This window comes from Marmota flaviventris, chromosome X (genome assembly GCF_047511675.1).
Source record: "Marmota flaviventris isolate mMarFla1 chromosome X, mMarFla1.hap1, whole genome shotgun sequence".
Taxonomy (NCBI): Eukaryota; Metazoa; Chordata; class Mammalia; order Rodentia; family Sciuridae; genus Marmota; species Marmota flaviventris.
Window position 1 is genome coordinate 135,070,335 of NC_092518.1, and position 144,179 is coordinate 135,214,513.

The 144,179-nt window shown below is 37.2% G+C and overlaps 3 protein-coding genes and 1 long non-coding RNA gene across 9 annotated transcripts; 2 read left to right on the plus strand and 2 right to left on the minus strand.

Annotated features, from left to right (window-relative positions):
* Window positions 1–9,769: 9,769 nt before the first annotated feature.
* Window positions 9,770–26,282, plus strand: LOC114083193 (uncharacterized). 3 transcript variants are annotated; one of them, XR_011705737.1, is made up of 5 exons: window positions 9,770–9,882; window positions 15,205–15,363; window positions 16,962–17,037; window positions 25,281–25,427; window positions 26,007–26,282. It is a non-coding gene; the product is annotated as an uncharacterized lncRNA (long non-coding RNA). The 3 variants fall into 3 exon arrangements; XR_011705738.1 differs by lacking the exon at window positions 9,770–9,882 and adding an exon at window positions 13,203–13,277; XR_003581106.2 differs by lacking the exons at window positions 25,281–25,427; window positions 26,007–26,282 and adding an exon at window positions 24,125–24,399.
* Window positions 11,145–11,981, minus strand: LOC139703327 (histone H2A-Bbd type 2/3-like). The gene is made up of 2 exons (XM_071606644.1): window positions 11,815–11,981; window positions 11,145–11,490 (listed from the first exon to the last, which is right to left on the minus strand). The coding sequence occupies exons 1-2, from the start codon at window positions 11,979–11,981 to the stop codon at window positions 11,193–11,195; spliced, it is 465 nt and encodes a 154-aa protein (XP_071462745.1). The 3' UTR covers window positions 11,145–11,192.
* Window positions 26,283–26,354: 72 nt separating the features above from the next.
* Tmlhe (trimethyllysine hydroxylase, epsilon) lies at window positions 26,355–98,831 on the minus strand. Of its 4 annotated transcripts, none has more exons than XM_071606830.1 (9): window positions 98,696–98,829; window positions 63,353–63,415; window positions 59,964–60,145; window positions 47,696–47,872; window positions 43,456–43,735; window positions 41,314–41,433; window positions 38,049–38,285; window positions 28,168–28,306; window positions 26,355–27,140 (listed from the first exon to the last, which is right to left on the minus strand). In XM_071606830.1, exons 3-9 carry the CDS (start codon window positions 60,142–60,144, stop codon window positions 27,009–27,011), a joined length of 1,266 nt encoding a protein of 421 aa, XP_071462931.1. In that variant the 5' UTR covers window position 60,145; window positions 63,353–63,415; window positions 98,696–98,829; the 3' UTR covers window positions 26,355–27,008. The 4 variants fall into 4 exon arrangements, with proteins under 4 accessions (XP_071462931.1, XP_071462930.1, XP_034491324.1 ...); XM_071606829.1 differs by lacking the exon at window positions 63,353–63,415 and adding an exon at window positions 80,262–80,413; XM_034635433.2 differs by lacking the exon at window positions 63,353–63,415 and having other exon boundaries at window positions 98,696–98,828.
* LOC114081569 (cytochrome c, somatic) lies at window positions 89,683–90,204 on the plus strand. Its single transcript, XM_027923032.2, has one exon. It carries the CDS (start codon window positions 89,780–89,782, stop codon window positions 90,095–90,097), a length of 318 nt encoding a protein of 105 aa, XP_027778833.1. The 5' UTR covers window positions 89,683–89,779; the 3' UTR covers window positions 90,098–90,204.
* Window positions 98,832–144,179: the final 45,348 nt, after the last annotated feature.

The following is a 144,179-nucleotide window of genomic DNA, read 5'->3' on the forward strand; positions in this document are numbered from 1 at the left end:
AATCCATAGATACGGAGGGCAAACTCTTGCTTTGTGATGTCTTGCAGTTAGCAGGTTGATTGACATCTTGGCAGGTCACACCCATCTCAAGTGCTGTGTGGTCCATGGCAGAGAGGGATAGAAATTCACATTGTCCCTGGGCAATTGACCAGAGAAAATGTTCACTGGTAATTCCCAGACACCAGATGTCTCTATCTACTAGGCTTCCATGTGCAGTGACCCACATGCAACCCATGGACAGCTCCTGACACATCTGTGTGGTGATTTTCTCTCTATGGTTATGTGAGGGGCTTTTTAATAAGCTGCTTTCTCTTTACTATGTTCCCTTCACCAGAACCCACTAGTTTGGCCATGCTGGTTGCAGGAGTCATTTTCCATGACCTATCTGTCTTTTGTAAGTGACCAAAACGGTGGGGTTAAGTTGAGATATAATAGGAGTTTCACTACTTGGAATATAATAAAAACTTATTTTTTAATAATTATTTTTTAGTTGTAGTTGGACACAACACCTTTATTTATTTATTTATTTATTCATTCATTCACTCATTTCTTATTTTTATGTGGTGCTGAGGATCGAACCCAGGGCCTCACATGTGCTAGGTGAGCGCTCTACTGCTGAGCCACAACCTCAGTCCCAGGAACTTATTTTGATAACTTTATACCTTTGTGCTGATATGGGAGATGCCAGCTACCTATGGCTTTTTTTAACACTTGAAATGTGACTAGTGAAACTGAGGAATTCAATTTTTAATTTTATTTGTTTAGCATTTAAATATAACCACAAGTTCTCAGTGGATAGCATAATGGATAATGGATAATACAATTCTACACCCACAAGAAGCCCAATGGGTCCACAATCTTTCAAATAAGTACAAAGCCAATAAATGGCACAGTTTTGACATCACAAAGTCTTGATGTCCAGATGAGCACCATCCTGCTACTACTGCAATAATTCGTATGATCATGATGCTGTTCCATGCTGGGATTTATCCACGTGAACATATCCCCCCAATAAAAAACTGAGTGGAAATTTAAAGCCTCATACTTTTATGTACACTCTATTAGCAATTATGTAAAGTTTAAAAACAGGTAGACCAATACTCTGATTGGGGTGGGGTTACTGGGGATTGAAGCTAGGGGTACTTTACCACTGAGTTATATCCCAAGCCCTTTTTATTTTGAGACAGGGTTTCACTAAGATGTTGAGGCTGGTCTCAAACCTGAGATCCTCCTGCCTCAGCCTCCTGAGTTGCTGGGATTACAGGCATGTGCCACTGCACCAGTCTCAATATGCTGATATTTTAAGTAAAATGCATGAATATAAAATAGAATAAAAATATGTATTGGGATGGGAAATATCAAATTGGGGGTAATAAATATCTCTGAGAAATTAGGGAATGGAGGGAGGATGGGCAATGGGATAAAAAAGGGCTACAGGGGCTTCCAACCATAATGAGATGCTTTAAGGATAAAACACGGTGGCAAGTAGATTGTTGTTTTAAATGTATCATATTTAATTTGAAAAAGAAAGCATTTGGTGGGGCTGGGGAAGTGGCTCAAGCGGTAGCACGCTCGCCTAGCATGTGCAGGGTGCTGGGTTCCATCCTCAGCACCACATAAAAATAAAATAAAGATGTTGTGTTCACCAAAAACTAAATATATATATATATATATATATAAATTTCTCTCTCTCTCTCTCTCTCTCTCTCTCTCTCTCTCTCTCTGTCTTTAAAAAAAAGAAAGCATTTGTCAATAAACACACACCTCTGGCAAAGTTTGTGAGATGGTTTTAAAAGAAGGAAGTTGCATTTAATCCCTTCAGATAGGAGTAAAAGAGGTAATGAATAAAGATACGGAACTGGAGGTTTATAAAGGCAAATCAAGGAACATATTTGTGAATCTCAGACCTTGTGCAAGATAGGCAAATACTTTACCATTAAGCCACACCACTAGCTCCTCCTTTGGAATCTTAATATCCATTGTTAGGATGTGGATAAGTGAACACTGATACACTCTCTGGTATGTTTATCCTGTGGGAATAAATTTAGTTGGCCTTTTATGAATTTGAGTGCAAGTTTAAATTGGAACATCCCTAGATACAGACATAAAGAATATGTATTTGGGCTGGGGATGTGGCTCACGTGGTAGCGCGCCCGCCTGGCATGTACAGGGCGCTGTGTTCGATCCTCAGCACCACATAAAAATAAAATAAAGATGTTGTGTCCACCGAAAAAAATTCTCTCTCTCTCTCTCTCTCTCTCTCTCTCTCTCTCTCTCTCTCTCTAAAAAAAGAATATGTATTTAACTTTCAGCAAAACATTTCTGAAACTTTTGGTGTTTTCATGCTTTTTCCTCTTCTTTGAATGCCTATTCCTCACCTTAATCATTGTTAGTCAGGTTTACATCACTGTGACAAAATACCTGAGATAATCAACTTACAAAAAGGAAATTTTTATTTTGGTTCCCAGTTTCAGAGGTCTAAATCCATGGTTTATTGGCCCCATCACTTTGAGCCTGTGGCTAGTCAATGCATCGTGGTGGGGTGTGTGGTGAAGGAAATGTGTTTATATCATGACATCAGGGGAGACAGAGGGGGAGGGCTGAGTCTCAATATCCCTTTCAAGGGCACAACCCCAGTAACCTAGTTTCCTTCCACTAGGCCCCACCTCTTTTGTAAAATAAATTTATTGGTGCACTAAAATTATACAAAATAATGAGATTCATAGTGACATAATTGTATATGTGCTTAACACAATTTTATCAATTGCATTCCCCAGATATTTCCCCTCCCCTCACCTCCTCCCTCCACTTTACCTCCTTCCTCTACTCTATTGGTCTCCTGTTCTCATGAGCTTGCTTTTTTTCCTCCCTTTTCTCTCTATCTTCCTCATATAAGAGAAAAACACATAACCCTTACTTAAGTCTGGCTTATATTTAAGTAAACATGATGATCTCCAGTTCCATTGATTTTCCTGCAAATGATATAATTTTGTTATTCTTTATGACTGAAAAAAAATCTAGTGTATGTGGACATTTCCTTTTATCCATTTGATGGACACTGCTATGGTTTGGAAGTGAGGTGTCTCCCAAAAGCTCACATCTGAAACAACACAAGAAGGTTCAGAGGAGAAATTATTAGGTTGTGAAAGTCTTAACCCAACCAGTGAATTCATCCCCTGATAGGGATTAACTATGTGGTAACTGAAGTGGTAGGGTGTGGTTGGAGGAGGTGGGAATTGGGGCATGGCTATGGGGTATATATTTTGTATCTGCTTTTTGATCACTATAACATGAGCTGCTTCCCTCTGCAAGCCTCTCTTGCCATGATGTTCAGCCTCACCTTGAGCCCTGAAGAATGCAGCTGGCCTTCTATGGAATAAGACCTCTGAAACCATGAGCCCTCAAGTAAACTCTTCCTCCTCTATAGTTGTTCTGGTCAGACCTTTTAGTTCCAGCAGCAAAAAAGCCGACTAAAACAGAAATTGGTACCAAGGAGTGGGGTCATTGCTATGCCTAATCTGACCATGTGGTTCAGAAGCTTTTTGAGCTTTTTGGAATTGGTTGGAGGAATATTAAGATGTTTAACAGTGCAAGTTGGAAGTGCTTTAGGCTCTTTAAGTGGAGCTTAATGGCTGATTCTGGTGGGAGCTCAGAAGACCAGAATGCCAACAGGACTCTGGACAGTGAAGACAGGGCTCAAGAGGATTCAGAAAAGGAGGACTCTATTGGAATTTGGAGTAGTGGCCATTCCTGTTATGTGCTGGCTGAGAAGTTGTCTTCATTTTGTCCATGTCCAGAGACTTTCTGTCAGGTTGATTTTAGAAGCAATGGATTTCTTAATCTGGTAGAAGAAATGTCTAGGCAGCATAGCATTCAGGTGGTGGCATGGATATCACTGGTGGTTTTTAGCCAAATTTATTCTGATAATCAGGAGCAGAAAGCAGAGCATAAAGATTTGGAAAAAGTGAACTTGACAGGCAGAAGTAAAACTAGAGTTAAGAAAGTTGCAGTTATGAAAGACATTATCCCACTAAAGAAATGCTAAAGACTTTGCCCAGACACAATAAGAAAGATGGCTTGAGGTCGCCTCAGGAGCTGGCAAGACCACACCCATCTCAAGCTCAAGGGAGCAAAGGTGAAAATTCCATTGAGAAGTGAAGAGTGAGGCTTTCTTCTTGCACAAGGAGGCCTAGGAAGTTTTTCAATATGCTCAGCCACCCAGACACTCAGAGCTTGCTGCAGCCAGGGTCCCTGGAGGCTGGGCCACTGCTTAAGATGGCAGCCGACCTTGGTGTCAACCACATGGTGCTGGTTCTGCAGGAATGCAGGATGCTGGAGTTAGGGGTTCATGAAGGCTTTCACCAAGATTTCAAAGAATGCCAGGAAGGCCAGGCAAATTGCAGCAGGGTCAGAGTCTTTGTGAGCACTCCCTGAGAAGGCAAGGTGTGGAGATTTGAGGAGGAAGCCAAAGCTGCAGTGGAGACCCCTGAGATTAAGAAATGCCAGTAATCAGGAAAGCTGCAGGAATTGAGCAAGAGGGGGCTGCAACCAACAAGGCCACAGGGGTGGAGCTACACAAGCCCTTTGGAGAGAACATTAAGATGTCATGTGCCTAGGATTCTGGAGGTGGAACTACAGGACTCTTTTGCCCAGCTGGATTTTGGTCTTACTTTGGTCCTATCCCTTCTCTATCCCTTATTTCTATGCCCCTAATTTTGTGAATTGAAATGTTCACTGTGTACAATTATATATTGGATACTTGTAAATTGCTTTTATTTTTACAGGAGCTCACAATATGAGGTTGTCTTGAGCCTCAGAGAAGACTCTGGACTTGAACTTTGTAAAATCTTGCAACTGTTGAGACTACGGGAACTCTTGGAAGTGGACAAAATGTATTTTGCATTGTAAGATGGTTGTCAGCTTTTGGGGTCCAGGGGTATAATATTATGGTTTGGATGTGAGTTATCCCCCAAATCTCACATGTGAGTCAATACCAGAACGTTCAAAGAAGAAGTGATTCAGTTGTGAAAGTCTTAACCCAATTAGTGATTTAATCCTCTGATAGGGATTAATTTAGTGGTAATTTAAGTGGTAGGGTGTGGCTGCAGGAGGTGGGAATTGGGGCATGGGTTTGGGTATATATTTGTATCTGGTGAGTGGTGTCTCTCTGTTTTGTGATCACTGTGATGTGAGCTGCCTCCCTCTGCCACACTCTCCTGCCATGATGTTTAGCCTCACCTTGAGCCCTGAGGAATGGAGCCAGCTGTCAATGGACTGAGACCTCTGAAACTGTGAGCCCCCAAATAAACTTCCTCCTCTATAGTTGTCCTAGTCAGATACTTTAGTCCCAGCAGTGAAAAAGCTGACTAAACCAGACACCTAGCCTAAGTCCATAACTTGACTATTGTGAATCGTACTGCTGTAAACATGAGTATGCAAGTATTACTATAGTTTGCTGACTTTAATTCTTTTGGCTAAATACTGAGGATGTTATGCTCTAATTCAGGACCCCCAAAAGAGCACCAGAGACCAAGATCGATGTAAGCAGCAAAGAGGTGTTTATTGCGAGCTAGCTCGGTCCTCCACGTGCACACAGCAACTGGTGACGCTGAGAGGCCCTGAGCCCAGGGTTTGCAGCAGTTTTATACTCTTTGGGGAAGACAGGGACTTCACATACATCATAGCATCTCTTAGCAAATCATCACACACCACGGGAAAAAATCAAACAACTCTAAAACATGATTAGCACATTCACTGGCGGGAACAAGTTGGGTAGGGGTGATTGATTACTACAAGAGGGGGATTCGTTTGAACTGATTGGTGTTCGTGCTGAACTACACAGTTTCCCAACACATTATCGACCACCATAAACTACTGGGAGGGTCGTCTGGCATCCCAGGTATTTCCCTGTCTCATGCTGATTGGTGGCTGCTAGGGGGTTGCTATGGGTCCCCACCTAGCCTGACTGAGTCAGGGACACCTGGGGCAGCAGATCTCTCCTGTTATTTGTAGATAAACAACTTAGCAGGGTGGGTATGTGCCTAGGAGTGCTCTGTGGGTCTTTCCAAGGACAAAGATCACGTCCCTTCCTTGGACAGGATTTGCTCTGAGGTAGAGGCTGGTTTTTCAAGGAGTTGGTATATAGCTGGGTCATATGGTTGTTTCATTCCTACTCTTCTGAAGAAGTGCCACATTGATTTCCACACTGGTTGTACCAGTTTTCAATATCACCAATAATGTATGTTTCTTTATCCCCACATCCTTGTCTGAATTTATTATCATTTGTATTCTTGATGATTGACATTCTACCTGAAATGAAAAGAAATCTCAGTGTAATTTTGATTGCATTTGTCTGACTCCTAAAGATGTTGAATTTTTTGCATATATTTGCTGGCCATTTGTATATATTTGTTGGTCATTTGTATTTCTTCTTTTGAAAATTGACCGTTTAGTTCATTTGCCCATTTATTGATTTGGCCATTTATGTTTTTTGCAATGAGTTTTATGGATTCTATATATATTCTAGATATTAATCCTCTGTCAGAAAAGTAGCTGACAAATATTTTCTCCCATTATGTAGGCTCTCTCTTGTTTGTTTCCATTGTTGTACAGAGACTTTTTCATTTTTTAATGCCATCCCATTTATTAATTCTTGGTATTATTTCCTGAGCTTCAGGGGTACTACTGAAGAAGTTGTTGCATGTGCCTAATGTTGGAGTATTGACCCTACATATTTTCCCATGAGTTGCAAAATTTCTGGTCTAATTTCTAGGTTTTTGATCCACTTTAAGTTGACTTAGGTGCAGGGTAAGATATGGGCAACTAGTTTCATTCTTCTACATGTAGATATCCAGTTTTCATATCACCATTTATTTAAAATGCTGTCTTTTCTCCAATGTTATATTTTGGCAACTTTTTCAAGATTCAGATGATTATAGATGTGTGGGTTTATCTCTGTGTCTTCTATTCTGTACCACTGGTCTATGTGTCTAGTTTTATGCCAGTACCATGCAGTTTTTGTTATATAGCTCTATAGTATAACTTGAAGTCAGGTATTGTGATGCCTCCAGCATGGTTCATTTTGCTCAGGATATTTTTGCATGTTCTGGGTCTTTCGTAATTTTTGGATGTTTTTCTAGTTCTGTGAATAATGTCATAGATATAATGGGAATTGCATTGGATCGATCGATTGATTTTAGTAATATGACCATGTTGACAATATTAAGTCTATTTGATAACATGAAAGGTATTTCCATCTCCTGGTGTTTTCTCAATTTCTTCTTTCAGTGTTCTCGAATTTTTGTTGTGGAGGACTTTTACCTTTAGATTTATTCCTATGTTGTTGTTTTGAGGATATTGCAAATGGAATTGTTTCCTGATTTCTTTTTAAAAATATTCATTATTGATGTATAGAAACATTATTGATTTTGCATCCTGCTACTTTCTGGAATTTGCTTGTCACCTCTAAAAGTGCTCTTTTGGAGTTTTGGAGATCTTCTAAATATAGGATTTTATTATCTGAAAACAGTGATTATTTGACCTCTTGCCTTCTTATTTGTATGCCTTTTGTTCCTTCTCTTGCCAAAGTTTTCTGAATAAAATTTCAAGTATTATATTGAATAGGAGTAGAGAGTAGACATTCTTGTATTGTTCCTGATTTTAGAGGAAATGCTTTCAGTTTTTCTCAATTTGGTATTTGAAAGAAAAGTGACCACAACATTCGGAGCAACCAAGAGATCTTTATTGCAGCAGTGCAACAGAGGAGAAAAGAGAGAGAGAGAGAGAGAGAGAGAGAGAGAGAGAGAGAGAGAAGAGAAGAGAGAGAAGAGAGAAGAGAGAAGAGAGAGTGGGGCCCGGCAGGAGGGAGTTTTTTAGCCCAAATCTAATGAGGTCTCTGGGTCTGCAAGCTCCCTTGTTGGCACAAGGGGAGGTTACATGTTTGGCCTTGAGCAGGGGGTTGAGTGTTCAGCCTTGAGGGGGGGCTTGGGTGTTTGGGCTTGAAGCAAACAGGTGATAAAGAACCAGACAGAGGGTTTGAGTGGCCAGGTCATCCTGCAGCTAACTTTGTTTGGCATGCCCTGCAGACAGCTTACTCAGCCTGTCCTGCACCTAACAGTATTGATGTTGACTTTGGCCTTGTCATATGTAACCTTTATGATGTTGATGTAAGTTCCTTCTATCCTAGTTTCTTCAGTGTTTTTATCAGAATTGGTACTGGATTTTGAGTAAGGTTTTGCCGCAGTCCAGCTGGGCAAATAACCTGGAGGTGACAAGCAACTTGAAGGTTGAAGCGGGAACTGCTTTACTATGGAACAGCAGAGGTATATATACCTAACTGGTTACACACAGCTTGACTCAATTAGCATCATCCAGATACAGCAATCAGCCAATAAGGAATCTCCACCATCTTAATGGCTCAGTGGCATTGCCTTACAAACCACTCCTCCTGGTAAATTGCCAGGCACCATCTTGACTTGATTCGCAGCCCTCAACAAGTTTTTTTTTTTTAAATGCACCTGTTGAGATGATTATGTGAATTTTGTCCTTAGTTCTACTTATGTGATGAATAACACTTATTGATATGTGTATGTTAAACCATCCTTGCATCCCTACTATAAAGCCATCTTGGTCATGATATACAGTCTTCTTAATATGTTGCTGAATACTATTTTAGAATATTTTATTAAGGATTTTTGCGTAAGTTCATCAGGGATATTGATCAGTAGGTTTCTTTCCTTGAGTGTCCTTATTTGGTTTTGGTATAGGGTGATATTGGCTTGTGATACTGGCTTCATAGAATGTATTTGGGAGTGTTCCCTCCATTTCAACTTCAGGAATAATTTAAGGAGCATTGGCAATAATTCTTCTTTAAAGGTCTGGAAGAATTCAACAAATAATCCGTCTGGTTCTGGGCTTTTCTTTCTTGGGAGGCTTTTTATGACTGCTTCTATCTCATAGCTAACTATTGATCTGTTTAGGTTTTCTATGTCCTCTTGATTAAATTTTGGCCATTTCTTCTAGGTTTTCCAATTTATCAAAAATATACATTTGCAAAATAGTCCTAATGATCCTCTGGATTTCTGGAATGTATAATGATTTCTCCTTTTTCATCTCTAATTTTATTAATATGGGTCTTCTCTCTCTTTTAGTTACTATGGCTAAGGGTTTATCAATTGCCTTACTCAGCTTTTTTGTAGCTGTGATCAAAGGACTTGGCAAGAACAATTAGAGATGAAAAGTTTATTTGGAGACTCACAGTTTCAGAGGTCTCAGTTCGCTCCAGGTAAGGCAGAACATCATGGCAAAAGTGTGTGGTGGAGTAAAGCAGCTGGGTGCATGGCACCAAAGAAGCAGAGTCCTACTCAATAATACAAGATATAAACCCCAAAGGCACATCCCCTATGACCCACCTCCTCTAGCCACAAACCATTTGCCTATAGTTACCACTCTCAATCCCTATCAGGGGATAAATTCACTGATTGAGTTAAGGCTCTCATAACCCTAACATCTAAACTATAACATCAATATTCCTTATGTTTTCAAAGAACCAACTCTTTGTTAACTTGATCCTTCATATTGATTTCTTGTTGAAGAACAATGTGAAGTGCAACTTAGCTAGGAGCCAACTTCCTTTGCAAACCCTCCATCCTGAACCGGCCATAAATTGCTCAAACCAACCAAGGTGGAGGGGCGGGGCCGGGTTACGAGAACTTCCGGACACGCCTACGTGGGCAAAGGTCCCGGCCACGCCGCCGGCGGGCCGCGACGTGCCGTGCGTCACGCTGCAGCGGCCTGCAGCGGCCTACCGCGACCGCGCGCCTCGAAGCACACGTCTGGCTGCGGCGCCCCCGCAGTCCCCCGTCGCCCTGGTGATGTGCAAAGGTGAGAGGCAGGGCCTGGCTGGGAGGCGCGTATGCCAATCAGGGACGCGGGCGGGTCCGGGGCTGGTTTCAGTAACCGACGCGACCGGAGAGGCGTGAAGCGTGAAGCCAGCTGCCTTTGCGAAGCGCGGGTCAGGAGGCGGGGCTTGGCCTGGCACCGGGTTCCTACGCAAATCGAGGGTCCCGGGCAGGCGTGGCCTGGCCATCCGGGGAGCTGCTCCTGCAAATCGAGGGCGAGGGGGCGGGGCCTGGCCTCCCGTAGCCCCCCCCCCAGGCAAATGCAGAGTCCCCGGCCCGGGGCATATGCAAATGGTGGCTGCGGGGCGGGGCGGGGCCGGCCGGCTGCCCGCGAGGTACTTACACCAATGACGGATTACGGGGCGGTCCAGACGAGGGCCTCTGCACCGAGGCGGGGTCCTGGGCTTGCGGGGCCTCTGCAGGCGCCAGCTGTTGCTAGGTTGCAGCTAGTGGCCCTCGGTTGCTAAGGGCGCCTAGCAGCTTCTCCATCTGAACGTGACCAAAGCTCAATCCATGACCCTGCTTGACCCGAGTTCCCTGTTTGGTTTTTTTTTCCTCCCTGGACCCTTCCCCCCTCACGTCTCCATCTTGCCGTCGAAGCTCCTTGCCCCGTGGGCGCCCAGCCCCGCCACTCTGGCCACCTGTCCACTCCACCGCGGCCGGTCGCCTTCAGACATGGGTCGTGTCACGACCCACGGCCCTAGTGTCGTGGCCACCCCCTTTCTGGCGACTTGGGTGGGTGGGCGGGCAGGCAGGCAAGCAAGCAGGCAGGCCCTGAGTCATTCAGGGCCATGGGGAGGCGTCTTCTGTACCTCGACGCCCACCCCACAATGCCCACGCTGGCCTGCCCTTGCCACCCAGGGTCACCCTCTGCGCTGCCCCTCCCACCCCCAGGAAGAAGGCTTCCTCCTCCTCCTCCTCCTCCTCCTCCTCCTCCCCCTCCTCCTCCCCCTCCTCCTCCTCCTCCTCCTCCTCCTCCTCTCTCTCTCCTCTTCCTCCCTTTACTCCTCCTGCCGTCCCAGGTACCTAACGCCGCAGGCCTGAAGCCCACCCCGCAGCACTCCCAGCGCCTGGCCTGGCTGTCCCCCCAACTCCAGAGGCCTGGAGAGCCCCCACCCCCCCTCAACACAAAGTGACTGAGGCAGGCGGAGGGTTTCTTGAAACGCTTTAATGAAAGGGCTGGCTGAAGGCACAAGCCAGGCCGGGCGAGGCTGGCCGAGAGCCAGGGGGCCTGGGGCCTGGTGGACAGGTGGGCCGGTGCTTGGGCGAGGGCCCCCGAGCCAGCAGCAGCAGCTAGCGCCGGGGCTGGGCGACCTGGGAGATGGTGGTAGTCCCGAAGAGACCGCTGAGCAGCGCATTGTTGTGGACGGCCATGTCCAGGAGCTCTGGGGTGATGCGCCTCCTGGCGCTGTGGCGGGCCTCGTTGCCCGCCAGCTCCAGCACCTTGGCTGTCAGGCACTCGAGGGTGGCGGCCAGGAACACGGACGCAGACCAACTCAGGCGCTGGGCATAGCGGCCCTCCCGCAGACGGCGCTCCACCTGGCTCACGGAGAAGGTCAGCTCAGCTCGGGCGGTGCGGGAGCGGGCCTGCCTCTGGGGACGGGACAACCCCGACGATGACCCTCCTCCTCCTCCTGTTGCTGCTGCTGCTGCTCCTGCTCCTCCTCCTGCTGCTGTTGCTGCTGCTCCTCCTCCTCCTCCTCCTCCTCTTCCTCCTCCTCCTCCTCCTGTTGCTGTTGCTGCTGCTCCTCCTCCTCCTCCTCCTCTTCCTCCTCCTCCTCCTCCTCCTCCTCCTCCTCCTCCTCCTCCTCCTCCTCGACGGCTCCTCTGCCTTGGCATGCTGGGCTCAGCTCAGGTGGACTGGGCTCCCTCTGCTTAGCTCTGCTCTGCTCTGCTCTGCTCTGCTCAGCTTGACTCGGCTGGACTGGGCTCCCTCTGCTCAGCTCGGCTGGACTGGGCTTTGCCTGGCCCGATGTGATGCCGGTTTAGACGCCAACGGTGGGTGCTCGGTGGGTGCGGCAGGTAGTCTGGGTCCAGTGCTCCAGGGCCCCGTATCCTAGCGACCCCCGGCTGCCCCCTCATTGGTCGGCGATGACGCGCTCTGATGATGTCGGCACTCCCCGGCTGGTTCGCAGTGTGTGGGCCTGGGCCTGGGCCTGGGCCTGGGCCTGGGCCGAGACGGGGCGGCCAGATGGCCTCCAGGCCTCCCAGCCTCCTAGCCTCCTCACTGGCCAGGGCCCTCCCATCTTGGCACAGGAGCTCTCACTTTCTGCTGGAGGGGAGCAGTCTAGGGAAGAAGAGGAGGACTGGGGGGTGCGTGTCAGAGGCGTCAAGTATGTCCCATCACAGTGCTGTACCACCGCCAGGACCATCTACTTCCAAGAAACTTACACCGCCCCCCAGAAACACCCGGTACCCCTTAAGCTGTCCCCCCCCCCCTTGTGTGTGCGCATCTGCGCGCGCGCGTGCACGCACACACACATTGCTCCTGAGGGCCCCTGGCAGCCACTGACGTGCTTTCTTACCATAGAGAATTGCCTATGCTGGACGGAAACTATACGTGCAATCAGAGTTAAATGTGTGGCCTTTCGTGTCCGACTACATTCGCTTAGCATGAGGGTTCATCCACGTTGCAGCACGAATCAGCACTTCGTACCTTTTCACACCTGAATAATACGCCATTGTATGCATACACCACATTTTGTGTATCCACTCATCAGTTGGTGGACAGGTGATGACGTACTCCTTTTGGCGATTGTGAATAGTACTTCCGTGAGCATTCCTGTTCGGGTTTTTGTTTGAACACCTGTTTAGAATTCTTTGGTGTCTGTATCTAGGAGTGGGATTCCTGGGCCATATGGTAATTCAATGCTGAACTTATTGACTAACTGCCAAACTGATTTCCACAGCAGCATTCCCAACATCAGTGTGTCAGCATCCTAGTTTCTGAACATCCTCAAATAAACTTGCTGTTTTCTCTTTGCTTTGTTTTCTGTATAATAACCATCCAAGCGGGTGTGAAGTGCTTCTTCATGGTCCTTTTGGTTTGCATTTCCCAAATGGCTAATGATGTTGCGCATTTTTCCCTGAGCTTCTTGGCCCTTTGTGCATTTGCTTTGTAGGAATGTCCATTTAAGCTCTTTGCCCATTTTTAGAAATTGGATTGAATGCCATTTTTGCTATAGAGTTCTTTGTATATTGTGGAAACCCAACCCTTTTCAGATATGTTATGTGATTTGTAAATATTTTCCCCATTCTGCAGGTTGTCCTTTGGTGTCCGAAAGATTTCCATTTGGATGAAGTCCAATTTGCAAAAAGAAAATGCTTTTGTGGTTGTGCTTTTGGTGTCATGGTGAAGGAACTGTTGCCTAATCCAAGGTTCACAGAGATTTACATCTATGTTTTTTTTTTTTTTCCCCTAAGAGTTTAAAAAAGATGGGCCAGGGTTGTGGCTCAGTGGCAGAGTGCTTGCCTTGCACGTGTAGGGCACTGGGTTCGGTCCTCAGCACCACATAAAAATGAATAAACAAAGGTATTTTAAAAAGCACCATTCTTATCAAGGATGGGAACTGAGGCCAAGGGTATTCTGTACAAATAAATCCTGTTAAACTAACTCAAGAGAGAGAGAGTTTAAAAAAGTTTTAGTCCTTACATTTGGATCTGTGATCCATCCATTTTGAGTTAGTTTTTTATATGGTGTGACACAGGGATCCATGTTCGTTCTTTTTCACGTGTCTGTACAATCATCCCAGAATCATTTGTTGAAGGGATTATTCTTTTTCCCACTACATGTGCCTGTCACCCTTACTTAAAATCAACTATACATAAATATGTGGGTTTGTTTCTGACTTTTAAGTTCTATAACATGAACATATATGTCTATTATGATGCTGATACCACGATTTTTGTATTACTGTAACTCTCTGGTAAGTTTTGAAGTTGAGAAGTGTGAGTGCTCCGAATTTGTTCTTCTGTTTTGAGCATGTTTGAGGCATCCAGGTCTTCAGTATTTCCACATGAATTTTAGGATCAGCTTGTCAATTTTTTACAAAGAAGGCAGGTTGGATTCCACCAGGCTTCACCCTGAATCTGTATATTGCCTTGGAGATTATGGCCACCTTATCAACACTAAGTGTCCCAACCCATCACCATGGAATACTTTACATTTACCTAGGTCTTCTTAATAACTTTCAGCAATGTCTTGTAGTTTTCAGAGTACACATCTTACATGTGTTTGTTAAATTTATTCCTCAGTATTTTATTCTTTCTGATGCTATCATAAAAGGAATTATTTTCTTAACCTCCTTTTCAGTTTGTTAGCTGCCAGTGTATAGAAATGCAACTGATTTTTGCATGTTGATCTTGGATCCTGTAACTTTGCTGAGCCCATTTATTGGATATTCAAATAGGGTTCGTCCCTTCCCCAACACACATTTTGGTGGATGCTTTAGTGTTTCTATATATCTGGGTTTTTCATAGATGCACTGTACCAGGATGAGGAAGTTTCCTTGTACTTCTACTTTATTGAATTTGTTTTTGTGAAAGTGCACTGGATTTTTGTCAGATGATCCTTTTTCTGTGCGATTAAGATGATGGTTGAACCCCTCCCCGCCTCTGCCCCCCCCCCCCAGTTCTGTTAATATGCCATCCTACATAAATTTATTTTTTTATATGTTGAGCCAACCTTATATTTGTGGGTTAGATGGTACTTGGTCATGATATATAATAAATAGTCAATGAACATTTTGTTGAAAGTATAGGAGTGAATCAGGTAAGCTACGTGGAGACAAAGCATGTGTGTGAAGGAATTTGTAGCATGATGAGAAGCCAAGGCATTTGGCGGGATTGGGGGGAGCAGCAATTAGTTCCTTAAGGCTGGAGAGTAAGTGCTGGTGGGCCAGTGGTGGTTGATGTAGCTGGAGAAGAGGTTGATAGGAGCCAGGTCATGGAGGCTCTGTTTTGCCATGCTCAGGTCTTGGAATGTCCTATAGGTTATAGTGAACCGACTAATCTAATCTTGGTAGTGACATGAACTGGTTTGCTATTCTAGAAAGATCATTGTGGTAGCTGTGTGCAGAACAGAACAAAGAGGATTGAGATTGAGGCTGCTGTAGTATCCCAGTCAGGAAATAATATATATCTCAACTAGGATAATGGCATTGGTAGATAAGACCAGGGGACAGATTCAGTTTTTTAAAGAAAAGTTTAGGTAGTAAAATACACATAATAGGTACTTTACTACATATTTCTCATAATGGTGAACCTAGCTGGAGACATGATGATTCATTTCTCATTCCTTCAACAGATATGCACTGAGTACCTGCTGTATGCCTGGGACTGTGTTAGGAATTGAGGAAATTCCAATAAGCAAATATGGATCACATTCCTTCTTGCAGACTAGCAAAAGATATAGACATGGAACTTGACAATTACAACACTGTACTGCAATAAGTGCTATGTGAAGGTAAGTTCAAGATGCCGTGGGAACACATGGAAGGAGTACCTCATACAGACTTGTGGGGTTGGGAAATGTTCCTGGAGAAATTAAAGAATGAGTAGAAATTAGCCTAGTAGAAAAGTAGGGCATGGGTTGGCAGGGAAAGGGGTTGGAGGGGTGGTGGTGGAGGAGGAGGAGGAGGAGGAGGAGGAGGAGGAGGAGGAGGAGGAGGCGGCGGAGGCGGCGGCGGCGGCGGAGGAGGAGGAGGAGGCGGCGGCGGTGGCGGCTGCCATGGCTGAGGCTCTGGAATGACTCCCTGAGGGTAGAGTGTGGTGATTGTGGACTTTGGAGCCATTATTGGAGATATGGGGTGAAGGAGAACTTGCAGGTATTGGTTGGAAGGTGAGTACGGTTTGGAATATGTGAAATTGGAGACACCTGTGGTGTCTCAGGAGTCACTTTGACATCTTCCTCTCCTTCAACCCCTCTCTCACAGTTAAGCAGGCACCAAGTCCCTTCGACTCAACCTGCAAAATGCCTCTCAAGTCTACCCATTTCTTGATATTGCTGCTGAAGAGATCTCACCTCTTGGGCACCTTCCCCTGAGCTTGAGCATCTATCTTGTCTGGAGGAAATTCTCCTTCCCTTTGTATTTCATTTTTTCTTTTCTTTCTTTTTTTTTTTTTTCATTTTAAATTTTTAATATATTTTTTAGTTTTTAGTGGTCCTTTATTTTATTTATTCATATGTGGTGCTGAAAATCAAACCCAGTGCCTCACACATGCTAGGCAAGCGCTCTACCACTGACCTACAACTCCAGCCCCCTTCCCTTTGTATTTCTGTAGAGGGCCATGTAAAGCTTTGGATTCTGTTCAGACTCCAGGTTTTAAGAGTTCAACACAGAAAGAATTTCAGGTCATTTGTTTCCCTCCAGAATGAAATTCTAATCTTGAGGGAGGTGGGAAGGACAGGCGAATGCATTATTGCAAACCTTCTCCAGTGATTCTGAGGTACAGCTCTGGTTAAGAGCCCCTGCCCAACACCCTGAGATATTTGAGTGTAAGAACCATGCCCTTCAACTTTGTATTCATTAAATACAACCAATGCCTGATATACACTCAGTGCTCAGTAAAGGGTCAAGTGAACCAGTGGATACAAGAGCTGAAGAATGATAGGGTCCAAAGAAATGGATGGAGGATATCTTAGGAGTAAGTATGGTCCCTTCATTTTTTTCAGTTGCCTTAGTGTTGAAATGGAAGGAGGCTCCCAGATATTCATGGGATGTCACTTTTGGCAACAATGGACCATCAGTTATCTGGGTTTTCTAGCAAGGAGGGATTTCAGATTATGTAGTCCGCAATATTTCCAGAAATAGAAATCATTCCTTTTTTCTCTAATGACCCACACAACACCTGGGAATTCCCATAAAATTCCCAGAAGAGAAGGCCTGGAAGGAAAACCACTTTCCCTATGTATACTTTGTATGGAACTGCCAGTGAAGCAGTAGATATGGGCAGAAGACACCACTCTCCTGGTGTCTCCTGAGATCTCTGCTCTGACTGGTTTTCATCTGTCGTTTTCTGCCAGTTTTGTTGGGACTCACCTTCCATTTTCTCTCCACACAGGCTTGTTGAAAATGTAGGAGCCAATGTTTCCAACTGTCCCTGCTCCAAACTCTGATGCATACGCACCTGTGTACAGGTGAGCATGTGCACACACGCACACACACAAGAAGCACACACTCCTGGGTTCTTGAGGAACTTTCAACAGGAACTTATATTGTGAAAACTTTCATTACGTTTTTTTAAAAAAAATTTAGTTGTAGATGGACACAATACATTTACTTTGTTTATTTATTTATTTTTATGTGGAGCTGGGATGGAACCCAGTGCCTCACGTGTGCTAGGCAAGCATTCTACCACTGAGCCACAACCCCAGCCCATTACTTTTTAAAAAGATGTCTGAAATACAACATTTTGGACACATGGAGGTGCTCCAGCCCCCAGTTTCCTATCCATCTCTTGGAAAGGAGTGAGCAGTCTAGGACATGCAGGGACACACAAAAGAACATTATCTTCTCCCATTGCATTAGGCCTAAACATACTTACAAAGCAAAACAGGCAGCTGTGGTGAGGAAGAAAAAGCCCTGGACCAAGAGTTCAAAGGCCCAGGTTAAAGTACTGCCTCTGCCACTTGTTCTCTGGAGTCTGTTTCCTCACCTGTAAAGCCAGAGGAATGGTATTACTTCATATTTATATAAACTCAGCTGCAAAACACTGGTTTAGGTACCCTTGTTCTGAGTTATCACGGACCCTTTGTGCTTACCTGCTATTGACACTGACTGTTAATATGCCTGCCTCCCATGGCAGAAGGAGATCTGCTTGAAGGCAGAAATTGTATGTCTCTCCCCTACTGTGCCCTGCCTTCAGTACTCAGCAGAGTGGTCAGTGAATTTTGATTGTGCAAATGAAGAACAACTGGAAACTTGTCCATTTTTGTCTTTCCTGTTAAGCTGTTATGTTTCTAAAAGAATAGCTACTGCTTTATGGTCCTCATAGGTGGGCTACCAGATAGGGCAAATCTACTTTCATTCTGTGTAAATTTGATGTATGGATGTTCCAAATGATCAGGAGTTGAGTCACTCACCATGTTACCTTACAACTACATTTGTCTTTTTTTTTTTTTTTTTTTTGTGGTACTGGGGATTAGAACCCAGGGCTTTGTGGTGCATGCAAAGCAAGCACTCTACCAGCTGAGCTATATCCCCAGCCCTAACAACTACATTCAAAAGCCTGTTAAAATTCTCATAGGAGAATATTTCAGTAGGCTCGCCCCCGCGCCCTGGTTATTCAGTTGCCGATGTGTCCCCAGCACATTGCATTTCCTCAATAATAACCCTTTACACGTGTGTACCACTGCTTTAAAGATTTGTTAAAAGGTTCGTTTTCATGTTCACTGACTCATAGACTCTTAATAACACCATGAAATAGGCAGGGAAGGTATTCTTACTACCAGTTGACAGATGAAGAAACAAAGGTTCAGACATTACTTGTGTTGCCACGTACCATACCTAGGGCAATTTTGTGGCAGAGCTGGGCCTAGAATGTAAGCAGGTTTCTAATACCAGTCTGGTGTTCTTTATACCACTCATTAGTTCAACACTGTTGCATTTTGTGATGTTGCCTCAATGACATTTTTGCATCTCACCCTATTCCTGCTTCTCAACTGCACCACCCAGTATTTGCCATGCTATTCTCTGTGCTCAACCAGGGCCTCTCCCTCTTTTCCAAACACATCCTCTTGCGATTTCCTGTCTCTGGATCTTTGCATGTGTTTCCACATCTTGGAGGACACTCTAACCCCAATATCACTGCAAGTTGAGAGAAACCCAAGGCATCCTCTTAATTTCACCTCAAAGGCCACCTAGCCTATGATACCTTTGCAGATTAGCCCTGCTGGATGAGATCTCTCTACCCTTGAACTCACAGAGCAATCTGTCTTGTTTTGAAGGGATTTCCATACCTGTTTAATTCCCGGTAGTCTCTCACATCCCTTGTCTATGTCCCCACAGCCCCTATTACTCAGTTTTCAAAGCACTTATCTCCCAATGTTGTGAGTCTGCTTTTGCCCTATGACTGTAACCTCCATGAGGCCTGGAACTTTGATTCGTCTTGGTATCTCCAGCACTGTGCACAGTGCTGGGAGCACAGTAGTTGCTCCAAAAAAAAAAAAAAAAAAAAAATGTCGTGTGAATGAGTGGATGGATGAATGAATACTACCTAGCACGACGCCATGGATATTCGAGTTGCAAAATAATAATGGATTAAACTCAGTTTTCAACCAAATCTCACTATTTTCATCCTATCCTAGTGGGGGATAAAGGTTCTTTGTCCTGTCTCAGGCTGTCTCTTCTACTCCCGCTCTGGATTCTAGCACACCCTGCCTCCCTAGGTGCCTCATTCACTCCATCAATGACCTCCTCTCACCAAGGTCTCTACTCGCTTCCTCTTCTCTGTCTGACTCCCTTCCTTGCAGTAACTAACTGGTCTAAAAGTAAGTGCCCTCAACTGGATGGGTGTCTTCCTTCGCCTGTCCCTCACATTATAAACCATGCGTCTCATGATAGAGTAACCTGGCTGGGCCTTTTACTGGGGAACCTTCAGTGTCACTGTCCTTAGATATTTTCTATTGGGTTGGTCAGATGGCCCACAGAAGACTCTTTCAGATGCCAGATTTTAGGGGCAGAGTCAGTGAAGAAGACTGGAGGTTCACAGCTTTCAGGATGTATGCATCCTCTTAAGCCCCCTGTTTTCAATATGAGAACCCAGCCCTCAACCGGGTTTAGGAATTTCTAGTCCAGAGGCTCTTTCCTTTACACTCTCCAGGGAACGGCACTCCAGATTTCTCTCTGGGAAGGGAGAGGCCAGCCCCTCACTGGCTTTGGCTGCTGGAGGGGATTTGGGAATGAATTTACGTCTTAAACCAGTTTACAGACACACTCATTATTTTGGTGCCTAGCCACCTTCACCTCCACTTCCAAAGTTACCTGTTGCAATTTTTGAAGATCCTTGGGGGCAGGTGATGATACAGGTTGGCTTTTGGCTTTTCCCACTAAGGTCTCAGGATTCCTACTTTGTGGTCTTCTTGGATCTGCTACGTCAACTGCTAGTCATCCACGTGCTTTTCAGCATTCCAATTTTAGTTGCTGCTTCCTTTCCTGTTCTCCCCATCATATCCTCCAAATCCTGTTCCTCTAATCCTTTCAAAAATCATTTTATAGTAGTTTCAGTGGGGGTCCTGAGAGTCAATGAAGCCTCTCAAATGAAGAGGGTTCTGAGAGGCAATTAAGCTATATGTAGAACTATGGGTCCCACCTATACATCACCATGGACATGGGTGTCCACCTGCCTATTTCATTCATTCTCCACACGTGTTTCCCAAGCCACTCTTCCTAAAACTCTGCAGACCTAATTTGTCTCATCAGGCTCTCTGACCATTCTTCTGTTTCATCTCTGAATCCCCAGATCACCCAAGCCCCCAAACAACTTCCTATCCATAAACCCTCAGGCCTTTAAGGTCAGGGTCAGATACCTTGTCATAGACCTGCACTTCATGACCCCTAGCATTTTCCTGCACCTTTCCAGTTCTGAGTCTCCTAACTTTGCTGCTTCTAAGAAGGCTGTTGATTTCATAGGCTAGCCCCAATCCCTCCTCTTTTCCCAAGTAATGATATTGGCAACAGTGATAAACGGCTAGTGTGTACGGACTGTAAATTATGTGCTGCTCACTCTGGTGGATGCTTTCTACCCAAGATCTCAGTTCATTCTGCATCACGGCTTTTAATTTTTTTGTACCCATCCCCTTTTTAGGTAGTTGATATTGCATATGAAGAAACAGTGCCTCAAGGAAGGAAAGCTGATTTCCCAAAATTCGTCAGGCTAATAAGATGGAATTTAAGCCTAGGTCATTCTAAAGTCTGTGTTCTTCTTATAACACTATCCTGCCTGAGTCAAGGCATCAGAGAGGGAGCTAGAAAGCATAAGCCAAATGTATACTGAATACCTGAATTGGAGAGAGTGCCTACCACCCAATGGGTAAACTGTGGATAAAGATGGATCTAGCAGAGAAAACCTTTACTAACTTCACAAGTTTACACAGCATCCACACTTGTGATCCTCTGTTGTGCACAGGATAAATGACCGTGTTTATCTACCCACACAGAAAGTAAGTTAGAACACTACTACGAATCTGTATGCTACACACCAACATGGCTTAAGATGATTTATCACAATTGCAAAAGATGCCTGATTTTTTTTTTTCCAGAAAGGAAGGTTGTTTTCCATTAATCAAGCTAAGACTTTATACTGCATTATTGCCTGGCACAAAAACAGATAGTCATAATGATAAACCCAACTCATCAAGAAAGTGTGCACTCTGTAGTTTGCGAACTCGACTCAGGAAATCAGGGAAGAGTAAAATCCACATGGGAAAGATTTCCATTGACTTCGCATCCAAGATGGTACAGTTAGTTCATGCTATGGAACACTTGGCAGTGATATACTAAATTTAACAAAGTAAACTCAAAAAGCCATGGCCAAGACAAAAACACACGAATGTGATCAGATGCTTGTCTCCATATTGAAGTGTCAGGCTTGCTTGTCTGGAAGCAAAGCATGGTGGACAGAAGTTAAGCTCCTACAAGGAATAGGGGTCCGAAAGTACTCTGAGCAAGATGGAGGGCAAAAGCCACATTCACTGTGTAAAGCCAAGGACTAGAATGTGGCTACCCACAAACTTGCCAACCCCTGGCTATAAGTCTGAACAACAATGACAACAACAAAAAAGAACATCTACCAAACTCTGCCAGGGTCTTTGGCTCTGACGAGCTAAAGGTGTGTGGGGATGAGGACACAGACAATGTTTCTAGAAAATGTTTTTGAGTTTTTTTTTTTTTTTTTTTTTTCCCAAACTACTTGCAAAACTAATCTATATATGCTCATGGTTCTTTCAAGATCTTGCTGGAAGAACTGTGAAAGTGGGAATGATGATTATTGTCTGTGAATGGTTGGTTAGACTGTAAGCATGGAAAGGGTGAGGGAGTTAACAAAATTTATTGAGCAATATGGCAGATTAGTTAAAAGAACTGTCGCTGGAGCCACTGTCTTCAGGTTTCTAATTTAAAGTCTGACACTTATTTTAGCCTTGTGACCTTGGGTAAGCCACTTAATCTCTCTTTGCCTCTATTTTTTTGTTGCCATCTGTAAAATGGCGACAGGGTTGTTGTGGAGATTAAGTGCACTTAGAACAGTGTCCAGCACATAGACAGCACTATGTAAGAGTTGGCTATTATTGTTGGGCAACAATGCGTGCTGTGAACATCTTAGTTTAATAACCACAAAGTTGTTTGAAAAACTCCATGAGGTAGGTGTTTTCTTTTTTTTTTTTTTTAATTTTTTTATTGTTGGTTGTTCAAAACATTACATAGTTCTTGATATATCATATTTCACACTTTGATTCAAGTGGGTTATGAGCTCCCATTTTTACCCCGTATACAGATTGCAGAATCACATCAGTTACGCATCCATTGATTTACATATTGTCATACTAGTGTCTGTTGTATTCTGCTGCCTTTCCTATCCTCTACTATCCCCCCTCCCTCCCCTCCCGAGGTAGGTGTTTTCTGTTCTGTATCTGTATGAGAGGTAAATGAAAAGCCAGACAAAATGACCTAAGTCGCATAACTACAGAATGGCAGAACCTTTAGATGCTGCCTAGTCCAAGGCTTTCACTTCACCGAAGAACAAACTGAAGTTCAAAATAGAAGGGCATGCCTCAAGTCATTTAGTGCCAGAACTGGGCTTAGAAATTCAGCAACAGGCCTCTTCCCTTCACGTAATTCTCAAACTTTGGTGTGCATCAGAATCCCCTGGAGGGTTTGCTCAAACAAACTGGTGGTCTCCACTCCCAGAGTTCCTGATTTAGTAGGTCAGGGTGGGACGTGAACAGTTGCATTTCTAAAGAAATTGTCAAATGATGCTGATGCTGCTGGTCTGGGGACCAGACGTTGGGAACCTCCACAGCACACCATAGTTCGTACATTCTTTTTTCCTTCTCACCACGGACTCCACAGTCTGTGATCTATAAACACTTACAAAGAAAGGGAAACTGGTGATGAAAACTAAAGAAAAATAAATAGCTCCCAGCAAGAAGGCAAGATGACTGACCTAGCGTCCTGGGTTTGTGTGGGACTTTTCCAATTTTAAGATGGGGAAAGTTGTACAGTACAGGAAACCCCTCAGTCCCAGGCACTCTGAGAGGGTTGGCCATTGTAGACAAAGGCAAACAAAATTTGGTGCCAGTCAGCTGCCAAACAGAAAAGGACATATAGAGAATGAGGTAATTTCTGATGAGTTTGTCTGAAAAGGACTCATTCATTTCTTCCTCTCCCAACAAATCTGTATTATGAAACTACTCTTTGTAAGGCACCATGTTAGGTGCTGTGCTCCTGAGACTATTGATCCCATCCCACCAGAGAAGAAAGGTAAAAGTGAGTCTACAGTGAGCTTGGTAGACACAGACCCAGGCTTATATACTCAGAAACACCTGGAATAGGTGTGGGAAGGGAACACCCCACATCGAAATTTTTCAACCATGTTTCAATACATGATCAGCAGTCCAATAATTCCCTTCCTCCCTTTCTTCCTCTGAAGGGAGCACATCATTGAGAAGGATTGATTAAACATTTAGGAAAAGGAGGGTGTGGTAGTGAATTATTTCATTAATAATTCAGGAGAGTCAAGGTAAGGGGAGTCCTTTAGTAAGGGCGGTAAGTTGAATTTTTTGTCCTTGTCTTTACAGACCCATGAGTATGTCCTTCACTTGTCATAAATCAATGCTAACCTCAGTTATGGTGTAATCTTCAAGGCTAATTTATACAAAACTTCAAAAAAGGCAAATGTCCTGGGGAAGACTAATGGCAACGTATTTTAGAGGAGTGCATAATAGCAAAGAGAACTCTTTAAGACCCCAAATTAATTCTCAATCCTTTGACCTGACAGGAATAAAGATTTCAGGGAAGACTCCTAAAGATTCATGGTAAAAATAAAATGCAGAAATATTTTGAGAACACATGTTGGAGCACTGGGTGGATCAATAAAATAATGCATAGACTACCAAGTGTTTCCTGGGAACTCACTGAAAAATTCAGATTAGGCTCTATTCTCTGTAAGTTTTCTTTCCTTTATGACTCCTATATTTCTTAATAATATATATATTTTTTTTTCTGTAGGGTGCACCCTGGCCTACATGTTCTTTCATCATTCTGCAGTGCTCAATGTGGTTATTGTACAGCTTCATTTTCAGTGAAAGCCACGGGAACAGAAGCCTCATACATTCCCCACCCATCCCACTTTCACACATCAGTTATTCAAGAAATAAAGGAAAGAAAGCATTAAATATGACCCAGTCACATCTTGGCAATTAACATAATATTTTAAGAGAAGGAAAAATATCATAGATGGAGGAAAACACATTACCTCCTAAAATGCCACCAAATTGCCAAAATACAAGTTTGTTAGTGGTGGTGGTGGGGGGGGGGAGGTGGCGGGGGAGGGAGGGAATATTATCATGTGGAACCTCAGCAGTCTCTGAAAACCCTACAAATTTCCCTCATATAACTACCAAAGTGACGGGTTTGCTCCACAAGAACTGTTGTGACTTGGGGGTTTAAGTTCTTCAGAGGTGAGTTAGATAGAGATGACTCTTTGAAGAAATTAAAACACTATATTTGAATTCAGTTCCTGGGTTATCACTGAGCTTGTGTTACCAAACAATTCCTGCAATGTCTACAGTTCTAGGACACTACAAAGCAAAATCTAGGGTTTCAGCCAAACCCTTCAATCCATAGGCCTATGTAAAGGGCTGTCCCAAGGAACCAATCATCTAGCCCATTGGTTCTCAAAGTATGGTCTAAAGAGTCTTGGGGGGCTGGGTAATCCCAGTGACTTGGGGACTGAAGCAGGAGGATCGATAGTTCAAAGCAAGCCTCAGCAACTTAGTGAGGCCCTAAGCAACTTAGACCTTGTTTCAAAATAAAAAGGGCTGGGGATGTGGTTCCGTGGTTAAGCACCCCTGGGTTCAATCTCTAGTATGCTCCCTCCTGGCCAGCAAAGATTCTTGGGAGTTTCTGAAGCCCTTTTAGTGGGTCTGTGGGATAAAACTGTTTTTCCACATTTTTACTGGTACATTATATATAATGGTAGGATTCATTACATATTCATACATGGACACAATACAACAATATAATTTGGCCAGTATTGTTGCCCAGTATTGTCCTTTCCCTCCCCCCCTCCTCCCCTTCTGGTACCTTTCCTCTTCTCTACTGTCTCCCTTTAACTTTCATGAGATATCTCCGCCACCATTCCTTTTCCTTTTCTCCTTTCTAGGTTTGACATGAGACAAAACATATGAACCTTGACTTTCTGAGTTTGGAGGAATGGCACCCAGCTATACCGCGCTCCTCAGTATTTACCCTAAAGAATTGAATTTGTCATACTGTAGCAATACAGGGATGAAACTATTTTACAATAACGGTAAGGTGATACTTTCTTTTTTCACTCCCATCATCTCATCTTTTCCAGAGGTGACATGACATGTGATGTTGTCTCTGATAGCTGAGGGATGTGTGCCTCTGTGTTCTTGAATTTTAAATATTTCTGACTCTCAATATCTAAGATAATTATTATCAATAGATACAACCTAAACTCCAAAACTCTTTGGGATCCTCAATAGTTTTTCAGGGTGTTAAGGTGCTTCTTTCTGAAGAGCAGAGTAAACCCTCTTTGGAGTAAAGAGACAACCTACTGAGCAGGAGAAGTGATCATTTCCAAACAATACACGTGGCATGGGGTTGATATCCAGCATATATAAAGAACCCCAATAACTCAGTTGCCCCAAAACAAATAACCTGATTAAAAATGGGCAATAGGGCTGGGGATGTGGCTCAAGCGGTAGCGCGCTCGCCTGTCATGCGTGTGGCCCGGGTTCGATCCTCAGCACCACATACAAACAAAGATGTTGTGTCCGCCGAAAACTAAAAAAAAAAAAAAAATAAATAAATATTAAAAAAATTTTCTCTCTCTCTCTCTCTCTCTTAAAAAAAAAAAAAAAAGGGCAATAGACCTAGGTCAATGTGACTCAAAGGAAGACATTCAGATGGCCAACAGAGACGTGAAAATATGCTGAGCAACACCAATCATATCAGAAATGCCAGGCAGTGCTACGCCTGACCCCTCTAAGAGGTCAGTTGTCAAAGAAAAAGAAAAAAGAACAAATGTTGGTGAGGATGTGGAGGAAAAGGAACTCTCATACATTGCTGATGGAAATGTAAGTTGGTGCGGTGATTATGAAAGACGGTATGGAGGATCTTTACGCAATTAAAGGTAGATCTCCCATATGATGCAGCTACCTCACTTCTGGGCATGTATCCAAAGGAAATGATTATGAGCACACCAAAGAGATCCTAGCATGGTCTTGTTTATTGCTGCATTATTCACAATAGCCAAGATATGGAATCAACCTAGATGCCCATGAACAGATGAATGGATAAAGGAAATGTCATACATATGTGCAATGGAATACTATCCAGTCATAAAAGAATCCTATCATTTGTATAAAATAGATGGGATTAGAGGACATTATGTTAAGGGAAGTGCATCAGATAGAAAAACAAGTACCACATGTTCTCCCTTGTGGATATTAAGACCAAAATTTAGGTGAACTGTTGATTTATCAGTGTTATTTCTAGAATGGATTTCATTCTAACTGTCCTAGTCAGAAGGAAAATTTACCTACTCAGTATTGCTTTGATTTCAATATGGAGAATCAAAGGAATTCTCTATGTTTCTGAAGTATAGTTACCAAAATTATCTAAAAAAGTTTAGAAAATGTGAGCTCATGTTGTAGCTTGGGGGAAAGATCTACCCCACTAGATGGTTGACAGAAGCCCTCCCTCTCTGTAACATGTTCCCATGCTAGAGAAAGGGGCCACTTCTGTTTCATGAGATGGGATAGAGAGACAATATGAAGTAGATTTTCACACAATATTATTCTGCTGATACGAAATTCTGGTCGCCAAGGTGGCAGATATGTTCTTAATCCCAATGCTGTCAAATTTAAGCCTGGAGCCCCAAGAGACGAGCAGTATTTAAGACATCATCTCTTGTTAAGTAGCAGCCACACAGTTGGCGATAGCCAGTGAAGGATTCCCTGCCATGTAGGACTCTCCAGTTGTCTATAAATAGGACCTGTGAATGAATAAAAAGAGAAAACATCATCAGAACAAGGGCAAACCCAAAGAACCCTAAATCAGAAGAGATCATTTAAAAAGCAAAGCGTTAGGTGGTTCTATGGTTATATTCTGTGCTATATTTTTATTTTTAAATTAAGCAGACTTTTGGAAGCCCAGACGGGTGTAACCCTGTAGCAGGATAAATGGAAGTTGCAAAGGCAATAGTAGGTAATAAATGGGCCCTGCACTTGAGGGGTTTGTGTTTCTTGAATAATTGTCCTCTTTTCAAAGCAAATCATGTAATTCGATTCTTTCGTTTTCTTTTCTACTTCTCACTCTATAGTTTTTCAAAGGGTTAAGCTATTTTATTATTATTTTTTTTTTTTTTTGAAGATATTCTCCATCCAGAGGAAATAAAGATGAAAAAGAAATGGAATCATGAAGGTGGAGGGACTCTTAGGGATCATGCAGTTAAAACCCCTCGTCATTCACATAGAGTCACAGATGTCAGAGATGGGGTGGGTCCTGCTCCCAGGTCATTCAGTGGGTGAGTGGCAGGACCACAGCCAGCACCTAGGACTTTTTTTCCCCTCTGTTTCCTTTGCAACAACACGACACATACTAAACAAGTACCATTATTGATTGATTTGTTTATTTTTATTTCCATTTTTAAAATTTTTTTGGTACTAGGGATTGAACCCGGGCTGCTTTACCACTGAGCTCCATCCCCAGCCCTTTTCATTTTTTTAAAGGATTTTTTTTTAACCTTTGTTTTACTTATTTTTATGTGGTGCTGAGGATTGAATTCAGTGCCTCACACATGCTAGGCAAGCGCTCTACCACTGTGCTACAACCCTAGCCCACCAGTTTTTAAATTTTTGAGACAGGGTCTCACTAACTTCCTGAGGCTGGCCTTGAACTTACAGTCCTCCTGCCTCAGCCTCCAGAGTCACTGGGATTACAGGTTTGTGCCACCATGCCTGGCTTTCTTCACTGCTTCTGTGTAACAAGCTTATTTGATATCTTTAGAGTTTAGGACATACCCTCCCAGGCTTTAGTTTGACCCAAAGCTCATTCTCAGGTCTCCTCAACTCAATTGTTAGAGTCCGGTGTGCTGTATACCAACGATGAACGACATCATAAGGCACAGTATTGATGACAGCTCGGTCATAGTTGTTGTACCTAACGTGGAATTGTGAGAAAGAAAGATCTCAAACACACAAATAGAGACATCTGCTGTTTATTGAACTACTTTATATAATGGTTTTCTCTGCATTCACTACTTGTTCTGCAGATGAGCTGACAATATGTCAACATTCTCTTAGGTGCACAGGATTGGAGAGAGGGGCTCTTCTGCCTGCTGATCATATTTTGTTTCTCTCTGGAGAACCTGGGGATAGGGGATAGAAGTTAAGTTCCAGTTGTTTTTTCCCCATCTTAGGATATGATGTTTTATCTAAAGCATATTTCATAGAGCACGTCCTTATTGGTCAAAGCTCATGGAAGCATTGGGGAAAGATTTGAGCTTGCCCCTCGTCAAGCTGAGATAGGCATGGTAGGCTGTATTAACAAAGGTTTCTTTTCAATGACTTATAACTTCTCATATATCTCCCTTTGTGAGAGAGATGCCAGCTATAGTAGCTACTGGGCAGTTCACCCAAAGATCTTAATTAATTCATTAAATACTAACATTTATATGAGCATGTGCTACAAGCTAGTAAGTGTGTTTAGGCACTAAACACACAATGATGAACATGGCAGACATGATCCCCTTATGTTCTCTCGAGGAAGATAAACGATAAACTAGAAATAAATAAATATATAAATAATTTCAGCTAGTTGCAGATGGTAGGAAGAAAAATTGGTGTTATATGTTTAAGCATGCCTGGGAAATCTATTTCAGATGGAGTGCTGAGTGAAGGATTTTTTGAAGAAGTGACATTGGAGCTGGTACCTGTATGATGAGAGACCAGCAATTCAGCCAGCTGAGGGAAGAACATTCCAGGCAGAGGGAATAGCAAGTACAAAGCCTTGGGGTAGAAAGGCATTTTATTGTGTTTGCAGATCAGCAAGAAGGTCACATGGCTGGTGGTGAGTAAGCAAGGGGAATAACAGTGGAGGAAGTGATACAAAGGAAATCGCCAGGGGTCAGATGATGTGTAACCATGCAGGCCACAGTGAGGACTTTGGATTTTTTGTGAGCACCATGGGAAGCCAGTGGAAAACCCTAGCTGAGATAATGGATTTCTGTTTTGGCTAAGGCAAATTAACTTTTTTTTGAAGTATAACACATACACACACACACACACACACACACACAAAAGCAGACAAATAATGATGAATTTCATGATGGGATCATATCTCTATCGCTACCATCCATATAAATAAGTAATTAACTAGAAGCCCATAACCTTTCCTCATGGCCCTCTCCAGTCACACTCTTTCTCCTACCCAAGGGTAACTACTATCCCAACTTATGTTGCCAAAGATAAGTATTTGCTGTTTATGAAAAACAAAACTTTATATAAATGGAATCATCATATCTACTACACACACATTGACATCTATATGTTTCTACATGCATCTTCATACATTTCTACATATCTAGACTGTTGTGTCTTGTTTCTTTCATTTAATATTAAAGGGCAGCATTGTTCAGCAGTCATTTATTCATCCTTGGTGCTGTATAGCATTTGATTTTGTGAGCACAGCACAATTTATTTATCCATTGTCCTGTTGGTGAATATTTGAGTAATTTCCAGTTTGGAAGCACTACAAATACTACTGCTTTGAACATTCTATTCCATTGTCTTTTGGTGAACATCTATATTCACTTCTGTTTGATATAATCTTAAGAATGGAATTTCTGGGTCATAAGTATGGGTATGCTCAGCTTTAGCAGACACTGCCAAAGATGTTCTTTGCAAAGAGAAATAAACATCCAATGGTTCTCTTCTTGGGTATCAGACAGTGTTTATTGGTTTTAGTACATAGCACAATCAAAGCCAGTATTCTTAATTTTCTCGTATGTAAAATGAGCATAGTAACACCTGCTTAGTGGATCCCATAGGGATACTATGAAAATCAAATGAAAGAATGTAACAATGCTTCCTCCCAGGCTTGGAGGAGCTATGCCCAGAGGGAGAATAGGGTGTGGAAGCATAGTCTCCCCCAGAGTCTTGACCCCCCATTGTTACTTCCAGAAACTTCCAGTGCTGTGCTAGGTACTTCCACAAATATTTCATTCACTCCTTTTGACATTTCAGAAGGGAAGGTGTCATTAACTTCCTTTTACATGTAAGGAAACTTGAAAGTTAAATTAAATGTGCCACAGGGCTCATAAGTAGCAGAGAGGTTTTAAAATCAGGTTTCCCTAATAGTTTGACTCATTGTTTGTACCTGAGAACAGAAATCCAATGTAATTTCTGTGTACATTTTTTCCTAAAGATAACTTTTTTAATGGATCACAACTGCAATCTCTTGGCTTCAAATGGAGATATATAGTTTATGAACATTTTCATATGTAATATCTTATTGACCCTCTGTGTTATAATCCTGTGAGGCAAGTAGTACAGCTATTATTATCTTACTTTATAAATAAGAAAAAATAATGACAAAGCCCTGTGATTTGCCCAAGGCCACATGGAACCTAGCATTAAACTTTTTATATTAGATGATGTTGTTTTCTAAGGCCACTAGCAGGAAGCATCCAGTAAAGTCTATTACAAACTAGCAAATAGCTGTGTAATGTTCTTTTGATTAAAATAAGACTATTCCTGGGCTTTTGCACAAAGTGATGTCATCATATTATTGTGTAACTTTTTTTTTTTTTCTTTTTCCTGCTTTGATGTGAGGCAATAGAGGCCTGGGAGTGAGAGAAAGAAAACAAAGCAATAATTTATTTGATACAAAAAGCCATCCCTCTTATTAGTTGATATATTTTCCAAGTAAAGAAAGCTCAGTGATTGAGTAGAAGATGTATTTGATGGATTAGAACAAAAAGATGGCTATTTGAAGTGACCAACCAAATTGAAAAATTCTTAGTCTGAACAGGAAAAAGAAAAACATAGAGTGAGATTTACCCATATAAAGAATCTGGCATTACTAAAGAATCTATAGATGTGAAAATAATAAGAAAATATCATGAATGAATTTATGACTACAAATTTGAAAACTTAGATAAAATGTCCAAATTTCTGGAAAGAGCCACCAACTAAAGGTAAAACAAAAATCTTTGCCTGCCTCCCTCCCTCCGTTCCAGAGGGTGGTCTGTTGTTTGCTCAGAAACTCCAGGTCAGATTCAGCCCGGCCAAACAAGGAAACGGCTCTGCTACCAGGTGGCTGAAGCACACCACTCGTTCTTGAAGGTCTGAACCCCTTCCAAGTTTATCCAGGTTTATCCTTCCTTACCTATTTGGCCTCAGCCCTAGGGCACTATACAGATTTTCCTTTTGTGCTCACTATTTCTATTTTACACACTCACTATTTTGCCACAGTTCCCAATTCTTTTTTTTTAATATTTATTTTTTTAGTTTTAGGTGGACACAATATCTTTATTTTTTAATTTTTATGTGGTGCTAAGAATTGAACCCAGTGCCTCACACATGCTAGGCGAGCGCGCTACCACTTGAGCCACATCCCCAGGCCCCCCACCCCCCACCACCCCCGTTTTTTAAAGAGAGAGAGAGAGGAGAGTCGGGGCTGGGATTGTGGCTCAGCGGTAGAGCACTCACCTAGCACGGGCAGGACCCGGGTTCGATCCTCAGCACCACATAAAAATAAAGGCAATGTGTTGTGTCCATCTACACCTTAAAAAAATTTAAGAAAAAAAAGAGAGAGAGAGAATTTTTTTAATATTTATTTTTCAGTTTTCAGTGGACACAGCATCTTTATTTTATTTTTATGTGGTGTTGAGGATCGAACCCAGCGCGCCGCGTATGCCAGGCGAGCGCGTTACCGCTTGAGCCACATCCCCAGCCCCCTTTTTAAAAAATATTTATTTTTTAGTTGTAGTTTGACATAATGCATGTATTTATTTTATTTATTTTTATGTGGTGCTGAGGATCGAACCCAGGGCCTCGCAAGTGCTAGGCGAGCGCTCTACTGCTGAGCCACAACTCCAGCATCCCCAATTCTTTATATTAATATTCCCTGTTTAACTTACCGTGTAGTACGTATCTCCTAACTGGACTCACACCATCAATATATAATGTGTGTGTGCACTTGCACATGTTGTGTGCGTGTGCGCATGTTAATATATGCAAGTAGGGCTTATGCCAGGAGTGCAAGGTTGGTAGCTGAGTAAGATGTCCAGTGATCATCTGCCTAAAGGAGCCACAAATTTAAACAGCTGTTTATGCACCAAACTACCTTCACAAGAGCTAAGGAAGCCAGGTGAGACACCATATAAACCACAGTGCTAGGTTTAGTTATAATAAGATGTGTCAAAGAAGGCAGGAAGGAAAGAGTTGCCTGCATCACTCCTACCCCAACTTCAAACAGTGCAACATGGGGAGAGAAGCCTCCCACTTGGAGGAGGGAGAGGGACTTAAGTCCAGATCTTAGACTTGAAACCTACTACTAGTCCTGCCAAGGTGAAACCCAGTGCCTGGCAGAGCCCCATGATTCCTGTCCCAAGGCTAGCAGTCCCCATAAACTGAGCTGCTGGAATTGAGTTAGCCAAAGAGGCCAAGGTATTGTTTCCACTACCGCTCCTCCAGCCTTAGGCAGCAGAAAAAGTACCAAGACTCCACCTCCTGGGGAACAGGACAGAGCAACTAGCACAAGACTTTGAATTCAGTGGCTGGTCCACAGCCATGAGACCCAGCACCAGGTAGAAAACAGAGGCCTCCTATACCCAGGCCAGAGCTCTCAGATGGAGCTCTAGACCGGAACCCTGGCATCTGTGGGACAAAACTCGTTTCAGCCCGCATCACTGTCAGCTGTGGCATGATAGTTGTTGCAAGTTCAGACTATTCTTCTCAGACACTGCAAGTTCATGACAGACAACAAACCAACTGTGGATCTGGGACAAACCTGGACATGGGGCATCCTGTACTGCTGAAACATTGATATCATATCAAGCATCTTTTCTGATTACAGGGCAACAAAATTAGAAACCAATAACAAGGAAGACTTTGGAAACTATACAAACACAGAAATTAAACAACTCACTCCTGAACAACCAACGGGTCAAGGAAGGAATTAAGAAGAAAATTTTAAAATTTCTTGAAAGAAATAACAATGGAAACACAAATACCACATATAAACAAAGATGTTGTGTCCGCTGAAAACTAAAAAAAAATATAAAATATTAAAATTCTCTCTCTCTCTCAAAAAAAAAAAAAAAAAAAAGAAAAGCAGAAAAGACCTCATACAAATGACCTATCACACACCTCAAAGAAGTAGAAAAACAAGACAAACCCAAAATTAGTAAAAGGATAGAAATAATAAAGATCAGAGCAGGAATAAATGAAATTGAGATAAAATTACAAAAGATCAACAAAATGAAGAGCTGATTCTCTGACAAGGTAAACAAAATTGACAAACTCTCAGCTGGACTAACTAGGGAAAAAGAAGACTCAAATAAAGTTAGAGATGAAACAGGAGAAATTAGAACTGACACCACAGAAATACAAAGGATTTATATTAGCAAGTATTATGAACAATTATATGCCAGAAATTTGATAATCTGGAACCAGTTGGTAAATTCCTGGACACACACCTTACCAAGATTTGATCATGAATAAATAAAAAACCTGAAGAGATCAATAATGAGACTGAATCAATAATTTTTAAAAATCATATATCAAAGAAAAGCCCAGGCAGCAAGGGAAACAATCAACAGAGTAAAGAGACAACCTACAGAATGGAGAAAAAATATTTGCAAAGTATATACCTGACAAAGGGTTAATACCCATAATATATAAGGAACTTAAACAACTCATTAGCAAAACAGCAAGTAATGGATTAAAGAAGGGGTAATAGACCTGCATGGACATTCCTCAAAGGAAGATACACAAATGGCCAACAGGTATAGGAAAGGCTTAACACCACTAATCATCAGGGAAATGAAAATCAAAACCACAGTGAGATACCATCTTGCTCCAGTTAGAACGGCTATTAGCAAAAAGCAAAAGGGGACAAATGCTGGTGAGGACATGCAGAGAAAGGGACTCCTGGGCTGGAGTTGTGGCTCAATGGTAGAGCGCTTGTCTAGCACGTGCAAGGCCCTGGGTTCAATCCTCAGCACCGCAGGGAAAAAAAAAAGGAACCTCTATATTACTGTTGGCTGGTGTAAATTATTTATAGCAATTATGTAGAACAATATGGAGATTCCTCTAAAAGTTAAAAACAAATCTACCCTATGATCCAGCTATCCCACTTCTGGTTATATTTCCAAAGGAGATGATATCAGCATACCAAAGAGATACCTGTATGCTCTTGTCTATTGTTGAATTGTTCACAGTAGCTTAGATATGGAGTCAAGCTGGATACCAATGAATGGATGAATGGATAAAGAAAACATGGTACATATCCACAATGGAATGCTATTGAGACACACACATACAAACACACACACACACAAATGAAATTCTATCACTTGACACATCATGGATGGAACTGCTGGAGAACATTACGTGAAACAAGCCAGCACAGAAAGACAAATACCACATGATCTCACTTATACATGGAATCTAAAAATGTTTTAACTCATAAAAGTAGGTAGGAGATGGCAATAGAAGCTTAGGGGCAGGGTTTGGAGAGACGTTGATCAAAGAATGAAAAATCTGAGTTAGACTGGAAGACGCTGCAGAGTTCTATTGTGTAACATGGGAAGTGTAGCTAATACCAATGTATTATATATTTGAAAATTGCTATGAGTGTAGATTTTACATATTCTCACCACAGGAAAATGATAACTATGGGAGGTAATGCAGCTGTTAGTGAGCTCAGTTTAGCCATTGTACAATGTAAACACATTTCAAAACAACACGTTGTACATGACCAATATTTACAATTTCTATTTGTCAATTTAAAAATAAAGAATTGGAAAAAAAAGATGCTTGAGTGGCCAATAAGTACATGAAAAGATGCTCAACGTCATTAGTCACCAAGAGAAATTCAAATCAATACCCCAAGAAGATACCCCTCATAAGGGCTGAAATTGAAAGGCTGAGAACATCAAGTATTGGCAAGGACATGGAGCAGATACAATTCTCATACATTGTTGGGGACAGTGGTAAAACTGCTTTGGTAAAACTTGTTGTAATTGCTTATGAAATGAAACACTCATAGGTTCTGTAACCCACCAGTTCCACTCCCAGGTAATTATCTTGAGTGAACTGAAAATATATATTCACAAAATCAGTTTTACATGATGTTTGTTTATAGCAGTTTTTATTCATAATGTCACCAGACTGGAAACAGACTAGATGTTTATTCACAAATATTCGATTTAGTTTAGAATAGGCAATACTAATATATGATGGTGAAATGGTTAAACTGTGGTTTCCTTATGTATATGTGCAGGGTTTGACTGAGAAGGAGTGTGTAGGTACTTCCTGTAGTGATATATTATTTCAAGTTTTTTTGTAGGGGGGCATGGGCGATTGAAATCAGGGGCACTTGACTACTGAGCCACATCCCCAGCCCTATTTTGTATTTTATTTAGAGACAGGGTCTCACTGAGTTGATTAGCTGTGGCTGGCTTTGAAGTTAACATCCTTGTGCTTCAGCCTCCCTAGCCCCTGGGATTATAGGTGTGTACCTCTGTGCCCAGCTGATAAATTATTTCATGTATTGATAGTAGTTTGGGTCACATAGGTTTATGCATCTGTCAGTCTTAATTGAGTATATACTTAACATTTTAACCATCACTGCATAGAGATTTTAACTTAAAATTGTATACAAAATTTGAACTCTAATTGATATAAATGTTAAAGTATTTTGGGGATATATGTAGTCATATGTGCAACATACTTTAAGATGCATTAATGTGATTAACATTGATGAATAGAGGAATGGCTAAATGGAGAGACAGTTTTAAAATTAGCATAGTAATATCTTGATTGTGGGATCTAGGTGGTAGGTATATGATTTTTCACTGTTAAATGTTTTTAATCTTTCTGTAAGTTTGAAAATATTAATAATGTTGTAAAAACTATTGAGAAGCTACTCACTGTTTTACTCAATGTGTACATAAGAAATGATTGAGGGAGAATTTCCTAGAGGTATTTAAGATAAAAAATGTATTAATATCAATATAGCTCCTACTGTAATCCAGGGCAAAATGTAGGGGAAACAACTTTTTAAAAAAATTTTTCTGGTGTTATTATTGCAATTAGGAACTGATGAGTATAGGATAAGCATGCCATTGAAATGACATACTTTATATATAACCAGAGATATGAAAATATGTGCTGTATATGTGTAATAAGAAAAAAAGACATTTATTATTTAATTATTTGATTTGAATTAAGTTATTTGAATAAACAAAACATTTCACATAAGTTTTTCTGATCACTAAGTGTGTACTCTTTGTCATGTGTATCAAGTTTTGTAGTTATCTCCACACTGCCTCTGTAGTCTAAGAATTTTTTTCACCACTAGAGATTAAACCCAAGGCTTTGCACATAGTAGGAAAGCATTCTACCACTGAGTTTGTCCGCAGACCTTGCCTTTGCACTCTATACATTCTTTCTTATTGGATATACAATATATTTGCTTACTTATTAATTATCTGCTATAAGAATTAGAAGTTTATGAGGGCCACAGTTTTTGTGTGTTTTGATCATAGTTGCATGTCTGGGGTTAAGAATTGTGCCTGTGTCTTGGTAGATGCTCAAGAAATATTTGTTGAGTAAACTGAATTAATGCACAATAGAAGTTAGCTTGTAATACGTAAGATAAGGGCAATTTAAATGTATAACAGAATAAGAAAAACCTTTGTTATAAGATGGAAAATAATTGGTTACAGAAACCTATACACAGGGAAGAATACATGTGTAAAACCTGACTTGCATGGCGTGATGTTAAAAGAGTAAAAAAGCATCAGATGATGTAGAACGTTGTAAGTCATGAGGATGACCCTGGTAATTCTCTGAAAGACACTGAGGAGAAATAGCAGAACTTAACACAGGAACGACAAGATAAGTGTTATATTTTGGAAAAATTATTTTAGTTATAGATCAAATAATTAATAGAAGGCAGCTCATGTGGAAGCAAGGAGACCAGTCAAGACTTTAGCAGTGGTATAGAAGAGTGATAACAGTGGTCCCACAAGAAAAGATGGCATTGTAGATACAAAACAGTGGATGGTTTGAGAAAAAATTAGGAGGCAGAGTTGATGATGGTTGTATACTGTGAAGGAGAGGGAAAAGCTAAAGGTGACTTTTGTCTTCTGGTTTATGCAGCTTGGTGGATGGTGGTGCCATTTAATGAAATGTGTGAAATAAGTGGAGGGGAAGGATTAAAATGAATGGAGATGATGAGTTCGGTTTTGAATATGACATATTTATGATTCTACAAGATACCTAAGTGGTGATATCCAGAAGACAATTGGATACTTTGGTTAGGATCTTTCATAAATCTGGGCTAGAGACAAAAATGTTGTCATCATGGCTTTGGGTACCCTATCTGCATGGTTACTGAGGTCAATTAAATGAGTGGGATACTTTTTATTTCAATAGATATTTTCATTTTTAAAATTCAACCTTTAATACCTGCCCCTTCCCAAAATTCTGTTGGCCTTTTTATTATTACATGGGAATTATAACAAGAATATAAATTGTTGTATAATGAAAAGCTATAGAAGAATGATATTAAAATATGGCAGATAGAAAGAACTTAGGAATTATCATTACATTGTAACATTGATATTTGGTAAATATATTACACTGGAGAATAGTTATTTGATACTCACCTGATCAAATAAAGTTCTTTATTCCATGGGTAGATATTTAAGACAGGCCCAACTCCAATCATGTGGTTGTGACATTCTCCAACATTTTCAATATATTCATGCTTCAATGGCACTTTGCTGAGGAGTTCAAATTGCTCAGGTGCCTTTTGAAGTACCTGTTCTGCTGCATAGAATCCATCTACTAACAGTGTCCTGCCACCTGTTCCTTCATGCTTAAGACAGTGAAATACTTGAATGCTATGGAGGGAAAAGAAAATTCTTCTATTCAGTGGGATAGAAGAGAACACATCAAAATTCTAGAATATTATATAAGAAATGATAACTGAGCCCATTTGTGTCATTTTCTTTTCCTGAAGAAAGAAATCAGAATTCCTAGTTGTTTTTCCATCACATCCAGTTGTACTTTTTTGTAATATTAATCATTAATGAGTTGTGAAACAATGTTGCTACAGATTTCTTTTAAATATATCTAACATATATTGAAGCCTCTATATATCTTGATATATTGATAACAATACAAGCATGAGTAATGCAGTATAATAAAGTTGTATATGATAAAAAACAAGACCCATCAAAAAGAATTATTTACTTTAGTGGAGTATTGTATAATGAAATGTTTGAAAGGAGTAAATGGATGAGTTTGCTTAGGCTTAAAAATGAGGAAGAATTATATGGAATAAGATTGAAGTAAAGAGAGCATTCCAGATAGAAAGCATGAACAAAGATATTGATGTAAAGTAACAAAGTATATTCAACAAAGATAGTAAGAAGCTCCTATTGGCAAACATAGAGAAACAGAATGATTTTAAGCTATGAAATTCTATGGTCATATCAACATTTAAAAAAGACTATTATGGGGCTGGGGTTGTGGCTCAGTGGTACAGTACTTGCCTCCCATGTGTGAGGCACTGGGTTCAATCCTCAGCACCACATAGAAATAGATAAATAAAATAAAGTTATCATGTCAATTTACAACTAAAAATATTTTTTAAAAGACCATTATGATGATAGTATGAAAAATGGGCTGGCAGGAAGCAGATGACAAAAACTTGGAAAACATTTGGAGGATGAAGGACAACCAAGAATCCAGAATGACTCCTGGTTTATCACTTGTGCAGCTTTCAAGGTCATAATGGTATTTACTAAGACAGAGAGTGCAAGCAGATGTACAATTGCATGATAATGAGGAGGTATGAAGGGTTGAAGAAGTTCAGTTGAACATTTAACAGGGAAAGGGAAAGTGACTATTACATTAAGTAGAATTTTCAAATTAAGAGGGGAAATAAAATCAATGATAATTAAATAGGTAAAAATAAGAAAAAAGTAAACTGCAAAGCAAAATAAGAAAGATGGAGAGAATAAAACAAAGTGAAAATGAATAGAAGTACAATTAAAATAAGAAAGATCAGTTCTTGCCATGTTGAACGTTCTGTGAAACATATAGGTCAAGAATATTTAGTATCCATTTAAAGGCGAGAGTAGAGGTAAACAGAGGTAGACTGTGTAGTCTGTAGGTGACAAAGGCAAGAAGATGAAAGAAATCATTTGGAGAGATCATTTCAAGTATGAAAAAAGGGACAAAGAGAAATCCTTGAAGAACAATAATATTTAGGGCATGAATACTGGAAAATCAGCCAGCAAAGAAGGCTAAGGAAAAATGGTCAGAGATACATGAGGAAAACCAGAAAAGCAGGGATATTTAAGAAGAGAAGATATCAGGAAGAAGCCAGTAGGTATGGAAAGGCTAAGATTGAGGAAAGAGAAATTCCCAAGGATGCTGGAGAGAGTGATATCCAGAGCAAAGATAAGCTTTAGAAAGGACAAGGCATGTAACAATGCAAATGATAAAGATGATAACAATATGACCAAAATGATAATGATAATAGCAAATTTATTTATTGAAGAATTTTATTGGAATGAGATTGAAGTGAGGAGAGAGCATTCAAGACAGAGACAAACATGACCAAAGATACCAATTATTGATTGATTGATTGATTGATTGATAATAGCTAATTAATCTATTGAACACTTAACATGTTGACAAGTATACTAAATGCTTTAAATTAATTATAAAATATAATCTCTTAGCAATACTAATGGTTAAGTTTTTTTTTACTGAAACATAGAGATATTAACTTACTTGTGTACAATCACAAAGCTAATGATACATATTTAAGCTGGTATGCAAACCCAGGTCTGGTCAGTACCATAGCCTTACCTCTTATCCACCATTACATTGCTAATTTACTTCATCTTTGCTGATAATTAAAAAAGGTAAAATTAAAGGCACAAACAATTGCTTATTACTGGTGTTAGTCATAGAGGGAAGAGTTAATCGGTATTAGAATCTCAATCCCTACCTAACTGCTTCTCATTCCAACTCCTCTTTCTTCCTTATACATCTCCTAGAATGAGGATGCAGGGCTGTTGGTCTCTTGATATATTGCTAACAATGATCAGAATCTCTAAAAGATGATTTATTCTTCTTTGCCTGAACCAAACATTTTCAACTTTCAAACCCTTAAAGCAAATCAATGTAACCATAATCAGTTGAATAGTATCACCCTCTCATGCTATCATTATAAATTCACATGTATACTCACTTTACTAATACCTTTGTGTCTCAGGTTCATCTATATGCAGAAGCAAGATAAACAATATCAAAATAACAAACCACAGAGTTGTCTCTAGTAAGTAGCAAATGGTAGGAAAGTTAAGTATGCTATTTATCATCTTTGTCTCAATAGCTACTGATTTGATGTGAAAAAATTGTTAGCCATTCATCCTCTCCGACTTCTTGTAAATCAGGTTCAAATTCTTATTGCTTCCCAAACTCTTGATTAAGATCAAGTGCAGATTCAAATTCTTCTTAATACTATCCTCAAAACATCACTGTTTACAGGACTGATCCCTTGTAACATGATTTGAATTCAAGAGAATTGTACACATTACAAAACTAATGGTTAGCCAATACTTTTTGATAATTTATAATTATTTTGACTAAAAATATAAATTTAACAAAATTAGGACTCTATTTGTGTGGTAAGGTAGAATTTCAATCACTTAAAATTTTATTCCTATGAGTCTAAAGAAGACCAAGCTAGTGTATTTCAAAATGATTATTTCCATGGAAGGAGAAAGAAAGCTATGCAAATTCGTGGCAGTAGATGTGATGTTGGTTAAAACAGAATAGAAAATGATTAAGAAATTACTTAAGACCATCAGATATCAAAGATCCTACTGTGTAAGAATTAAATACACCTACCCACAGGGCTCTTGAAAATAGGTAGTGTCAGTGTGCCGATCTAGAGCTAGCTTGGTGTATGCAGTGTCACCTCTCGAGAAGTCTGAAGTGAAATACCACATCCTCCCATAGATGGTTTCTCTGTGAAATGAAATAAAAGAAGACTTATTAGCTATTTGAAATTTTTCTTTTTGTCTTTAAAACTGTTTCCAATACTTTACTCACAAATAATAATATAATTTTTGGTTCAAGATTGCCATACATGAGGTGAGATTGACAGTTAAATGCATCACCAGTCTTGACAATTCTGTCACTGATTTATATTCTAGGAAGTTGAAGGAGAAACTGTGGAAGTATAATGTACTCTGAAAGCTTAGAGAGTCATCCACTTTGTTTATCTGCCTACTTTTAATAGCCTTCATATTCAAGGTTATTCCCTGTGCTTACCTTCCTTTCATAGAAAAAGATGATGTAGCTGCTTCTAGAAGTGATTTATTTAAGTTAATTTTTATAAATGTTGTGTTTTATTAATATTCTTAGTTTTCAATAATAGTGTTAATTTTCTAATATCTTGGATAATTCAATTTTCAAGGTTGACTGAAGAGTTTCCATATTCTTCATATGATGTAGAAGTGATCTTTTGATCATGGAGGAATAAGGAAAAGAAAAAAAGGATAATTTGTTATCAGTATTTAGTGAGACTTGCTATATTGTTTGTGTTGTATTTCTCTCTGAGGGATGTATCACAGATTTTGATTTTTGTAATTATTTTCTTAGTAGGCTCAGATATGAATAAAGGTCACTTTAATTCTTCAGCACTCAGAGTTCATCATTATCTAAACTCTCCAAATCTAATCAGAAAATGTTTTTCCTTTTGATTATAAAAGTTCTAAAGCCTTCTCAATTTATTGCTTACCTGAATAGTTTCTTTTACTCGAAAGTTCTCAAACTGTTTCCAAATGAATAGCTCATAAATGCTATTGATTTATGTTCTACTAGCATAAGGCAAATGATCCAGCATTATTTACTATGCAATGAACTACATCTGGGTCTTATCAAATAAAAGAGGAGTATTAATTATAATGAAGTAGGTTTATATCACGTTTAATACTATGTAAGATCATTCTCTATGTCAGGTAGAAATGCAGAAGGGAAATGAAAAGAACACTGTATTTAGGATCAGGAAACCTGAGGTATTTAAACCCTAGCTTTATTGCTTACTATCAGAGCAATCCCAGGCGAGTCAATATATCTTAGCATCAGTTGCCTCAACAGTAGAAAAGAAGATAAAGCATGCAATTATAAAAATTACTATTGGGCTGGGGCTGTAGTTCAGTGGTAGAGCGCCCACCTCACACGTGTGAGGCACTGGGTTCGATCCTCAGCACCACATAAAAATAAAGATATTGTGTCCAACTACAACTAAAAATATATTAAAAAAAAAAAAAGAATTACTGGGCTGGGGATGAGGCTCAAGTGGTAACGCAATCGCTTGGCATGCGCGGGGCGCTGGGTTCAATCCTCAGCACCACATAAAAATAAAGATGTTGTGTCCACCGAAAACTGAAACATAAATATTAAAAAATTCTCTCTCTCTCTTTAAAAAAAAAAAAAGAATTACTAAAATAATAGATGTGAATGTGCTGGTTAAATGCTATATAGTGTTTTAACAATCAATCTCTAAATCAAGCCCTAGGAATCAGAGAAGGTCAAAACTGGATTATCTTGTGATGCCATGTTGCTCAAACTGATTTTGAACAGAAGTTAAAACAGAGTATGGTGGGGGGAAATGAGAGGGTATTTATGTGTTTTGGAATGAATTTGCCTATGGCCATATAAGTCCTTGATGGTAGAACTTAAACTACTAGCAAGTTCTTTTTATTCACATTGTTCTTTCTAGTGTACAATGATAACTATCACTTTGAGGACTAGAGGGCAAGAAACTATTCCAGTGATTTGAAAGTCTTCATTATATTTACCACATAAGTTTCTTTAGAGATTAGATATCTAGTCCTTAAGTAAATCACTGCAAGTGGGAGTCCCCTTATTCAGGACACAAAATATTCTGGACTCAAAACAAGGGTGACCAGACCATTTATATTTTTATTAGTGTTCATACTCTGGAAATTAATTATTGTGGATTTCAGGAAACTAATAAATTACCTGATTAAGCTGATCCTTTCTGCCAACTTCTCTGTGTGTTCTTGAGTGGCAGGAACATTTTCTACAAATGCAATTCCATAGAGCAGAAAGTTTTGTAGAAAGTTCTTCAGTCCCTCATTGGTTTCTAAGAAACTCTGGAAATCTATAGATGGAACTTGGGCTTGCTGGTAGATTTCAGCATTCCATAATATTCTAGGCTGGATAACCTTTTGTTTCTGTCCTTCATAGCTATTTTTCATTAGCCAATCCAATTCGTATCTAGTCACATGACCATCTGGCCCTTTTAGGGAAAAAAGACATTACAATAATAGTTTTAAATACTGCCAATAATTTACTGGTTAATGATATTAATTCTTTTTTATGGTGCTGGGGATTGAACCCAGAGCCTTGTGCATGGCAAGCACTCTATCAACGGTATTGAATCCAGGGCCTTGTGCATGGCAAGCAGTCTACCAACTGAGCTATATCTCCAGCGCAGGATGTTAATTTTTAGCAACCAATTACCTAGTATTGTACTGTTTATGAAACCAAAGTAAAATGAGCAGCTATAATGTATTTCAGATAGAAATATTTTGGGGTGGAGTGGTATGCATGAATACATTAATGAATAAACAAATAGACCTTCCCTGAAGGTAAATAAGTTTATGGAATTCTAGCTACATAGTAAAGGACCTTTGGAACATTTATTAAGTCATCAAAGAATGATAATCCCAGTAGGTTGTTAGTCTACTCTGCACTGTCTCCCCTTGTTCCCAATCTCCATTTCCCACCTTACAAACTCAGAATATTTGAGGTAGATGGGACTAATCTTTATTTTACAGATGGTGAAAAGGTCATTTAGTGTTGAGTATCCTTTATCTGAAATACCTGGGGACCAGAAGTGTTTCTGATTTGGAATTCTTGTTTTTTCTTTTTATTTTTTTTTAGTTTTATTGATTTTATTTTTTAAATACATGACAGCAGAATGCATTACAATTCTTATTACACATATAGAGCATAAATTTTCATATCTTTGTATATAAAGTATGTTCATGCCAATTCATACCTTTATACATGTACTCATGTACTTTGTTGTTTTTTTTTGCACTACAATTCTTTTTAAAAAATTTTTTTAGATGTTGATGGGCTTTTATTTTATTTATTTATTTATATGCAATGCTGAGAATTGAACCCAGTGCCTCACATATGCTAGGCAAGCGCTTTACCACTGAGCCACAACCCCAGCCCCGCATTACAATTCTTATTACACATATATACCACAATTTTTCATATCTCTGTTTGTATATAAAGTATGTGGACACCCAATTTGAGTCTTCATACATGTACTTTGATTTCTGTAGTTTTATTTAAGGAAGTGATTCTTCCTGCTTTATTCCATGTTCATGGATTGGAATAAATAATTTTGTTAAAATGTCTATATTATGTGAAACAATATACATATTAAATGCAATCCCTATTGAAATACCAATGACATTCTTTACAAAAATAGAAAAAAAGATCCAGAACTTTGCCTGAAACTTTGCATTCAATATTTAGGACACAAGACTGAGATGTGCTCTCCAAAGAGGTTGGGTAGCCCTAACTTTTTGGCCTTGCTGGTTGAAGTACCTCTGGTATCTCTTTTAGCCTGGCTGTCTCCACAGTTAGCAGCTTGTCTTGGTTGACAGTCCACACAGCTGGCATCTCTTAATTACTGGGGTCTCCATTCCAGCTTTGTCCTCACTTTCACAGCTCATGCATGGTCCTCTGAGGGGAAACCTACAGGGACTCTGATCCTGCTGCACTGTGTCTGGCCTCCCAGGCCTTCTTTTGAAATCTTGGTGGAAACCTCCATGATACCTTAACTCTATAGCATCTTACATTCCTGCAGAACCAGCACCACATGGATGACATGTTGTCTACTGCAAGTTTGCACAATACCAGGACCCCTGGAATCCTGGCTGCAATGACTTCTAAGTACCTTTGTGGATCAGAATGGTAAAAGAACTTCCTAAGTCCCACTGTGAAAGCCAGATGTGCCCTGATGTCTTCTCAAAGGGATTTTTTCTTTTGTACATGTCCAAAGTACTCTGTATCAATTTAAGATCTGTAATCTCTTTAACAAGGTCACTTCCCTGGGTCCATTTTATAAACATTTTATGGTCAAACTGCAAGTTTTTAAAATCCTTTAGCTCTGTTTTCTCTCCAAATTCTCACAGTAAACCTGGCTAAAAGCTATCAACAATATCCAAACCATCCATACCACTGATCAAATAATGCATTGCCTTGAAATTATTTCCACTGGATTAATTAGTCCATTACCTTTAAATTCAACCTCACATAAAGTCTGAGGATATGGAAAAATGTAGCCAAGTTCCTTCCCAGAAGATAACACAAATGGCCTATAGTCCAATTTCCAACAGAATCTTCACTTCCCTCTGAAACCTCATGAGCATAGTCCACATTCCTATTGCCATTCTGGTCTTCTGAGCTTCCACCAGAATCACTGATTAAGCTCTGCTTATATCATTCTAAAGATTTTCTAACTTGCACCTCTAAACTTCAAAATTCCTCCTACAAACCAGCTCCAAAGACTTTTGAACCACATGGTTAGGTTAGTCACAGCAGCAGCACCACTCCAAGTACTGGTACCAATTTCTGTGTAGTCAACTTTTGTTGCTGTGACCGTAAGCCTGACAAGAAAAGTTAGAGGAGCAAAAGTTTATTCAGAGCTAGGGTTGCAGAGGTCTCAGTCTATAAATGGCTAATTCCATTGCTCTGGGCCCAAAGTGAAGCAGTACAACATGGGATAAGTCCCCATCAAAGAAAAGATTTTCAGCTCATGGTGAGGTCAGGTAGTAGAAAGAGAGGTGGGAAGGGGACACAGGAAAGACGCACCCTTCCAGGGTATGTATGCACCCTTCCACCTCCTCTAGCTGTAGGCCATCTGCCTGAAGTTGTTACCACCTAGTCGGTTCATTCAAACTAGGACAGACTGATTGGGTTATAGCTCTCATAATCCAATCATTTTAGCTCCAAACACCTCACATCCAAACTAGAACAGGCATCACATTAAAAAGCTTCTGCACAGCAAAGGAAACAAGTTCATGAATAGAGAGCCTAATGAATGGGTGAAAATCTTTGACAGCTGCTCTTCTGACAGGGATTAATATCAAGAACATATAAAGAACTTAAAACTTGGGGCTGGGGATGTGGCTCAAGTGGTAGCGTGCTTGCCTGGCATGCGTGCGGCCCGGGTTCGATCCTCAGCACCACATACAAACAAAGATGTTGTGTCCACCAAAAACTAAAAAATAAATATTAAAATTCTCTCTTTCTCTCTCTTTAAAAAAAAAGAACTTAAAACTTAATTCCACAAGATAAATGAACGAATCAATAAATAGGAAAATAAACTAAAAAGACATTTCTCAAAAGAAGAAATACAAATGGCCAACAAATATATTTAAAAGTGTTCAACATCCTTAACAATCCGGGCTATGCAAATAAAAACCACACTACAGTGAAATTACAATTTCATCTCACCCAAGTTAGAATGGCAGTCATCAAGAATACAAATAACAAATGCTGGTGAGGATGTGGAGGAAAAGGTACACTTATAAACTGTTGGTGAGACTGCAAAATACACTCACTTTGAAAGTCAGTATGGGGATTCGCCAAAAGACGAGGAATGGAACCACCACATGACCCAGCTATCCCAGTCCAAAAAGACTAAAATCAGCATACTATAGTGATACATGCATACCGATGTTTATAGCAGCACAGTTCAGTTGCCAACTTATGGAATCAGCCCATATGTCCATATACAGACAAATGAATAAAGAAATTGTGGTGTGTATATACACAATGGAGTTTTACTCAGCTACAAAAAAGAATGAAATGATGTCATTTGCTGGTAAATAGATGGAAATGGAGAACATTGAGCAAAGTGAAATAAACCAGACTCAGAAAGTCAAGGGTCAAATGTTTTCTCTCATATTGGAGGCCAGAGGGAAAGAAGGGTGAAAGGAATATAAAGGGGGATCTCAAGAAAATAGAAGGAAGACCAACAGAGTAGAAGAAGATCAAGAAGGAGGGTGGAGTGGAGGGAAAGGGAAGATACTGGGAAATGAGACTGATCAAATTATGTTATATACATATAATATGTCATAATGAATCCCACTATTATGTATAATTATAATACAACAATAAAAAATAATTATTTTTAAAAAGAATACTCCAAGGAGGTTTCCTCACCACTTACAAGTGAAAAAGAGTGTGGTCTCTTCCTGACGAATGATCTTTGGCTTGATACATAAATCCACACTGGCAGTGTCCAGGCTGCGCTGGTGAGTCTTAGAGTTGTAACAAGATGCTGAGCGGCAGTGGTCTCGAAGCCAGACATAATCAAAACGCATCACAGTGTCAGCATACTGCAATTCTAAGAAAAAGATCACATTTATCAGAAGTATTTATTTAGGGAAGCTAAACAAAATCAGTAGCCAAAAACCTTCCTTCAAAAAGACTTCTCCAAAGAAACAAATAAGAGTAATAAGGAGGAGATTAACTCCTTGCCAAGTTATTAAAATATACTACAGAATTTCCATAATTAACATAGTGTTATGTTGGTATAGAAATAGGTAAAACAATGGAAGAATACAAAAAGCCCAGAAATATGGCCAAATATGTAGAGGGTATAAAAGAGGTACTTGAACAAGTTTAGCAAAGTTTCTGTTAGTTTGAAGTTATACCAAGGTTAAAATTTCAAAAAATCAAAGACTTTACTATGTACCAATTTGCTCAATTAAAAAGTAAATAAAAATGAAATCAAGTTTATAAAAGAAATAAAAATGATAAAGTGGGAATAAAAAATATGGAGGAATATTATAGAGAAATCTTAAAAAATTTCCCTGAAGGATTTGAAGTAAACCTAAATGAAGACATGCAGTGCTCACAGATGGGCAATTTCAATAATGAAAAGAAATAAATTCTCCCATAAATTACAAGTAATTCTAATCCATATTCTAGTAGAAATTTTCATGTACTGAATGAGATAATTTCAAAATTCATATTGAGAAGTAACAAAGCAATAATTTTGAAAAAGGAGATTGGATGAGATACCAGATTATAAAACCAAAACTTTAGAAGTCTGATATCATTACAAAATAAATGCATAGATCAAAGGAATAGAATAGAATCCCAAAGTAGACTCACATATACATTAAAATATGATACATGAAAGAAGTGGCATTTTACAACAGTGGAATAATACCTTTACTGCTCACACTGACTTTCATTATATTATTATTTTCATTTGAAAGACAAGGAGATTAAAGGTTAGAGATGTTCAGTAACTTTTAAAATAATATAATAATTAAGTAGTACAGTTAGGACATGAACATAAGTTATTCAGCCTCATATACAACTACACTACTGTTTTTCAAATTATAGTCTTGGCACAGAGACAAACCCACATAAATACAGTTATCTCATACTACACAAAGGCACCAAAAACATACATTGGAGAAAATTGCTGGGAAAACTGGAAATCCATATGTAGCAAAATGAAATTAAACCCCTATCTCTCACCCTGCACAAAACTCAACTCAAAGTGGATCAAGGACCTAGGCACTAGAACAGAGACCCTGTGCATAAATAGAAGAAAAAGTAGGACCAAATCTTCATCATGTCAAATTAGGACATGACTTCCTTAACAAGATTCCTAAAGTGCAAGAAGTAAGATTAAGAATCAATAAATGGGATGGATTCAAACTAAAAAGATTCTTCTCAGCAAAGAAAACAATCAGTAACATGAAGGGAGAGCCTACAGAATGGGAGACAATACATATTTACCACATGCACCTCAGATAGAGCACTAATCTCTAGGATATATAAAGATCTCAAAAAACTTAACACCAAAAACCCCCAAATAACCCAATCAATAAATGGGCCAAAGAACTGAACAGACACTTCTCAGAAGATATAAAACTGATCAACAAATATATGAAAAAATGTTCATTATCTCTAGCAATTAGAGAAATGCAAATCAAAACTACTCAAAGATTTCATCTCACTCCTGTCAGAATGGCAATTATCAAGAATATAAGCAACAATAAGTGTTGGCAAGGATGCGGGGAAAAGGCACACTCATACATTGCTAGCAGGACTGCAAATTGATGCTACCACTTAGGAAAGCCGTATAAAGATACTTCAGAAAACTTGGGAATGGAACCAGTATTTGACCCAGCTATCCCACTCCTCAGTATATACCCAAAGGACTTACCTAAAAATATCATACTAGTAACGCAGCCACATCAATGTTTGTAGAAGCTAAACTGTGGAACCAACCCAGATGCCCTTCAGTAGATGAATGGGTAAAGAAACTGTGATATCAGCTTTAAAAGAGAATAAAATCATGGCATTTTCAGGTAAATGGATGGAGTTGGAGAATATCATGCTAAGTGAAGTAAAGCTAATCTCCTCAAATCAAAGGCTGAATGTTTTCTCTGATAAGTGGATGCTGATCCATAATGGCGGGGGGGGGGGGGGCATGGGAAAATGGAGCAACTTTGATTGGGCAAAGGGGAAGAAGGGACGGGGTTAGGGAATGGGAGTAGGAAAGATGGTGGAATGAGATGGATATTTTTACACTTCCAGAGAAATGTAGAGTTGTGCTGCAATTGTGTACAATGAATCAAAATGCATTCTGCTGTCTTATATATCTAATTAAAAGAAAGAAAGAAAGAAAGAGAAAGAAAGAATAAATTATAATTTTGGGAATCTGGAGATGTGGCTCCTGGAAAGTCAGGGTGAGAAGTCTGGCAAATTTTCTCCCCACAAAAAGCAATAATAAAACTGGACAAATCTGTGAAAACAATCATTGTAGGATTCTGGAAATTGTCCAAAGGCATACAATAAATTAATAAGCATTTATTATAGTACTAATATTTTGAGGAACTGTTCTCTGAATGACTGTAGTAATTTACATTCCCACCAACAATTCTTTCTCCATATCCTCACCAGCATTTGTTATCTCTTGTGTTTTTCATAATAGCTATCCTAATGGGTGTTAGTACTTCAGTGTAGTTTTGATTTGCATTTCCCTGGTGATTACTGATTTTGATAATCTTTTTATATGCCTGTTGGTCATTTGAATGCCTTTTTTGGGGAAATGTCTATTCAGATTCTTTGCACATGCTTTAATTGGGCTATATATTCTGTTGCAATGGAGTTGTGGTAAGTTTTTTATACATTGTGGATACTACCCCCTTATCTGATATGTGCTTTACAAATATTTTCCCCAGTATGTATGTTGCCTTTTTATTTTGATTTTTCTTTTTGTGCAGAAGCTTTTTAGTTTAATTACTCAAATTTACTTATTCCTGCTTTAAGAAAATTTTTTTTGACACCAGGGATTGAACCCAGAGATACTTAACCACTGAGTCACATCCCCAGCCCTTTTTATATTTTTTATTTTATTTTGAGACAGGGTCCCAGTAAGTTGCTTAGGACCTTGCTAAGTTGCTGAAGCTGGTTTTGAACTTGTGATCCTCTTGCCTCAGCCTCCCAAGTCTCTGGGATTACAGGCATGTGCCACAACATCCAGCCTTATTCTTGCTTTTGTAGTGTGAACTTTTGGTATGGTATTCAAAATATCATTTCCAAGGACAACATCAAGGAGCTTTCCCCCTACGTTTTCTTCTAGGAGTTTATAGCTTCAAGGTGTATGTTTAGGTCTTTTACCCATTTTGAGTTGATTTTTGTGTATAATGCAAGTTAAAGAGTCTTATTTCATTCTTTTGCATTCTGGGTATATATTTAAAGGAGATGAAATCACCACCTTGTAAAGATATCTGTATTTCCATGTTCATTGTAGCACTATTTACAATAGCAATGATATGGGAATGACTTAAGTGCTTGTTGATGGGCAAATGGGTAAAAAAATTGTGGAATATTTTTCAGCCATAAAAAGGAGATCCTGCCATTTGCTACAATATGATGAATCCGGAGGACATAATGCCAAGTAAAACAAGCTAGCACAGAAGGAAATATGTAATGATCTCACTTCTATGTGGAATATAAAAAAATAAAATATAGAGAGAATAAAACAGTGGTTAAGATGGGTGGAAGAAGGAAATGGGAGATGGATGACAAAGGATATAAAGTAGCAGGTAAGTATGATGAACAAGTCTAGAAATCTGTACAACATGAGGATTTAGCTAATAATAATGTATTGTATTTTGGAGTTTGCTAAATGAGTAGATTTTAGCTGCTCTTTCCACAGATACACATCGGTAACTATTTGACATGACCAGATATGCTAATTTACTTCAAATTGGTGACCTTTTAACTATCTATATGGATCTCATAATACGGATGTTACATACTTTAAATATACACATTAAAATTTATTTTTAGAGAAAGCATTTATTTGAGAAGAACCACTGAACCTTGGGTAAGAAGAGCGGGAATGTGGTATGTTTTAGCCTGGGGTGTTCCCACTCTGTATCCTAGCACTAACTCCATCAACAGCAGTTCTACAAGGACAGGCAATTCAAGAAAAATCAGTGGCTTTACTGCCAAAGGGATTAACTTGATTTGGAACAGAATGGAAAACAAACAAACAAACCATGCCCTGGATGTTGTTGAAAACAATCTGGGAAGGCATACTAGTTGAGGCAAGCAAAAAACTAGAAGAGGGGAAAATCTAACACGTGGATCAAGAGAATGAGACAACCATAAAAGACCTTGAACCAGCTTCCACACACCCTTGCTATTTGAAAGCATGTGTCCCCATGCAGGGCTGTGTGCACACTAAAGAGAGACTGGAAATGCTTCTATTTATCTACATGTCCCTGGGAGAAAATGAAGCTTTATACATGCACAAAGGAGATAATGGAGTAGCAGAAAGTAAAAACCAGGGCAGACTTGTAGACAGGATGAATTTTGAATGTGTGTCTCAATCTACACCTACAGCCGTTGGCAAATGGAGAGACATGATTGACTTAAGGTTTCTAAGCATGATTGCTAAGCCATAGTTGTCTGGCCACTAAGCTATTGAAAGAATTCTCAATCTCAGCATTGCGAATATCAAGGCCAGATAATTTTTTTTTTATCACAGGGCACCACCCTGTGCATCATAGACTGCTTAGTAGAATCCCTGATTTCTATCCACTAGATGTCAGTAGCATCTTCCTCTCCATTTTTGACAACCAAAATGTCTATACATTGCCAACAGTTCCCTGTGGGAAGGATGGAGAAAATCATATCGAGCTAAGAAACACTGATTTATGAAGACCCCAGAAAAAGACCCAGGAAGTTACAGTTAAAACTAAAAAGTAAAAATTAAACCTGGATAAGAGATCAGTTACTACACACTGCCGGAGATGCAGACTCCACAGAATTATTCCAGGCAAGTCAGTAAACAAATAAAAACATAGCAATAATCTCCTTAAGGAGGTCAGAACTCAGTTGCTACAAGCACTTACAGTTGCTACACATTATGTGTGTATGTGTGTGTTGTAGCAACATACACACAGAAGTAAGACTGATGGGCAGAAAAAAAATGTAGGAAACACAAACTCTCTTGAGAATAATATTACACAAAATTGCTTAAGTAAGGCATACAGATAAAAGGCAAATTATTGCCTTTGGAAAATGCCTTTCTTTTCTAACAGCTTTGGGCTTTATAGGAGATATGTAGAGTAGTGGACCATTGGGGCATCATCTCTTGGTTATGGACTAACGGTTGGTCTTTGAGTCACTTTGTCTGTGATGATACTTATACCTTATAAAGGCATCTGTGCCTTCTAGATATATCTTAATTGCATGCTTAAAAATCTCAATATTGAAGTTAATTGAGGTTCTGTCCACTGCTGTTATGGAATAGGATTATTTATTTTATGGGGTCCTAAAGTTGGAATTCTTGACCTAGTGTCCAAGTGAGAATGATAGGCAAAATTGTGTGTGTGTAATGGTTAATATTTGAGTCAACATGCCTGGGCCAGGTTCTCAGGTATCTGGATAAACATTAATTCTGAGTATGTCTGTAAATGTGTTTCTAGAAGTGATTAGTATTTGATTCAATACTTTACTCTCACAAAGAGTGCCCTCCCTAATGTGGATAGTCATTATACAATGAAATGAGGGTCTGAACAGAATTTTAAAAGGCAGAGGAAGGGAGAATTCTCCCTTTTCTGTCTGTTTGATTTGAGACATTGTTCTCCTGATCTTAGCTTACACCACTGGTTCTGATTCTCAGGCCTTCGGACTGAACTAAAACCATATCACCAGCTTTCCTGGGTCTCTAGTTTGCAAATGGAAGACTGTGATACTTCTTAGCCTCCATAACTGAGTGAGCCAATTATATACAACTATCTCTGTTTATATATTCTCAATTGGTTCTGTTCTGTTTCTCTGTAGAACCTTGCCTAACATGAAAATTGGTATCGAGAAGTAGGGTGCTACTATAACAATTACCTAATGTGAAAGTGTCTGTAGAACTGGGTAATAGGTGAGGCTGAATGACTATAGAAGTACATACTAGAAAATGCCCAAATTACCAAAGTTATTCTAGAGATGGCTCAGAAAGGAAAAATAGAAGAGCTGGAGAGAAAATCTCCATTTTCTTAGAGAATATGTAAATAAACATAAACAATGTTGACAGCATGGAAGCTAAAGGTCATTCTAATGAGGTCTCAGAAAAGAGGAACATGCTATTTATTGGACAATACAGAAAAAAATGATCCCCCCCTTTTTTTTTTTGGTACTGGGGATTGAACTCAGGGGCACTCGACCACTGAGCCACATCCCCAGCCCTATTTTGTATTTTATTTAGAGACAGGGTCTCACTGAGTTGCTTAGGGCCTTGCGGAGGCTGGCTTTGAACTCATGATCCTCCTGCCTCAGCCTCCCAAGTCACTGAGATTACAAGCATGCTCCATCGTGCCTGGCTAAATGATCCTTTTAAAAAAAATTTTTTTTTTTAATTGTAGTTGGACACAATACCTTTATTTATTTATTTATTTATTTTTATGTGGTGCCGAGAATTGAACCTAGAGCCTCGCACATGCTAGGCGAGTGGTCTACCGTTGAGCCACAACCCCAGCCTCCTAAATGATCCTTTTTATGAAGAGAAAAAAACTTAGCTGAATTGTTGTGGAAGGCAGAGGTTTAAAGCAACAAAATTGGATATTTAGCTGAGGATATTTCTAAGCAAAGCATTAAAGAAGCAGTTGGTTCCTTCTGACTGCTTACAGTAAAACAGAAAATGAGACAAATGAGTAGAAGAAAAAATCGTTAAGAAAAAGGAAACAGAACTTAAATATTTGGAAAATTCTAAGCTCAGCCATATTGCAAAGAATGGGAAAGCATGTTTTGAAGAATATTAATGGTAATGGCCTATCCACCATTTTATAAAGAATTAAGTGCATTCTTTGCAATGTGGATAAGCTAGTTTTTTAAAAATGTTGAATCATCCTTGCATTCCTAGGACAGACTGTACCTGGTCTTGATGTATTATTGTTGGATTCAATTGGTTAATATTCTGACAAGGATTTTTGTGTGTATGTTGATAAATACCAGCCTGTAGTTTCATTTTCTTTCACTGTCTTTTTTTAAAAAAATTATTTATTCTTATTTGTTATACATGACAGGAGAATGCATTTCAATCCATATTATACATATAGAGCACAATTTTTCATGTCTCTGGTTGTACACAAAGTAGAGTCACACCATTTGTGGCTTCATACGTGTACTTGGGATAATGATGTCCATCTCATTCCACCATCTTTCCTACCACCATGCCCCCTCCTTCCCTTCCCTCCCCTTTGCCCTATCCAAAGTTCCTCCATTCCGCCTATGCTCCCCCCCATTATAGATTAGCATCCACTTATCAGAGAAAACATCTGGCCTTTGGTTTTTTTGGGATTAGCCTACTTCATTTACTATAATATTTTCCAAATCTATCCATTTACTTGCAAATGCCATGATTTTATTCTCTTTTAATGCTGAATATTATTTCATTGTGTATATATACCACAGTTTCTTTATCCATTTATCTACCAAAGGGCATATAGTTTGGTTGTACAATTTAGCTATTGTGAATTGTGCTGCTGTGAACATTGATGTGGCTGCGTCACTGTAACATGCTGTTTTTAAGTCCTTTGGATATAGACGGAGGAGTGGGATAGCTGGGTCAAATGGTGGTTCCATTCCATTTCCAAGGAATTTCTATACTGCTTTCCAGATTGGTTGCACCAATTTGCAGTCCCACCAGCAGTGTATGAGTGTCATTCACTGTCTTGTCTGGATTTTATTAGGGTAATGATGGTAAAATAAAACAAGTCATTTATTTTATTTTCTGGAAGAGAATGTATAGAATGAGTGATATTTCTTCCTTAAATGTTTGCCAATGAAACCATCTGAGTCTGATTTTCCATTTCTTGAATATTTTGAGTACTAATTCAATCTGAAATATATATAGCACTTTTCAAGTTATTTATTTCTCCTAAAATAAGTTTTGATAGTTTGTGTGTTTTATAGCACACTATTCTGAGCTCATTTAATCTTAATCATCTCCTTTAAAGATCCTATTTCAACCAATACAGTCTTATGGGAAGGTTAGGGCTTCAACATATAAATTTTCTGGTGACACAATTCAGTCCACTTTGTAGTGTCTTTGGAGGAAGTGATCCCTTTAAGCTGACAAATTTGTGAGCATAGAATTTTTTGTAGTATTCGCTTTACTATAGTTTTAATGTCCTTAGGATCAATGGTGAACATTCTTAATGTTGATAATTTGTTTTTTCTTCCTTCTTTCCTTGGTTAACCTGGCTAGAGGTTTATCAATTTTATTGATTTCTTTCAAATAAATTTGTGTTGCGTTCATTTATTTTCTTGTTTTATTTTTTCTGTTTTTAATGTCATTGATTCTTGGTCTAATTTTCATCATTCCATTCCTTCTCTTTGCTTTAAATTAATTTGCTCTTCCTTATCTTGTTTCCTAAGATAGTAGCTTAGGTCATTCATTTCAGCCATTTCTCTTTTCTTATAAGTGCATTTATTACCACACATCTCCTTCTAACTGCTGGTTCAGTTGCTTCCTACAAATTTCGGTAAGTTGTATATTCATTTTCATTTAGTTCAAAATATTTTATTATTCCTTGAGACTGTTTACTCATGTGTTATTTAGAAGCTTATAGCTTGATTTCCAAATATTTGGGACATTTCTATTTTTCTGTTATTGATTTCTAGGTTGACTACATTGTGGTTAGAGTACATACTCTATATGTTTTTAGATTCTTTAAATTTTTCTGGGCTTTGTTTTCTGACTTAGAATGTGGCAAACCTGGGCTGGGGTTGTGGCTCAGTGGTAGAGTGCTTGCCTAGCATGTGTGAAGCACTGGGTTCAATTCTCAGCATCACATATAAATAAATAATAAATAAAAAATAATAACTAAAAGTATTTAAAAAAAAGAATGTGGCAAACCTTAGTGGATATTTCATGTGCACTTCAGAACAATATGTATTCTGCTGTTGTTGGATGGATTGTTCTATAAATGTCAGTTAGGTCAAGTTGGCTGACAGTGCTGTTCAGGTTATCTTACTCCTACTGATTTTCTACCTGCTTAATTTATCAGTTACTGAGAAAGAAGGGAATTCTCTAACTACAATTGTGTTTTTTTTTTTATTTCTATGATTTTTTTGCTTCATTATTTTGATGGTCTGTTTTCAGGTTCTACATGTTCTCTTGGAGATGTGACCCCTTTATTGCTATGTAATGTGCCTCTTTATCCTAAATAATCTTCTTTGTTAAGATTGCTTTATCTCAAGTTAATATGACTATTACTATTTTTTTTGTCAGCCTTTGCATGGCATTTCTGTCTTCCATCCCTTAACTTTTTTTGTGTGTGTGATATGTGGGGATTGAACTTAGGGATGCTTTACCACTGAGCTACATACCTATCCCTTTTTATTTTTTACTTTGAGACAGAGTCTTGCTAAGTTGCTCAGGCTGGCCTTGAACTTGCAGTCCTCCTACCTCAGCCTCCTAAGTAGCTGGGATTACAGGTATATACCACTGCACCTGTCTTCTCCATCTCTAGTTTTCCCATTGTATGTTCTCAGCGCCTTTGTCAAAAATCAATTGACCATGAATGTGTAGGTATTCTTGTAGGCTCTCTGTTTCATTGGCCATTGTGTCTGTTTTTACAACAATATCATACTGTTTTGATTACTGTAGCTTTGCAATGTATTTTGAAATTAGGTAATATGATATCTCTAGATTTGTCTTGCTTGTCAAGATTGCTTTGGCTATTAGGTGAGTTAGGTTGAAAGCTTTTCCTCTAAGATCAGAAATAATAAAAGGATACTTCCTCCTATCATTTCTATTCAAGAGTAATCAAGCAAGAAAAAAAAATCATGACTTTATACAGAAACCCAGAAAGACTCCACCAAAATGATAGAACTAATAAGGGATTCAGTGAGGTTGCAGGATACTAAATCAACATACAAAAATCAGTAGCTTTTCTATATATCAATCATGAATTTGCTGAGAAAGAAATCATGAAAGCAATCTTATCCAAAATTGCCACAAAAATAAAATACTTATGAATAAATTTAAACAATGAAGTCAAAGATCTGTACACATAAACTATATAACATTTATGAAAGAAATTGAAGAAGACAGAAATAAATGCAAAGATACCCTGGTTCATAGACTTTAAAAATATTGTTAAAATGTCCATAGTACCCAAAGTGATCTTCAGATTCAATACAGTTCCTTTCAAAATCCATTGACATTCTTCCCAGAAATAGAAAACATCCTAAAATCCTGATTGATAATTTCAACAGCAGTGTCACATGTAAGACTTGTTCTGATGTTGCTTTGTCTGTTCCAAATGTGTTATTTCTGACCTTAGCATGGTTTGTAATTCTGTAATTACTAAAAGTCAGTTATGCTGTTTAAATAGTAGATACTGAGATAAATAGGACATTATCACGAGTTTATTAATCTGGTGAGGAGTCGGGCTGTGTTTGCCACTTGTTTTCTCTATTGTTACCAGAGGATGAAATTCATCTAGTGATCCTATTTTCTTCTGCCCTCTTGGTTTTGGCCCTTCCGTTTGTGCTACAGCTCAGACATAATTTGTCTATTGAAGATCTCCTTGCTGTATTTCACTGTTATTTTAACTAGAGGCTTATTAGTTTGTGGTAGTCTGTGGAGAAGGAAAATATTCTGTAATCTTTGGATTAAGTTTCAGTCTTTAGGGTGTACAGTGGGCCTGCACTTCGGGAGCAAAGCATTTGATAAATATTTTTTTCTATCTTCCAGGGTGGTTTGGATTGAACTATAACCCCAAGAAATGTATGTTGAAGTTCTAAATCCGATACTTGTGAACATGACTTTATTTGGAAATATTGATAGTCCATTACTTACATTGGTCTGACTTATGACTTTTTGATATGATGATGGTAGAAAAGGTATATGCATTCAACAGAAACTATTTTTTTTAATTTTAATTTTAAGTATTTTCCTGGCATAGCTATATGTGGTACAATACTCTCTCAATGCTGGTTATACCTTCCCATCAGTCACAGGATCATAACAGGAAACAGTAATACTCTTCAGTGTGCTGCAAGTAGATATTATTTATAGTAGGTTATATGTATTAAATTCATTTCAATTTATGATGTTTTCAACTTATGATAGGTTTATCAGAATGTGACCCTATTGTAAATCAAAGAGCATCTATAGTGTTGTTGTAGATCTAATCAACTTAAAATGCAGTCACAATGGATTAAGGTGGGCTCTAAATCCAATGACTGGTTTTCTAAATAAGGAGAGAGATTTGAAGACATGGAAGAGAAAATATGGAGATAAAGGCAGAGATGAAATGATGCTGCCACAAGCAAAGCAATGTGAAGAATTGCTGGCAACTAAGATAAACTAGAAAGGGATAAAGAAGGATTCTTTCCTAGAGCCTTTATACGTAGTACAGCACCACCAACACCTCACTTTAATATTTATCACCTCCAGAACTGTGAGAGAAAAAAACTTCTGTTGTTTTAAAGCACTCCCTTTGTGTAATTTGTTGCAACAGCCCTAGGAAACTGTTCACTGGTGAAGCCCCCACCCCATACCTAATACTATCTGTGGATGTAACATTTCTAGTCTGTCTTTAAGACCCTTTCCCCTGTATTATATTAAGGCTTTGTTTTTCCTTTGGCCATATAGGGAGATAGTGTTTGGCTGGAGCAGGGCAGAGTTCCCTACCCTTAGGTGGGTTGGGGTTTCACTGTTTCTCTGTGATATTTTTGTCCTACTTGCAACTTCCACGATAATCTTGGAAATCAATGTGTATAAGTCCCTTCAAATCTACAGAAAATATTTTCAGACCACACAAAAAATATCTGGCATTGTACAACAAAATGAATATACTAACTCTACTGAACTGTACGATTAAATGGTTAGTATGGTATATGTTATTTTTTATCACACTTTCAAAAAAGTGTCCCCAAACATATCTTACCAAAATGATCTTCAAGTTGCTGCCAAACACAATTCAGAGATTTGGAGGCTGTATGGTGCCAATGGATGGCTACTGGAAATAAACTTTTGAAATTAGGCTGTTGAAGGGCTTGACATGTCATTCCTCCCTTCAGCAAATTCTGGAGCCTGCTTTGTAGGTGGGACAACCTGTGGTACCACATCCTAGAAGATTGGATAATAACAAGAGAGTTTTAGTAACAACATAAAATAACTTTTACAAGGCCACAGGAATAACAGTATGGATATGACTATGGAAAAAAATCAATTTAATAATCTCAACTACAGATTAGACAAAAGAGAAATTCTGAAATGCACAGTATCTTAAAAATAATTAATTTGGCCTGTGGAAAAGAGGGAGGAAGCCATGTAACTGCAGAAAGTCTGTGTGGTTCCTGATGTGAAACTTCCTGATGGTCCCAGAAATATAGAGTAAAATAAACTCAAAATGATTATTTTGAGTGGATTTGTGTGTATATGTATGGATGCTTGTGTGTATATATTGCTGATGAATGCACTGAATTTCATTTTGATGTGGGGGTGAAACTAATCACATACAGGAATGTCACAGCTAAAGACAACAGAATTTACTAATGACTTAGAAGTGTTCTGAAACAACAGGCTATTAAGTTGGGGGCTAATGTTAAATTTATTGAGATTCTGTGTGTGAGAACAAGGTAGACAGTAGTGAAAGGCCCTTGCTGATATTTGCTTCCATTTATTTTCTCCAATGTCTCTTGTTTTTCAACCTCCTACCAATAGGTATCATCTAAAACAGACAATATGGTGGATATGAGGTAGACTGCAGATCTCAACTTCTTTGCAGATTGGAATCAAAGCAGTGAGAAAACACCTGGTCAGAGAGGTGGATGGAAATGCACTGATTCACAACATCTGAAGGTCAGAGATTTGAAGGGACTAAGAAATTAGTTACTGGAACAGAAAACAGGAAATAGTTTGCTAACCCTATAGCACCTGCATCATCAGGGCAGGAGGGGTAACAAAGGGAAAAAGGGAAAGGGCCTGGATAGTTGAATGGTTAGGAGCTAAAGGCCGCCAAGCCCCTGACTCCCAGCATCTGCACTGTGAGTACAGTGGAACAGAGCATGACATTTCCAGGAATGTGTCTCCTAGGGAGCAGTGCACACTCCTTTTGGGCCTTCTCTGAGCACCTCTCCCAAGGAGAACAGAGCCTAGGGAGTGGAGCACATCTCTGCCACTGGAAACCACCAACCCATAACCCAGCTTCCTGCTGCCACCCAGAAAAATGTTGTGGCCCATTTGCTTGCCCCAAACCTGTGCCCAGACTGCCACCCTGAGCATCAGCTTCTGACAGCCACCCCATACCCGTTTCCAGGCTGCCCTATACCTCTTCCATGAGTCACCTTAGCCAAAGTTCCAAATACTACAAGGGCAAACCCACACATATTTTTGTAACTATGAGAGTATGTAAAAGAAATGTCTCCATTTTAAATATTTCAGCATGGTGAAAACTGAATCTTTTTATGATTGTCATTGCATTAGCTGTCTTGTGTCAACTGTTTTATTGTGTCTTCCCTCATTATTTGTTTTGTTCCATGGTTCCAATTAATTTTATGTGTATTTTTAATTAATTGGAATTATTACTGATACATCTTTTCATTTTCATCTTTATTCCCTTCCCTTCCTTCTTTCTCCTCTCAGTTTTCCTTTGTCTCCCCACTTTCCCTTTCTTTCTTTTTACCACCTTTTCCAATAAAAGTTAGCATTAATAACACTATCATTGATACTTAACTTTTTAGCCTAGTCTGTATTATTTTCACTCACTTTTCTCACTTATTAGTAGAGTTGTAGAGATCATTAGCAATTTTTAAATATATTAAGTTTTAAATGTATGTTGACAAATGGTTTGCACTTAAATTACCATAGTTACTGGAGGTAACTCTGTCTCAAAGTGGCACTAGTGGTTGAACTTAACACTTTAAATATGCCAATTAGGATGTGCTGACTTTAAGATATATCCCCAGCCCAGGGCTTATTATAAAGAAATTGCTCACTAAGACTCTCACATAATAGAGGAAGAGAAAGCGACCTTAACAGATGCAAAGACATAGGACCTCAGAAAACATGAGGAAACAAGCCAACAAGATGTCTATAAAAGTTTATGTCCCGGGGCTGGGGTTGTGGCTCAGTGGTAGAGCGCTTGCCTCACATGTGTGAAGCACTGGGTTCAATTCTCAGCACCACATGTTAACAAATAAATAAAGGTCCATCAATACTAATAAAATATTTTTAAAAAGTTTATAACCCTCCAAAGACTAAATCCAGAGATAATGAAGTGAATGAAATGAGGGGCAAAGAATTTCAAAAGTTGATTGTTAACATGATCAATGAATTAAAACAAGATCTAAAGAATGGACTAAGGGAGAAATATGGGATATGAGAGAACATTTCAATAAAGAAATTGAGATTCAGAAAAAAAAGAACCAGTCAGATACTTTGGGAATGAAAGTCACAGTAAGTAAAATAAAACTAAGGTGAAAGTCTCTTTAATACATTAGATCAAATAGAAGACAGAAACTCAGTCTGAAGATAAGGTGGACATTCTGGAACATTCAGATAGTATCTAAGAAAAAAGCAAGAAAACACAATCAGAATATCCAAGAACTCTGGAACAGCATCAAGAGACCTAATTTAAGGTTCATAGGTATTTAAGAAGGTATGAGCTAATGGCACTGATAAACAATTCAGTGGAATAATAGAAAAAATCCAAATGTTGGGAATGAGATGGACATACAGATATTGGAGGCATTTAGAACTCCAAATACACAAGACCAGAAAACAACCTCTCCATGACACATTATAGTCAAAATGCCAGAAATCTAGTTCCAGGGAAATTTTTAAAAAGCTGCAAGAGAGAAATATCAGGTCACCTACAGAAGAAAACCAATCATAATAACAGCAGATTGCTCAGCAGAACCCTTAAATTCAGGAGGGATTGGAACAATGTATTTCAAGCCCTGAAAGATTGCCAAGCAAGAATGCTATGTCCAACAAACATATCTTCAAGATCAAAGAATAAATAAAAACTTTCCAAGATAATCATAAACTCAAAGAATTCATGACAACTAAGCCAGCATTGCAGAAAATACTTAAAGAAATCCTATATAGTGAAGAAGATTAAAACAACCAATAGAATTCATGAAAGTGTAACTCATGAGAAGAGTAGCTAAGCAAATGAGAATTAAGTTCAAATCAAACATTAGAAAAAAAAAATGGCAAGAAGCCATAACCTCTGCATACGTCCGAACATAAATGGTCTCAATTCTCCAATTAAAAAAAAAAAAAAAAAAAAACACTGACACATTGGATTAAAAAAGAAGACCCACTTACAGGCAAAGACAGCCACCAGCTGAAAGTGAAAGAATGGAAATCGATACACCATGTCAATGGAGCCTGAAAATAAGCAGAAGGAGATACTCTTATAACTGACAAAGCAGACTTTAAGTCGAAATTAATCAGAAGAGACAAAAGGTCACTTTATACTGATAACAAGAAGATATAATGATAGTAAATATTTATGGCCCAATCATAAATTACATAAACATTACCTAATTACATAAACACTATTCAACCTAAAGACTTGGATATACCACAATACAATAATTCTGAGGGATTTCAACACAACTTTCTCACCAATGGTCATGGCCATCCAGATATAAACTCAGTAAAGACTCTTCAGACCTAAAGCACATTATAAATCAAATGGACCTAACACACACACACACACACACACACACACACACACACACACACACATATATGAAAGAGAGTGAGAGAAAGAGAGAATATTTCTTCCAAAAACACGCATATTCACTTTCTTCTCAGCGGGTCATGGAAATTTCTCCAAAATTGACCATATTTTAGGCCACAAAACATGTCTCAGAAAATACAAAGAAGTTTATATAATTCTTTGCATCTTACCAGATCATAATGAAGTAAGATTAGAAATTAGAAATCAACACTAAGAAAAATTGCAGAAACTATATAACCACATGGAGATTAAACAATACAGTTTTGGGTAATGAGTGTATTATAGAAGAAATCAGGGGAGACATTTAAGAAGTAAAACAATTATAGAAACACAACATACCAGAATCTGTAGGACACAACAAAGGTGGTTCTGGTAGGAAAGTTTAAAGCTGTGAGTGCCTACATTAAAAAAAAGAAAGATCCCAAATAAATAACCTGATTATATGTTTTGAGGCCTTAGAAAAACAAGAACAAACCAATCTCAAAATCAGTAGAAAGAAATAAGTAATAAAGATCAGAGCCAAAATTAATGAAAATGAAAAAAGGTAAAAGGATAAATGAAACAAAAGTTGGTTCTCAGAAAAGGTAAACAAGACTGATAAGCCCTTAGTCAAAATAAGCAAAAGAAAATGAGAAAAGACCAAAATTTTAAAAAACAATAACAATAACACAGATGAAAAAGGTGTAACAAAACAGACATCACTGAAATACACAGGATCATAAAGGAGTAGTTTGAAAACTTATATTCTAGTAAATTGCAAAATCTAGAAGGAATTGACAAAATTCTGGACACATACAACCTACCAAAACTGAACAGTGAGGATACAGAAAACTTAAATAGATAATAACAGGCAATGAGATTGAAAAAGCAATAAAAAGCATTCCAACAGGGAAAAAAAAAAAGCCCAGGAAGAGATGGGTTCTCAGATGAATTCTACCAAACCTTTAAAGAAGAATTAATGCCAGTGTTTCTCAAATTATTCTCTGAAGTACAAATCAGTAGGAGATACTGCTCCAAACTCATTGTCAGTATCACACTGACACCAAAACCAGATAAGTACACATTCAGGAAAGACAACTATAGACCAATATCCTTGATGAACATGGATGGAAAAACCCTTCAATAAAATATTAGCAAATCATATTCAGCAACACATTAAGGAGATTGCATATCATGATCAAGTTGGTTTCATTCAAGTGATGCAAAAATGGTTCAACATACCTTAATCAGTAAATGATTCACCACACAAATAGAATCAAGGACAAAAATCACATGATCATCTCAATAGATGCAGAAAAAGCCTAAAACAAAATTCAGCACCAAGTCATGATAAAAAAAAATTGTAGAAACTAGGAATAGAATGAACTTACTTCAACACTCTAAAAGCTATATATGACAAACTCAAAGCCAACATCATACTGAAAGGGGGAAAAATCATTTTCTCTAAAATCAGGAAGAAGAAAAAGATGTCCACTTTTAGTATTCTTATTCAGTGTACTTGAAAATTTAGCCAGAGCAATTAGGAAAGAGAAAAAAAAATGAAAGGAATAGAAATAGGGATAGAAAGAAGTCTAATTGTCTCTATTTGCAAATGATATGATCCTACATTTATAAGATCCTAGAAGCTTCACAAGAAGACTTCTAGAGCTGATGAATCAATCAAGTTAGCAGGACACAAACTCAATATATAAAAATCAGTAGTTTTTCTATATACTAATAATTATTATAGTGAGAAAGAAATCAGGAAGACAATTTATGATGGCCTCAAAACAAAACAAAACCTACCTTGGAATAAATCTAACCAAAGAGGTGAAAAACCTCTATCAAAAAAAAATTTAGAATGCTAAAGAAATTGAAGATCTTAGACGATAGAAATATCTTTCACATTCATGGATAGGCAGAATTAATATTGTGAAAATGGCCATATTACTAAAAATGATCTACAGAATCAATGTAACCCAATAAAAATATCAATGACTGTCTTCACAGAATTGGAAAAAAATCTCAAAATTCATATGGAAGAATAAAAAGGCCCAGAATAGCCAAAACAATATTGAAACAATAAGAGTAATAGTGAAGACATCATAATACCTGATCTCAAATTATACTACAGAGCTATAATAACAAAACAGCATACTATTGGCATTAAAAGAGACATGAAGACCAATGGAATATAATAGAAAACACAGAGACAAATACACATAGATACAGCCATAAGATCTTTGACAAGTTACTAAAAATGTATCTTGGAGAAAAGACAACCTTTTTAACAAATGGTGCTGGCAAAACTGAAGATCCACATGCAGAAGAGTGAAACTAAGTCACTACCTCTTGCTCTGTAGAAAAATCAACTCAAGTACCATTCAGCGAGGCATATAACCCAGAAATCAGTATTTCAGACTTGATACCTTACTTTTAACATTTCTTCTTGATTGCCATTTATCAAGTCATAACACCTTTTATCTGATAAATGAATCTCAATCTCGACATGCTGCATTATAGCTCTAATTGTCACCATTCCTGTCTAGGCCCATCCTTATTTCTCATTCAAAGACTAAAATAGCTTCCTAACTGATTTATTCATATCCACTTTTGCCTTCCCTTCAAACCATTTTGCACACTGTAGGAAGAGTGAACCAAAATAGACATGTCAATATGTAGCTCCTTCGGGTATGATCCAATGTCTTTATGTTATATAAGTTATGTTACACTACCTATTCCTGAGCACCCTGTAACTCCACTTCCTGCTATTTACCATCTTATACTTTATTGTTTACTGTCAGATTCATCATGGTCTTTCTTGGTTTAAAGAAACTTATATTAACATTCTCTGTTGCCTCAGACTGGAGGCTCTTTTGTTCATATTTCAAGAATCATCTTAGATACCATTTCATCTAAGAAGTCTTCCATAAAAACTCAGACCTTTCTTTTGTTTTCTCAAAGTACTCTAGTTATGTCTTTTTTTCTTTTTTAAAATATATTTTTAGATGTTGATGGACCTTTATTTAATTTATTTATTTATATGTGGTGCTGAGAATCAAACCCAGAGCCTCACACATGCTTGGCAAGCACTCTACTATGAAGCCACAACCCCAGCCCCATTCTCTTTTTTCTTAATACATTATGTTGAAATTATACATTTATATGTCTTTTCCCCAATAATACTTGGCATTCCTCAATAGGAAGACCTACATATCTCATTCATTTTGTGCTCTAACATCTAGCATGGTTCCTAGCAGTTAGTAGAACTCCATAAATGTTTGTGAGAATTGGATTTAATTAGACTTCTTTTAGCTTCTTAGCCTCCTTAAAACTTAACTGATGTCTGCTCTAAATCTTCACTTAAGTAATAAAATATAAAAAGGTAGGCTTTCTAGCAGATCATCAAAAATTCTTCCTTGCCTATATTCTGTTAATCTTTGAATATAGTAATTTAATTAATTAATACAAAACTAGATTAATAATAAAATCCACATTCTGTTACACAGAAAAGACTTGTTAAAAGTTTCGCTGAAATTTCATTCATTCAACATATACACTGTGTCTGTCATATTTCCATCATTCTCTTACTTATCAAAAATAAAATTAGATTTGTGTTGAATGATTTTATTGATAACTTTTCAATTTTCTAAGTACTCACTTATTTGAGGATCTGTTCTATAAGTTAACCCAGGATAATTTTAGCTCATTCATTAATAGATTGACAATTCCCCTTCTTTTTTGTTAGAAGTGGTAATAATATTTACATTAAATCCAGTTATAAAATTCCTCTCTTATTTTTACTTAATCCCCTTGATCACTTGAGTATAGTTCAATAGTATCATCTGAGCTATAATTTACCCATGCCAGGAGATAAGTACTTTCTCTGACAACAGAGTATAGATATTGTATTCTTATCTTTACAAATATGCATTTCTACAAGCCCAAAGTAATTCTGGGCCTTCCAAATACTAATCCTTTAGGCACATGCCACCCACCTGTTAATATTTATCCTTGCTTTTGTGCCCTTCTTTTTTATCTTTAATGTATTATAATTTTTAAAGAGGAACTATGAGCTCATTGTAAAACTTCCCATGTAACCCTATGATTTTCCTTTAATAGAATGATTTGCTGTTTCATAGTCAAAATTATGTTTTTGAGAGCTTCCCAACCTTTAGAGTCTAAAGCCATCTTAATGTAAATTAAGGTCCAACAAGTATCAATCACAATAGCAGAAACTTTTGGAGAACAGCCATAGCTAGAAATTCTAGTCAGAGTAGGCAATTACATAATAGGTCAATCTGAATATTTTCATGGTTATTACTTAGGAAGAAGCATTACCTCCTGAGAGGCTTAAAGCCAAGAGTCCATTTAGCTCCTGTCAATTTTTCCTTCCAAATGTCTTTCAGATTTGTCCTTCTCTTTCCATTCCTATAGATCCTTCATCACCTCATACCTGGACTATTGCCATAAACTAGATGGTTTCTCATATCTAGTCCACCCATATTGGAATCCATTTTCCATATTATTGCCAGATTAATCTTCTTAAAACACTTTCATCATGTCACTCTCCTGCCTGAGACCTAGCTCAAATGTCACCTTCTTCATAACATATTCCCAGCGGTCTTAGGAATAGTTAGTATTTTCATAGGTCTCTCTGTACATATCCTTATTAGTACACTCACAACATTTACAGTAATAGTCTGTTTAATTATTTTTTCACTTGCCATTTGCTGTGAGCTCTTTGAGGGTAGGCAAAAAGTTTGTCATCTCTTTACAATGGCACTCAAGGCAAGGCTTTACATAATTTGGGCCCATCTATCTTTGCCACACCACCTCATGACCATCACATATATTATCTCCTCTACCTACTATGCTCTTACTCTCATTATTTCCGCTCACATTCTAGGTCTCAGATTAAATATCAATTCATTGAGAAACTTTCTCTGACAATTTTATTAGCTAACTGTTTGAGGACATGTATATTTCTCATCTGATTACACAATGTATTCATGCATCAAAATATCACCTGGATGCTAAGCACAGTGGCACATGGATGTAATCCCAGAAGTTTGGGATGGCAAGTTCAAAGACAACCTCAGCAACTTAGCAAGGCCCCAAGTAACTCAGTGAGACCCTGCCTCTAAATAAAAAAATAAAAAGGGTTGGGGTGTGGCTCAGTGGTAAAGTGCCACTGGGTTCAATCCCCAGTACCAAAACACACACACACACACACAGACACTGTTAATAGCTCATTGATTAATAGATTGACAATTTTTGTATTTTAATGTATTAGTTAAAATTAAATTGGATTTTAAAATAAACTATGAAGTATTGATTAATTGACCAATTTAATAAGCATTTATTGACTGTCTACTTTGTGACAGGCACTTTCTTAGCACTTAGAATATATCAATGGACAAGGCAGATACAAAGTTCTGCTTTCATAAAGCTTATCTTCTGGTGGGAGATGGTTAATAGTTAAAGATAAACAGAATATGTAAATTATACAGTATATTAGAGAGTGATAAAAGCTATGAAAAAAAAACAGTGGGATGAAAAAGTACACTGGAGGTTGGACTTTTACCCATGGCAGTCAAGATAAGCCTTATTGAGAAACATGAAAATTGATCAAGAGAGAAGTTAGTCATGACATCTGGGTAAAGTAGGCCTTAGATGTAAAGGCTGTAAGGTGCAATCAAGTCTGTTGTGACCAAAGAACAGCAAAGAATAAGTATGGCTGGGACACAGTAAGCCAAGTGTATAATAATAGGAGATAAAATCAGAAAGGTGGGGATGGGTGGATCATATTATGTAGGGTCTTGTAAGCTAATATATACAAATTTCATTTTTTACTCTGATAGAAGTGATGGATCATTGTAGGGTTTAAAAAGAAAAGAAGCATCCCTATGACACATTTTAAATGGATTGTTCTGGCTATTTTATTAAGAATAAACTGTAAAAGGGCCAAGAAAATAAGGAAGGAGACCTATTAGTAGGCTATGAGATATCACAGTTACTGCAGAAAAAAAATGGCAATGGCTTACCTAGGGTGGTGTCAGTGGAGATGGTGGAGTGGAGTAAGAGTCTTCATAGTTTTGAAGGTACAGACAAGATTTGCTGATTAACTGGATATAGGATGGGAGAATAAGAATGAATGATGGTCCAAGGTATTTGGACTGAGAAGTGAAAGGTTGTAATTGTCTAGGGGAATTGTGATGGGGAATACTGTAGCTTTGCAGGAAAAGGATGAATTATGATGTTAGATTTGTGATATCTATTAGACTTCTAAGTGGAAATATTAGAGAGGTAGCTGGATATTTGAGTCTTGAACTCAGGGAAGAGATATAAGCTGAAGATAGAAATTTGGGAGTTGTCCCATACTTGGTATTTAAAGTCATCAGACTGGATGAATCTACCTAGGTAATCAGTGTAGATACAGGAAAAAGAAAAGATCAATATCCTTGTTAATTTCTCCTGGATCTCTTTTCCTTTCCTTTAATATACTTATTATAATTTATAACTACATATTTACATTGTATTAATTTCTGTGATTATTTGGCTAATGTAGGCCTTATTGAACAAAAGCTCTAAGAGCAGGATTTATGCCATTTTTCCTGACCACTGCCAGCATAATAACTAGAAAAATAATATATTAGATTATATGAATTAAAAAATGTCCCTTTATATCAAGATCACAAAATTAAATGCCAAAAGGGGCTGGGCAAGTAGCATAAGTAAGTTGAGTATGAGAGAGAATGGGTTGTGGAGAGAGGGTGAACTGAAGATCTGGCAACACAAGACCTAACTGGCAATAATAAGCTGGAGAGGAGACAGATATACATATTATACATGAAGTCTTTCAAATTGTAATGTTTACAAATGTATCAGCTCAAGTCCTCTTAAAAAGACGATGTCATGGTAGGAGTAGATGTGCAAGTAATTTATTGGTGAAAAATACATGTAAATAAGAAATGCAGTGAGTCTGAAAAGACTGGGGGAGCTGTCACATGATGATACATGTCCCATCCCTGTGGAGAAGAGAGGGAAGGAAGAAAGATTTAGACTGCAATGTTGTTTAAGTGTCTTCAAGACAAAGGTTGCCATTAGAAGAATCTGGGTCACCAGGGAATGGACCTTCATTAGAATTCTTGCCATGATCATTCAGTAGTTGATTGAAAGCAGCCCACAGGCCTTGACAGGAAAACAATGATTATAGAACATTAGCAGCTGGGCCCTTGGTCAATAATATTGACTTCAGTTGGAGATTTTAGAGGCATTTTGTGGTGGGCACCACAAGAACTAAATTCAACACTTTTCCGGTAGTGGCCAAAACACTATGGACCCAAAACACATCATTTTAAGTTATATTCAGCTGAAATATGGACAGTTAACAACCTCTGCCCTAGTCACTAATATATACTTCACCATCAATGTGTTAGTGTGTATGTGTGTGTATTCATATTCTGAGGTAGTCCAAAATTGATCACCAATAGCATCTATGTAGTAGGGTTTAAGGTACCAGGTTAGAACATGAAAAGCTTTAGCCAAGGTGGATTTGAAATTCATGATCAGAATAGAAAGGTGGTTTCATAGTATGAAATATCAAAAAGAACAATCCAAAAAGAAAAGGTGTGAGTTAAAGCCAACTATCTACAAGCATTGTAGTAGAATAGATAATGAAGTTGAAAAACAGAAATAGATGATAATAACTAAGTGGAGCATTTCAGACATATTTTACTTGAAAGAAGAATCATCACTGTTACATATGCTTTAGAGTCAAGAGTCTGCTATGAAAGAAACAGGAGTTTAAAATTGGGGGTCTGAAAAGCAGTGACAACTGTAACCCTTGGTGACAGATAATAAATAATGTCATGTAGGACATGGATGATTATTTCATCAATGTATCTACATAGTGAATATGGCTTATGGGTACTGTAAATCAGGTCAGCATAGTTTGAGGAAAAATTTATGCCAAACAAGGGTTGTCTACAGTCAAGAGTAGGCATGGCTGTCCTTTTGGTTTCCTGATCTTTCCTTGGTTTCAAGTGCATGAACCTTATTTCTAAGTGCCATAGGACAACGTGTCAGATACAGTGCCACCAAAGGTCTTAAAGAGACTTCTTACAAAGACCAGAAGCACACTGGGGTGGCATCATGATACAGGCAGAAAAATTGGGCTTGCACTTAGTTTGTCAGAACTTGCACAAACGCATCTCAATCATATATTCCATCTTTGGGTACCAAGTCAGGTTTTTCTGAATGCTTACTAGGCTCTGTTAAGTACAGGTGTTGGTCTACCATTGCTTCGGCATGAAATATACTGACCATAGTTATCACTACACCCTTAAGAGGCTGGCTTTAGAGTGGGGATAACATACTTGCACTCTGGAGTGACATTTGACTGCTGAGTGTAATCAGAGTATGGGAACAGAACCTTATTACCCATCTGGGCATCTCCTACAATGCTTTGTTGGAGAGATCCCTTTCTAAAATGTGTAGGTGTTGTGGGATAAAATGGCGTATAAATGAAGAGTACCATGAATGCTTTAGCCTGCTGCCCAGGGACAATTTTGAATCTTGGAAGCTATGATAAGTAGCTAGAAAAAATGTTCTAATAGAAGTAATGGTATATGTTTAGTGTCTTTAAAATGAAACCTGAATCACGCCTGTGTGCATATAATGTGCTTCTAGAAAGCTTAAGTAGAACAAGCTGAATTCAAGGTTAGCAATTATATTCTTGCACTCTGTCAGTTGATAAATTAGTATACTTAAAACAAAAGCAGTATATTTTCTCAGGGTCACACATGACAGATGTGTTGTCAACTGCAACAGTATTGTCTCTTTGAAGGGCAGACCATGGTGACACCAGAATTGTTGTTTCAAGGATAGATTTTTTTTTTTTTTGAGAGGCAAGTATAAAAATCCAAGGAGGATTTCTACCAGTGTCTAAAAAGAAAGGTTAAGAGCACTGCTAAAACAAGGAAAGAAACCATCAGATGTAGTCCAAAGAGGATCTCCTAATATGGGAAGGTAGAATTGTGGTCACAAGAAATAAAAGGTTACAATGACTGTTCATTATGAAGGATAAGGCCGAAGTACAACAGGTGAAACTAATAGCAAAGCTGGTTTCTGAGAGAATCAAATGAGAGATAATGTTCATGATTTCTCCATACTTAGCTAGTTATGTGCCAGGACACTCTCTTTCATGAGTTGAGGTATCAAGCTGACAGATTAGGTTCTACTTATAAGATACCAATGATCCTGACCATGGTGTTGATTATACTTGACCTTGGAATGCTGTCTTCTCTCTTTATAAAATCTCTATTAATTTTTAAAATATTATTTTAAATTCTATTATTCAAAAATCCTCCCTCATGTCTTGTGAACTACACAGATTTTTGTTTTTCTTGATGGACAATGGTACATATTATTTGAACCAAACATTCTAGTATTGTCTTGATTTGAAATTTTGCCCCAATTGATTCAATTATATAAGTTTTGCCTCTTCAGCTAGTCTGTAAACTCCATGAATTCAAAGGATAAACTTCTTTGTCACTCCAAAAGTGTCATGTATTTTGTGGTAATTAAATTAAATCAAGATCCAATAATCATTGGTTACAGAATAATCAGAAATGCCTGAATGGGTACAGCTGGAAATGCCAGTCAGAGTAGGCAATCACATAAGGGCCAACTTCAATCTTTTCAAAGAGAGAAAACAGCCTCTCTTGAAAGGCATTTTACTTCCTGAATGACTGGCAGTTAAATTTGATCTGAAAGTTTGCATTAGGAATTGAAATAAAAACAAATTTGCCTTTACTTTTTGTGCAACACAAGAATCAAACTAAGAATGTGAAATACCAAATGTCCTAAGTTTTAGCTTAAAATACAATACAAAACAAACTATCCAATTGTAAAAAATAAATCATTCAAAATAATTGCTTAAAATAAATATACAAGGACTTTGGAAAGGCTTAGTGAAGAGTTCAGTAAAACTGCTTCCCAAAAAATGAAATAAAATGGATAAAGTTGTCAGAAACAATCCCTTGATGACTCTGGAAATTAACTAAAATCATAAAACAAATTAAGAAGCATTAATTCAATAAAAACTACTGAAACTTGGTTAAGAATAGTAGGAATCTGTGGGATGTAAACTTGGGGTTCTTCCTAATTCCTACCAGATCCATGGCATGGCAATTCTAAATGCACAATAGAAGCTCTAAGGATTGATATCTCCATTAATGGAGGGTGTTGCCATGATTTTCAGCAAAACACAATATAGCCCATATCTAGTGGCACTTTTTAAAACAACAGCAATCTCAGTGGTAAACAACTGAGACAGCCAATAGCATAGCTAGTCTATGGTTTTGATACTGGTCCCTGGAAGTTAAAAACTCCAAGAAATTTAACAGGGATATATTCAGGGAATAAGACAACCAAAGTAGGCCTTAAATGCTCTCACATATTCCTGGGGATCTGGCAGACTATATGTGTGTGAAAAACTGTGCTTAGTAGAAGTCAAAATGTACTTAACTCTGAGACAATGTAAGGCATTTTCCACCCAGAAAAGTAAGAGCTAGGACAGGGTTATAAATAGCCTGAATTTTCAATGTGTTTCCTGTTTCACATGCAGATGCATTGGTAAAGAGTAGCACACTACCTTTGCTGTTTTAAAATTTCAATCATGATCTCTGACCAACCATTAACTGAGCTCTTAGGTATGCCGAAATAGAGATAATATTATCTAAAGTGTCCAGTTTTCATTTTAAAATGAGACAAACAAAAAGAATGTGTGATCCATATGTGAGGAGAAGAATTAGTCAATAAAGACTTTTTGTGTAGGGCTCATATGTTAAAATATGTTCAAAGAGTTAAAGAACCCATGTTTAATGTATGACTGCAACAAGTTATCACATAGAGAATATCAATAAAAAGAGACAGAAATTATAAAAAAGAATCATATGGGAACTCTAAAGTTGAAAAACATAATAGCTGGAATGAACAATTCACTAGGGAGACCACATGAAAGATTTTATCTGGGAAGAATGAATCAAAAAGTTTGAAGATAAATGAAAGAGATGATTTGATCAGAAAAATAAAAAGGAAAAAGAATTGAGATAATTTAAAAGAGCCACAGAAGGAGAAATGCAAACTTTCACAGAAAAACAAAAGTTAATGGAGTTTATCACAACTAGGAATTACTAAAGAGTTCTATGTGTTGAAATAAAAGCCTGCTAACTAGGGGCTGAGGTTGTGGCTCAGCGCTTGCCTAGCACGTGTGAGGCACTGGGTTTGATCCTCAGCACCGCATATAAATAAATAAAAGATCCATCAACAACTAATAAAAATGTTTTTTTAAAAAGCCTGGTAATTAATAACAAAAGCACAAAACTCAATGGTAAATACAGTTATATTCAAAGTACTGTAGGACTGCAGTGGTAGTGTGTAAAGCAATTTTATTTCAACAAATGATGAGACATAACTATTAAAAATAACAATGACCAAAATAAAATTTCAAGGAATATAGATTATAAAATCTAATAAATATTTCTATCAAAACAAAAAAATGTAGGTGAGGAGAAAGTAAAACTATGGAATTACTGTTATATGATCAAACCTAATTAGTTATCAGCTTGAAAGAATCTTGTATAAAATGTTTTATGTAAGGGGCTGCAGTTTGGCTCAGCGGTAGAGCACTTGTGTAGCACGTGCAAGGTCCTGGGTTTGATCCTCAGCACCACATAAAAAATAAATAAATAAAATAAAGGTATTGTGTCCAACTACAACTAAAAATAATATTAAAAATGTTTTATGTAACCTTCGTGGAACTGACAAAGCAAAATATCTGTAATAGATGAACAAAACATAAAAAGAAAGGAGTCAGAGCATTCTGCTAGACAAATTACCAAATCATATAGGAAGATAGCGAGAGAAAGAAATTTTCAGTCAACAAGTTTGAAGACAGATGAATAGAGATTATTTGATTGAAGGAACACGAATTTAGAAATATAGCATATAAAAAACAACCAAAAATTGCAAAGCGGAAGTAGTCTTTACCTAATATTTTTTTTCGTTGTAACTGGATTAAATTCTCTAATCAGAAGACACAGAGTAACTGAATGGATTAATTAAAAGATCCAATTGTATTCTTCCTATTAGAGACTCAATTCACCTTTAAGGACATTCATAGATTAAAAGCAAAGGAATGAAAAAATAAATTCTATTAAAAACTGAAAAAGCAAGGATATCAAAAAGACTTCAACAAGAGATAGAAAAGATCATTATATAATGTTAAAGGGGTCAGTTATCCCAAGAGGATATAAAATTTGTAAATATATGCATCCAACATTGGAGAACATATAGAAAGGAAATGTTAAAGGATCACAAACATGGAAAGTAAACATGCTTCTCAATAACCAATGGATCAGAGAAGAAATCAAAATGGAAATTTGAAAACAGTTTGAGACAAATGAAAATGGAAACATGGTCTGAGATGTAACTCAGTGGTAGAGCACTCCTGGTTCCTTCCTCAGCATATGCAGAGGTGCGTGCACACACACACACACACACTGAAAAAGAAGGAAAAGAAAGGAAAGGAAACACAACATACCAAAACTTACAAAACTCACAAAAAGCAGTTGTAGGAAAGTTTAAAATAAATGCTTTTATCAAGAAAGAAGAAGATAGCATATAAATAACCTAATGTCATAAATCAAGGAACTAAACAAAGCCCAAACTTAGTATAAGGAAGGGAAAAAATAAAGAGCAGAAATAAGTGAAATAAAAAGATAAATGAAGAATTTGTTTCTTGAAAAGACAAACAAACAAAAATCAACAGTCTAAGAAAAAAGAAGATTCAGATTTATGAGAAATAAAAGAGAAGTCATTGTGAATGATACCACAGAAGTATAATGGAACATAAGAAACTACTAGGAACAATTGAATTCCAAAAATTTTGATAATCTAGAAGAAATGGACAAATTCATACAAACAGACAGCCTACCAAGAATAAACAATGAATAAACAGAAAATCTGAACAGACTGATAACAAATAAGGTGATTTAATCAGTAATAAAAGTCTTCTATCAAAGAAAAGTCCAGGATCCTGTGTTTTAACTGCTTAAGTATTCTACCAAATACTTAAAGTATAATTAACACCAGTCCTAAAAAAATTTTTCTTAAACTCTTCAAAAAATGGAAGGAAAGCTTCCAAACACTTTTTATGAGGCCAGCAATCCCTTGTTATCGAGGCCAGATAAGGACACTATAGGCCAAGAAAATTACAGGCAAATATTCTTGATGAATATAGATACAAAAGTTCTCAGCAAAATACTAGCAAACCAAATTAAATGATGCCTTAAAAGAAATACACACTTGATCAAGAGAGATTTATCCCTGGGATGCAAGAATGTTTCAATATACACAAATCAATGAATGTGATAGACTACATTAAGAATGAAGGATAAAAATTATGTGTCGGGCTGGGGTTGTGGCTCAGTGTTAGAGTGCTTGCCTCACACATGAGAGGCACTGGGTTCAATCCTCAGCACCACATAAAAATAAATAAAATAAAGGTGTTGTGTCCATCTATGTCTAAAAAATATTTTAAAAATCAGATGATCATTCCAATAGATGTAGAAAAGGCATTTAACAAGATTCAACATCTTTTCATAATTAAAAAAACTCAACAAATTAGAAATAAGATGGGGTTGGGGTTGTGGCTCAGCCGTAGAGCACTTTAATCTAGCATGTGCGAGGCCCTGGGTTCAATCCTCAGCACCACATTAAAAAAAAAAAAAATAAAGGTATTGTGTTCAATTACAACTAAAAAATAAATATTTAAAAAAGAGGAATGAACAGCAACATAACAAAGGCCATATGTGACAAACTCACATCTACCAACATACCTAATGGTGAAAAGCTGAAAGCTTTTCCTCTAAGATCAGGAACAAGACAAATATGCCCACTGTTAAAACTTCTACTCAATACAGTATCGGACATCCTAGACAGAACAATTAAGCAAGAGAAAGGAATAAAATGTATCCACATTGAAAAGGGTGAAGTAAAACTGTCTCTGCAGATAACATGATCTTTCATATAGAAAACCTAAAGGCTTCACCAAAAACCTATTAGTACTAATAAATATAGGAAGTTGTAGGGAAAAAAAATCAAAATGCAAAAGTAAGCATTTTTATATGCTAACAGCAAACTATCTGGAAAAGAAATCAAGAAAACAATCTTATTTACAATAATGTAAAAAGACTTAAAAGTTAATTTAACCAGGGAGGTGAAACATCTGTATGTATTATAGTAAGTAAAATATGCCAGCATGGGAAGAAAATTACTGTATGATCGCACTTATATGTGCAGTGTAAAAAAAGTGGAATTCATGGGCTGGGGTTGTGGCTCAGCAGTAGAGCGCTCACCTCGCAAATGCGGGATCCTGCGTTCGATCCTTAGCACCATATAAAAATAAATAAGTGAAATAAAGGTATTGTGTCCAACTACAACTAAAAAATAAATATTTTTTAAAAAGTGGGATTCATACAAAAAGAGTATAATGGGGCTATCAGACGCTGGGGGCAGGAGAATTTGGGAGATGCTAGTCAAAGGATACAAAATTTCAATTAGGTAAAATAAGGTCAAAAGATCTATTGTACATTATGGTGAAATTTCTAATGCATTATATCTTAAATGATCTCACCATATAAAATGCTGAGTATGTGAGGTGTATTTATGTTACTTAACAGGATTTAATAATTTCACTATATATTCATTTTAAAGTTAAATCTGAAATACCATGTAAATCAGCAATTTTGTTTTGCTACAATTACACAAGAGAAAACATGTTTACACATAGACAGAAAATTGGAAATAACCAAAAAATCAAAATGCAAAAATGGCCTGAGTTCTCAGATTATATATATATATATATATCCTCCTAGTCTGTGGCTTGCCTTTTCTTAACTGTATCTATCAAAAAGCAAATTTTAACATTATTATGAGGTCTATTTTATAACTTCATTTCTTTCTTTTTTGGTTCTTGTTCTTTGTGTCCTAAGAAATCCTCATCAAACCCAAACTTCCAGAAGCTTTACAGATTTAGAGGTTGTATTTCATCCTACGATGTGATACAAATGCTGAAGTTCATGGGTTTCTTTTTCCTTTCCACAATGATATCCAGTCATTCCAGTACTATTTATTAAAAATATATATTTTACCTCATTGAAATTACCATGACGCTTTTGATGAAAATCAGTTGACCCTATAGTTTCAGATAATGTTTGGACTATATTCTGACCCACTGATTTATATGTTTACCCTTACATTAAAACTACACTGTGTTGTTGATTACTATAATTTTACAGTGTATCTTGAAACCACACAGGACATCTCTTCAGCTTTTTTTCCCCTTTAAAAGATCATGCAATCCTTATCAAACTTTCAATGTTCACAGAAATACAAACAAACAAACAACAACAACAAAAAACCAATTCACATGGAACCATGAAAGATCCTGAATAGCTAAAGCAAACTTGAGCAAAAAGAACAATTCAAGAGGCATCACCCTCCCTGATTTCAAGATAATTATAAAGCTGTAATAATTTAACAGCATGGCACTATCATAAAAACAGACACATCAACCAGTGGAATAGGATACAGAACATAGAAATAAACCCACACATGCTATGTTAAGTGATTTTCAATGAACGTGCAAAGAATGCTCACCAGGAAGAGGACATTCTCTTTAATTAGTGGTGCTGGGAAAAATGTATATTGGCATACAGAAGAATAAAACTGGACCATTATCTTACCCCTTATATAAGAATCAACTCAAAATGGATTTGACACTTAAACCCCTTCAACTTTGTTCTCATTTTTCAAAATTGTTTTAGTCCCTTTTGTTTTCTATAGAAAATTTAATATTGATTTGTTAATTTCTACAAAAAGGCTGCTAAGACATTAATGAGTATTGCATTGGATCTACTGATCAATTTGGGAAAACACATCTCAACAATACTAAGACTTCTGATTCATGAATGCAGTGCATTTCTCCATTATTTAGACCATTTGGATTCTCTCAGGGAGGTCTTATAGTTTTCAGTGTAAGGGTACTGCAAATTCTTTGTTACATTCATCCCTAAGCATTTCATTTTCATGATGCTATTTTAAATGGTGCATAAATAACTTCTATTTCCAATTTTTATTGCTACTACATATAAATACAATTAATTTTTGTATATTTTCTTTGTAACTGTGATCTTACCAAATTTGGGAATTCTAGAAATCTTAAGGGAAAACTGACATTTTCTATATAAACTTAATTTTTATTTTAGATTTTTAAATAAAAATTTTTATTTTAGAACAATTTTAGATTTATAGAAAAATCGTGAGGATAGTAAAAAATTTTCATATACCATATACTGTTTCCCCTATTATTATCTTATATTAACATGATACATTTGTCACAATCAAAAAATCAATATTGATACATTACAAATTACACACTTTATTTAGATGTCTTTAGCTTTTACATAATGTCCATTTTCTGTTTCAGAATCACATTCAGGATACTACATTACATTTGGACATCATGTTCATTGGGCTCCTCTGGTTGGTGATGGATTCTCAGGCTTCCCTCAGGTTTTGTTTTTCCTTTACTGAAAAAAACTATATTTCAGACTTTATATTTTAGAACTTAGGTTCACGACAATATCAAGCATAAAGTATACAAAGTTCCCATATACCTATCAAGAGTATTACCTTTGTTAAAATTACTGAACCTTCACTGACAGATTATTATAACCCAAAGTCCATATTTTACATTAGGGTTCACTCTTGGTGTATATTCTATAAGTTTTGATAAATGTAAAATGACAGTACCCATCATTTGAGTATCATAGAACAGTACTATCAAGAATAGTTTCACTGCCCTAAAAATAACCTGTGCTCTGCATATTCATCCATCCCTACTCATCCTTTGCCCCTAGAGACCTCTTACTGTCTCCACAGTTTTGCCTTTTCCAAAATGTCATATAATTTGGAATCATAAGTATGTACCTTTTCAGATTAGCTCCCTTCCCTTAGTAATATGAATTTAAGGTTCCTCCATGTTTTTTCATGACTTGATAACTTATTTCTTTTTTAGCATTGAATAGTAATACTCTGTTGTCTGGATGTACTATTGTTGTGGAGACAGAGAAGGCAAGGCACCAAAGACAGCAGGAAACAGTTTTATTTGGCTGCAGCCAGGTTCAGAGGGTACAGCCTTTGCTGTAATCAATCCCCTGAACCCCGAGTTCAGGGAGTTTCAGAGTTTTATACCCAGCATGTAAGGGGAGGAGCTCAGAAGTTCACAGTCTGCAGAAGGTCACATAAAAGCAGCTTTTTCTTTCACTCTTCTGGGCAAGTTAACCCTTCAAGGACAACCCCTGAGAATGGGGGAGCTTCATGTCCCCTTTCTTTCCTCCCTCTGCCAGCTGTTACCATGGAGCCCAATTGGTAACTTATCTTATCTTGGAAATGTAGACCTCTCTGTGAAGCCCAGCTCAAGGCCAGAGGCTTTGTTTACGCATTTCTACAAAGTACTATACAGGATACATGTTTGTGAAAAACTAGTAAGGGGGTGTCTAGCACCTGGAGTGCTGGTATCTTCCCGGCCAGTGGCCAAGTAAAACAGGGTGACACGAAAATAGGAAGTTTATCTACACTGAACTCTTTTATAGAGACTCTTTTGTTGACAGTTCTAAAATCAGCCATGGTGAAGATTTCTGGAGAGGCCCAGTTAAGATTTTTTTGTGGAGGAGGGGGTGCCACTACACTCTACCTTATTTATTCATTCACTTATTGAAAGACATCTTGGTTGCTTCCATGTATTGGCAATTATAAATAAAGCTGATATAAATTTCTATATGCATGTTTTTGTGTTCATGTCTTAAACTCATTTGAGGAAATATCAAGCAGCATGATTGCTGAATTATATGATATATAGACTCACTTTTAAAAAATCTATTCACTGTTTACAAATGACATTAATAATAAAACAAAGAACTGTTAAGTAGTGAAAAAGGAAATTACAAACCCACCAAAAACTAACCAAAAGAAATGTGGGTAGCTATATTTTATAGGGAACAAATGGATTCTAAGGCAAAGAGCATTATCAGAAATAAAGATAATCATTGCATAATGATGAAACGATTTTTCATCAGAGAACAATATTTAAAAAATGAATTTTATGCACCTAACAACATAGCTTCAAAATATATTAAGCAAAACTGGCACAGCTACAAGGAAAAATTAATAAGCCCACTATCATAGGGATGAATTTAACATACATATCTCAGTAATTGGATATAAGAAGAAAATGTTAAATACAAAAACAGATATAAAAAATAGTTAATGTGCTTACCTAGTGCATATAACAAATAAAGAATAATTAAGATAAACTAAAATACTGTTGACAAGGTTAGGCTATAAACTTTTTTAAAAAAATATATATATTTATTTATGTGGTGCTGAGGATTGAACCCAGTGCCTCACGCATGTCAGACAAGCGCTTTACCTCTGAGCCACAACCTCAGCCCCAGCTATAAACTTTTTACACATTTCAAAATAGTGGCATCATACAGTTCTTGAATTGGGTTTTAGATACATATGTGTTCTTTATGTGAGTATGCTTCATAGCTGATATATACCTATCAGATAGTCTTTTTGTATCAAATATCTATTTAAAAGATAGCAAGTAGAAAAACGTGTAGTTTATATGTTTTAGTTGCTACCTACATCCTTAAATGCTTACAAACTCAGAAATCAGAAAATCTTTTGAAAAGCATGAAAAAAAAACATGGTGGAAGAAACATACGTTCATTCTTTGTGCCTTTATCTTTTTTTCTTGATTAGTCTTTTCACAGGTTTCTTCCTTTACTTAATCAGTGCACCTCTGGCAAGACTAACCAAGAGAAAAACGATAAAGGCACAAAAAATTAATGTTTTTCCTAAGCAATTAAAGAGGGAATATAATTGGATACTCTATAGATATTAAACATAAAATAAAAAGATATTAGGAATAATGTTATTTATTTATTTTGGAAGATAAATTGTCTTTATTATTTTTATTGGTTCTTTTTAGTTATACATGACAGTAGAATCCATTTTGATATAATTACACAAGCATGTAATATATCTTATTCTAATGAGGACCCTAATCTTGCGGATGTACATGATGTGGAGATTCACTGTGGTGTATTCATATGTGTACGTAGGAAAGTTATGTCAGATTCATTCCATTCGCTTTCCTTTTCCTATCCCCCCTTTCCTTCCCTTCATTCCCTTTGTGTACTCTACTGAATTTCTATTCTTCCCACCTACCTTATTGTGGGTTAGCTTCCACATCTCAGAGAAAACATTAGACCTTTGATTTTTTGGGGGTCTGGCTTATTTGACTTAGCATGATAATCTCCTGTTCTATCCATTTATTGGCAAATTCCATAATTTAATTTTTATGGGCTGATTAATAATCTATTGTGTATCACATTTTCTTTATTTATCTGTTGAAGGGCACCTAGGTTAGTTCTATAGCTTTCCCATTGTGAGCTGAACTGCTATAAACATTGATGTGGCTGCATCACTGTAGTTCGCTGATTTTAAGTCCTTTGGGTATAAACTGAGGAGTGGGATAGCTGGGTCAAATGGTGGTTCCATTCTCAGTTTTCCAAGGAATCTCCATACTCCTTTCCAGAGTGGTTGCACCAATTTGCAGTCCCACCAGCAATGTATGAATGTACCTCTTTCCCCATATCCTGACGAACACTTATTGTTGCTTGTATTCTTAATAATTGCCATTCTGACTGGAGTGAGATGAAATCTCAGTTTAGTTTTTAAAAAACTTTTATTCATTCTTTTTAGTTATACATGACAGTAGAATCTATTTTGATATGGTTATACAAACATAGAATATAGCTTATTCTAATTAGGACCCCATTCTTGTGGATTTATATGATGTTGAGATTCACTGGGGTATTATTCATATATGTGGAAAATTAATTCAGCACCAATTCATGATTTATAAACCCTGAAGAAACTAGGAATGGAAGGAACTTTCCTCAACACTATAAAGGCTATATATGACAAGCCCAAATGCAACATCATGATTCATGGAGAAAAACTGAAAGCATTTCCTCTAAAATCAGAAACAACACAAAGATGTCCACTCTCAGCACTCCTATTCAATATAGTATTTGAAATTTTAGACAGAAAAATTAAGCAAGAGAAGGAAATAAAAGGGATAGAAATTAGAAAGGAAGAAGCCAAATTATTGCTGTTTGCTGATAACATGATTCAATAGTTAGAAGATTTTTAAAAACTCCATTGGAAGACTTCTAGAGCTAGTAAAAAAAATTCAGCAAATTTCAAGGATACAAATCAAAATACAAAATCAATAGCTTTCTTATATAATAATGAATCTACTGAAAAAAATCAAGAAAACAATCTCATTCACAGTAGCCTTAAAAAAATAAAATACCTAGAAACAAATCTAACCAAGCAGGAGAAAGACCTCTTCAATAAAAAGTACAGTACACTGAAGAAAGAAATTGAAGAAGACACTGGAATATGGAAAGACCTCCCTTGTTCATGAATAGTCAGAATTAATATCAAAATGGTTATACTACCAAAAGTGATATACAGATGCAATGCAATGCCAATAAACAACTCAAAAAATCAGCATCAGACACCCAAATAACCTAATCAATAAATAGGCAAACGAACTACATAGCCATTTCTCAAAATAACAATACAAATGGTCAACAAATGAAAAAATGTTCAACATCCTTAGCAATAAGGGAAATGTAAATCATACAGTATATTATTTCATCTCATTCCAGTTAGAATGGCAGTTATCAAGAATACAAATGATAATGAATGCTGATGAGGATGTAGGGGAAAACAAATACTTATAGACCATTGGTGGGACTTTAAATTAGTACAACCACTCTGGAAAGCAGTATGGAGATTCTTCAAAAGTCTAGGAATGGAATTGCCATATGACCCAGCTGTCCCACTCCTTGGTATTTATTCAAAAGAACTAAAATCAGCATACTACAGTGATATAAACATACCTATGTTTACAGCAGCACAATTCACAATAGCCACTTTATGGAACCAGCCCAGGTGCCTGTCAGTAGATGAATGGATAAAGAAAATGTGGTAGGGGCTGGGGATGTGGCTCAAGCGGTAGTGCGCTCGCCTGGCATGCATGTGGCCTGGGTTCGATCCTCAGCACCACATACAAACAAAGATGTTGTGTCCACCAAAAACTAAAAGATAAATATTAAAAATTCTCTCTCTCTTTAAAAAAAAAAGAAAATGTGCTATATATACACAATGGAATTTTCCTCAGCCATAATGAAGTGTGAAATTATATGTCATTTGCAGGAAAATGGATGTTAAGCAAAAGAGGTCAAACTCAGAAAGTCAAGGGTTGTATGTTTTCTCTCATATGGGGAAACCAGAAAGAAGAAAGGGGAAAAAAAGATCTCATATAAATAGAACAGAGATGAATAGAGTAGAAGAAGGGGATGGGGGAGGGAAGAGAGGAGGGAAAGAGGAGGTACTAGGGAATAAAATTGACCAAATTATGTTGTGTGCATGTACGAATATGTAATGATGAAACCAACTATTATGTAATTATAATTCACTGATAAAAATGTTTGTAAAATGCTTTTAGGTAATCATGTATAGAATGAAATTATATTAGCCTGTTGAAGGGTACAGAAAAAATAGCAAACATATTTAACACTAAAATATTAAGAGTTACCATTATATATTGATTATAAGACAAAAGTTGGTACAGTTATTTTGAAAAACATTTTTCATCTACCAGAATTGAAGATATGCATGCACTTTTGTGTTGTAATACTACTTCTATGCTAGATTAGATTGGTGGTTCTTATTGGAGGTCTTGCCACCTTTACAATTATGTTGGTAATGTATAGGAATGGGTAAGTGGGTGATTACAATGACATTTAGTGGGTTCAGCGTTTTAGGCATCCTGAAATACTTGGGACAGTCCCAGACAATGGAGAATCTTGCCTATTTTTAAAAATAAAACCATGTTTATAATTATTAGAATCCAGAACATAACTTCCTTTTTACATGTAAGTATGATATTTTGCACACATTGAATGTGCATTTGAATGTATGTATCAAGTACACTGAGAGAAATATGTGTTTTCTTTTGTTCAAAAATGTATCTTGCTAGGAGCGGTGGCACACACCTGTAATTCCAGTGGCTCAGGAGGCTGAGACAGGAGGATTGTGAATTCAAAGTAAGTCTCAGTAAAAAAGTGAGGCCCTAAGCAACTCAGTGAGACCCTGTGTCTAAATAAAATACAAAATAGGTCTGGGAATGTGGCTCAGTGGTTAAGTGCTCTGAGTTCAATCCCCCCCCCCAAAATTAAAAATTTTATCTAAAATTATTCATTATTTTTAGAAAATTGTCACCAATGATAACTGTGAGACAAGCATGTATTTGCAGCAGTTTTATTCATTGTAATCCATGTATAGTTGTAAACATTTGGCTACTTCAAGTTGTCATGCTCCAGTATTAATATATGCAAGTATGTTATTTTATTGTGAATCATATTTACTTTTTCTTTTAAATTATAGTTAGGACATTGTGCTCATATTTTAAGATTATATGTACAGGTAGTTTGCATTAATTATCTATGTATTTCACTTCTGGTTTGTAAAGAAGTTGGTTTAAAATATTTATTATGAAGAGGAAGAATTGGGTCTTATAGGATTTAACTTGAAGACAGTTCTCATATGTAGAGACACTGCAGCAACAGCAAAAAATTAAGCATAATGTCAAATGGAGAGTAGATAAATTGCAGTTTGTTGCTACAATGGAATATTACATAGCAGTTAAAATGAACTCCACTCTGATCTCCCACCTTACCCCTAGCTCCATTCCATGGAAGCCATAAGGACCAAGAGTGAATGCAGCTGACCTGATTTTTGAGTTCTTAGGGGAAAAAATGCCCATTTGTCAAAACTATAGCATTCTTGTAGCAATCAATGGGGGAAGACAAATGTCATGGCTGCCAGAAGTTGGAGTATTGTTTGAAGCAAGTGAGAGACCAGCCAAAAATTTAACAGAGAAAGCTATATAACGAGAAAGCTATATTAGGCTTTGATAAGGCCCCACATATTCCTGGAGTTCTGCATGTTTTTACACAAGTTCAGGAGAAATTGGAAATTATTTCAGTTATTTTCTAGTCCCTGACCAAATATGAGGTGTTATACAGGCAGTTTAATAGCCAGGATAGAATTCTTAATTTTTCTGAATGTCGAATGTGTGTCCCAATCCACACGTAAATATGTTTAAGCACAATATCTGAACAATTACTGGAAGATCACCATGGTATGGTCTAGGGGTGTTCCCTAGGAAGTTGGCATTAAAAATAAAGGTAAGAAAAACAAAACAATTAAAAACCTAAGTAGAGGCATAAGCAACCACACATTATTGGGGAGGCTGGAAGGCAGTAGAATGAAAAAATGCTGAAAGTAAAAACTCAAACTGTCAATCAAGAATTACTTCATATATGAAGACATAAGTGGATAAAAAGAATAAAAGGAGGGCTGAGGTTGCATGTGGCTCACTGATAGAGCACTTCCTTGGCATGTGTGAGGAGCTGGGTTCGATCCTCAGCACTACAAAAAATAAATAAATAAAGGTATTGTGTCCACCTACAAGTAAAAAATATTTTTAAAAGAATAAAAGGATAAAAATGTACAAAGTACAACCATAATACAACTGGAGTGGCTAGACTGATATATAATATCAGACAAAATAGATTTTAAGAAAAAAAGTTACTAGAGTAAGATAAGGACATTTTATGAGGATGGAAGTGCCAATTCATCAAGAAGATATACTACTACTACTACTACTACTACTACTACAACTACTACTGCTAATAATAATGAATGCATCTGAAAACAAAACTATCTCCAACTCATTTTATAGGTTAGTGCCTATCATCAAATAAGACAAATACCTCATAAGAAAACTATAATCCTATATTTCTTATGAATAAGCAAAAATACTCAAATGATAGAAAATCAAATCCACCAGTATGAAACAGAAAAGAATTATACACCATGACCAAGTAGGATTGATTCCAGGAATGAAATATTGATTTGAAATGTCAAAATCAATATAGTACCTCATATTATATTACTACATGATCATTTCAATAGAGGCAGAAAAAATAAATATCTGACAAGATCCTACATCCATTCATGATTAAAAAAAATTCATTAACCTAATAAAGAATATCAACAAAAACCACACAGCCAATATCATATTTAATGATGAAAGTATGAACGCTTTACACTAAGATCAGGAGTAAAACAAAGATGCTCACTCTTGCTACTTATATTCAAGAGTGTACTGGATATTCTAGCTGGAGGAATTAGGCAAGAAAAAGAAAAGTTATTCAGATGGGGGTAAAAAGCAAAACTGTCTTTAATGTAATCCTGTATGAGAAAAATTCTAAGAAATACAGCATACATGCATAAACTGTGTGTGTGTGTGTATACAGATACACACTAATAATTCTACTCAACAACAGGAGACTGAGGCAAGAGATCCCAAGTTCAAGGCCAGCCTCAGCAACTTAGTGAGACCCTAAACAACTTAGTGAGACCCTGTCTCATAATTAAAAAATAAAATAAAAAGGGCTGGGGGTGTGACTCACTGGTAGAGCTCCTCCATGAGTTCAATCCCCAGTATTCACCCCCCCAAAAAAGTCATTTGTTCTTCTATATACTTGGAAAGAAAAATCAGAAAGTGATATTATGAAGATAATTCACAATAGCATCAAAAAGAATAAAATATGAATACATTTTATAAAAAAGTGAAATCCTTTTTACATTGAAAAATATGAAACACTGCTGAGGGCAATTAAAGATGTAAATAAAGAGAGACATTTCACATTCATGGATCAAAAAATTCAATGTTTTAAAAATGGCAGATTTCCCATGATTAATATATATATTCAAGGTGATCTCCATCAAAATCAAAGCAGGGGCTGGGGATGTGGCTCAAGTGGTAGTGCGCTCACCTGGCATGCACAGGGCACTGGGTTCGAACCTCAGCACCACAAAAAAATAAAATAAAGATGTTGTGTCCACTGAAAACTGAAAAATAAATATTAAAAAAATTCTCTCTCTCTCTCTCAAAAAAAAAAAATCAAAGCAGGATTATGTATTGAAATTGAGAAGTTGACCCTAATATTTATATGGAAATGTAAAGAACTCAGAATAGCTCAGATAATGTGAGTTTAGATATAAATCCTTATATTTATGGTACACTAGTTTTCAAAAAAGTTCCAGGTCAATTCAACACCAAAAAGAATATTTCAACAAATGGTGATGGAAAAATTGGATATCCAATATCCAAATGCAAAACAACAAATTAAGACACTTACCTTACCATATGTAAAAGTAACTAAAAATGGATCAGAAACAGTAAAAAATTTTAGGAGAAAACCCTCCTTATCTCAGATTAGGCAAAGATTTCTTAGATAAAATACCAAATAGAAAATAAAAGGAAAGGAAAGGAAAAAAGAAAAGAAAATGAAAAAAGAAATACAGTATGCAAAAGGAAAAAAATCATAAATTGGAAATTTGTATTGAATTTATAAAAAATTGAATTTATAAAAATTCAAAACCTTTGCTCTTCTAAAGATAAGAACGGGACAATGAAAAGACAAGCCATATGTGATCAATGACTTGTATACAAATTACATTTCAATAATGAGACAAATAGCCCAATTTAAAAATGGGCAAAATATTAAGTAGAAATTTCTCTGAAGAACATATATAAATGGAACATAGGCGCAGAACAGCGTGTCCTTGGGCTAGAGTGGGACCTCCGGCTTCTGATCGGGATCCTTCTTTGCTTCTTTGCGCTAGCCACGAAAGAACGTTGAGATCGAGGCGTAGAAACTGCAGCAGAATTAAAAATGGGTGATGTTGAGAAAGGCAAGAAGATTTTTGTTCAGAAGTGTGCCCAATGCCACACGGTGGAAAAGGGAGGCAAGCACAAGACTGGGCCAAATCTCCATGGACTGTTTGGGCGGAAGACAGGTCAGGCTGCTGGATTCTCTTATACAGATGCCAACAAGAACAAAGGCATCACTTGGGGAGAGGATACACTGATGGAGTATTTGGAGAATCCCAAAAAGTACATCCCCGGAACAAAAATGATCTTCGCTGGCATTAAGAAGAAGGGAGAAAGGGCAGACCTAATAGCTTACCTCAAAAAAGCCACTAATGAGTAATAGCTACTGCCTTATTTATTACCAAACAGAAATGTCTCTTGGCTTTTTTATGTGCACCATAATTTAATTGATGTGATACACCAGAAATCAGATCATGAATGACTGACAAAATTATATTTGTTGGACAATCCTGATTTAAGTAAAACTTACTTGTAGTTAAATTAATATTTTGGTTCTATTCCCACTTCAGTAAATTCTATCACTGTTTCCCCTTTTTAAAGTTGTGGTTGGACTTAATTAGTAATGTTCAGTATTTCACAAAAATGGTGAATGACATCTGAAAACTGGTTTTATATTTAGTTTTATAGAACTGATTATGTGAATATGTTTAAAATATGGGGGAAATCCCTTCACTCTCTCAGAACCAAGCATGATTCACATTTGTTTAAATTTGTGTTCATTAGCCTATTAAAGTTTGAAGATAAGGAAGCAGTGTCTACTTTATATTTTTTTAAAAAATATTTATTTATTTATTTATTTTTTAGTTTTCGGCAGGCACAACATCTTTGTTTGTATGTGGTGCTGAGGATCAAACCCGGGCCGCACGCATGCCAGGCAAGCGTGCTACCGCTTGAGCCACATCCCCAGCCCTCTACTTTATATTTTTGTTGACCATGCCAATTTGATTAGAATTCCCTGTATCTAAAATGCTGTTCTTTCCTTATGGAAAGGCATTTTTAGTGTGGTTTATGTATGATATTAAATAAAGAATATTTAACACTTCTCAAATTAAAAAAAAAAAAAGAAAGCACATGGAAATGTGTTCCACTAGTCATTAGGGAAATGGCTACAATGTTTTTAAAGGGAAAAATAACAAGGATTGATGAGGATATGGAAAATTTAGAACCACAGACATTGCTGATGGCTCATGTAAATGAATATAAAATAGTACTATCCTTTACAAAATGGTTTAGCAAAATATTAATTATAAAATGACCAAGCAATTGTATTACTAGTTATCTACCCAAGAGAATTGAAAACAAATGTCCATCCCCAAAACTCATACACAAATGTTTATAGTAGTCTTATTCACAACAATGAAAAGATAAAAAACAATCCATATGTCTGTCAACTGATGAGTGGATTTTAAAAAATGTAGTCTAACAATACCACAATATTGGGTGATTTCAACATACCCCCTCACCTCTAGATAGGTTATTCAGATACAAGCCGAGTAAAGATTCTACAGAGCTAAAAAATACTGTTAATCACATGGACTTGCCAGACTTCTATAGAATATTTCATTCATCAAAAACTGAATTCACTTTCATCTCAAAAGCACATGGAAAATTCTCTGAAATGAATCATATTTTGTGGAACAAAGCAAATTTTAGCAAATACAAAAAACATAAATGATTCCTTGCATCCTAGCAGGTCATAATGGAATGCATTTAGAAATCAAGGGCAATACAAAAACCAGAAGCCACTCTAATACCCGAAGATTAAATAATGCAGTTTTGAATAAAGAATGTTTCATAGAAGAAAACATCTCAGAAAATAGAGATACAACATATCAAAATCTCTGGGACAGTATAAAGGTAGTTCTAAGATTAAAGTTTATAGCATTAAGTTCCTACATTAAGAAAGTAGAAATTATTAAATAAATAATCTAACATTGCAACAAAAGAACAAACTACTACTCAAATCAGTATAAGATGGGATATAATTAAAATTGGAGATGAAATTGAGGATAAAAAAACAATACAAAGGATTAATACAACAAAGAGTTGGTTCTTTGAAAGGATAAATGATATTGATAAACCTTGGGCTGGGGTTGTGGCTCAGCAGTAGAGCACTTGTCTCCCATGTGTGAGGCCCTGGGTTCGATCCTCAGCACCACATTTAAAAAAATAAATAAATAAAGGTATTGTGTCCATCTACAACTAAAAATATTTTTTTAAAATATTGATAAATCTTTAGCCAAACTAACCAAAAGAAAGAGAAGAACCAAATTAACAAAATTAGATATCACTACAGACACTATAAAATCCAGAGGATCATTAGAAAAGCTATATACCAATAAGCTAAAATATCTTGAAGATATTGACAAATTCCTTCAGACATATGACCTATCCAAACTGAATCATGTAATAGAAAACATAAACAGATTAATATGAAGTAATAAAATTGAAGCAGCTATCAAAATCCTTCCAACAAGAAAAGTCCAGGACTTGATGGATTCTTAGTCAAGTTGTACCAGACCTTTAAGAAGAACTAACACACACCAGTCCTTCTCAAATTATTCCATGAAATAGAAAAGGAGTGAACGCTGCCAAATTCATTCTATAAATCCAGTATCACCATGATACCAAAACCAGACAAAAACACATCATAGAAAGAAAACATCAGAGGAATATCCAAAATTAGATGTAGAAATTCTTAATAAAATATTGGTAAACTACATTCAAAACAAAATTAAAGAAGATAGTACACCATGATCAAGTGGGGTTCATCCCAGGGATTCAGTTGGTTCAATCTATGGAAACCAATAAATGTAATTCACCACATAAATAGAGCTAAGGACAAGAATCACATGATAATTTCAATAGATACAGAGAAAATATTTGAGAAAGTCCAGTACCCATTCATTCTTAAAACTAGGAAGAGAAGAAACTTACCTCAACATTCTAAAGCCTATATATGATAAACTCAAATCTAACATCATACTGAATGGAGAAAAACTGAAAGCATTTCCTCTAAAATCAGGAATAAGAGAAGGATGTCCTCTCTCACCAATCCTATTCAACATAGTCAATTGAAACTCTAGCCAGAGCAATCAAAGAGAGGAAATTAAAGGGATACAAATAGGAAAAGAAGAAGTCAAACTATATTTGCTGATGACACTATCTTGTATTTATAAGACCCCCAAAACTCCACCAGAAGATTGCTGGAGCAGAAAAATAAATTCAGTCAAGTAGCGGGATATAAGATCAACATACATAAATCATTTGTGTTCCTATACTTAAATAATGAATCTCCTGAAAAAGAAATTAGGATAACCACCCCATTCATAATGACCCCCCCCAAAAAAAAAACCCACAAAAAGAACAACTTGGGAAAGACCTCTACAATGAAAACTATAGAACATCAAAGAAAGAAATTGAAGAACTCAGAAGATGGAAAAAACCTCCCATGTTCTTGCATAGGCATAATTAATATTGTTAAAATGGTCATGTTCCCAAAAGCATTATACAAATTCAATGCAATCCCCATTATACACCAATGCCGTTATTCACAGAACTAGAAAAAAAGCAGTTCTAAAATTTATTTGGAAGAATAAGAGATACAGAATAGACAAAGTAATACTGAGCAAGAAGAGCAATACTGGAGGTATCATAACACTAGTCCTCAAATTATACCACAGAGCTATAATAACAAAAACAGCATGGTATTGGCACCAAAACAGACATGAAGACCAATGGGACAGAATAGAAGGCACAGAGAAAAACGCACATAGTTGCAGTGGTCTGATCTTTGACAAAGGTGCCAAAAACATGTTGGTGATATGACAAGCTTTTTTAACAAATGGTGTTGGGAAAACTGGATATCCATATGTACAAGAATGCAACTAGATTTCTCCCCCTACCCCACTCACCTGGCACGAAAGTCAATTCAGTGAATCAAAGGCCAAGGATTAGACCAGAAACTCTGCAACTACTAGAAGAAAATGTAGATCAAACACTGCAACATAGTGGTGCAGGCATTGACTTCTTTAACAAGACTTCTAAAGTTCAAGAAATAAAACCAAGAGTCAATAAGTGGGACAACATAAAATTAAAAAGCTTCTGTATAGCAAAGGAAAGGATTAATAGCACGAAGAGAGAGCCTATAGGAGATCTTTGCCACCTGCTCCTCAGATAGGAGATTAATATTCAGACTATATAAAGAACTCATAAAACTTAATACCCAAAACCAAATAATCCAGTTAATAAATGGTCAAAAGAACTAAACAGACACTTCTCAAAATAAGAAATATGGGTGGCAAATAAAAACATGAAAAAATGTTCAGTATCTCTAGCAATTAGGGAAACACAAAGCAAAACTACATTGAGATTTCATCTTACTCCAGTCAGAATGGCAATTATCAAGAATACAAATAATAGGGCTGAGGTTGTGGCTCAGCGGTAGAGCGCTCATCTATCACTTGTGAGGCCCTGGGTTAGATCCTCAGCACCACATAAAAATAAATAGATAAAATAAAGGTATTGTGTCCAACTACAACTAAAAAATAAATATTAAAAAAGAATACAAATAATAATAAACATTTGCAAGGATGTGGGGAAAAGGTACATTCTTACATAGTGTGTGAAATGGCAAATTAGTACAAACACTCTGGAAAGCATTATGGAAATTCCTCAAAAGATTTTAAGAATGGCCAGGTGTGGTAGCACACTCCTGTAATCCCAGCAGCTTGGAAGGCTGAGGCAGGATGATCACAAGTTCAAAGCCAGCTTTAGCAACTTAGCGAGGCTCAAAGTAACTCAGTGAGACCCTGTCTCTAAATAAAATATATATATATATATATATATAGGGCTTGGGACGTGGCTCAGTGGTTAAGTGCCCCTAGGTTCAATTCCATTCCTAAATGACTAGAAATGGAATCATCATATGACCTAGCTACTCTGCCCCTTGGTATATATTCAAAAGATATAAAATCAGCACATATAATGATGCAACCATACCAATGTTTATAGCAGCACAATTCACAGTAGCCAAGCTATGGAAGCAGCCCAGTACCCATTAACAGATGAATGAATACGCAAAATGTGGTATGGATACACAATGGAGTTTTACTCAGCCATACAGAAGAATTATATTATTCTTCAACATAATTAAACATTAAAGAATCATACAATTAAAAAATTGTGTGGCTGCATCACTATAGTGTGCTGATTTTCAATCTTTTGGAATATACCAAGAAGCAGATGGCTGGGTCATATGCTGATACATGGATAGAACTGGAGAGCATCAAGCTAAGTGAAATAAGCCAAATCCAGAAAGTCATGGGTTGAATGTTTTCTCTGAGATACAGAAGCTTGACCAAAATAAGAGGGGAAAAAGGAAGAAAAAGTTGGGGGAAATTCCAAGAAAACAGAAAAGAGATCAGTGGAGTAGAGGGAATTGAGGGGGAGGAAGGAAGAATGGGAAAAGAGAAGAATGGTAGAATGAATCTGACCAAACTTTCCTATGTATATATATATGAATATACCACAGTGAACCTGACCTTTATGTATATCCATATGCACTGTTATGATTTAGATATGCACTGTCCCCCCAAAGCTGTAAAACGAACGAATGTTCAGAGGTAAAATGATCAGATTATGAGAGTTGTGATCTAATCAATGACATAATCCACTGAGAAGGATTAACTGGGTAGTAACTGTAGGCAGGTGGAGGTAGATCCCTGAGAGTGAGTCTTTGGGGTCTATATTGTTTGTCCCTGGTGAATGGAGGTCCCTCTGATTTCCTGATTTCTATGTCCTGAGGTGCTTTCCAACTCCACTTCCTTCTGCCATCATCTGCCTCTCCTCAGGTCCACAGAAATTGGACTCCACATTATGGATGAGACTTCTAAAACCATGGGTACCAAATAAACATTTCCTTCTCTGTAATTGTTCTTGTCAGGTCTTTAGATCACAGCAGTGAAAAAACTGACTAAAACATGCACTAATTTAAAAAAAAAACTATAAAAATGTGGCTTCTCCATACCATGGAATATCATTCAGTCATGAAAATGAATTAAGTACTGATTCATGTTACAATAAGGATGAGCCCTGGAAACATTTTGAGAAGAATAAGAACACAGACACAAAAGGCCACTTATTCTATGATTCCTGTCATGTGAAATGACTGTAGTAGGTAAATCCATAGAGACAAAGTAGCTTAGGGGTTGCCTGGTTCTGCTGGTAGTCACAGGATGGCTTACAAGTAGGAAAATGAGATATCATTCAGTTGATGGAAATGTCTAAAGTCAGATTTTCATGATGGCTACAACTGTTGATAAGTTTGCTAAGAATCCTTGAAGTGTACAGTCAAAACAGGCCAATTTTATGGTATGTAAAAGATATCTCAAAAGAAAAAATTGAGCCGGAGGCGGTGGCGTACGCCTCTAATCCCAGTGGCTTGGGAGGCTGACTAGGAGCATCTTGAGTTCAAAGCCAGCCTCAGCAAAGATGAGGCCCTAAGCAACTCAGTGAGACCCTGTCTCTAAATAAAATACAAAATAGAGCTGGGGATGTGGCTCAGTGGTCAAGTGCCCCTGAGTCCAATCCCTGGTACCAAGAGGGAAAAAAGAAAAAAAAAAAAAAAAAACCACAACTAAGAACATCCTAGGAAGCAAAGAAAAAAAAAAAAAGGTCATCTCTTTGATGATTTGTGAGTGACCATGCAGAGCTCCTTAGGCTACCGTCTGTTGTGGCACTGCTGACTGTGATTGGGTAAGTGGTTTTCTTCTGAGGTCTGAGAGTGAAGCAGTGATTTTGTATTTTAAAATTTAAAACTTTAAAAATAATATTGCTGGTTTGAAATTTGGAGTAGTGGGGTGGGGAAACATGGATTTGAAAAATATTCAGCATGTGGAAGTGACAAGATTTTATACTGATTACATATAGACAGTGGAGGTGAATGAAGATGCCTTATACTGAGACTGCTTGAAGTTGCATTCCTGGCACAGAGCAGACATTTGTTGATTGTCTTTGGAGTAAACAAATAGGGTATGATGAATAGGGTAAAAATAGATGAGCAGAATAAAAAACATGGCTAAACAAAGCAGTCACCCGTTCTTGCCAAATGGCCAGTCCTAAACACACCCTGAATGCTGGTCAACAGATGTCCTGCACGATTTCCATCAGACCATTTGAGAAATTATCAGGCCTCTCCCTCACCCAGAAAAACACTCACTATATATCAGGTCCTCCTTGCTAGAACCTGCAGGTGTGGCACAGGCTTCCCCAAGAGTCTTATCCTACGAATTTATGTGTGGTGCAATGGCAGGTTCATGCCCAGACCATATGAGCATGAGGGACATTTGGCCTTGTAGACAGAGGGTCACAGCGGTAGCCAGTCAGTTGATCTGTTTGGTTTGGCTCCAAGCCCCCACCAAAGAGTTTATTAACTCACCACCCCCCAGCTTTGGCAGATAGAAAATACAGCTGTCAGAAACATCTTAAACATGGAGTGATTGGTTTGGATGTTTTACTGCCTTCTCAGAGTTGACAAGCACAAATGCAGAAATACTCATCATTCTTGGTACATACACCAAAACAAGGAAGTGATTGGTCTCAGTTCACACTGCCAAGAAGTGAAAAAATGGGAGGGGCATACTAAAGAAGCCCCCAGACTCTACCACTCCAGTGTGCATTTCTTTCATCTTACTGGTTATGATGCAAAGTATATTTTTAAGCATGTGATAAATTAGTATAGTTTTGTAGTTGTTGTGAAAAATATTTTGCATAATTAATAGTTTCCACTATGATTATCAAACCTGCTCCTTATGAGGAGGAATTGAAAGTTGACATCAGGATGTTGATCTATAGTATTTATTTATTTTTACAGTTAACTAATGTAAAATCAACTGTGTATAATATCAAGTTAAGAAGCAATTGTACAGCTGGGTGTGTAGCTCAGTGGTAAAGTGCATGCCTCTCATGTGTGAGGCCGTGGGTGTGATCCTCAGCATCACATAAAAATATAAATAAAGATACTGTGTGTTTATTTACAACTAAAAATATTTTTAAAAAGAATCAATTGTAAGAGAGTTTTGTATGAGGGGATTATGGAAGTATTTCTAAATATGAGAGCTCAAGGTTTTCTTTCAGTGCTTACTTAGGGATTAACTCACTCAACTCTTTCAAGAAAGTTTTGCTAGCAATGTAATATACGACATATATAATAGTATGCAATCACGTAGCTAAAATCCTAAAAGGTCAAACATCCAGAAGAGCTTATTCAGAGTTGACATTCAAGTTATGCATAACATGAATTCCGTTTCCAGTATTATTAAAGGGCTCTTCAGAGTTGTTTTCCGAACAGTGAACTTCTTAGGTAATTTCCCCAATACCCTACTCGGCCACCCCTTGTTTTGGAGGGACAGACAAAGGGTAAAATCTGGGCAGAGAACATTAATTGATCTGAGCACTAAAGAAGGCAGCGCTGGAAGGTCTTGCAAGAGTTGAGTTTCTCTTTCCATTGCAAGGGAAGGGTAAGTGAGGTACGGAGAGGTAGGGACTTGCTAAAGTCTAGACATCAAGTGACTGACAGATCCAGGGCTGCAAGGTTTGACTGAGGTTGAAAACAATGTACGCAAAGCGTCAGTCCCAACGCCAGCTCGCTCCAGTTGTTGCAGCTCTTCCCGAGCGCTAGGCCCATTTAGCCCCACGCTGATACTCAGTCGCGCAACTGGCACAAACTGTGACGCCAGCCCTGAAGGCAAGGCGGGAGTGTCCTTCTCTTCCACCAGAGTTAAGGTGAGTACCACCACTCTGAGGTGGAGCAGCAGGGGAGAGCCGCCGCCGCCCACTGCACCAGGCCCCAAAGCCAGAGCCTAGGCAAATCCACAGCCAAAGATACCCCTTACCCGACCCACGCGGCTGGACCTACCTGTGCTGGAGGTCGCGACTCCCAACTCCGCAGAATGGGTAGAAATGCAAACAAGGAGGGCCTTGGAATGCACAGTTGCAAGGCCGTTTGCTCCCCCCCCCCAGATTGTCTGGCCCGCGCTCCCCTCCCCCAGTCCGCTCGGGCCTTCCTGAGAGCCTTGAGGCCCCGCCTCACTCCTTCCGGCCGGTGCTGTGTCTACGCGCCGCTTACCTAACCCGCTGCAGAGGCGCTTTAAAGACCTACCTCCAGAGGGATTGGGCCTGGGCCTGGACGCGTTACTCAATTGCCTTCATTGAACAGATTTGGGGGCATAGTTTCGGGAAGGAGAACACACAAACCGCAACGCTACTCTGGCTGTAAAACTCAGGTCGCCTGCCTGCCTGCCTACCTACCATTTCAGTGATCTAGTGCTGGGGACTGACTCCAGGGACTTGTGCGTGCAAGGCAAGCACTCTACCAACTGAGCTATATCCCAAGCCCCTCACTGTGCTTCTTATTGAAGTGAACTAGCACTAAAATTCTTCCATCACCCTTTGGCCACTTTCTTGAACTTGCCTACTTCACAACCAGTCATTGCTGGACTCCTGTGAGTTAACTTGAATAGCTTCAATCCAAGTTCAGATAGGATGCTAAATACAGTGAACACTAGAGGGGAACAAACCATTAAGAATAAACACTTTACACAAGTAAAAATTTAAGAACTGGGGCTGCGGTTGTAGCCAGGCAAGGACCACTTGCCTAACATGTGTGAGGCACTGGGTTCTATCCAAAGCACCACATACAAATAAGTAAATAAAATAAAGGTACACCAAAAAAATTTTTTAAAAATTTAAGAACAGTACATATTAGAAGGAAAGACTAAAAAGTGTAGTGAAATAATATCTTCAATAAAAATACAGGACAGAGGAAAAATACTGAAAGAATAAAGAAGAAAATTCAATGCATATACATTGAAAACTAAGCAATTCTGGAGTATTATACATTATCATACTATTAGAGATGAAAAATATTGATCTAAGGACAAAAAGTAAGAAAGGAAATGCCTTGTACAAGTTAAAATAAACACCAGTTTCTTAAAAAAAAAAAAGATATACAGAAGAAAAAGTCTCCACTCCAAAGACCCTTTTAATAATACTCCACACTTATACCCTAGAATTCATTCCTCCATAGAAGCTCTACCCACATTTATTTAGGAAGTTGATACTTATCACTTCTTACTCATTTTAGAGATTACCTTCTCTATGTTCTTTCACTGTCTTTTCAAAGTTAGTTTATATTCTCCTTTTCCATGTGTCCAATATGCCCAATGGATCTAGTATAGACCTCATGTATATGACTAATTCTGGATGGTAATTTCTCCTTTTACATCTCTGTCCTCCAGTGAAGCAGTAGCTTCTTCAGAGCAGAAAACTTGTACTGCTTATATTTCTTTTCCAAACAGATCATGTGTCTATGCTTAATGAGTCTTTGTTGAGAATTGCCTAGAACCAGTGAGTAGACAAACAAAACTATAGACACAATATACATTAATATTAACAGTACAAACTGAATAAGTTGACAGTGTACATTTAGTCTGCATTGTATTCATCCCAGAGCAAACATTAGTGAATGTAGGACATTGTACTAAACTCTGGGTATAAAATGATAAATAAATCCTAGATATATTCTATGCCCTTATGTTTAAAGAACAAACAGGACTTGGCCAGGCAAATAGGAAAAGGAAGAACATTCCAAACAGAGGGAACAGCATGATCCAAAGTCCAGTAACAGGAAAGAGCATGACAGTAGCAATTAGAGCAAATGAAATCAATAAAAGTAAGGTGAAAACAACAAAGTAGAGAGAAAGAGACAAGAAGTTGATAGTCAAAACATGCTTGTTTATGAGTTAAAAGAAGACAGTTGCCTTAAATAATAGGAACCAGTATTTATTAAACCTGTACTACATGGCAAGCATCAGGCTAAGTGTTTCATTACAAATATTTAAAGCAGATAATATTTTTATCCCTACCTTAACAATAAGGCAACTAAGGCACAAATAGGTTAAGCAATTTCACCAGCATTACACAACAGGTTAAGTTTCAGAGCTAAGATAGGTAATCTTCTGCCCTAGACATAGGTCAGAAACTATAAGGAAAGCACAAATAAAACCTACAAAGAGTTCTTTCACAAAATTTGTTTGTTGGTCCTATATAGTTGATGTGTATAATAAACTATACTAAGAGCTTAAAGAAACAATACCCTGTACTCTACCACTAATGCTCTAGACAGAAGACTTTGGCCTAGATATTAGTTGATAATAACAATGGTAGTGATACCTTTGGTGGATGATACCATACAGCAGCAAGGCAGAGCAGAGGAGGAAGAAAAAGATAGTTTTCCTGACTTCTACTTGATGGAGTATCTATGAAACTTCAGATAAAGAACCGCACTGATTCTCAGTTTCTTATTCCATAAACGGGCATAACAGTAGTATCTATCTCACATGATTGTAATGATAATATGTAAAGCACCTGGACATGTCTCAAATACAGTATATGAGTGAGTAGTAGCTGCTATGATGATAGTGTTCTTTTAGTGATTGAAGAAGAGGTATGAGCAACCATGAAAAATGTGGTTCAGTTACAATTTGAGGAAAGTGACATGCAATTTCAGATAAATACCAAATGGGTAGTGGAACAAAAGTTTGTTTCCCTTTTTGCATTAGTTGCCCTCCATTTATTACTCAATTTTAGTTAGCACTTATTGTTAGTAACTAAGCATTGTATGCATTTACTTCTTGGTATCCATTATGATGGTGATGATGAGTGTGCGTATGTGTGCACATGCACATGTGAGTGTGTGTGTGTGTATGTGTGTGTAGCAGCTCACACAATGTCTGGTACAGAGTGGAACTTCAATATTTGTGGAATGAATGAATTAATGGGTGAATAAAAAGGTATATACAAATGTGCTAGGAAATAAAATAGAAAAAGCAATAAATATGGTATATTTTATGTTCCTGCCACACTACTGTTTCTTCTAAGACACACCAAGATTATTCCTATTTTGTTTCCAAAATATAATATGCTCATTCGTTTATCACTTCCAGCACTGCTAATACTCCAGTAAGGGGTTGGTAATTTTTTTTCTGTAAAGTGTCAGATAATAAATATTTTGATCTTTATGAGACACATATAGTCTCTGTCTGCAGCTGAGTAATTCTACCTTCATATAGCAAAAGCAGTCATAGATCACAGACAATACATAAATGAATGTATATGGAAGTGTTCCAATAAGTTTATTTGCAAAAGCAAACATGAAGAAGGATTTGGCTAGGGACTATAATTTGCCAACTTTCACTTTAGGCTAAATAACAGCCATGTCTTGCATGGAATTCTGTATTGGATTATGTGAGAGCCATCATCTTTTGTTAACACCTACATGGTAGTTTTATCAGCATCTTATTGAAAATTTAATGCTCTCTAATCCTGTCTATAGATTTAAGAGGTCTTAAAGAGTGGTTAAAATTGTGAATTAATTATGATCTTGATTTTCATTCATCAAAAATTGTCCTTAAAATGATTAAAAGAAAAATATTAGGCAAGTTGAATTTAGAAGAGTTTATTTGAACAAAGAACGATTCATGAATCAGGCAACCCTCAGAATTAGAAGAGGCTGAGAAAGCTCTACATGGGCAGGCAGTATTTATAGACAGAACATGGAAGTGACATAAAAAAGAGCCTGTGTTATTCAAACATGTCTGAGCAGTTTTCAGCAGATGCCTGAAACCACAGATAGCATCGAACTTATATATGCTATGTATTTTTCTATACATATACACCTATGATAAAGTTTAATTTATAAATGTGGGCACATTCAACTATTAACAAGAATAATTAACAATAAATAGAACTATTATAATGACATACTGTAATAAAAGTTAATTGTTTGGTTTTGGAATTTCTCATTTTACATTTTTGGATCACAGTTGATTGCAATTAACTGAAACCATGGAAAGCAAAACTGTGGAGATGGGGGAATGACTTTATTCTCAAATTAGGTTATAGTTTGTTTACATATTAAGTTACATTACACTTCAGTAAACACAGAGATAGCTTTAGGCCAAATTTAATTTAATTTAGCAATTTATTTCTCTTTTGGTCAGCCTTTCAATTTTGAGAGATCGACCAAAATCTTGGGCACTGACACCACTTTCTATTGCCATTATGATGGGACTTGTTTAGTGTCAGTATGGAATTCACAGTTCACAATCTCAAATTATTTGGATTATTATGCTTTCTTCATCATTTTATTATTCTAATTATAATGAGACCAGTTAATGTATAAAGGGTGACTGCAATATGAGCATTTAGGACTCCTTGAGGAAGTATCACAAAGGAGACTTTTATGAAGAGTATCAGGAGAAACTGAAGTATACTCCTTAATAGGAGTCTCAAATGAAATGAACAAAATGACCAAAATCAAATAATTTAAAGTTCAAGCAATAAATATAGTTTGACAGTATTTTAGTTCAGTTGTCTATAGTCTTTGTTCAGTTCATTGTGAAGTAACCTGCCAGGTAACTGTCATCTGAGAACATATTATGTTTTCCCTTACCCTCAGAAATTTTCTTACTGTATTCAATGACTGTATCTAGGGAGACAGCCATATTAGCCACCCTTTTAATTTTTGTATCATTATTTTTTAAAGGGGTCCCATCTCATTGTTGCCCAGGCTCATATTTGACACCGGGACTCCAGTTATCCTCCCATCTTAGCCTTCAGGGTAATTGGGAATACAGGCACCATACCTGGTTCTGCCACGTTCTTTTATATTTGTGGTGCTGAGGATTGAATCAGAATCCAGGGCCTCACATATTGTAAGCAAGCACTCTTTCGCTGAACTACACTCTCAGCCTTCCAGTACCTTTTTGGTAAAATCAGGGGAAAGTTAAGTGCAACACGCAGTTCTATTTAGCAGCTTGCACATGCCTCCACCATAAGCAGGAGGAAATCTAAAGCTCCATGGTGTTCGTCTAAATGTTTTTGTTGAACATGAATGTTCTCATCCACCTTTTGGAGAGTAGCCTCCACCTGTGTAAATTCCTGGATTGGCTAGTTCACTACAGAATTCAATATTTTCCCCAAATTTAAGGGTTATCTTCAAATTCCATGCAGCTGGCATACTACTACCACCAATAGTGAGCCTTCAGGAACCCCACTGGAAGCTTTCTTCAGTGGAAACTAACTTGGTTTCATCTGTTTCAAGTTTGGCATGAATTTCAACTACCAAATGCTTTGGCTTCTGAATATGGGAGGTATGGAAACTTTCCGGGAGAGCTACTTGGAGTGAGCCAGACCAAGTAGATCTGAACCAAGGAGGAGGCAGAACAGAGAGAGCAGGCAAATTCTCCAAAGACCCAACGTGGGCCACTGGCGGCTGGAAAAGAGGGCCACCTAGTGGTGTTTGAGTAAAGATCAGTTAAAGTTGTACACCTGCTGTTTGCATAGCTCCTGAACACGGTACGGTGGGAAACTTCCCTTTTTTATGGTTCCTTTATAGCATGGTGAAAGGGTAGTAACCAGATTTACTTTTCTTCCATAAATCTTATGAATCTTGTTCATCTATTCAATTTTTGTTCTTTACTTTTCTTCCCATTTAAGAATAACCAGTCATCTGACTTCAGGGCAAAAAAAAAAAAAATACTCTTTTTCTTTTCACAAAACATTCTCATACCTTAAGCTTTTCCTTACCAAAATCACATCTTATCTTTCTTGTTTGCTTGCATAGAAAGCCATTTACCTTAATATTTCTACTAATTTTAGTAACATATATTAATTAAAATTCTTAACCCCAAGTGGCCTTAATTTCCAGTGAACACTAGGGGAAGGAAATTATTGTGAACTGTCCATAACACAACCAATCCATAGATTGGCAAATCTATGAATCAATTTCTAGAAGCATGTGCTTTCTCATAGTATAGTTTGTCGGAGTGGTACAGAATATGTTTGCCAATAGTCCCAAATGTGTTTAGTCTCCCTATGACAAGAAACTGTAGAGGAGATAAAACTTTTTCTCTATTCTTACAGATTTTTTTCTGTTTTGGCTACATCTAAGAATTAAATTATTGTTTGTACAGATTTCTCTCAACCTCAAATTTACATTCCTAATGATAAAAATGTTAAAACCTTCTGATATAGGAAGGAAATATTTTACATATATTTAACATACATATTTTTAATAATTATGCTTTGATTGTTTGTAAAGATGAGATATTAAACAGCTAGCCACCATATTTTTTTGTTGACAAATTTTTTAATATAGAGATAATATAAGCTTATTTTACTAGTAAACATAGGTAAGACAGGTGGCTCGTCATATTGTCATGATATTTAATGCTGAAAACTCTGAAGCTATCCCTGTTTTAATAAAATCAATAATATTCTTATTTACCAAAAATTATACACATCATATGAACTTGAAAAGTATTTGGGTTAATCCTGTTTTTTTCTGAGAGAATAATTATATAAGAGCATTTTCTTCAAACAAATTTAATAGAAGTCTTACAACTTAATTTGGCAAAATCATGAGGAGTTATGTAATATCACCCATATATCATAAATATAGCCATACATAAACATATAGACCAAAATAGATCGTACAGCTAGTATTCTAACATTTTAGCCATGTACCAAGTATACTCCTGGACTCATCATGGCCACTTTTAAACTTGTATTATAGCCAGAGACTGGTTCATCCATTTTTGTTTCTTTTCAAGATTGAATAACAAAACAATTAATTGGGGTTTTCTCAAGAAAGAGAGTTTTGGTGTATAAAAAAAATCATGACAACAAGAAAGAGGTGGACAGAGTACACAGAGTATATAATCAGCAGGAGTTTGAGAAGTAGACAGAGATTCTCATGGGAAAATCAGGATTGAATGGAGAAAACATAAGTGACTCATTATTGCAAATGTTTTTCTGAAAATGGTCCAGATGTCAATTGGACAGTTCAGCCATGAGAACCTTTCAGACTTGATGATTTTAAATCCTTACCACAAAAATCTTTTTTTTTTTCTCTGAAGAATTTGTTGATTATTGACCCTGGAGTGAAGCCTTCAGGGGCTTCCTCTATTATGGAACTAGTCTAGGCCAAAAGAAGTGGATCCATCAAATGGCTGGTGTGAAAATGGACAACTTCTTTTTCAAAGATCTGGCTATTTACAATAAAGAAAGTGATCTTATGTCCCATGATTATTCAGTTTGGGGCCTGTTGGCTTTGGTTTAAAATATGTACAAGGAAGCCGTCTCATTTCTTGTAGCTATTTATCTGTAAAGATATGCATCTGTTTGCCTTTTGTTAGGAGTCTTAGGCAATTTTGGATTCGTTTAGCCTTTTGGAAGCCTTGTGCACCAATAAAAACACATTTCTTTGCTTTTGAATCATTTTGGATTTTTTTCTTTTCTAATGTACCTTGCAAGTGAACAATTTTATCAAGGTTAAAAGTTTTCCACTTTAGCCACTGTGAATCTTAAGTTGTTGTTAGTAAGGTTAACCCATTTTTCCAAAAGTGCACAGATTCTGGGCACATAGTTTTTGAACATGAAATTATCCAGTATCCTAGAAAGTAGAGCACCAAATTTCTTAGATTTGGAGAAGTGTATTTCTTTTTCATTGTTAAATTGACATATGAAATCATACATATTTATGAGGTACTATATGATGGTTCCCTGCATGTATACATTGTGCAGTGATAAAATTCAGAATTTCTATTTCTTCAAATATTTATTATTTCTTTGTGGTGAAAACACTCAAATTCATTTCTTCTAGCTTTTTGAACTATACAATACACTACACTACCATTATCTACAGTTATCTGGTTATGCAAAAGCACTCTAGAATTTACTTATCCTATCGATAACTGTAAGTTAGTATTCATTGACCAACCTCTCCCCATTCCTCTCTTATTCTCCCCAGACTCTGGAAGCTAATATTCTACTTTTGATTTCTATGATATCAACTTCTTTAGATTCCACCTATGAGTGAGATCATGTTGCATTTGTCTTTTTGTGTTGGTTTTTATTTCACTTAACATAATGTCTTCCAGTTCCAGCCATGTTGTTAAAAATAACAGGATTCTATGCTTTTTTAAAAAGTATTTATTTCTTAGTTGTACTTGGACACAATAACTTTATTCCATTCATTTATTTTTATGTGGTGCTGAGGATCGAACTCAGGGCCCTGCGCATGCTAGGCGAGCGCTCTGCTGCTGAGCCACAACCCCAGCCCTATGTTTTCTTATGTTAAGTAGTATTCTACTGTGCATGTATACCATACCTTCTTTATCCATCTATTCGATGTGCATTATCAACTGATGGACGCCTCAGTTGATTTTATAACTTAGGTAGGTGTGGATAGTGCTACAATAAACATGAGAGTGCAATTAACTCTTTGTTGTACTGATTTCATTTCCTTTTTGGGGGGTGAAGTACCAGGGATTGAACTCAGGAGCACTCAACCACTGAGCCACATCCCAGCCCTATTTTGTATTTTATTTAGAGACAGGGTCTTACTCAGTTGCTTAGGGCCTCACCATTGTTGAGACTGCCTTTGAACTCGTGATCCTCCTGCCTCAGCCTCCCAAGCCACTGAGATTATAGGCATGTGCCACCATGCCTGGCTCATTTCCTTTTGATATATACCCAGTAGTGCGATTTTTTGAGCATATATTATGTACTTTTAGTTTAGAACCTATTTTGAATTCTCTGCAAATTTTCACAGATGGTTGCCATATGGTCCAATTTTGGTGCCTTATTTTGTCTGTTCAGAGAGATCATGGTTTCTTGAAAGTTTTTGATGCTTGTTGATGTATGACAACATCTGCACATCAAAGGATTAAGTATTTATTTCATTCTTCATAATCTGGCTTTGTATGTGTCTTCCTTCCAGAAATTCTAAGCACTCTAATTTTCTCTAACCTTGTGGTTTCTGCCACTACTTTAGCATTACTAGATGGTGCCCTAAAGTCCAAATTCTCAGTGAGGTCATTGTTGATGTATTGCCACTATTTCACCATTAGAGTGCGCCCCATGGGCCAAGTTCGTTATGAATTTGCAGTTAAATTCTGTTCAGGAAGGACTATGGAGGTGTATAAAAAGGGTAGTGTGCCCCTGTGAGCTTCCTTCTGGGCATGGGATGGACCCAGATCTCTCATCCACAGTTAACTGTCCTGTGGTCAGGCATCACAGAATCCTGCACAGCACTGGACCTCACTAGGTAGTGTCTAGCCCTCTGCTCCAAAGTAACATATGCCTACTTTTCTTTTCTTTCCCCAAGTGGACAATTTCCCTGTGTTGTGATGCCTAGGATTAAAGGATAAATGGGGTTGGCAGTCCCACAGCCACCACCACTGCCACTATACTAGATCATACCTGGTGCCCACTAAGCATAGCACAGGGGCAGGGCCAAGTTCCACACTGCTATGGCCTAGCCCCTGCTGTGATCTATTCATGGAGCAAGACCTCTGCAGCTAGCACAGGTGATATGGGCTGTAAATACAAGTCCACTGGGGCTGTGGGCCTCCATATAGTGCTGGACCAGGTTCAGAGGCTCCATCCACAAACAATGACCAGGAGACAGGGAATATTTGGTTCTATTCAGTGTTGAAATTCATGTGGTAACCCCAGCACTGAGTTCCAAGGCAGTATCTTTGCTTACTTCCCTGTCCTACCTCCCTGTCCCTGCCCCCACCCTCCCCTGACCCCCGCCCCCTACCCCGTAGGTGCAGTCTTTCTCAATGCTGTGCTGCCCATGGTTGGGGAAGGAAGTATTTTGGCCTCCAAGGCCAATTCAGGTGAAGAGGCTCTGTTCAGGGACACAGGTGTCGGGGTAGAGGCCATGGGGCTCTTCCTAATACTGGGTTTCATTGAGGCAGGCCTTGTACTGGATTCAAAGTCTAATTTTCTCTCTTCTGTTTTCAAATGTGAGACATCTTTCTCCATGCTGTACTGCTTGAAGTTGAGAGACCGATGACATGGGCAACTCTTTCCTTCCTGCCTTTTTCAATGCATCTTTTCATATAAGTTTGCTAAAACCAGGTACTAAGAGCTCTCACATGGTTTCCTTAGCTCTTGTGAAAGTACTTTTGTGTATAAATAGCTATTCTAATTGATGTTTCTGTGAGGAGATGATTGCTGGAGGGTCTTATTCCACCATCTTGCTTTGACTCTTGTCCCCTGAAAAGTGAAACACACTTTCAAAAGGTGCCTATCTGAGGCCTCTAATTGGATCCAGTCAACTTAATTATTGGATCCAATCCATTACTGGACCCAGTCCAGTAAAAATTGCTTAAATATAGTTGGAGAGCTCAAAACACAAGTCTGTAGAGCTTGAATTCAAGAGGGATCTCAACCATGACCCCAGTCACTGTGAGAGATCTATGGACTAAATGGGCCCTCACTTAGTTATGATAACTTCACTTAGTTACTTTTTTGCCCCTGGTGCTGTGTATCTGTGGCTGTTGCTAGAGGTCCACTTTGGATCCTACTTCTCATGTCAATCTGTTAAAAAAAAAACTTTAGACAAATTATATGTAGTAGGGTTTATTTGAATAAAGAAACAGTTTGTGAATTGGGCAACATCTTGAACCAGAAGAGGTTCAGAGAGTTCTATCCAGCAACCTGGGCAGGCAGTAATTATAGACACAATATGGAACTGACACATGAAAATAGTCTGATATGTGTTTGTGTAATTCGGACATATCTGAGCTTTTTGTATCCTGTGTTTGGCTGAAGCTTAGCTGCTGTGATTGGCTATGACTTGGGTACTTGCCACAAGAGTATACTCTCAGGTTGCCGTTTGTTTATGTATTAGTTATTTTACAGTATATTACATATGAAAACAGCTTTATATCAAACTTAATTTAACAGAACCAATTGCTAGTGATATTTTAAAGAGTTAAAAATAAAGGAAAGAAAGGGCTGGGTTGTGGCTCAGTGACAGAGTGTTTGCCTTGTACATGTGAGGCACTGGGTTCAATCCTCAGCACCACATAAAAAATAAATAAACAAAATAAAGATATTTAAAAAATGAAGGAAAGAAAAGTGATGATTCATAATAAAAATAAATTTTCTGGACAGAGTGTTATAATGAATTTGGCTATGTCTTTGCTCTGTGACAATTATGCTATCTAGTCTGTAAAGAAACAAATAAATGCTAAAACTTTCACAACATTATCTAAGTCATACAAAAGTTTCCACATCTACTGATGGACAAAGATTTATTAAAAGATGAAAAGTGTGAGTTGTCTCACAGAACTCAAGAAGGAGTGAAAACTTTTAAAGGACAAAGTATAGTCATTCTGTAAGAAGGGTCAAAATCAAGAATTCAAATCCCATCAAGACTCTATCATTCCTTCGCAATTATCAAGAATACAAGTGACAATAAATATTGGTGAGGATGTGGAGAAAAAGGTTCACTCATACATTGCTAGTGGGACTGCAAATTGGTAAAAACTACGCTGAAAAGCAATATATAGATTCCTCAGAAAACATGGAATGGAATCACCATTTGATCCACTTGTCTCTCTCCTTGGGGTGTATACTCAAAGGATTTAAAATCAGCATACTTCAGTGACTCAGCCACATTAATATTTATAGCAGCTCAACTCACAATAGCTAAAGTATGGAACCAACCTAGATACCCTTCAATAGATAAATGGATAAGGAAATGTAAGATATATATATATGACTTGGGTATAATATATGCAATGGAATATTACTCAGCCATAAAGAAGAATGACTTTATGACTTTTGCCAGTAAATGGTTGGATCTGGAGACTATCATGCTAAGTGAAATAAACCAGAAATAAAACCAAAGGCTGAATGCTCTCTCTGATATGTGGATGCTAACACACAATAACGGGGAGTGAAGAATAAAAGTTCATTGGATTAGACAAAGAGGAATGAGGGGAAGGGAGGGGGAGTGGGAGTAGGAAAGACAGTAGAATGCATTGGACATAACTTCCCTATGTTCATATATGAATGTACCAATAATGAAACTCCACATCATGTACAACCACAAGAATGGGATCCTAATTAGAATCAGTTATACTCCATGTATGCATGATATGTCAAAATACACTCTACTGTCATGTATATATAAAAAAATAAATAAAATGTACATATCTGGAAAAAAGAAACTTGCAAATATTGAACAATAGTTAGCACATGACTATCATCCCCAGGAGAAGAGAAACCAAAAAATTAACCCTCCAAGGATCATTCAGTTGAGCAGGCAAAGATCAGAGTTCAGGATACCTGAGGCAGCTTAAGTCTGTGGAGGAAGGAGAGACAAGAAAGCTGTGCATATGTTGAGGTTTCTAGCAAAAATTTTGGTTTTAGGTTTTTATTTTGAAATAATTATGAATTCATATCAAGTTGCAAAAATGCAGAAAAATCTCATGTATAATTCATGAAGTTCCTCCCAATGATAAAATTTTATAATTTTACTACAATATCAATCTAGGAAATTGACATTGGTACAATCCACAGAATATATTCAGATTGTAATATATATATATATATATATATATATATATATATATATATGGTTTTATTAAATATCGTCATAGGTGTAATTTCATATGATGATTACCACAATTAACCTACAGGACATTTCCATTATTGCAAGTTTTCTCATATAGCCCTCCTATGTCCCACCTTTTATCTTCCCCTAATACCTGGCAACAGTTAATCTGTTCTCCTTTTCTATAACTTTGTCATTTTTTTTAAAGAGAGAGTGAGAGACAGTGAGAGAGAGGGAGAGAGAGAGAGAATTTTTAATATTTATTTTTTTTAGTATTTGGCGGACACAACATCTTTGTTTGTATGTGGTGCTGAGGATCGAACCCGGGCCGCACGCATGCCAGACGAGTGCGCTACCGCTTGAGCCACATCCCCAGCCCATAACTTTGTCATTTTAAGAATGTTATGTTAATGGAATTGTGCCATATGTAGCCTTTTGAAATTGACCTTTTTCTCAATGTCCTTGAGGTCAATCTAAATTATGTGCATCAATAGTTCATTATATTTTTTATTGTTGAATGATACTCCATGGTATTTATCAAAGTTTATCTAATCATTCACCTATTGAATATTTGAGTAGTTTTTAGGATTGTGCTATTGTAAATAAAGCTTATGTAAACATTCATGTACAGTTTTTTTGAGGGATTACAAGTTTTGATTTTTTTGGCATAAATGCTTAAGTATACTTGCTGGGTTATATTATAGTTTAATGTTTAATATTGTGAGAAACTTCCAAGCTCTCTTTCAGAGTAACTGTATCATTTTATATTCTCACCATCAATTTTTATGCAATTTTTCTAGTGTTTTGTGTTGTATATTTTTAAATTTCAGCTTTTCTGAAGGGTCTATACTGACATTTTAATGTGTTTTTAATTTACATTTCCCTGATGACTAATGATATTGAACATATTTTCATGTTTTTATTTGTTATTTGTATATTTGTATATCATCTTTGGTGAAAGTACCCTTCATGTCTTTTGCTCACTTTCTATTTCGATTCTTATTCTTTTTTTTTTTTAGTGGTTAAGTTTTGAGAGCTCCTTATATGGAGATGATCCCCAACTTATTATAGTTTGACTTATGATATTTTTACTTTTTATAATGGAGTGAAAGTGATATTAATTCAATAGAAGCTACTTCAAATTTAGAATTTTTGAATTTCTCCAGGCTAGTGATACATGGTACGATAGTCTCTGATGATATAGAGCAGTGACAGAGAGCCACATCTCCCACTCAGCCAAGTAATCACAAGGAGAAACAATCTTATGGGGTAAATAACCACATAGTAAACTGAGAAATATTTGTATTTAAGATATTAGTCCTTTATGATGTTGAGATATGTTCCTATTATCCCTAGTTTTTCTAGTGTTTTGAACATGAAGGGGTGCTGTATTTTGTCAAATGCTTTTTCTACATCTATTGAGATGATCATAGGATTCTTTTTTTCTTTTTCTGTAATATTTTATTGGTACATTATAATTGTACATAATCATGAAAATCCCACCATTTTTAATATTTATTTTTTTAGTTGTAGTTGGACACAACATCTTTATTTTATTTATTTATTTTTATGTGGTGCTGAGGATCGAACGCAGGGCCTCACACATGCTAGGTGAGCGCTCTACCAATGAGCCACAACCTCAGCTCGATCATATGATTCTTATCTTTTAGTCTATTGATGTGATGAATTACATTCATTGATTTTCGTATGTTGAACCAACCTTGCATCCCTGGGATGAATCCCACTTGATCATGGTGCACAATCTTTTTGATATGTTTTTGTATTTGATTTGCCAGAATTTTAATGAGGATTTTTGCATCTATGTTCATTAGAGATATTGGTCTGAAGTTTTCTTTCTTTGAAGTATCTTGTCTAGTTTAGGAATCAGGGTGATATTGGCCTCAAAGAATGAGTTTGGAAGTGCTGCCTCCTTTTGTATTTTCTGAAATAAATTGGAGAGTATTGGTATTAGTTCTTCTTTAAAGGTCTTGTAGAACTCGGCTGTGTATCCATCTGGTCCTGGGCTTTTCTTGTTTGATAGTCTTTTGTTGGCTTCTTCTATTTCCTCACTTGATATTTGTCTGTTTAAATTGTGTATATCTTCCTGACTCAATCTGGGGAGATCGTATGGCTAAGGAATTTGTCAATGCCTTCACTGTCTTCTTCTATTTTATTAGAGTATAAGTTTTCAAAATAATTTCTAATTATCCTCTGTATTTCTGTAGTGTCTGTTGTGATATTGCCCTTTTCATCACGGATGCTGGTAATTTGAGTTCTCTCTCTCCTTCTCTTCATTAGTGTGGCTAAGGGTCTGTCAATTTTATTTATTTTTTTTTTGTTTTGTCAATTTTTCAATTGTTTCTTTTGTTTCGATTTCATTGATTTCAGCTCTAATTTTAATTATTTCTTGTCTTCTCCTGCTTTTGCTGTTGATTTGTTCTTCTTCTTCTAGGGCATTGAGATGTAATGTGAGGTCATTTATTTGTTGACTTTTTCTTCTTTTAAGGAATGATCTCCATGCAATGAACTTTCCTCTTAGAACTGCTTTCATAGTTTCCCAGAGATTTTGATATGTTGTGTCTGAATATTCATTTACCTTTAAGAATTTTTAGATCTCCTCCTTGATGTCTTCTGCAACCCATTGTTCATTCAGTAGCATATTGTTTAGTCTCCATGTGATGCAGAAATTTTTATTCTTTATTTTGTTGTTGATTTCCAATTTCATTCCATTATGATCTGATAAAATGCATGGTAGTATCTCTACTTTTTTGTATCTGCTAAGAGTTGCCTTGTGGCATATTATATGGTCTATTTTAGAGAAGGATCCATGTGCTTCTGAGAAGAAAGTGTATCCACTTGATGCAAGTTGAAATATTCTATATATTTCCATTAATTCTATGTTATTGATTGTATTATTGAGTTCTATAGATTCCTTATTCAACTTTTGTTTGGAAGACCTGTCCAGTGGTGAGAGAGGTGTTAAAGTCACCCAAGATTATTGTGTGGTGGTCAATTTGACTCTTGAACTTGAGAAGAGTTTGCTTGATGAACATAGCTGCACCATTGTTTGGGGCATATATATTTATGATTGTTATATTGTGTTGGTGTATGGTTCCCTTGAGCAGTATGTAATGTCCTTCTTTGGCCCTTTTGATTAACTTTGGTGTGAAGTCTACTTTATTTGATATGAGGATGGAAACCCCTGCTTGCTTCCGCAGTCCAGACCAACATCATTCTAAATGGAGAAAAATTGAAGGCATTCCCTCTAAAACCTGGAACAAGACAGGGATACTCTCTTTCACACTTCTGTTTAACGTAGTTCTTGAAACACTGGCCAGAGCAATTAGACAAAAGAAATTAAAGAGATATGTATAGGAAAAGAAGAACTTAAACTAGCACTATTTTCTGATGATATGATTCTATACCTAGAAGACCCCAGAAGCTCCACCAGGAAACCTCTACAATTAGTAAATGAATTCAGCAAAGTAGCAGGATATAAAATCAACACCCATAAATCAAAGTCATTTCTATACATCAGTGAGAAATCTTCAGAAAAGGAAATGAGGAAAACTACCCCATTTACAATGGCCTCAAAAAAAAAAAAATAAGATACTTGGGAATCAACTTAACAAAAGAGATGAAAGATCTATACAATGAAAACTACAGAACCCTGAAGAAAGAAATCAAAGAAGACCATAGATGATGGAAAGATCTACCTTGCTCTTGGATAGGCAGAATTAATATTATCAAATGACCATACTACCAAAAGTACTATACAGATTTAATGCAATTTCAAAATCAAAATCCCAGTGGCATTTCTCATAGAAATAGAAAAAGCAATCATGAAATTCATCTGGAAAAATAAGAGACCCAGAATAGCTAAAGCAATCCTTAGCAGGAAGGGTGAAGCAGGTAGCATCATTATACCAGGCCTTAAACTATACTACAGAGCAATAGTAACAAAAACAGCGTGGTATCGGCACCAAAACAGACTGGTAGACCAATGGTACAGAATAGAGGACACAGAGACTAACCTACAAAATTACAATTATTTTATATTAGACAAAGGTGCCAAAAAAATGCATTGGAGAAAAGACAGCCTCTTCAACAAACGGTGCTGGGAAAACTGGAAATCCATATGCAACAAAATGAAATTAAACCCCTATCTCTCACCATGCACAAAACTCAACTCAAAATGGATCAAGGACCTAGGAATTAAACCAGAGACTCTGCGTCTAATAGAATGAAAAGTAGGCCCTAGTCTTCATCATGTGGGATTAGGCCCCAACATCCTTAATAAGACTCGTACAGTGCAAGTATTAAAACCAAGAATCAATAAATGGGATGGATTAAAACTCAATAGTTTCTTCTCCTCAAAAGAAACAACCTATGAGGTGAATAGAGAGCCTACATCTTGGGAGCAAATTTTTACCCCTCACATCAGATAGAGCTCTAATCTCTCCGATATATAAAGAACTCAAAAAGCTAAGCACCAAAATAACAAACAACTCAATCAACAAATGGGCCAAGGACCTGAACAGACACTTCTCAGAAGAGGATATACAATCAATTAAAAAATATATGAAAAAAATGTTCATCATCTCTCACAATTATAGAAATGCAAATCAAAACTACTCTAAGACGTCATCTCATTCCTGTCAGAATGGCAGCTATTATGGAGACAAACAACAATAAGTGTTGGCAAGGATGTGGGGAAAAAGGCACATTCACACACTGCTGGTGGGACTGCAAATTGGTACAGCGAATATAGAAAGCAGTATGGAAATTCCTTGGAAAACTGGGAATGGAACCACCGTTTGACCCAGATGTCCCTCTCCTTAGTCTATACCCAAAGGACTTAAAAACAGCATACTACAGGGACACAGCCACATCAATGTTTATAGCAGCACAATTCACAATAGCTAAATTGTGGAACCAACCCAGGTGCCCTTCAGTAGATGAATGTATAAAGAAAATGTGGTATATATAGACAATGGAATATTACTCAGCAATAAAAGAGAATAAAATCATGGCATTTTCAGTTAAGTCGATGGCATTGGGAAAAATAATGCTAAGTGAAGTTAGCCAATCCCCAAAAAACAAATGCCAAATGTTTTCTCTGCTATAAGGTGACTGACTCATAGTGGGGTAGGGAGGGGGAGCATGGGAGGAATAGACAAACTCTAGATAGGGCAGAGGGGTGGGAGAGGAAGAGAAGGGGCAGGGGTTTAGCAATGATGGAGGAATGTGATGGACCTCATTATCCAAAGTACATGTATGAAGACAGGAACTGGTGTGAACATACTTTATATACAGAGATATGAAAAATTGTGCTCTATATGTGTAATAAGAATTGTTATGCATTCCACTGGCATGTATTTAAAAAATAAAAACAATAAAAAATAAAAGATACTAGTCCTTTATTAGATATGTGATTTCCAAATATTTTATCCCATTCTGTTGCTTGTCTTTTCTTCCTTATAAAAAGGTATCCCCCAAAGCAAGATTTTTGAATTTGATGAAGTCCAATTTACCAATACTTCTTTTATGGATTGTGTTTTATGTGTCAAATCTAAAAAAAATATTTGCCAAAACCTATATTGTAAAGATTTTTGTCATGCTTTTTCTAAGATTTTTAGTTTGTTTTTAAAATTTAAGTCCATGGTCCATATTGAATGAATTTTTTATATTTATTTTTTAGTTGTAGTTGGACACAATACCTTTATTTTATTTATTTTTATGTGGTGCTGAGGATCAAACCCAGGGCCTTACACATGCTAAGAGAGCACTCTACTGCTGAGCCACAACCCCAGCCATTGAATGATTTTTGTAAGTTGTGTGACTTGAGATTCATAGTTTTGCCTATAGATGTCCAGTTTGCTCCATGACTGTTATTCAAAAGACCATCTTTACTAGAGTACACCGTTTGAACATTAAAAAAATTGGAGATATATAGTATGTGTGTGTGTGTGTGTGTGTATATATATATATATATATATATATATATATATATATATATATATCATACCAGGGATTGAACCCACTTTCACTTAATCACTGAGCCACATCCCCAACCCTTTTTATTGTTTTATTTTGAGACAGGGTCTTGGTAGGTTTCTTAGGTCCTCTCTAAGTTTTTGAGGCTGGCTTTGAACCTGTGATCCTCCTACCTCAGCCTCCCAAGTCACTGGTATTACAGATATATTCCACCACACTTGGCCACAAAAGTAAATGTCATGAAGAACCTAGAAATAGAGCCAGGCATGGTAGCACATACCTATAATCTCCACAGGTCAGGAAGCTAAGGTAGGAGGACAGCAAGTCTGAGGCCAACCTGGGCAACTTAGTGAGACCCTGTCTCAAAATAAAAAAGTAAAAAGAGCTGGAATATGTAGTTCAGTGGTAAAACACCACTATGTTCATCCTCAGTACCCAAAATTTCCAAAATGCAAAAAAGTTCTGGTTCCAAGCATTTTTGACAAAGAATACTCAGCCTGTAGCCTCAAACTGCAAACAATACAAATGCCCACCAACAGACAAATGGATAAACAAACTGTATAACCATAAAATGGAATACTATTACCATATTAAAAAATTACTCAAAGCAATACAGACAGGAGAATCTCAAAAGTATTCTCATCTAAAGAAGCTAAGCACAAAAGAATATATCATGTAGGAGTCCACATATATGAAATTCTAGTGATGGCAAAACTAAACTATAGTGATAGCAGAATAATAGTTTTCTGGGGTAGAGGTCATGTGACTTTTGACAAAAGTATATAATGTGTAGACTAACCTCATGATCAAGATATTTAACTGTACATATATATGTGTGTGTGTATATATATATATATATATATACACACACACACATACATACATACACACACATACATACAGAACCACATAAAAATAAAATAAAGGTATTGTGTCTAACTACAACTAAAAAATATATAAAAATATTATTCAAAATGGAACATGGACTTAAAAAACCAACTAAAAATCTTAGAAAAAGCATGAGAAAAATCTTTGCAATATAAGTTTTGGCAAAGCTTTCTTAGATTTGACACCTAAAACACAACTCTCTCTCTCTCTCTCTCTCTCTCTCTCTCTCTCTCTCTCTCTCTATATATATATATATATATATATATATACACACACACACACACACACACACACACTCAATGAGTATGGTTAAGATTTATACATTTAACTGTATATAAAATATATTTCAACACGAATTAAATTGGCAGCCAATAGTGATGATGACTGTCACTTCTGTGCTGAAAACTTAATCTGGCAACTATTGTTGCTCACAGAGAAAGCATGAATTCAAGAACAGCTAAGTTTGGTAATCAGACTCTTCCACTATCATTTTCCTTAGTTTGGTTCATCTTATATGTTGTGGTTCTAAGTAGTTGTTAACTTTTCTTTTGGCTAGACTTGTTCCATGCATGTCTTGTATTATAAATGGCTTTAATCCATTTTGGATCAAGTGAAGAAATGTATAAGACAATGAATTATACTGTACTAACCAAATCATATTATTTTTTTCTCATATTACCTGTTAGTTATTTTTTTCCAGTCTTACAGCTGGTGAGACAAGGACCCTGGGTTCTGGAGTTGGCAAACCTAGTTTTTTTTTTTCCAGTACTAGGGATTGAACCCAGAGCATTGCACATATAGGAAATCACTCTACCATTGAGCTATATTTGTAGCCATTTGTATTTTTTTGAGGGGGGAGGGTCTCACTAAGTTGCCCTGTCTGGCCTTACACTTGTGATCCTCCAGTTTCAGCCTCCTGATTTGCTGTGATGATAGGCCAAACCTAGGTTTTCATCCTTGTCCATTTGCATGGCTCACTCTATCCTTCTTGGATTTTCCTTTATTCTACCATTCCCCTGCTTATAAGAGTTTTCTTCTTCCCAAATTAAACATTCCCTGTTGTTTCAATTGTTTCTTATATAACAAATTGGACTATCATCATATACCAACAGGAAAACATTGTGTCTTCATGAGTCCGGAAGCCAAATTCCCAAATGGTGTCCACTCCATTCTAGGAGTCAAGATTGCATCAGCCAAGGTCCTCTCATTCCAGTATGGGCAAAGATTTATTTTGGCTTTACAGGGTATTACCAGCAGTGCTTGGCCCATCTTCAGTAGTATGACTGACTTCCTGGGCAAGAGACTCTATGTCTTTGCAATTTTAGAACAGCTCAAGGCATTCAGGAGGCTCTTCATTTGTATCCCATCTTACCTCACAACATTTATTCATCTAAAAGGGACCTCTCCAACAGAGAAGTTCGGGATAACCCTAGATGGGTGATGAGGTGCCTCCCCTCCTTGGGGTTCCCCCCCTCCATATATATCTATTTGATATATATACTGGGGATTGAATCCAGTGATACACTACCAATGAGCTACACCCCCAACCATTTTTATGTTTATTTTGAGACAGGATCCCACTAAGTTCCCTGGGATGGCCTCCAATTTGTGATCCTCTTGCCTCAGTCTCCTGAGTAGCTGGGATTATGTGAACTACCATGACTGGATTATAGGTATGCACCACCACATCAGGCTGTGTTCACACTTTGATTACAAACTCTCTGTCAGATACCACTGCCAAAGGGCAGGTAAGTGGTTGTCAGTACAGAACTAGTCTCTCTGGTGTTTAGGGACAGAAAGGTGAATATTCATGGAAAAAAAATGCATGGCATTTTTTATACTCCCAAGTGAGATTATTTAGGATATAAAGTTTATGTGTGGTAAAGTCTAATAACCATCTGAGGGCTTACAAGAAATTATAACATTGATGCTTTTAGAAAACAGTTTCTAGTGGCTCTAGGATATATTTATTTCTTTTTAAAAAAATTTTGTTGTAGATGGGCACAATACCTTTATTTTATTTGTTTATATGGTGCTGAGGATCGAACCCAGTGCCCCATGAATGCAAGGCAAATGCTCTACCACTGAGACACAAACCCAGCACCTCTAGGATATATTTCATCTCTGAAATATTGGGGATACTGTAAGCAAAATCACTACCTGCAATTGGAGTCCAAACTCCATGATATAAAATGAGATGGCCAACCCCATCTTCATTCTGTAATGGAACTCAGATAGGATATGATCTATTTGGACCATGTATACTCACTTGAAAAAAATGGAGATGCCTAGGGCATGACTTTTCAAGGCAGGCAAAAAAAATGCTACAGTTCTTGCAAAAATAGTACATATACAAATGTATACCAGTCAGGAATTAGAATAGGCGGAAACAATAATGCAGATTATCATACTATCCAGGAAATTACCTTGATATGTTGGACTAAAAAGTCCATATACTTACAAGGTTCTCTCTTCAATTTACTTCCTATTCAAGAGATAGAAGTCTCAAAATTTTTAATTATCTGAAGATTGTAGTTTTAGCAGTGACTTCTTGAGTCAAACAAAGCAACAGATATGTCCCTAAGTCTGAAGTCAGAACCCCAAGCGGGATCATAGAGAATCATTTTCAACAGATATCCAGCAGTCATTAGAGGTTCTCAAATCACTACCTTTGCTACAGTTCCATACATTTGACACTGTGTTTTTCATGGTGTGTGAAGGATTGTCCTACCCAAGTAAATAATACTAAAAACTAAGAGAATATCTTGACCAATTTTTTTGGAGTCCCAGCATTTGTGAAATAAACTCAATGATACATACCTTGCAGGATTAATATGAGAATTCAAATAATGAATTAAAGCACCTGGTTCATATTTAGAGATCAAAAATCATTATTATTTTCCTTTTTATTAAACATGATATTAAGAAAAGCATTATTTAGCATTTAAAACATTACTTGATAAATAGGAGGCCACTTATTCCACTTATTCCCTTTTTGAGTCCTTAGTGAAAAAAGCAAGTGGGAGAATATGCAGCAAAATGATGCTTCTGTTTTATATGAAAAATTTTGGTAATTATGACTATTAATTCAGTCACAACATTTTTTCTCACTTAGGATTTTTCTGGCATTTGTTTACAATGGATTTCCTTTATAATCAACAATCATGTACCCTAAAACTTGAGCATGTTTGCAGATGTTTTAAGAGAACTATTACATAAATAGTGTATTTTTTGAGGGAAAATGGAAATCACAGATAATGAAGAAAATTTAAATGTATTTTAATTTTGAAATTCATTTTGAAATATTTTTCAAATTTGTGAAATATTTTCATCACTTTTGCTATACATACATGAATCTTTTATCTGTATTTATATCATCTGTCTGTCAATCTATTATCTATCTATCTATAAACTATCATCATTATATATTTGTGGCCAAAGAAGGACTACAAAATTCATTTTAAATGACCAGTTTGCTTCTGGCAAAACAAACAACCCTTTTTAATGTAGTATTTTTACAGATTAATTTCAGATACTATTTGGTAGATCTGATATGGTATATAATATTAGATGAATTTTAGTGAAATTGATCATTTAAATTGTGAGTTAACAGTAATCAAATACTCAAGTATAATAGGTTTAATTGACTACAACAAAATATTTCTTCTTTTTTTTCATTTAATAAACATTTCTTAAACATCTATTACATGCCTTTTCTCAACACTGCAGACAGAAACATCTGGAGTCATAGAAGTCACATCCTACTACCAAAACGTGTAAAATGTGATGTTTTGATCTAGGTATACATTATGCAAAGATTTTAACAAGTTAATTAAAATGAAACATTTGAAACCTATACCTAAGTAAGCAGAATAGTATAATGATCCCCATATATCTATCACATAGCTTTAATTCATGGCAATTTTTTCATCTACATTATTTTAAAGTAAAGCCCTTTATATTTTATCATTTTTTAAGTAAAATTTTCAGTATGTATCTATACAGGATACTCTTTTGTGGTACTCAGGAGTGCTATACCACTGAACTGCACGTTCAGTCCTTTTTTATTTTAACTTGAGACAGAGTTTGATAAATTACTGAGACTGATCTGGAACTTATGATCTTTATGTCCCAGGCTTTGGAATAGATGGGATTATAGGCATGCTGCATTGTACCCAGCTAAGATACTCTTTTACTTGACATAAGCATAATACCGTTATCTCACCAAAATATTTCCTTAATACCATCAAATATGTGTGTTTGTGTGTGAATTTTCATCTGTAGTTTCTGGCTCATAACTTCCATAACCACCAATGACTAGAACAATAGGTCAAAATATTTAGTCTTTTATCAATGGTTCATGAAACAGCTTCAGAACACTTCAGGACTATAAAAGTGAAAAGATGTTGTTTAGTTATAATATTGGGACATTTTTGTTATTGAATTCTTATTACTATACAAAATATCTGAAGCTGTGAAATTTATAAAGAAGAGAGGTTTATTTTGGCTCATAGTGCTGGTCCAGAGTTTAGGGCCTGTATTGGGCCACCAGTGTTCAATCATAAAGACTCCACTCTGATGACCATGACATAGTTCTCCTGGCCCCCAAGACCCATGTACTCACAATATAAAATATTCACTCCATCTCCAGTAGTCCCTAAATCATTCCAACCTTAATACAAAAGTCCAAAGTCTCATCTGACACTCAAAGCAAACTCCTTCTACCTGTAAGCTCATAAAGCCAAGTTACCTACTTCTATTTTATAATGGTGGAACATGCACAGGGTATACATTCTTGTTTTAGTCAAGTTTTTGTCACTGTGACCAGAAGACTTGACAAGAACAATTTTAGAGGATGAAAAGGTTATTTGAGGGCTTATGGTTTCAGAGGTCTCAGTCCATAGACAGCTGGCTCATTCCTCAGGGCTGGAGGTGAGGCAGAGAAGAAGGTGGAAGAGGTAAGCAGCTCACATGATGATCAGAAATCAGAGAGACACTCCACTCACCAGACACAAATATGTATATCCTGAAGGCATGCCCCCAATGCCACCTCCTCTAGCTACAATTTTCATGCCTTCAGTTACCACTCAGTCAATCCCACCAGGATTAACTCAATGATTGGGTTAAGACTCTTAGAACCCAATCATTTCTCCTCTGAACCTTCTTACATTGTCTCACATGTGAGCTTTTGGAGGATACCTCATATCTAAACTGCAACAATTCCCATTCTAAAAAGGAGAAATAATAGAAAGAAATAATCAGCCCAAGGCAAGACCAAAAAATCACAAATTTTACATCTTGTGTACATTGTGGTAGGTTGATTTTGCCTGTTGTATCCAGTTTTTCCTACTGTGTAGCTATGCATATCTGAGGCCCCTGCCCCATTCCACTAGGCATCTCCTCATTGGGAGCTCTCTGCAAGTAACACACTGAAACTATATCCAAACCATTGAAGCACTTTAGGCCTGAAAAAGCAAAGTCTTTCTCTTTCTCTCTCTGACCTTCTCCTATCTTCCCAACCTGTTTTCTTTTTTCCCCAAAGACATGCCACAGAAACTAGAATTCCTTTTTCCTAAGATGAGTGATAGAAATTCTATCTCTTCCCACCGTTCTGTCTTTGATAGCTATAGATAAATTATCTGATAGTGATAATAAAACCTTAATTTCAGAAGGGGTCCTGCTTAGGGAGGAAGGAGTGCTCCACAGAGAGGAAGAATTGTTGAGCCTTGTTTTTTTGTTCTATCATGAATAATATTTCATGTGTTCTTGAGTACACTTGGGTGAAGTATTCTATATATGTCTGTTAGGCCCGCTTGGTTTACAGTGCTATTAAAGACCTCTATTTCTAATAGATTTCCTGTCTATTTTATCCATCATTGAAAGTGGAATATTGAAGTCTTCAACTATTATCATACAACTATTCATTTGTCAGTTTTCTTTCTTTACTTTAGGTTGCTCTTGTTATATGCAAAAATGTTTACAATTGTTGTGGATAGTTAATGAATCAACCCTTTTATCAATATATCGTCTCATTCTTTGTATTTCATAACAATTTTTGACTTCAAGTCTATGCCTGAAATATTTTGATTTGGTACATATGGCTGTTATATTTCATTGGTGAATTGATCCCTTGTCATTATGTTTTGCATATTTTCCTTATCCCAAATAATTTTCCTTTCATTCAGTCTACTTTTTACAAAATTAACACAGCTAGTCCATCTTTTTTTGATTAGTATTTGCATATTTGCATGGTATATATGATGTTTCAATCTCTTATTTTTCTTTCTCTCCCTCTCTCTTTTTTTTTTTTTTTTTTTTGGTACTGGGGATTGAACCTAGGACTGTTTTGCCACTGGGCTACATTCCCATTCTTTACTTTTTTTAAAAATTTTGAGACAGGCCTTTGCTAAGTTTCTGAGAGTCTTGCTAAAATACTGAGGTTGTCCTCAAACTTTCAATCCTTCTGCTTCAGCCCCTGAGTTGGTGGGGCTACAGGTGTACACAACCACACCCAACTTCAATCCCTTAACTTTATCCCAAGTTTATATATACTTTAAGTTTCTATTAGTGTATTATAGATATACACAATATTTGGGTTCATTTTGACATAATAATACATGCATGGGATTTATTTACTCAATTTCAGTCCTTGGTGCCTCCCTTTCTCTTCTCTCCTTCCTGCCACTATTTAGTCAATCCCCATGAGGGGCTAATTCACTGATTGATTCATAGTTATACCCAATTTTCTCCCTTCATCTTGTTTATTTATTTCTAATTGATGATTTATAGATATAAATAAAGACAGAATTCACTGTGGTATATTTATACATACACATAATAATTTTGTCAAATTCATTCTGCACTTCCTTCCCTATCTTATCCCTCCTCCCTCCCTCTTAAGCTCCTTCTATTCCACACTATCTTCCCTTTATCTTTATGGCCTCCACCCCCCTTTCCTCTTATTTTTCTCTAGCTTGTGCATATGAAAGAAAACATTTGACCCTTGACTTTCTGATTCTAGATTATTTCACTCACCATGAGGTTCTCCAGATCCATCAATTTATCACCAAATTCCATAAATTCATTCTTCTTTATGGCATAGTAAAACTCCATTGTGTTTACATATTTATTCATTAATCTGTAGATGGACACCCAGACTGGTTCCATAACTGGACTATTATGAATTGTGCTCCCATAAATATTGGTATGCATGTATCATTATAATATACTAAATTTATTTCTTTTGGATAAATACTAAGTAGTGGTCCTTCCGCTCCTAGTCTTTTGAGGAAACTTCTACTTATTTACAGAGTGGTTGAACTAATTTGCAGTCCTACCAACAATATGTGAGTGTATATCTTTCCCCCAACATCCTTGCCAGCATTTATTATTATTTGTGTTTCTAATCATTGCCCTTCTAACTGGAGTGAGATGGAATCTCAATGTAGTTTTGATTTGCATTTCCCTGATTGCAGGGGATGTTGAACATTTTTTTATATTTATCTGCCATTTATATTTCTTCTTTTGAGAAGTATCTTTTTAGTACTTTTACCCACTTATTAACTGTTTATTTGGTTTTATTTTAGTGTTAAGTTTTTAAAATCCTTTATATATTCTATATATTAATTCTTTGTCAGAAGAGTAGTTGGCAAAGATTTTCTCCTATTCTGTAGGCTTTATTTTCACATTCTTAATTGTTTCCTTTTCTGTGCTGGGCTCTTTAATTTGATGCCATCCTACATATTAATTCCTTGTTTTATTCCCTGAGCTTTAGGGGTCTTGTTATGGAACTTGGCAGCTGCTGCAATATGTTGGAGTGTTGGACCTGTGTTGTGTTCTAGCAATTGCAATTTGTGGTCTAATTCCTAGGTCTTTGGTCCACTATGAGTTGACTTTTGTGCAAGGTGATAGGTAGATAATATGAAGCAGTTGTGTGAATTAACTGGATCAATGTGTAACAATATTAATAAATCTTTAAAATATAATACCGAGTAAAAAAGCAAGTTGCAAAAGTTATGGACAAATATGCAAACACTGATCCCCAAATTTTAATTATAAAAACAGTAATATGTTTTAGTTGGCACATATTTAGTGCAAGTAAAAAATAGGCACCTTAAATTTTTTTCTGTATGTTTGAAATATTTCATAATCAAACATAAAAATTAAAAAAAGAGTAGAGCATAATCTTCATGATATCACCAATACGATAGGACCAGTTTGTATCAGTAGAAAATGTCCACTGCTTCCCCTTCCAATGAAGACAAACTGGTTCTGCATGTCTGCAGTCATTCTTCAAATTCCATGTGGCCTTTTCATGGGCCACACAGGATTACTGAAGGCACAATGGGCAGGTTGTAAAATCCCAACCTGCTATAATTCTCTTGTGGTTTCCTCAATTTCAGTATGCCCACCTGGTAGTTTGCACTGCCCCGTATTTACTACCTTCCTAGTAGCTGGAATGTTAACAGGGTCCCATTTTCTTTGTTTTTAAATACAGCCTTTTCTACCTGGACTTTAAGTCAAAATTGTCCTATGACTTAAAGAATATTCATCCCTAGAATGTTTTCAGGGACTGAGGACATAAGAACCAACTATGGAGCAATGATCTTTTCCTTGTTTGGAGGACCAACTAAATAGTGAGTTCCAAATGAAGCCTCTGGTCACTCCTATGGCCCTCACTCTAAGGTGACCCCACCATTAAGCACAAGGAATGGAATGGGAGGACTCTATCTCATGTCAATGCCAGAATGCAGAAATGTCTTACCTTTGTGTATAGATAGCAACTGTTGTTGGGCTTAATGTTCCTTACATAAGTTACTAAGGGTGTGTTAGACTGTATATCTGTCTTTTCTCTGGGGTCCTGTCCAAAAGCATGCCACATTTGCTTTCATTTATCTTATGAATCCTCCTGCTTCTTTTATCTCCCTTTATTTGTTCTTTTTTTCCCTGTGAGACCTTCTTACAAGTCCCATCCTGTCCTAGCCACATTCAGTTTCTTCCATGCCAGCAATAACCTTACCTACATCATAAATATCCTGTCTGGCAATTAGGCTGAAGAGGGAGATAAAAGGACTGTGCCAGTCTCAAGGGGTATTTCACATCTGGTTTTCATTCCAGCTGTAAAAACTGCTTTATCAGGTATACATGGCTTCTCACATGCCCAATTCTAGCAGAACACCCTGGGCTTCCTCAATGCTTTCCTATGGGGGTGCCTGTTCTGTTAGATCTCCTTTATTTGGCCATGTCTCTCTCATGCCCCAAATGATCCAATTTTTACAACTTCCAGCAATTCTGCAACAGTATATTCCTGAAGAGTTAGATGGGCCAACTCAAATTTCCCTCCCTTGCCTATTTCCTTGGTCTTCTGGATGGCTTGCCAATTGTTTCAGAACAATTTGGTCCCATTGTATTGAAATCAGATCTAAGGTTCCATGAAACTAAGAAAAAGAGGTAGACAGATCTAGTATTGCACTTTACTTGGGGACTTACTGATAGAAGCATGGTCCTAGGTGTCAGCAAGAACAAATGGATCCCTGCAAGAAGGGGCATATATATTGGATATATATATTGGGACAAAAGTGGATATATCCAAACCAGAATGTACCTAGTTTATCCCAAGCTAATAACAAAGATGCACATTCCTGGCACAAGGGTCCAGTTGTAACAGATTCCACATACGACTCTGTTCATTTTCTGTAATTACAGTATGCTGGGAACCAATCCTCAATAAGTATCCTTGAGCCATTAGGTGTTTAACATGGATAATCCTACATCACAGAGCAGAGAGGAAATCAGAAATAGACTACCATAAGAGCTGATAATTATGGCTTTGAACAAAGTGACTAGAATATTCTATATGTTTGGCATAAGAAAGAGAAAAGAGGATCAACAATAAAACATGGAAGATAAGGAAAGGTATTTACTCTGAGAATCCCAGAATAATATTGAGTTTCAAGATTTGAAGTAGACACAAAACAAAAGAGTGACAAGAGATGGAATATAAGAGTTACTTCAGGAATATATCTAGCATCCCAGAAGGTGTCTCTCAAATAAAAAATGGCAATCATAGACAGTAAATCATTAGTAATCCTAATGCACTACTGGCTTCATTCCAATGATTTGCTTTTGGAAATGAACAACCTAGATCAGACAAGTAATAAAGGGATACATTCTGGGCTTTAAATATCCACTGAATAATTTCCAATGTGTCTCTAAATAGTCATCAATGGCTTTTAGAGGGTTACCTTCAAGTTACTTCTTCTTTCCTCTCTTTTTCTAATCCTTCCTTTATCCTTATGTTTCTGTTCCTTCACATCACACAATCCATTTTAAATACTTATACTATTTTATTCCTTAGTTATCTTTTACAAATTCTTTTAAAATTTATTCTTGAATCTGGGGATATTGCTCAGTAGTAGAGTGCTTGCCTAATTTGCATACAACCTGGGATTCAATTCCCAGCACCACAGAAACAAAACACTTTAAAACATAGTGACTTAAATAAAGTTATATTTTTTATTTTACTTATTTATTTTATGTGGTGCTGATGATTTAACCCAGTGCCCTACATGTACTAGGCAAGTGCTCCACCACTGAGCCACAGCCATAGCCCCAAAGTTATATTTTATTAAAAAAAATTATTCTTGGATCTCTCATCCTAGACAGAAAATGCCTAATTCTATAAGGGATGATGGCTAACCATTCCTCAATAACTTCTATTGTACTGTGAACAAATATATAGATTATCATTATAAATGAATTAGACAACCCATGCTTGTACACTCAGCTTTACACTTTGTGATAACTGTACCCAATTCACCACTGTGGATATAAAATCCTACAATAGTAATGAAATTCATCAATAAGAATTTTATTCACCTATTGCCAAATTAAAAATGCTAAATCATATGAAGTTACTAATCATGATTACAAGAATACACATTTATGTTTTTCAAATCTGTAATTACTTCGACTTGAAAGTTATTATCAATCAGATGTTATAGGTAAAATCCTCAATCATTTCTCTGTTTTAATATATTTTGGTGTATTTCAATTACATTTATTTCACATATGGACACCTTACCAATTCTTATTGGTTTTAATAGTTTTACTATAAACTTTGTTAAATATGTATTTTCTTATAAACAATATAATTTATTGAAAATATAAGTACTAGATTTCATTTTAAAATATCTAATATGGTTTATCTCATTTATTGCTGGCAACCACTTAGTAAAATAGTTTTTCTTACTATCCCCATTTGATGGATAAGGGAATAGAAATAAGTATGAGGTAACTAAACTGTTCAAAGCCATACAGCTAGTAAATGGTGTATCCAGTGCTTGAAACACGATCTAAATATGGTTCTAAAACTTGTGTTATTAACCTTAATGCCAATATATCCTCTATTATTTATGAAAAGTGCACAATAAAAATAGTGAGATCATGTAAATGTTATGGAATGTAGCTCTTAATCTTCTTTCAGAATGTATTGGTACTTCTTAGGATTGGCTATGTTGTTTGGCCTTTTCCAGTTTTTTCCTATGGGGAAGCTTCTTCAAGGTAACTGTGTTGGAGTGACAAGCCAATTGAGTTCTCATATATTCCGAATTAGTGAAGAAGACAAAATAGTGTAGTAGAGAAATCAGTTGATTAGGAGTCAGGAGAATGAATTCTTGCTTTGGCTTTGCTATAAAGTCAGTAATTGGTTTCAGAATTGTCTCTTCCATAAAATGAAGAATTAAAGATTGGAAAATTCCTTGTGTTTATATATTTATTTATAGTTTTAAAAATTATTTAATAAGAATTATGTATAAACTGACCTCATAATAACCTGTGGGTTAGGTAAAGCAGGTATTATTTTTTTCTTTTTTATAATTTACATCCAAGTTGGGAAGGGGACTTGGTCAAATTCACACATGGCAGATGCAGGGCAATGACTCTTCTATTGCAGTATTTTCCATACCCTCATACTGGTCCTATAAAACCCATTAGGAGGCAGATACAATGCTCGTCATCAAACAGAATTCCCTGAGGAAAACCATACCAATTATTGCAGTTCCATTATGTTTACTCATCCTCACCTATGAATTCATGGAAACCTTTGCCTTTCACATAATACACTTGACACTAGTGCCATTTAATTCCATCTACCTTCTGTTGGGGCACTGCAATACCCTTCTGAGATTTTTGAATGTGTTGAGACAATCTGTTGGTGTGTGATATTTGAGATAATGAGGAAGCTGAGGTCTTAGGAATGTAGAAATAGGAGACATAAAGGAATGATGGATTGAGAAAAGGAAAACAGTTATTCTCATGATTTAAACAGTTACCTTTTGGCCTGATGATGTTTTTGTTAATAACTCCCTCTCCCCTGAGTCATTCTGATCGCTGAGGCAAAGAGCCAGTTTTCTTCTGCAGGAAGGTTATTGTTTCTCCCCATGTCTGGGGGATGGTGATATCTTAAGAGTTGGTATTTGGGCTTAGTAAGGAAGCAGGAAGGACCTGCCAACAGCTAGGACAATATCATTGTCTGTCTTCTTATGGGTATCATTCCAAGTCCTAACAATTATCCAACTATTTCATTCAAACATTTGTTTTGAGCAGATATCCATGTAGTGTTTCATCAGCATGTTGTCTGTCTATCTATCTATCTATTTATCTATCTATCTATCTATCTATCTATCTATCTATCTATTTCTCTATCTATCTACTATCAACTACCCATGCTGTACTCTATCAGGCACCAGAATGTAAATACAAAACCTTCAATATATTTTCTACTTTTAAGGAGCTCATGCCATGAGAGCAACACATGACAATAAGTATGATATTCTTTTAAAATACTATATTTATATAGCATCATTTTATTTTTGTTCACTAAATATGAACTATATCTGAAAAACTGCTTATGTTGTTCCTGTGAAATCCTTCCTAGTATCTCTAAAGGGGACATTGCAGTAGGAGAAGTGTCTGGCTGAAGTTTGTCAGAAATTCTGCCAAATGTAAAATCAGCCAAGGTTTCTTTGGTGCCCTTCCAACCTCCCTGACTACTGGCTTTCAATTGTTCAATGCCTTCAGACTGTCCCAAGCTTTACAAACCTTCCTTCTATACAACCTCACTTATATCTGCCTTAGTTATGTGGTTTCTGCTTGGGATTTTTCTATTGAGTCTTTTTCTGGTCAATATGTATCTACATTCTTTTTTCCACAGGCTCTGGAATTGAGAGACTAATACATTGGAGATACATACTGAATCAGGGTACACAATAGAAAGCAGTACACTTTGTTTCTGATCAATTCCACTATCAATTCACAAAAGATATTATATCCTTTCTATTTGTACCAAACCTTTAAAACTGGAGCTTACCCATTTGTCTTGTTTACCATCTTTCTGAGTCAAATTCCACAATAGCTATCTTATTTTATTTCAATTCCACATTCTATAGATGTTTTATTATCTGTAACATGCACTGTAATTTTACAAAGAAACCTGGACTAATTTATAGTGACAACTCTGACATTATCTTGCACAATTCATTCATCATAGCTGAAAGGAAACCAGAGTTCACTGTGAACAGTAGTTACCAATCATTTTTGAATCATGATAACAAATAAAAACTAGTATTTGTATATTTTACTAGGACAAACAGGTAGCACTGTTTGTAGTCAGAAGCAACTGGCCTGAAGGTTCCAGTACTCAAAGCTCTGTCTGGTAATTGTGAGGGCTGAATGAATCACTATTTTATTACATATGTAGGAATCAGTGTGACAAAAACAACACACTAACTGGGAGGCTCAAATATTCTCTTTTAATTTGTTCTATTGTATTCAGGATTAATTTCCTGTACAAGATATCTTCATGTAGCTTTCCATGCTTTGCTTGAATAACTACAATGTTGGGAAACTCACCACTTTTCAAAGAACCAACTTTTAGTTTTATCAATTTTTTCAATGTTTTTTTTTGTTTCAATTTCATTGATTTCTGCTCTGATTTTAATTATTTCTTGTCTTCTACTACATTTGCTGTTGTTTTGCTCTTCCTTTTCTAGGGTTTTGAGATGAAGTGTGAGTTCATTTATTTGTTGGTTTTTACTTTTTTTGAGGAATGAACTCCAGGAAATGAATTTCCCTCTTAAAACTGCTTTCATTGTGTCCCATAAATTCTGATATGTTGTGTCTGTATTGTCATTTATCTCTAAGAATTTTTTGATTTCCTCCTTTATATCTTTTGTAACCCATTGATCATTCAGTAACATATTGTTCATTTTCCAGGTGATGCAGGATTTTTCCTTCCTTCTTTTATCATTGATTTCCAGTTTCATTCCCTTATGATCAGATAAGATGCATGGTATTATCTCCACACCTTTATATTTACTAAGAGTTGCCCTATGGCATAATATATGGTCTATCTTTGAGTAGGATCCATATGATGCTGAGAAGAATGTGTATCCACTTGATGATGGTTGATATATTCTATATATGTTGGTTAAGTCTAGGTTATTGATTGTCATATTGAGTTCTATAGTTTCTTTATTCAGCTTTTGTCTGGAGGATCTGTCCAATGGTGAGAGAGGTGTGTTGAAGTCACCCATAATTATTGTGTTGTGGTCTATTTGACTCTTGAACTTGAGGAGAGATTGTTTTATGAACGTTGCAGCGCCATTGTTTGGTGCATACATATTGATAATTGTTATGTCTTGTTGGTGAATGGTTCCTTTTAATAGTATATAGTGTCCTTCTTTATCCCTTTTGATTAACTTAGGTTTGAAGTTGATTTTATTCGATATGACTATGGCCACTCATGCTTGCTTCCGAGGGCCATGTGAGTGGTATGATTTTTCCCAACCTTTCACTTTCAGCCTGTGTATGTCTTTTCCTATCATATGAGTCTCCTGAAGGCAGCATATTGTTGGATCTGTTTATTTAATCCAGGTTACTAGCCTATGTCTCTTGATTGGTGAATTTAAGCCATTAACATTTAGGGTTACTATTGATATATGGTTTGTACTTCCAGTCATGTTTATTTATTTATTTATTTTAATTTGGCTAGTTTTTCCTCTTTGGTTATTTTTCTCCCCCTTTACTGAGATACCTCCCACTGTTAGTTTTGGGTGCTATTTTTCAATTCCTCTTCTTGTAGTATTTTGCTCAAAATGCCTTGCAGTGCTGGTTTTCTGGCTGCAAATTCTTTTAACTTTTGTTTATCATGAAATATTTTAATTTCATTGTCAAATCTGAAGCTTAATTTTGCTGGATACAGTATTCTTGGTTGGCATCCATTATTTTTCAGCATTTGAAATACGTTGTTCCAGGATCTTCTCGCTTTCAAAGTCTGTGATGAAAAATCAGCCGTTAACCTAATTGGTTTACCCCTGAATGTAATCTGCCTCCTTTCTCTCGTAGCTTTTAACATTCTCTCCTTGTCCTGTATGTTGGATATCTTCATAATTATGTGTCTTGGAGTTGGTCTATTATGGTTTTGTATGTTTGGGGTCCTGTAGGCTTCCAGGATTTGGCAATCCATTCCATCTTTCATATCTGGGAAGTTTTCTAAGATTATTTCATTCAACAGATTGTTTATTCCTTTGGTTTGAACCTCTATACCTTCTTCTATCCCAATGACTCTCAAGTTTGTTTATTTTATGACATCCCATATCTCTTGTATGGATTGCTCATGATTTTTTAACATCTTTTCTGCGTTGACTGTATTCTTTTCAAGTTGATAAACTTTGTCTTCATTATCTGATGTTCTGACTTCTATTTGATCTAGTCTAATTGTAATATTCTCGTTTGAGTTTTTAATTTGGTTTATGGTTTCCTGCATTTCTAGGATTACTGTTTGATTTTTTTTTTTAAATCTCTATCTCCTGGTAGAGTTCCTTCTTTGCAATTTGAATTTGCTTATGCAATTCGTTTTCAAAGTATTCTTTCATTGTTTCGACTTGCTGTCTCATGACTTCTCTAAGATTCCATTCCATCTGAGTCAGGTATGCCTTGAGTTCTTTCCCTGTCCATTTTTCTGATGCCTCTAGGTTCTCCTGTAGATTTAAGTTGTCCTGCATTGTTTGTATTCCTTTTTTCCCTTGTTTTTTCATGTTGTTCACGTTACTTTCCAACTGTTTAACTGCTGTGTTTCTGTTTTCTCCTATAAATTTGTTTTGGTTTTGTATATCTCTGTGGTCTCTCCTTTGTGGTGGGAGACTATGCCTAGAAATGTTGGGCTTTATTGTACTTTAAAGATGATTCATTCAATTCATACAAGGCTTCCGGATTCTGTATGCATATAGTGATTTGTTGTTTGGTCTTAGGACTTTAGGTTTGGGTTAGGTGCTAATGATGGTACGAGGGTTAGTATGTCTTGGCTACTTTGGAAGATTGCTCTACTGAAGGGGGATATTAACAGGTGATTGGATCATGGTGTTTGGTAATAGCTAGGTATTTAGGAGCCCTATAGACAGCCTCGGAACATTCACCTATTTGCATTTAGACAATTACACGTAATGGAAGACATAATATTTGGGATGAAAGTTGGGGGGTAGGGGAAGGAAGGTGCTCTTAAAAAGAAAGAAGGAGGGAGAGATAGATAGAATAGAGGAGAATGGAAAGAACAATAAAACTTGAAAAGGGAAAGAAAGAAAGAAGGAAAGGGGGAGAAAAATAAAATTAAAAAATAATTAGGTCTTGGAGATCCATTTTCTTCTCTTCCAGTAGGCAGAGCTGTGCCCTCCCAGCTGAGCTTCTGCCCTCTATGTGCCAACAGCAATCCCTGTAAGGTGGTCCCTGGGAGTCTCTCAATCCTGTTAGTCCAGAGCCGTTTCACTTCTCCGGCCCCTCCTCCCCTTCCTCCTGCCAGCCAGCCAGCCAGGTCCTGCTCACCGGAGGCGGTTCCCCAAGGATCTGGTTACATTTGCAGCCCCACCACGTGCCCTATTTCCCGAACGACTGAGCACTCTCTCTGTCATTCATCTAAGCCCCAGTGCTGTGGAGCGGTGATCTGGGAACCAACAGTTTAATTTTTCCGGACCCCTTTGGTGGGCACACCCTCGGAAACTGGCGGCTAAGACCTTGGGTGTCGCCGCTGGTGGTAAGGGGAGTTGGGGATCGAGAATCCCCTCTGCTTCCCTTGGCCCCTACAGTCACGTCCACTCTGCTGGTGGTAGGAGGAGTTGGGGGTTGGGAGTGCCTTCTGCTTCCCTCCGCCCCTACCGTCACGCCCACTCCGTTGGTGGTCGGGGGAGTTGGGGGTGTGGAGTCTTCTCTGCTTCCCTCTGCCCCTACAGTCACGCCAACGTCGCTGGCGGTAGGGGGAGTTGGGAGTCGGGAGTCCCTCGGCCCCTACAGCCATGCCCATGGAGAGATTTTTGAGGTTTCCTGGCTGTTTGTATCTGGTGGGGGTGGGAGTCACACACCTGCTAAAGTGGATTCCGCTGGGAAGGCCGAACTCTGGTGACGTCACCTCTCTGCTATGGCGGGCCCCAGGCTCCTTGCTGGAGTGTCCGAAGGGAGGGGTGGGACTGGCTTGTCTCTGGTCTGACCCAATCTCGGTTGGTTTTGGTTCCCGGTTCGCTATTTCATGAAGGCTTGATTAGAGTCTCTTCACCGTGCATGCTGAGCCTTGCCTTGGAGGCTGGTTGCTGGGCCGCGCAGGCAGCTGTTCGCTGAGCTGGGCGGGCGGCTGCTGGTCGCTGAGCACCCCCTATTTTGTATTTTATTTAGAGACAGGGTCTCACTGAGTTGCTTAGTGCCTCACCATTGCTGAGGCTGGCTTTGAACTCGAGATCCTCCTGTCTCAGCCTCCTGAGCAGTTGGGATTATAGGCAAGTACCACTGTGCCCAGTGGCATTTTTAAAATATCATATTCATTTCAGCTCTCTTTCATTCATAACCAATTCATCAGGAAAAATATTGAACATGCCAAGGTACAGATATCCCCAAAATGATAACTTTTTCACTTATTTCTTGACCACCTTTTATTTGATTAAAAAAACTCTTTTGTTTTTTGTCCTCGTGGAGCTTATGGTTAATCCACTGAGCAAAGCACTTGGGAATAATTGTTCAATTAGTTGTGAGCCTATGTGATTTCATTGCCATCTTTCTATTTTTGCATACGTATAACACTTTGTTAAATGCTTGAACTGTTTCAATCCAGATACACTATGTATATACCATTCACCTTATTTACTAACCTTGTAACTTTATGAAGGAAGTGCAACACATCAGTAAATAGGCATGAAATAGTAAGTTGGAAGCCTAGCTGTAACTTACAGATAAGTACACAAGAAGAATTTATGGGGGTATGCCTATGGCTTATTCGAAGAGAAAGGATCCAAGGGAAGCCAGAAGTGTGTATTTGAATGGAAAGAGAAGAGGAAAATGCTGGAAGTCATGTAATGAGAAGTAGGACATATAATAGTCATTGAGACTAACCAGCACATGGCTTTAACAGATGCAAGAAACTCTAAAAGAAGTAAAGCTGTCAGTTGTTACTCATCATGGTGGGAGGGACAAGTTTAGGTATCAGGAAACACACTAAAAAACATGTTGGTTCCTAAACTAGAATTATTTTCCACAATTTTGGATTAGGAAGTGTGGGAAAGTTGTACCTGGTCAGCTGCATATGCCAGTTTCTGACAATGTTGTTACATATTGTTTTCTGTTAATCAAACCTCTCTTTTTTATTGTGGTCCTGGGCACTGAATCCAAGTGTGCTCTAACACTGAGCTACATCCCTAGCACTTTTTATTTTTTTACTTTGGCACAGGATGTCACTAAGTTGCTGAGTCTGGCCTTGAGCTTGCCATCCTCCTGCCTCAGCCTCTTGAGTACCTCTTGAGTGCCTGGGATTAGAGGCATGTGCCACCATGTGAGTCTTAATTGAACTTCTTAATGTAACTGTGTTAAGGCTTCATAATATGCAAAATATAGTGCTTAGGGGAAAATGAAGCTGCTTGCTTCAGCATAACAGGTATTTCTAGCTCTACCACATACAAAAATATGGTTTTCACAAATAACTTAATTTGGGCCTTTACCTGTAAAACAATCAGCATGGAGTTTTCAGAAGGTAATTGGATTATTCTGCCAAAAACTAGCTGTTGCTCATAGAGGTTAGTTCCTGGTGTTCACAGTTCTTTTTTTGTACTCATCAATAATTCTTTTTTGGTATCAGTACTAAAGCCTTGAATTAATTTCATGTTGAGGTGACAATAAATTCCCAAAATTACCATATTCTTTTGAAACAGGCAATATTTTTAGCCTGTATTTTAGAATGCCTCTTCTGTTCTCCATGAGTCTTCATAGATCACCCAGAAGGATCTTAGTATTAATATTATTCACCTGGTTAGAAGACTTGAATCTGAGTGATCTACACTTTCCTTTGTTTTATCATCTGTCTTGGGTTAAAATCTCTCTTTCAAATGTTCTAATATGTGCAATGTGAATATTATTATCCAATTTTTTATTTTGGTACTAGGATTGAACTCAGGAGTGCTTAACCACTGAGCCACATTCCCATCTCTTTTTATTTTTTATTTTGAGACAGGGTCTCACTATGTTGCTAAGGGTCTTGCCAAGTTGCTGAGCCTGGCTTATGAATTTGTAATCCTCCTTTCTCAGCTTCCTGAGTCACTGGGATTACAGGCATGTGTCACTGTGCCTGGCAGTATTCTTATATTTGACAGAGAAGATGGGGGTACAATGGTACCTGAGTGATTCTAATCTCTTTGTCATTTGTTAACCTAACATATGGCTCAAGAAGTTTCTCCATGTAAATCAGGATATGTACATGGTACATAAAAGATAAATCTTGGTGACACATATTTTAATGGAGATCTGAAAATCTGAATTTGTACTAAATTTCTCTTTTTGTTTTCACATTTGCTGTTGTAGCTTTTGAACTTCTTAATGTAACTGTGTTAAGGCTGCATAATATGCAAAATATAATTCTTTTTTTTTAAACTTTAATATTTATTTATTTTTTAAAGTTTTCGGCGGACACAACATCTTTGTTTGTATGTGGTGCTGAGGATTGAACCTGGGCCGCACGCATGCCAGGCGAGCGCGCTACCGCTTGAGCCATATCCCCAGCCCCAAAATATAATTCTTAAGTGAAAATAAAGTGCTTTCACTTTTCTCGACCTTAGTGTTCAGAAAATGAGTTGGGACAAGATATGTCTTAAGACCTTTTATAGATGCTGTTATTCTAAAGATCTATTAGAATATGAAACTTCTATAGTCATGGATGCTTACTGTTTTAGTCTATTTTGTCCTGATAACAAAGTATCTGAGGTTGAGTAATTTATAAAAAATAGAAAATTCTTTTTAAAAAGAATAGGAATTGGGCTTGGGTTGTGGCTCAGAAGGAGAGTGCTCGGCTACCATGTGTATCACTGGGTTTGATCCTCAGTACCACATAAAAATAAAATAAAGATATTGTGTCCACCTATAACTAAAAAAATAAATATTTTAAAAAAGAATAGAAATTTATTTTCTCACATTTCTGGGAAGTTTGGGAGGTCTAAGATCAAGGTGGTGGGATCTTGTAAGGGCCTTTTTTGCTGTGTCCTCACATGGTGGAAGGCATTAAGAGCAAGAGGAAACCAATTTCCTCTTTAGAAGGACATCTAATCTCATTCATGAGGGAAGATTCCTATGGCCTATCATCTTTTATAAGCTCCACTTCTAAGTGTGATCACATTAGCAACACCTGAATTTTGGAAGGGGCACATTCAAACATGACACTCATGCTTTTATGTTATCCACTGTCCCTACAGTCATTTTGAGCCTCTTTTGTGTTCTTCCTATTGTCTTCCTTTCATCTTCTCCAGTTTTAGATGCATATTTCTAGTAAATTCAGATGAGTGATTATATATATTAATTGAAATATAGAATCATATATTTTCATCTCATGTTTTCACAATGAGAAACAACAACAAATCACAAAGAGTTCTTTGCAAAGTCATCATAAATGATCTGTAACATCAATTTAATGATAAATGCTCATCAATAACAAATACAGATGCAAAGTTTGAAAATGTCTAATTAGTCTACTTGGAAACTAGAATTATAGAATGTTAGATGCTGCAGGTGAAAAAAATGATGTTTTGGGAGGTGGTGACTAATTTTTTCATTCTCTTCTATTTTCCATGAAGAAAGATTTTCGCTACATTCTCCTGACATCTGTCTGTTCCTTCATGTGCTAATTCTGGTGATCTGCCTGATTGATGAATTTAGGTGCATAAAATGAAGAAAGGTAGCTCAGCCTCTTCTTTTACTCTCTTAGGGGCTACCTGCTGATAGGAAGCATGCATTCTTGTCTGCATCTTCATTCCTTAAATTTTACAAGGACAGACTTTCACAAGAGAATGTCCGCAGTCATATAGCATGACCTGTAAATGTATAGCACTATCTTTAAATGTATAGCAATACCTGTAAATCTGACTAATTATTTAGTGCAATATTAAAGAAACCACATTATCTAATATCAGCTTTATAGTTGATATTTTGATCTCCATATGCATAATTTCTTTATCTTTCAAGTGATTTCAACTTCAGGCAAAGAAAGGGGGAGGTATATTGTGGTACCCTATAAACCTTTGTAACCAGGAAATAAGTCTCCTACAAAACTAGAAAGAATATACAACTTCTGTGAACTTCAGGTCATACTCCACTGTGTATGTGGACAGTCATTTCAGTAACTGTCATAGCAGAACAGAAAGGTTATGTATTTACCTGGAAAAGACTTTGTAGACTCTAAATGAAATAGCCTTTCATTACTCCCACTGACAGACTGAGATGCCTTCTGAGTGGCTTTTAGGTCCTGGACACTTGAGTAGCCTCGGAAAAGTCCCTCCAGGAAGGCAACACACCTGATATGGTTCCTGTGGAAAAACTTTAGACCAGTTTTTAGCTATACTGACACATTCCATATAAGCCTGTACAACTTTTAAACAAGGTAGAGATATTTCCAAGGGTATGTCAGCACTGTCACATTAAATGAAATGGCCTGGACTGAAATTGAGGGACCCCTGTAGACACTATTTGAATAATACTTCTAGACTGAATAAGCTGTTGTTGAAAGGAATTTCTCCTAGTGTAATTGAAATCTGTCTCTCCTTTCCTTTATTTTCTATGCTCTGAATTTATAATAAATCATTCTGTTTCCAGTCTCCTAAAGTGTAGTTGAAAGAAAAAGTTTCTATAATATTTTCAGGAGAGAAAATAAAAACATGCTGAGTAAGATGCTGGCCTATTTGTAATTCTGTTGTGTTAGTCTATAAAATATCCATTTGAATGCCTTATTTTTCTGATTAGAATAACCCCTTAGCAAATATTCAGTGGATTAACAGTCTATGCTCTTTCCTCATAGCTCCCAATTTAGCCATTGTTTTTGGAGTGAACAATCACCAAAAGTGGGAGGGGGGCTGGGATTGTGGCTCAGTGGTAGAGCGCTTGCCTGGCATGTGTGAGGCACTGGGTTCTATCCTCAACACCACGTAAAAATAAATAAAAAATAAAGGTACATCAGCAATTAAAAATATTTTTAAAAAATGGAAGGGGAGGAACAACCATACTGTTAAAGAACTAAAAAGGAGTAGGTTCGGATGCTGTTTTTAAATATTTTATTGAAGCAAGGGAAAGAAATAGGAAACTATTTTGTCTTGCAAACTGTGTAAATCAAACCAATCTGGGCTATATTTTATAAAGGGGAATGAAAACCCAGTAATCCATAGTTTTATTTCCCTCTATTTTCTGAGTAAACATTACTTTTGAAAATTATAAGTTTTTCAACTGAAATCATAATGTAGTGGATACTTTCACACTGATCAAAATTGAGAGAGGATAGATTCATTCAACAAATATTCTTCAGATCCAACTTTATTCCAGGTATGTGAAAAGCATGAAAATTTTCATTATAACTGTCTTAATCTTTTGTGCTGCTACAATAAAATATATGAGACTGTAATTTATTTAAAAAGTAATTTATTTCTAATAGTTATGAGGGTTAGAGAGTCTAAGGTCAAGGCAGTAACACATACAGAATTTGGTAAATTTTGAAAGAATGTGTACTTTGAAAACATGGCAACGAACAAACAACAGATATAGTTCCTATCCACATGGGGTTTTCAAATACAGTGGAGTTGTTATGATATAGATATGAGGTGCCCCCCCAAGAGCTCATTTATGAGATGATGCAAGAAATGTAAGATGTGAAATGATTTGATTATGAGATGATTATCAGTGGATTAATCTACTGATGTGGATTAACTTGGTGATAACTGTAGGCAGATGGGGTGTGGCTAGAGGAGTAAGACCACTGGAGATATGCCTTTGGGTTTTATATTTTGTTCCTGGTGAGCAAAGCTGTCTGAGCTGCTTTTCTCTTCCACTTCCTTCCACCAGTGGGGACAGTGTAAGAAGAAGATCAGGGTCATGAGTTTCTGGTATTATAGAACAACTAAAAGAAAGGTAGTGTGTCCAAAAAGTAGAAATCAATGGAGAGAACTCAGAAGTGAGACTAGAATGTTAAATTCAGGACAGATCTTGCAGGGTTTGTAAGCCATGTTAAGGATTTTGGACAATGGACTTCATTTCAAGGGCAATGGGGAGCCATTTTAGGCAATGCAAGGGAGTAGGAGTCAAATTTGTGTTTCATAGAGAGACTACTCTCTATGAAGTAGTCATATGCTACTCATATGCTCTAGTATGAAGACCACTATATATAAGCTAAGAAAGCTAACAGGGAGACTGGTCTGGAGACTACCAGAATCACCATGTGAGCAGTGATGGTGATTTGGGTTAAGGTAGAAATGGGGGAAAAAGTAGTCAAACTTAAGACTTTTTGGAGGAAGACTACATCAGATTTGATACTAGATTGGGTGGAGGATATGGAGGATTCCATCTAGTCATTTTGACTTCACTGATTGGATGGATGACAGGATCATTTGCTGAGATACAAAATATTGGAATAGTGGAATTTACTTATTTATGCTAGACAAAGAGAGATGATTAGATAAATTTGAACATTGAGCTTAAGATATAGTGGAATATTCAAATGGAGATGATAGGGAACCCTTCCAAACTCTTTCTGAGGTCAGAAGTACTCCAAACAAGGGTACACACACAAAAAGGCTATAGACAAAAATTCTCAGCAAATCAAATTTAACAGCACATAAAAAAGATTATTCACCGTGATTAAACTGGTTTCATCCCAGGGATGCAAGTGTGATTCAACATATGCAAATCATAAATGTAATTAATCACATAAATTAAGAATAAGAATTATATGATCATCTCAATAGATACCGAAGAAGAACTTCATAAAATTCAACATCTCTTCATGTTAAAAGCCCTGAACAAATTACATATAGAAGGGTCATACCTCAATATAATAAGGTTTGATCCTCAGCATCTCTCTCTCTCTCTCACACACACACACACACACACACCCACGAACAAGAAAAGGGGTGGCCTTGGTCGTCTCAAAGGTATCCATTGGTGGTCTCAAAGGCAGGAAGCTGAGGAAGGTCCTAGAAGAGAATCCTTGGAGTCCTCTGGAACACTTGAATTCTGAAAAGCCCCTTCAAACCTTCCAAGGAAACCTTTCCAGGGAAGCCTGGAAGTTTGAAGTCAGTTTCGTCCGTCCACCTGCCAGGGAATTTGAGTTTCCCTCTTGGGCCTGCTGGATGGGGTCAGTTCCCAACCCCCCATCCTCTGGTCACTTCTTCCCAAGCAGAAGGGGAGATCTCATCATGAGGGGTCATGGGATGGTTCCAGAGGTCACCAGCATCTGAGGTAGGCCTGCCCCGTGTCTGTCCTGCCTGCAGGCCCGCTCCGCATCGTGGCCCTAGTTGTCACTGTGGGTCTTACCTGGATCATAGTCAGCATCCTCCTGGGTGGGCCTGGCAGTGGATTTCCTCGCATCCAGCAACTCTTCAACAGTGAGTGTGGGACCCTCCCTTGCTTCGCTGCAGAGGTCCCCAGGGTGGCCTCCTGGTCTTGGGACAGATGCCCAGGGTGGGATGCAGGCAACTTGGGTTCTCCACCCCCTCCCCCGCAGGGTGCCTCTGGCTGCTTCAGCTAGAAAAGCAACACCCACTAATTATAGCCATGTGTCCAGTGGAGTTAGTAAATTCAGAGTAAGGGATGAGAAAGCTTCCACTAAAAGTTGGGAATGACACCCTGGTTGATGCCTACAGGCTGTCTGCTGGGCTCTGAGATGGGGAAGGGACTCTATACCTGTGACTGGTAATAATCACCCGACTACAATTTTATAAAATGTTAGTATAGTATTTATTTATGTGTATTTGTAAAAGATTTAAAATAAAACCACACCTACTTCATATCATTAAATATAAAATAAGTATTCAATTTTCTAATTGTCTCATAATATTAAAAAATATATATACCATTTTATTTTAAAATTGGGATCCAAATAAGATTCATGCTGGGTACAGTGGCACACACTTGTAATCCCAGAAGCTCAGGAGGTTGAGGCAGGAGGATCCTGAGATCAAAGTTAGCCTCAGCAACTTAGCAATGCCTAAGCAATTAAGCGAAACCCTGTTTCTAAATAAAATATAAAATAGGGCTGGGGATGTGGCTCAGTGGTCAAGTGCCCCTGAGTTCAATCCCTGGTACAAAAAAAAAAAGAAAGAAAAAATCATATATTGTTATTGGCTGTCTTTAAAATGTATTTTATAAATTATTATACTCTAAAATTGATCCTTTTTTCTTTTTAGTATAAAATTTTATTCATGTAACTATCACCATAATCAAGATGTAGTACATTTCCTTTGTGCTATCCCATTATAGTCAGTCATATACTCCTCCTCACCTCTAAGCCTTGGGAATGCAGGTAAAGGAGAGGAAAAAATGTGACATTTTCCTATCCCTGAGCTTTAGGTGTTAACGTTTCTTTCTTCTCGATCCAGTCTTATCTCCTGAATTGTTCTTCACACTACACTGTTCATTTCCATGGTTTAAGCTGCATTGAATTAAACCAAGGGATACCAGAAGGAAAAAAAAAAAAAAAACC

Excerpts from the sequence above, each read along its gene's own strand:
- LOC139703327 (XM_071606644.1), bottom strand. The coding sequence starts at position 11,981 with ATGAGGGGGCAGCCGGGGGTCGCTAGGATACGGGGCCCTGGAGCACTG. Across the intron at positions 11,491-11,814 it reads AGGGAGCCCAGTCCAGCCGA|GCAGGCCCGCTCCCGCACCG; the intron begins GTCAAGCTGAGC and ends CCGTCCCCAGAG.
- Tmlhe (XM_071606830.1), bottom strand. The coding sequence starts at position 60,144 with ATGTGGTACCACAGGTTGTCCCACCTACAAAGCAGGCTCCAGAATTTG. Across the intron at positions 47,873-59,963 it reads GCAACTTGAAGATCATTTTG|AATTGCAGTATGCTGACACT; the intron begins GTAAGATATGTT and ends TCTTTTTCTTAG. Across the intron at positions 27,141-28,167 it reads TCAAACTAAAGCCTGGGAGG|GTCCTATTTATAGACAACTG; the intron begins GTATGTCCTAAA and ends ATTCATTCACAG.
- LOC114081569 (XM_027923032.2), top strand. The coding sequence starts at position 89,780 with ATGGGTGATGTTGAGAAAGGCAAGAAGATTTTTGTTCAGAAGTGTGCC.